At 42.5% G+C, this 144,179-nt stretch overlaps 3 protein-coding genes across 9 annotated transcripts; 1 reads left to right on the forward strand and 2 right to left on the reverse strand.

The window, feature by feature from the left end:
* The first annotated feature begins 16,874 nt into the window (after positions 1–16,874).
* REPS1 (RALBP1 associated Eps domain containing 1) lies at positions 16,875–76,906 on the forward strand. 6 transcript variants are annotated; one of them, XM_075267901.1, is made up of 20 exons: positions 16,875–17,654; positions 29,380–29,503; positions 30,518–30,714; positions 32,377–32,530; positions 34,596–34,720; positions 40,011–40,173; positions 42,187–42,250; positions 42,462–42,616; positions 45,000–45,118; positions 46,867–46,947; positions 50,951–51,038; positions 57,197–57,289; positions 60,646–60,718; positions 66,112–66,230; positions 67,160–67,224; positions 69,185–69,364; positions 70,288–70,377; positions 72,765–72,913; positions 74,145–74,250; positions 75,773–76,906. In XM_075267901.1, the coding sequence occupies exons 1-20, from the start codon at positions 17,502–17,504 to the stop codon at positions 75,839–75,841; spliced, it is 2,367 nt and encodes a 788-aa protein (XP_075124002.1). In that variant the 5' UTR covers positions 16,875–17,501; the 3' UTR covers positions 75,842–76,906. The 6 variants fall into 6 exon arrangements, with proteins under 6 accessions (XP_075124002.1, XP_075124004.1, XP_075124003.1 ...); XM_075267903.1 differs by having other exon boundaries at positions 60,649–60,718; XM_075267902.1 differs by having other exon boundaries at positions 46,870–46,947.
* Positions 76,907–79,007: 2,101 nt separating this feature from the next.
* Positions 79,008–115,951, reverse strand: ECT2L (epithelial cell transforming 2 like). The gene is made up of 22 exons (XM_075267899.1): positions 115,767–115,951; positions 114,847–114,959; positions 113,306–113,468; positions 110,846–111,098; positions 108,937–109,070; positions 107,597–107,724; positions 104,743–104,881; positions 104,504–104,672; positions 103,501–103,629; positions 102,647–102,739; positions 100,473–100,658; positions 100,258–100,361; positions 100,051–100,173; positions 98,732–98,818; positions 96,917–97,131; positions 95,325–95,472; positions 87,065–87,138; positions 84,795–84,951; positions 83,137–83,202; positions 81,100–81,188; positions 79,904–80,076; positions 79,008–79,138 (listed from the first exon to the last, which is right to left on the reverse strand). Exons 1-22 carry the CDS (start codon positions 115,947–115,949, stop codon positions 79,008–79,010), a joined length of 3,057 nt encoding a protein of 1,018 aa, XP_075124000.1. The 5' UTR covers positions 115,950–115,951.
* An 18,032-nt stretch (positions 115,952–133,983) lies between these two features.
* On the reverse strand, positions 133,984–141,723 carry CCDC28A (coiled-coil domain containing 28A). Of its 2 annotated transcripts, none has more exons than XM_075267908.1 (6): positions 141,628–141,723; positions 139,364–139,547; positions 138,890–139,050; positions 137,630–137,784; positions 137,469–137,491; positions 133,984–135,730 (listed from the first exon to the last, which is right to left on the reverse strand). In XM_075267908.1, exons 2-6 carry the CDS (start codon positions 139,519–139,521, stop codon positions 135,676–135,678), a joined length of 552 nt encoding a protein of 183 aa, XP_075124009.1. In that variant the 5' UTR covers positions 139,522–139,547; positions 141,628–141,723; the 3' UTR covers positions 133,984–135,675. The 2 variants fall into 2 exon arrangements, with proteins under 2 accessions (XP_075124009.1, XP_075124008.1); XM_075267907.1 differs by having other exon boundaries at positions 139,364–139,550; positions 141,628–141,694.
* Positions 141,724–144,179: the final 2,456 nt, after the last annotated feature.

Genomic DNA, 144,179 nt, shown 5'->3' on the forward strand with positions numbered 1-144,179 from the left:
TGGGAGTTCTCCATGAACAAAAGGATTAGCCTATCGAAATACAACTACCCAATCCTTTTTCTCCCCCAACATCCACCATTGGGGGAGAGTCTTACATTAGCTCACAGGTATCAAACACAAGGTCTGCAAGCCAGAGAAGTTCCTTCACTACTGCAAAAATGTGGTTCTCTTTTAAGGGGATAAAATGTAAAAAAAAAAACTATATAAATTTGGTATCCCTGGACACATACTGAGCCATAGAATATAGGTGACACATAATTTTGAAAAAATTACCGTATTTTTCGGACTATAAGACGCACCTAGGTTTTAGAGGAGGAAAATAGGGAAAAAAAATTTTGAAGCAAAAACTGGTAAAATATTTAATATATGGGAGTTGTAGTTTTGCAACAGCTGCAAGGCCACATTGACAGGTGACCCTGCAGCTGGATGGGGATGCATAGAGTGGTTTTTTTTGTGGGGCCAGAAGTACTTTTTAGTTATACCATTTTGGGGAATATCTATTGCTTAGATCACCTTTTATTGAAAAAAAAAAACCGGTGGTTTATGATATATGATTTTCTACTCTTATATATATTCTAGGGACAGGAGGTGATTTAGAACTTTTATTTATTTCATATTTTTATTATATATTTTTAAAGCTTTTTTTTTTTTTTTTTTTTTTTTTTTACTATTTTATTCCCCCCCGGCAACTGTATTGCCGTCTATGGGACATTCTGTGTATTAGTATTACGGCTGGTCATAGACCCAGCCGCAATACTAATATATAGCAGTGACAGGCCTGGGAGCCTCATTAGGCTCCCGGCTGTCACCCGAACAGGTCGGCTCCTGCGATATCGCCGCGCAGGAGCCGGCCTGCAACTTTACAGGTACGGGGCCGGTGGGGACCGGCCCCGGGGGAGAAGAGGCCGCTGATACAGACTGCAGACCCGGCATCCGCTGTACTAGAGAGGCGGATGCCGGGGAGTGATAGACGCCGGGGCCTGAGACATCGCTGCGCTCCACTGTCCTGCATGAAGCCAGCGGCGGGGGGACGGAGGAGCGGAATAGCATCACTCCTCCCGCTGCTGGCTTCATGCAGGACAGAGGATCGCAGTGATGTCGCAGGCCCCGGCACCTGTAATGGCGTCTATCACTTGCCGGCTTCCGCCTCTCTATTACAGCGGATGCTAGGCGCCACATTCGGCCTATAAGACGCACCCTTCTTTTCCCCCCAAATTTGGGGGAAAAAAAGTGCGTCTTATAGTCCGAAAAATACGGTATGTAAGAAAAAAAAAAGCCTGTTAGAAAGTCGCTCAAGTACAGTTTTTCTCCAACTCCACACCATTCTCACCTTTTTTTTTCCAAATTCTCATTACATCGTACAGAATATTAAATGGTGCCAATATAAAGTACAATTTGTCTTGCAACATTAAGCCCTTAAAAGCCTATGTGAATGGAAAAATAATTTAAAAAAAAAGTTTGGGGGTTTGAACGACGGAGTAAAAAAAAAAAAAAAATCGAATAATGCTTAAGGGGTTGAGGCACATTGAGGTCTTATGGTTGACTTCAACGGGCTATAAATATAACTACGCCAAAATTGGAATAGCTACATTTGAATGGCTCTTTGAAGACAATCATAAGACTCATATGGCCCTCGGCCTACATATCTTTTCAGTCTCTGTCTACATTTGGATCATTACTTCTGTTCATAATGGAAACAATAACAATGTTCTGAATCTCTTGTTTTCTTATGGACCCCATTGGCTTACAATAGGTTCTGTGAGGGTTTTATTGTGCTTTGCAATGTTTTGAGCCTCCAATAAAGCCTTCACTATTGAGAAGCTGACTGCTTGAGCTGGTAAGGAGTAGGGGGAGCATTGAATACTATCTTATGCTAGGTTCACACCTGCGTTCAGGGTCTCCGTTCTGTGGTTTCCGTTTTCTGCATGCCAGAAGACAGAAACCACAGACCGGGTCCGGCCGTGAGGGGCGGTGAGCGTTTTATGCTCTCCGCCGCGAAACCGTTTTTTTTAATCCGGACACAGAGTACTGCATGTCCGACTCTGTGTCCGGATTATAAATCCCGGTTTCGCGGCGGAGAGCATAAAACGCTCACCGCCGCTCACGGCCGGACAGCTTTCTCACCCATTTAAATGAATGGGTGAGAGAGACTCCTGCAGGTTTCCGTATCCTGCTCTGTTTTATGCAGGAAACGGAAACCTGCAGTACGGAGAGCAGAACGCAGATGTGAACGAGCCCTTATAGAACACTACCAAAGCATGCATTGGGTGTTTCATATATTCACACACAGTATTTGTGTAGATCTTTAACCCTTCAAAGATGTACGGTAGTTTATACATTAATGCTCAGTGACTTTGTACATATTTTCTCTTCGTGCCTTCCAAAATTCGTAACTTTTTTATTTTTCTAATAACATAGCTAAGTGAACTCTTATTCTTTACGTGTTGAGCTGTACTTTAATTTGGCATATTTTGGGGGTACATATAATATTTTGATTAGCCTTTATTAATGTTTAATAATTCATGTTTTAATTAATTAAAAACCTACAATTCTATGATTTTTTTTGCATTTTATTTATATGGATTTCACTCTGCATTAAAAATGACATGGTTAGGCTAGGTTTACATCTGCAGGATTCTGTTTGGGAGGGTCCACACTTGGGTTCCCCTGAACCGAAACCTAATCCGTATAAAAAAAAGTGGTTACCTTAGGAAACCTGTGAACTCATAGACTATAATGGGGTCTGCATGGTTTCCATTCGGTTTCCGCCTGAAAAGGGCAAAAACTGCAGAGAGAACAGTATTGTGCATTTTTCATGCGGAGAGGGGATGGAGTGCAAGCGCAGATGTGATCCGAACCTAACTTTGTACGGTGGGTCATGAGGATTACGGCGATACCATATTTATATTGCTTTTATAATGTTTAACTGCTTTTACAATTAAAATGTCAATTTTTAAAAACAAACGATTTTCCTGAGTTATTGTATTCTGACACACAACTTTTTTTTTTTTTTTTACTATTTTGTAGATGAAGATAAGTAACGGCTCCTCATTTGTGGAGCAAGTTGTATTATTTATTGGTACCAATGCTTGTCAAGTATGACTTTTTGATCACTTTTTAGTGCTCTTTTTTTTTGGAGAAAGTGAGATGACCAAAATACATTATTTTGCACATTGCAGTACATATATTTTTACTGCGTTCACCATAAATAATGTTATTTTTGGTTAATGGGGGCTTATACATACATGAGGATACCTTTTGTTTTTGTTCAAATTATGTCTTTTTCTAATGTTAAATTGTCGAACTTTTTATTATTAGTTATTCTTTATTTTAAACTTTTTTTTTTTTTTTTTTTTTACTTTTTACTGTTCTACAAGGAAACTTGAACCTGGGATCTCAAATCCCCAGTGCAATACACTGCAATACATAGTATTGTGTAATTGGGAACTGGGAGGCCTCCTGGCGGAAATGGCAACCCCTGGATCCTGGGGTGGCAGGGGCAATCTTGCACCTGGAACCCCTGGATGCCATGACCACTATTGATCATGGCATCCAGGGGGTTAATTCGCTAAATACAGAGTATCTTCTGACTCCGTTGGCTATTTTCAGTCCTCAGCTATTTACCAGCCAAGTTCCCGAGGCATTACAGCACTGTACCATTACAGTGATGTGTGTTAACTATACGCTCAACGCTACATAATAGTATGGCACAGAGCTGGAAGGGGTTAATGAGAAGGGTATGTTACACCTAATGAGAGGAACACTTATTCATTTAAACGGAACATTACATTCTACAGGGTTTGAATGTTATTAATATTGTGGACATGCAGGCTTACAAATTTAATATACATTGAAATATTGTTGTTTTGTATGTTACTCTTGAGAATCCCCGCCCCTTGCTCCTCATTTATGTCGAGGTTCACACATTCTCCAACATCATAACTGACGTAGATTTCAGTAAGTAAACTTGCGTAAACTATTATGAATCTAACTGAGCTGGTGACTAACCCACACTTCATCAACTTTCAGGAAGGTGCGGAGGACAGCCTAAAGAGAAAATCCACAATTTTTGTGCAAAACTTCAATTTGCAAAAAAAAAGCCTTGTATGCAAAATAATAAATGTCCCCCTTTGACTGATATCATCTGTCCTGTCATGGCAGTCACATAGTCACTTTAAATTTATGGTTCTACTGGATTATGCCACTAACATCCCAATTACTTAAGTAAAGTTCTGAGATTATCAGATTTATTTTCCCTATATGTCCAGTAGAGGGAGTCAGAGTACCCTATAAAGTATATACTGTACATGTGAACATGCAATCATTTGAGTATTGATTAAAAATATTAACATTAAAAGGGATTTTCTGGGACCCAGGCAATTTTCATCTGATCATGGGGGTCTGATATATGAACCACGCACAGAGCATCTGATCCCATGCCAGAAGCTACAGCAATGGACAGAAGCAGCTGTAATCTTATTCAAGTAGTAACAACTGAACTGCAGCACCTCAGTGCAACTGCTGTGCAGTGGACAGAGCTTTGTTACAGCATCATCCACTGTATAAAGGTGGTGCCAGGGTACTACAGCTTTGCTTCTATTACTTTGAATAGGAGGGGTGCTTCCATCATTGTAGCTTCCAGAGCCTTTGGAGGCAGCCAGATCAGCTGATTCGTTCAGGGACCATTTGCCGGACCATCACTGATCAGCTCCCCCTGTAAGGCCTGAAAAACTTCAAGCTGGAGCCCCATGGGTTGGAAATGCCGCAGGCAAAATCGTGGCGTTTTACAGTAATTGCAAAGTAGATGGGATTTATGCAAATTCCATGCCAACTTTGCGGTAAAAACCGCAGCGTGGATACACTGCGATTTCCAAAAACGGCGCGGTTTATATCTACTGAAACACTGGCGGCTTTCCCCTAAATATAATGGTAACAGAAAGTCCGCAGAGGAAAACTCTGCAAACTTTCTGTTTAAAGTTAAGCTGCTTTTTTTTTTTTTTTCTGAGTCAAAGCCAAGGTGGATTAGGTGGAAGAGAGAAGTATAACAGCTTCTATTATATGTACCATTACTTTTGTAGCCACTCCTGGCTTTGGCTTAAAAAAAACCCACAACAATCTGCACCAAAAAAAAACTCCAGCTTTTCTGCAGTGTGGGGCCTCAGCCTAATGTTAAATGCATGTCAAAAACACATTTTTCTGGAGATTCTCCACTGGTCGGGGTTCAATGCTATACATCTGGTGGAATTGCCCCCTACTACACAGCTCTTTGCATAAAGTCTGCAAGATTATCAAACTAATCTCTGGTGTTGCACTGGAGAATGATCCAGCTTCTCTTTTCCTCTCTATCTATCCTTTTAAACTCCAGAAACACACCCACAAACTGGTGTGTTTTTTTTGTTTGTGTTGGCCTGGTCTATCATACCCAGATTGTACAGATCATCTAGACCCCAACTTTCTCCCCTTGTAGATCTTGTATATACGGCGTATGGAGGACCTGGTTTCAGAACTCAGGTTTGACGACAGTGATCATCAAAAAGTGTGGCTCCTCTGGCATACATTCTAATACTCTACCTCCTTTCAGACGTCCATCTATTCCCCTTTCTCCTAATTTTCCCCATCCCACTCTCCTAGCCTGCTTCCTGCTACCCTTGCCTTGATTTCCCACTTGCCTTTTCCTCCAAGCGACCCTGCCTCCCATCAGACATCTATTTGTACCCCTTCCTCTGACTCACGCTACCTCTGCTACAGAGTGGCTGCCATAGCTACCAGCGATAATGGAGGTGTTATGTTTGTCTCCAAACAGAGTAATAACAAATTCATGCACAAAAAAAAGAAATAAGCAGGGCACTCACCTGGGTGCTTCATTTAAAATCGTGATCCTTTATTCAATCCTTCTTAAAACAATTTGCACAGGAAGAGAGGGGAAGCAACAACTTCAAGCTACGTCCGTTTCATGCACTCAGTACTTCGTCAGGCTTGACGGCTGACAATGCCCTGTAATACCCGTGGTCGGAACCAGGGGTTTCAGTACATAATGGTGCTGCAACCCCGTTTCGGGGGGTGCCGGTGTTGCTAATGGGCAGCCTGGGGTCTGATCAGTGACCCCAGGTCTGCCCCATGCCGCCCCCTCCACGTACCTGGTTGATCCTGGCAAAATGGAAGCTGTCAGCCCCGTGCATGTGCACGGGGCTGAGAGCTTCCTGTACTCTGCAATACACATGTAACACGTGTATTGCAGTGTACATCTAGTGAAGCAGAGATCAGCAGATCACTGCTTTAATCCCCCATGGGGACAGAAAAAAAAGTTATAAAAAAGTAAAAATAAAAAAGTTTAAATAAGTTTAAAATAAATTACAAATAAATAAAGCCCCAAAAATCCCATTTTCCCCATATAAAATGTTTTATTATGTAAAATAAAGAAAAATAGAAAAAAAATTACATATTTGGTATCATCGCATCCGTAATAACCTGAACAATAAAATTAAAACAGTATTTAACCGGAACGGCGAACATCATTAAAAAACAAAAAACACAGAAAACCGCACATAATAATGATTACTCACCACCTTTGCCTTACAAAATGTTCAATAAAAAAAATAATCAAATGGTCAGATGAAAACCAAAATTGTACCAATAAAAAGCTGAGGTCATCCCGCAAAAAATAAGCCCTCAACCAGCTCTGTCTACCGAAAAATAAAAATATTATGCCTTTCAGAAGATGGCGATGCAAAATTAATTTATTTTTTCCCCTAAATTTCTGCACAAATAGCAACGCATTAAAAAATAATATAAATGAGGTATCGCGTAACTGTACCGACCCACAGAATAAAGGTAACATGTTACTTATGCTGTACGCTGCACGGGAAAAAAAAATGCTAAAAGCAATGCCAGAATTGATGTTTCCTTTTACATCCCACCCAGAAAGAGTTAATAAAATGTAGTCAATAAGTTACAGGCACCTCAAAATGATGGCATTGAACATCTAATACCGCAAACACCAAGCCCTCATATGGCCACATTGCCAGAAAATAAAAATAAAAATCTAGCTTGTACAATCATGGCCAAAAGTTTTGAGAATGATACAAATATTAATTTTTACAAAGTCTACTGCTTCAGTTTTTCTAATGGCAATTTGCATATACTCCAGAATGTTATAAAGAATGATCAGCTTAACAGCAATTACTCGCAAAGTCAATATTTGCCTAGAAAATGAACTTTATCCCCCAAAACACATTTCAACATCATTGCAGCCCTGCCTTAAAAGGACCAGCTAACATCGTTTCAGTGATTGCTCCATTAACACAGGTGTGGGTGTTGATGAGGACAGGGCTGGAGATCAATCTGTCATGATTAAGTAAGAATGACACCACTGGACACTTTAAAAGGAGGCTGGTGCTTGGCATCATTGTTTATCTTCTGTTAACCATAGTTATCTCTAAAGAAACACGTGCAGTCATCATTGCACTGCACAAAAATGGCCTAACAGGGAAGAGTATCTCAGCTAGAAAGATTGCACCTCAGTCAACAATCTATCGCATCATCAAGAACTTCAAGGAGAGAGGTTCCATTGTTGGCAAAAAGGCTCCAGGGCGCCCAAGAAAGACCAGCAAGTGCCAGGACCGTCTCTTAAAAGTGTTTCAGCTGCGGGATCAGGCTACCAGCAGTGCAGAGCTTGCTCAGGAATGGCAGCAGGCAGGTGTGAGCGCATCTGCACGCACTGTGAGGCGGAGACTCTTGGAGCAAGGCCTGGTCTCAAGGAGGGCAGCAAAGAAGCCACTTCTCTCCAGAAAAAACATCAGGGACAGACTGATATTCTGCAAAAGGTACAGGGAGTGGACTGCTGAGGACTGGGGTAAAGTCATTTTCTCTGATGAATCCCCTTTTCGATTGTTTGGGACATCTGGAAAACTTATTTGGAGAAGACGAGGTGAGCGCTACCACCAGTCTTGTCTCATGCAACTGTAAAGCATCCTGAAACCATTCATGTGTGGGGTTGCTTCTCAGCCAAGGGAATTGGCTCTCTCACAGTCTTGCCTAAAAACACAGCCATGAATAAAGAATGGTACCAGAATGTCTTCCAAGATGAACTTCTCCCAACCGTCCAAGAGCAGTTTGGCGATCAACAATGCCTTTTCCAGCATGATGGAGCACCTTGCCATAAAGCAAAGGTGATAACTAAATGGCTCAGGGAACAAAACATAGAGATTTTGAGTCCATGGCCTGGAAACTCCCCAGATCTTAATCCCATTGAGAACTTGTGGTCAATTATCAACAAAAACCTACAAATTCTGACAAAATGCAAACATTGATTGTGCAAGAATGGACTGCTATCAGTAAGGATTTGGTCCAGAAGTTGATTGAGAGCATGCCAGGGAGAATTGCAGAGGTCCTGAAGAAGAAGGGTCAACACTGCAAATATTGACTTGCTGCATTAACTCATTCTAACTGTCAATATAAGCTTTTGTTACTCATAATATGATTGCAATTATATTTCTGTATGTGATAAAAACATCTGACAAACACACATAAAAACCAGAGGGCAGCAGATGATGTGAAAATATAAGATTTGTGTCATTCTCAAAACTTTCGGCCATGACTGTACAATGTGAAAACAAAAACCCCAAAAGTCGCCAAATCATTAGGACATAAGTGGCTGCGACTAGAAGGAAATGTGTAAGCGGTACGAGCGTTTTCAGGGGACCCCCCATATTTAGAGCTTATGAGAGATAATACACCAGCGCTGATCCCCCAGAATGCCCCTCTTCCCCGTCTGTGTCATAGGAGCTAGTGGGAAAATAGAATGGGATTTGGTGTACCCAATTTACTCCGCACAGCTTACACATTTACTTCGGGGTTACTAATGCTCACTACATCACTTGATTAATTCTTTGAGGGGTGCGGTTTTCAAAATGGGGTCACTTTCTAGAGGTTGCCACTGTTTTGACTCCTCAAGGGCTTTGTAAATGCGACAGGGTTCCTGAAACTGATCACAGCCAGATCTTCCCTCTAAAAGCTCTTTGGCGCGCCTTCCCTTCTGCCTCTCGCTGTGCGTCCATGTATTAGTTTACACCCTCAAGTGGGGTACTATAGTAGTCCGGAGAACTTGCATAACAAATTGTGGGATGCGTTTTCTCCTTTAACCCCTTGTGAATGTGCAAATTCTAGGGCTAAACAAAAATATTAGTAAAATAAAATTAAATTTGAAAATTTCACCTCCATTTTGTATTAATTCCTGTTAAGCACTTATAGGGTTAAAATACTAGGTATATGTTGCTTTGGCTTATTTAAGGGGTGCAGTTTTGAAAATTGGGTGATTTATGGGGTGTTTAATACAAGGGTCTTTCAAAACCCCTTCATAACTGGATTAGTCCCTTAAAAAATGGGTTTTAGAAATTTCTTGAAAATTTTGAATATTGTTGTTTCACTTGTAAACCTTATAATGTCCGTAAAAAATTAAAGGTTGACTAAAGTTTGATGCCGACATAAAGCAGAGATCTGGAACATGAGATTTAGGATATAATTTTGGCGGTCTGACTATCTGTATGTAATGCACATCATTTCACACTTTATAAAATGCATATTTTTCAAAATTTCCTATTTTTTCATAATTAAACACAAAACATATCAACCAAAATTTACCACTAACATAAAGTATAATGTGTTACGAAAAAACAATCTCAAAATCACTTTGGTAAGTTAAAGCGTTCCAAAGTTATTGCCACATAAAGTGACACATGTCAGTTTTGAAAAATTGAGCTTGGTCAGGAAGTCAAAAAGTGCCATCGGCAGGAAGGGGTTAAAACACTTTTTTTTTTTTTTTTTTTTTAATAAACTTTTTCACATGTCCATATGGGACACTTGGATCAGTGATGTTTTCATCATTGATCCTATATTATGCTCTGTGAGACACAGCATGCAAGACTGAGTAGTGGTTGCAGCATTATCTGGGATATCATATGTCTTTTGTATTGGGGTGCAATTTATGCTCAATTTACAGCCTGAGTGTAGGGTGAGTGTAACATTGAGAGCAGAGTGAATTAACCCCTGACAGCTGCATCTACCTCATGTTCTAGGATAGTCTGTAGGTAACAGCCCTGCCTCTGCTGCAGCGTGTGAAAAAAATAAAAATCGGACACAAACTTTGTCTTCACAGAAATACTGAGTGCACCCCAAGGTCTACCATCCGGAGAACAGGAAACCTGTCTGAGATTGGTGGTTCTACTCACAGGGGTACTGTCACAGGTACTGATTAAACTCCTTTAACTTACTGAGTTTTTAAGTCAGCAAAAGGACTATAAGTGATACCTAGGGTCAGTATAGCTAGTTTTCTCATTGATCTTCTGAATGTTTAGCATTACGATCGCTCAAAGACATGCAAATCAATAACAATAGCTAGTCAGTGTAATCTTGCTTTTAAAAATAACTCACTCACACCTATTCATAATCATGAATCTCAGTCTTCCAGGAGTTTCCATCTTATTCTTAGAGAATTTTACGTTTTCAGGGTACATATTTTCTATGTCACTCAAACCCTCTGCTGGACTGAAGTCCTCTCAGCATAACCATGACTGTATTAGAGAACACATAATCCTTTTTATTTGCAAGGTTTCCCCTTCTGCACAGTACGACATGTAATTACTAACAGGTAATTACAGAGTATACCTATAATTTTGCAAACATTTCTCATGTTTTTTTTTCTACAGTATGTCACCACTATTTTTTTCTGAGATTTATCTGTCTGACTATGTACAGAAGGTAACTATGGTTTGCAATTTGGGTCAGCAACTGTTGAACTATAACCAAGCAGCACTTTTCTCTCCGCATTTTTTGCCCTTTTTGGGTGGAAACCACATGGACCCCATTATAGTCTATGGGTCCTTTTTCTGTGGATTAGGTTTCCATTTGGAGGGTCCCCAAAACTGACCCCCCGAACGGATAACACGAGCTCAGATGTGAACCTAGCCTATCTTGTACAACTGCTCCTTAGTATTCAGCGCACCTGCTAAATAAAGCTGAAAAACAAAAATTTATATAGTTTTAATATCATACCAGGAATTGAATGTGGATCATATCCCTTTCATAAAAAGAATAAAATTATCTCCATACATCATAGGATAATCATGACCTACTTGGGCACAATCTTCTAAGTTACCCGAGTGCTGTCCCATCATTCTGTCGTCTGCCACCAACACCAATGAGATGGACATGATCAGAGAATTGCATTGAAAAACAGAGACATACCCTCCTTCCAAGAAATAAAGTTCAAAATTATAGTGACATTCATGGGCGTAAAGTCTCATGGGCCCTGGTGCAAAAGTTTAGCTTGGGCCCCCACTCCCCTCACAACTCATGCCTGCCACACCTGTAAATTAGAGCTGCAATAAGGGTAATTTCACATGTTTGCATTTTTGTGGTTGAATGTTCTGCAAAAAAAAAATTCACCTCACCTCACCTTCATTTAAATGAGATAGACACATCTCGTAATGCTAGATGAAAAAATTCAGCTTGCGGAAAAAAAGATGTGTCCTGACCAATCTTAGGACAAATTCTGCCCAAACCTTTCACTGAGGTGGATGGGAGTAGAAAATCTGTGGCTAATTTTTCTGCTGCAAAATCCATCATGCAAACTTAACCTAAGTGACCCACGAATGCAGCAGGGACCCTTTAAACCTTCTACAAGGTAACAGTGACCCCCCACATAGGCAATAGTGCCCCCTTATGAGCCACACATAGGTAACAGCGCTCCACCCAAACAGAAGTAACTATGCCCCCTCAAAGCCCAAACATAGAACTAGGAGTGCCTCAACACATACCCCCTATAGCTAATATAATGCCCTCTAACAGTACCACTCCACATAGCTAATAGTGCCTTCTACTCCACGCACTGAAATTTCTAAGGGTATGTTCACACAGAGTTTTTTTCAGGCAGATTTTGACGCAGAATCCACACGCAAACTCCGCCTGCAAAAATGGCTCCAAATGTCTTTAATGGGAGCCGCTCACTTTTTTTTTTTTTAACGCTAGTTAATAGCGGAAAAAAGAAGAGACATGGGGCCACACGGTGGCTCAGTGGTTAGCACTGCAGCCTTGCAGCGCTGGAGTCCTGGTGCTCAAATCCCACCAAGGGCAAAAAAACATCTGCAAGGAGTGAGTTTGTATGTTCTCCCCGTGTTTGCGTGCATTTTCATCCTGTAGTTCTATGGTGTACAGAGCGTACTGCACATGCTCGTGTAAGTGTGCACTCGTCTCTGCCTGCGGCCCGATGGCAGAGCCGACCACGCAGGCGTACAAGCGTGACCCCAGCACTGGAAGAAGAAGATGAAGAGGCCATTGCTGACGAAGATGGAGGCGGCATTGGAAAGAGTTCTCTTGCAGCATTGGGAACGCACCCAGTGTTGTTTGAGCGCTAGGGCCCGCCCCCAGTGCTACGAGAGAACTTATTTGCATACTGCCAAAAAACGGATTTTTAACCAAACAGCGGCCCGGAGAAGACACCTAAAGGTAGGAGAAGAGTAACCTTTTTTAAGACTATTCCGACGTGTCAACTAGAAAAAAAGTTTTTAATGGTAGAATCCCTTTAAGAAAGGCTATTCTTCTCCTACCTTTAGATGTCTTCTCCGCGCCGCGTAAGTGGCCACAAAAAAATGGCAGTGAGCAGGTGCAGTCAGCTCTGCCTGCACCTGCCTGCCTGCTGGCAGAGCCGATTGCGCATGTGTAGAAGATTGAAAGACAGGCCAGAAGACGACGTGTAGAGGCTGTTTCCTGAAGAAGATGGAGGCGGCGCTGGAGAGTTCTCTTGCAGCACTGGGGACGCCCCAGTGCTGTTTGAGCACTGGGGCCTGCCCACAGTGCTGAAAGAGAACTCATTTGCATAAAGATGGAAAACGGAATATCTACCGAAGAGCGGCACGTAGAAGACATCTAAAGGTAGGAGAAGAATAACCTTTCTTAAGGCTATTCCTACGTGTTAGAAAAAAATGGATTCTAATGATAGGATTCCTTTAATACCCTATAGCTTATGGTCTCAGTCCCAAGTGCGACTGCTGCGACCACTATAGCTACTTCAATGGTGATAGAGCCATAGGATACAGGCACAGAATTGAGACAAATGTTACTGGGACATCATCAAAAGAGAGCTTGGACTAGGAAGAAAGACACTCTCTTTCATCACAAGACAAACACTATCATGACATCATCAAAAAAGCACATTGATATTAGCACAATAGCAAGCAGCCAAACTATAAAGGAAACACTATTGTGATAACATAAAAAATAGCTTTGTAGGCAATATTTGTGCTGCAGTAGTTCATCTGTGGGAATAGGCCAGACAGGCAAGCATTTGTTCCCTACATGCATCAATGAAACCTGTGCACCCATGGCCCTATCTCCAGTTCTCCTCCCTTGCATTGTGCTTGGCAAATACCAATAGCTGTTGGCAGGAAACACCCTACAAGACCTGTAATTTTGGTGACGCTCTGACCCTGTCATCTGGACATCAAAATGCAGCCCTTGTCAGAGCTGCTCAGATCCTTATGCCTACCCATTTTACTTCTCCAAAACATCCACTTCAAGAATGGTTCACTTGCTGCTGGTATATTGCCTTTTTGGACAACCACCCAAGGCACACAGCCACCCAAATCTTTCATCTTTAAGAAGAATATGCCACTTAGAAAGACCTGTGCGTGAGCTCCAGACGCTACTGGATAAGTGGCGCCCCTTACATATTTCCCTGCTGGGTAGGATCTCTGTTGTAAAAATGACCCTGCTTCCTAAACTGTTATATTTTTTGGAAGAGCCTCCCAATGGCATATTCCAAATCATTTGGAACTCCAAAAATTACTAGATCCCTAGATCTGTTATGTTGCCAGGGAAGGGGGTTTGTCAGCTCCTTCTTCACTATTGGGCAACACACCTGCTCCTGCCCTTCTCCATTCCCCGAATTCTATGTTCCCCTTTGTTTGCTGAGGGTGCAAGTCATCTGTAGGCTCCCTGTCACACATATTCTGGGATTGTCCCCTAATATGAAGATATTGGAGGGGAGTAAAATCCAGTGTAGGCAACCTCTTTCTACAATCGGTGTTATTGGACCCCTTTATCCACTTGCTTAATCTACCACTGAAATGTCAGTTATCCCCCAAACCATCCCTAACCTCATTGCTTGAATAAAGAACATCCACGGCTAGCCCAAACAATATGGTGTCGGTCGCCATGGGACATCTAAGGACACCCTCTACATCTGGAGGAGAGAAAGTTTCACCGGAAACATAGAAGGGGATTCTTCACAGTAAGAACAGCGAGGCTCTGGAACTCTCTGCCCCAGGAAGTGGTGATGGGGGATTCATAGAACAAGTTCAAAGATGGCCTGGATGCCTTTCTTGAAGAGAAAAATATAACAGGTTATGAACTCTAGATTTTAAGGACACATTGATCCTGGGTTTTTATATTGACTGCCAGATTTTTGAGTCCAGAAGGAATTTTCCCCCCTGAAATAGGGCAATTAGCATAAGCCTCATGGGGTTTTTTGCCTTCCCCTGGATCAACACTGTAGGGACTGTAGGGTTATAGGTTGGACTTGATGGACTGATGTCTTCATACAACCTCATCTACTATGTAACTTATGTAATTATATGCTGCAAGATTTCTGATCTCCTTCCCCTCCTCCTTCCCTTTTATCTGCTTTTCATCTTCCTTGTCCTGGTGTCTTATTTGTTCAGCCCTATTTTTGCTTCTCCATTTTATTGTACTTCTCCTAAGCAGTTTTGTATTTACTGTTTGTTTATTATATTGTAAACTGTAAAAAAAAAAACTTAAAAAACCCCCAAAAAGAAGTGTTCTGTGGTGGCAGGAGAATTTTACATGTACCTGTAACGCTAGGTTCACACTAGCGTTCATCTGTCCGGTCTGAGCTTTCCGTCTTCTGCATGCCAGAAGTCGGAAAGCTCAGACCGGGTCCGGCCGTGAGCGGCGGTGAGCGTTTTATTCTCTCCGCCGCGAAACCGGATTTTTTTTATCTGGACACAGAGTACTGCATGTCCGACTCTGTGTCCGGATTAGAAAACCCGGTTTCGCGGCGGAGAGCATAAAACGCTCATCGCTGCTCACGGCCGGACATCTCTCTCACCCATTCAAATGAATGGGTGAGAGACTCCTGCAGGTTTCCGTATCCTGCTTCTGTTTTAGGCAGGAAACGGAAACCTGAAGTACGGAGTTCACAACGCAGATGTGAACGAGCCCTAAGGGCTCGTTTACATCTGCACCTGGTCTCTGTTTATGCAGGTTTCCGTTTCCTGCACAAAACTGAGCAGGAGACGGAAACCTGCAGGACTCTTTCATACTCATTCATTTGAATGAGTTTGAAAGATGTCCGACCGTGAGTACCGGTGAGCGTTTTATGCTCTCTGCCGCAAAATCGTTTTTTTTTAAAAATTGGACACAGAGTCGGACATGCAGTACTCTGTGTCCGGTTTTAAAAAAAAAACGGTTTTGCGGCAGAGAGCATAAAACGCTCACCGGTACTCACGGTCGGACATCTTTCAAACTCATTCAAATGAATGAGTATGAAAGAGTCCTGCAGGTTTCCGTCTCCTGCTCAGATTTGTGCACGGCCGGACCCGGTCTGACAGCTTTCCGTCTTCTACATGCAAAGCTCAGAACGGACTCCGGGCGCTAGTGTGAACCTAGCATAAGTACACATACGGCTGCAACTAGTCTTCCAATAAGCAAGGGGGCAGTATCATTGAGTGTGCGGTGCTTACCCACTCCTGCAGCCCCCCTCGTGTACCTAGCTACATTCATGTGATCCCTAGGTTTGGAAGCATCCATGGTGTATGCTGTATGCATTGCATGCACAATATATAAATCCATATCTCCCAACTGTCCCGGATTCCAAGTCCTGTCCCAGTCGGCGGGAGGTTTGTCTCAACTTCAACTCATCTGCGTACTTTTAAATTTGGGCACCAGGAGAGGGACTTTACGCCGTGGGGGCAATTGGAGGGGAACATTATAATGTGGTTGTATATAATGTTAGGGTGACTGTAGACGCATTACACTGTTTGGGGGCACTAAGAGAAATGGGTGGGAATGGAGTCAATATACCGTAGAAGTGGGTGGAGCTCAATTTGCCTCCCACGCGTTCTGTCCGTTGATGAGTTGGGGGTAAGTAAATACAACCTGGGGGCTATATGGTGGCTCAGTGGTTAGCACTGCAGCCTTGCAGCGCTGGGTCCTGGTGTTCAAATCCCGCCAAGGGCAAAAAGCCATCTGCCAGGAGTTTGTATGTTCTCCCCGTGTTTGCATGGATTTCCATCCCATATTCCAAAAAGACATACTGATAGGCAAAAATGTACATTGTGATCCCTATGTGGAGCTCACAATCTACATAAAAAAAAAAAAAAAAAAAAGTAAATACAACCTGACTGGAGTGAATGAGCATTCTTATGAGTGTTCTGGCTGAAGCATTGATGGCGGCTCCTTTGCATAATCGCTTTCATAAACATTTCTTTGCAAGGAGGACCGGATTTGAAAAAAAAATTAAAAAAGAGGACAGTTATATTCAGGAGACCCTGAGGTATCTTACTGTATGATTACTGTAATGTCACCACCATGAGGTACCAAGAGGGGATTGTGAGTGGAAATACACTGTAATAACTGCACCAGCCAGTGTAAGCCTAAACTCCAGGTGTAACACCTCACTGTGCCATGGGGTGGCGCTTGAGTGACATTTGTGTTCATCAGCACGTTTCACATCAGGAGCTCTGTGAACTTGCATACGCGCTCTCGTCTTGGGCAGTGGCTCGAGCGGCGCAGTCTCTCTCCTTCTCCGGATATCCCTCCCCGCCACTAGGGGCGCTGCTGTCCGCGCCGCTCCTCCCAGATCTGTCAGTCCGGCGGGTGAAGGGTGCTCTGCTCTACATCCGGCTCCCCAGTTCACGTCTTTTTCGGACTTGTGTATGTGACGACGTCACCCCGGGGCGCAACAGCAGGAGCTGGCGAGAGCAGAGTGGGAGAAGCCGAGGCAGCGGAGCGGAGTGGCCGGAGTTCGCATTGCCGAGTGCTCACTTGGCTCACAGACGATCCGGCCAGTGTGCGCACACGGTGACCGGGAGCGCCCCCCCTTGTGCACCGACCCCTTCCGGGCTGCTGCGGGGAGTTCTCGTGAGCGTGTACGGGACATGTCGGGGCGGCAGCTGGGAGCAGCCCCATGTGCTGAGGGAAGTTATTAGAGAGGGGCGTTACTGGCCACTGTGAACTTCATCTCCCCACCTGCTGCTCCACACCCTGAGGAAGGAGCCCCTCCAGGAGAGCTGCAGCCCTGACACATGAGGGGAGCCCTGGCTCGGTTCTCCTCTCACCTGAGGACAGCTGCCAAGTTTGGCCCCTATGTCTGCTAGGTGGTGTTGAGGCACATGTGTCTGGCAGCCCCCTGGCATTGCTCTTGGGGGACGTTGTTTAGTGTTGTACAGACTTGGACCAGTGGAGGCGCCGCAGGGTCTGTGTAAAGTATGGAAGGACTGTCCCTGAGTGATGCCGAGCAGAAGTACTACTCTGACCTCTTCGCCTACTGTGACACTGACAGCACCAAGAAGGTGGCCTCCAATGGCCGGGTGCTGGAGCTCTTCCGAGCCGCCCAGCTGCCTAGTGAGGTGTCCTTGCAGGTAACCCTGGCTTTCCTTATGTCATATCTGACTCTCTTGTTTGCAGGTCTGTGGAGTTGGGATGCCAACCCTCCGACTCCTTCTTAAATGGCCATGGCTGGTGTGAAAAATGGAAATCCTCGAATTCATGAAAAATCCAGCGATTGACTTCCTTATAAAAAGAAATATCAAAAAGCAAAGTCAGAGGTTTTGCCTATAATCGGCACAGTCCTGGTGTGCAGGCTGTATTTCTGTCTTTGTGAATGGAGCGCCCGGCCTCATAGTGCGTTATGAAGCAGAGTTTCCTGAAAGCTTGGATCGCGGCTGTGGTTCAGTACTGTAGTGATGCTGTTGGGCTCTATTCACACTGCCAGAATCAGTCCAGGAAATGCCTGCACACAGATGGGAATCGGTCATGTGAATACAGCCTAGGTTCACATTAGCGTTCGGGGGTTTTGTCCTTTGTGTCCGCTTTAAGACCCTAAAGACTGAAACCCTATCCGCTTAAAAAAGATTACATGTGGAAATCCGCAGACCCCATAGACTACAATGGGGTCCACCAAGTATTTGCCAAATGCAAGGAGGCGTTTTCTCTCTGCTGATTTCAAGTGGAATCTAGGCTAGAGTCTTGTACGGGGACTCAAACACCAATGTAAACACAGACTATATGTTGTGGTCAATGTACTTTACATATGGGCATCTAATTGGTACCATAGTTTCTCTTTATGGGTTCGGTAGGCTGCATAAAGAATGGTAATAAGCCCGATATGTGTTAGATGGGAATATCCTTTGGATGAAACTCTCACCCAGCCGCAGGGGGTTCACACTGGATTGCTTCTTTAGAGGGAGTCTACTGGCACCATAATCTCTTCTAAACCAAATCTATTCTGTTGTAAGGCAGGTTAGTGACAATGTGAATATGTCTAGCTTGTTTCCAAGTGCTGTCCTGCTGTTGAGAAAATGTTTTATTCCATGTGCACCCAGGTTGTGGGCAAAACCTAGCAAAGCACTCATTTTCTTTTTGGTTGTCACCCCCATAACACAAAGACTGACATATCCCATGGGCTGTGACTTGTGGCAACCTTGAAAGAAGATGGGTGCTCTGGCAAGTGTGACCTCACCTCAGTGCCCTGAATGGGTTATTTTGAATGTATGTAAATGCGGCAATGACATGTAATACAAGATGTTCTTGTTCCTCCTGAATGTATATAGTTGTCTGTTTATGCAGGAGGATCACTGGGTTCTGTGCAGGCAGGGCCCAAAGGGAAGACTGGGTCAGTAATGTGTCTTTGTCAGCCTGCTACTACTCATCTAGTTGCTCCTGTTTTGTCCACTTAGGGCTCTCAATAACTGTCAAGCATTCATAAACCATTATGTGGTATATCAAGTAGTCAGTGGCAAGAAAAATGGTTCTGAAGCAACCCCACTGCAGATATGTCCGTGCATTCAGCCATTTGGGGCCTTTTACCCCTTGGTAGATTGATTGCCCTTTATCTAGCTTTGTGTGCCCATTGACTTGTATTTCTGCAGGACCCCTCTGAAACCCTCTCATCTGTCATCACCATGTTTCAGAACACATTGCACACTTAAACATCATATCTCTGATATATATATATGTCACTTCTGTAGATTTGACAGAAATCCACTTTGAGGTCTTATTACTGGACAATTCTGGGCGCTCCTCTTTTTATATGCCACTTAATATTGGCTTTGGTTATTCACATATCAGCAATCCTATTGGATAACGTGCTGGGAGTTCCATATCTTTTGGACATTAGCATTATGAGGCGGAAAAAAGGAGCAACATGCTCATTCCTTCAGGCAGATTCTCCTCACGATTTGGCCTGAAGACACTCCCGACTAGGTCCATTCATTTGGGCCTAATCCGGAGAGGAGTGTGTGACTGGATGCCGGAGCACATACCGGATGCACTGCACCGGCATCCAGTCGCAGCTACCCGTATTTTGGACTGGAACCTGAGGCGGCCCCCCAACTCAGGTTCCAGACCAAAAAACCCTGTGTGAACCCGGCCTTACAGTGGGACATCACCTAAGCTGTTTGCGCATCCATTTTCTAGGCTTTTACACAAGGATTGTCACTTTTCTTTTTCGGTCAGGGAAAGTGGGCATGGTTTGTCCAAGTAACTTTTTACAAAGTGTCTGTGAATTCAATGTCAGCAGTGAAATCACAATTTTTTTTCTTTTGCAGAATTAGACACGATTGTGATTTCTTAGTAAATTACAGAAGTCCCAGGTATACAAAGAAGCGAATGCCAAAAAGTTTAAAAAAAAAAAAAATTGCTAAATGATAAATGCAACCCATTGTATCCAAAGTAGTACAAGAGTTGTGCCAACAAACCATCATGTGCCTATTGCTTTCATTGTTGTGACTTTATTACTAAAGGCCATTGCACTCTCTGCATGTCCCACACGATATGCGAGTCTGCCGGTTCAACTCCTCTTATATTTCCTATACCGTTCAGTCGAAAGCAAATCGAGCCATACCTATTGGATAACTGTTGGCTGAAGCAGGTAGTTTCGGTGGGATCCCCAATGTCTTGTATGGGGTCCGACACCATGCTGTAGATGACTAGACACTGTCGGAGAGGCCGGTCAGCTGTCCTCTCTCCCATGATTGGGAATACCTGTCGTCTTCATACACTGTGCTTATACAAGGCAATATTGTATAACAAACCTGAAGGATATTGGAACAGAGCAGTCTACCTGCAACTTAGTGTCATCCTATAGATATACTATATTACTGTGCTTGTGACTACGATTTGAAAACACAGAATTTAGTGCTGAGCGTGCTAGATTATTAGGAAAGTAAACCAATTCCATGTAGGCATGCTACGTATAGAAAACTGCAATGTTTGGAGGGAAAATGTCTTGGGGCATGTTCAGTCTATTTTCTGCTGTGATGCTTCATGCAGATAAGAAGCCATAGAATGGGATGCTAAAAATCTCATTCAGTCTTTATTAAACAGGACCTGTCCATTCACTGAATACAAATCTTAGCAGATGTTTGTTTATTGCTGTGTGTATACATAATTTTTTTAAGAACCTTACATTGCCATTCCTTGCGTTACACCTAGAAATGTGGGTGCATTAATGTAATGTGTTTCCAGTCAGTATGCGCACAATACCACTTTGTGGGGACACGGATGGACAACGAAAATAGTAACATCTGGTTGTCTATTTATTTTTTAAATTGCAAAGAATAACGCTCAGTTCACACCAGTGCTTCTACTGTGTTCAAGGATCCCGTTCCCTTCTCTGCATAAAAAATGCGGAGAGAAAAGTGCTGCAAGCAACGCTTTTCTCTCCGCATTTCTCTCTCTTTTTGGGCGGAAAGTGAATGGAAACCACATGGACCCCATTATAGTCTATGGGATCCACGGGTTTCCTAAGGAGATAAAGTTTCCATTTGGGGGGTGCCCAAACGGACCCCCCTGAACGCAGATGTGTACCTAGCCTAACATAGGAACAGCACATAATGGAGTTGAGAGAATTCAGTGCTATAAAATGAAGTTATAGAGCAGTTTGTAAAGCGTATATGTCAGGAGTGGTCACAGCACCTTTTTATGCTGATGTTACAAACTGCAGAAAACTTGTGTTTTTGTTTTGAGCCAAAGCCAAGAATGGCTTTAATATAAATGGGAGATAGAAAGGAAGTGCTTACACTTTCCCTTCAGCTAAATCTACTCCTGGCTTTGGTTAGAAAAAAAAAAAAAACACAACCACATTGCAAACAACAAAAAAAAGTTCAGCTTTTTCACAACTTGCAGCCTCACCCTTAAAGGGGTATTCCCACCTCACATACTCAGCAGTCTTCACTCTTGTAAAATCTTCTTTCTTCCTGGTTGCTTGCATCATTTGGTGGGCGGGGTTTCACAGGCAACCTGCCGTTTAGCTCTGCCCCCAAATTTGCATGTAGCTCCGCCCACCCACATTGGACTATGAAGTACAGGCAGCAGCAACTCCATTCTGTGTTACATACAGAGACTGCCTGTCTCTGCCATAATGAACACAATTGAATTAGCTAGCCTGATAACTGGGAGAACAGATGAAAGCAGCTCCTCTATCTGAGTGCAGGGAGCTAGGTCACATGGTGTAGACACAGGAATAGCTAGATACACAGGCTCGCTCCCTGCACTTAGCCCTTCCTCCCTCCCCCCTGAGAGCAGCAGATACATCACTTGACTCAGGAGCAGCTAGGTCAGGGCTGTGGCCACAAAGAATTGAATAAAGTAAGATAGTGGACAAACAAAGCAGTTTTGCTGAAGCAATGTATTTAGGAAAAGTCTTACATCCACATTAACAAGCAGTATAGATAGGATCCTTGTGATGGGACAACCCCTTTAAAGAAGACCTGTGATGATTTCTGTGAGATTCAGCACCCAGTATGCTCTGTCAGGGGGTGGTATTAGGCTTACATAGACAGTGGAGTGGGTGATGGGAGCTAAAGAAACAATACCAGCTAGGTGAGAATCACTGCAGCACCACCTATTGAAGGTTGTAGGTAGGGAAAGATCCTTTTTAAGCCACATTAATGTTTATCCCCATATTTTTGGGGTTAGGAGTATTACCAAAATAAACAAAAGTCACGCACCACCAAAATAGTGTGATACTGGCACCTCTGTGCAGTTCTTCATAGTTCCATGGCCCATTCCTATTGTAAAGCAGTCGGGTGAGTTCACCAGTGTACACACAACAAGTCCTAGTCCGGTTATTTCTTAAAATATTAAGCGTCTTGCCATTTCCAGCTTTGTATGGAACAGTTTGTAAGTCTTCCGAGTGCCGCCCTCCCACTTGCTGTAGAAAGCACACTGTCTGCCTTTATGTCATCACTGGGATTCCTGGACAAGAAATGACATTGTTATGTTGATGGTTATTTGTAGATTAACATTTCAGAAGGCCAAACGTAATCTTTGCTGCTTAGCAGAGGCTCAGGAATTGTGTTCTCATTTGTGAAATCGTGTTTTTTTTTTTTAGTTTGGAGGTGTATTAGGGTCTGTTCACATCTAGTTTTTGGATTTCGGCCTGTTTTCATTTCCCAACATTGTATGTCCATTATAAGATGGGTCCAGCACTGCATCAGTTTTTCCATTTGTACCAGAAGGCACAAAACAGATGTCAACAGTGGTTTATGGTTTGCAAAATTGATATGCTAATGCATATATGATCAAAATGCTCTCTAAATGCATAAAAACACTTCCAGGCTTACTATACAGATGCTTGACCAAACTTTGCATGGAGTTAGACTTTGTTCACATTTGTGTTCTAAGTGGACACAACCTCAGTGGTTTCTCCAAGGTATCTGTCATGTTGACGGGAATAGCATTGCACAATGCAGAAAAGGCAAAGCCTCTGAAGCATATATGAGCAAAGTGTTAGAGTTGGGTTTATAGGTTGGAGAAGCCTTATGAGCAATAGTCTTCTATAGTCAGTTAAAAACTGCGCTGCTCTTCATAGCATCATGAGCGCACCTCTCAGGATTTCTGCAAAGTGTCAGCCAAGCCTTTGTCACTAAATCTAGAAATATTTGAAATAAAGAAAACTTTCCTGTTTCCAGTCTTACGCTAAGCATCTGTTCACACGGCAAAAAAATGAAGAGGAATTTCCTCTTCATTTTCCACTGCCGGCATTTTCATGGGGGCTAGCCACAACGGGATGCCGTTGCACAGCGCGTCAGCATTTCGTTGCAGCCTCCGTCTCCTGATCAGACCCAGATGAATGGGCTTAATCGGGTGGGAGTATTGAACTGGGGCAGAATCCGCAGCAAGATCAAGCAGGGTGCTTCTTTTTTCCACTTCCTGCTGCAATCTCTTCCTCCCGTTGAAAATAATAGGAGACACATTCGCGAGGAATCTGCTCCGAATTCGGGGCAAAATCCACGCTCAAATCCCAAATTCCTCTGTGTGAACTGACCCATACACAGTTGTAGTCTACTGTTTTTTTCTGTCTTTTAGATGAAGCAGGTAGGGGGTGTCTAGAGGAAAGCTGTTGTGTTATGGGTATATTTTATAGTTCAAAGGGTGAAAGCGGAATGAAAATCTACTGAAAGAATCTGATATGTTGCAAATTACAAAATAAATTCAGAAAATGATTGCAACATATAGACAAATATCATTTCCACTTAACTGCTATTGTATTACTACGTTCACACTACCGTCGGTGTCCGACAGGTAGTGTCCGCTGCTAGTGTCCATTCAAAATCTTGCACGGACATTAGCAGCAGACACTAGCTGTGTCCGTGTCATTTTTCATTCATTTAAATGGAGATCGGGTGCGTTGTTTTACACTCCGTGCCTGTCCTTAACTGTCCGTTCCCAAAGATGTCCGACTTTTCAAGCGGACAGCAAAACCCGACGTAGGTTTTTTCTGTCCGCTTGAAAAGTCGGACATCTTTAGGAACGGACACTTAAGGACAGGCACGGGTCATTCCATATCAAGTGATCCAAATAGGAATATTTTTTTTACCTGACGTCTTTGGATTTTTTTTATTTTTATTTTTTATGAAGTACAACTTAAGTTAATTACAAATAAAAAGTTTCAAATTTTTTTCTTCATCAGTTAATTTTTTATAGACTTCTAAAGTTTAGAAAGTGTGAATTTTGGCCTGGTATGGCTTTACATTTTTTAACATATCTTGGGCTAGAATTAAGATAAATAGGTGGGAGAGGCATCATTTTTCTCAGAGCGATACAGGCTTTCATTTGATATGTCACAAGATGATGTTTCTTTATATTTTGTTTTGGAGAAATCAAATTCAAAATTTTGATGCGCAATTGTGAAAAAACCGTATGTTTTAAAATTGTGAAAAAATGTATTTGTGTTACTTGTGTTCTTGGTTATATTTGTACAGGTTTTCAACTTGGGACCAATTTGGGATCAATTTTTTTTTTTAAGCCTTGAATCATCTGATTTTATGTTTTTGTGAGCTTCTTCCTTTTTTCTTTTCAAATTACAACTTGCTGAACTCAACATTTATATGCAACAATAAAAAAACATAAAAAACAAATATTGTAAGTGCCAGAACAAATACATCTTATCATCAGAACACAACTTGTCCAGCATTTTCAACCTGAATGCATTGAACAAACCGAAAGAAAAAAGCTGCTCATATCCTCAAGTGCGATTTTCGAAATGGTCTCATCCTAATTATATGTTAACAAGAGTACAAGAACCAATATTTATAACACCTATTTCTACATGTAACAATTGTTTTTTATTATATCACTAAACATGTAATTTATTAAGAAAAATAGTCCAGTAGATAAATCCTCATTCTATAAAATATGAACTAATCAAACAATTAATAGGACATTTTTAAACTACTGGCCTTTTATCATCAACATAATAAAATAATACAGTGATATCTAAAAATCATGGATTATTTGGTAATTATATGTTGCACACCTAATGAGTTGACACTGGTGTGGTTGGGGGGGGGGGGGTTATATTCTTTATTAACATTCATCTGTAATAAGGGACATGCATCAAACATGGAGATTCGGACCTCCCTCCTTCTTGTTATCTGAGGTGCACTACAATAAGTGTCCTTCCATACTACCTAGTAATTGTACATTAGCATCAAGTCCTCAGTCATTCCTTACATCAGTGACTGCATCAACATATACTGAGCAATGCAATAGGAGAACATAACAACATGACTTCTGTATTAATTACTCTACTCTACCTTTAATAATAAGGGACATGCATCAAACATGAAGATTGGAACCTCCCGTCTTGTGGTTATCTGAGGTGAACTACAATAAGTGTCCTACCAGAAACACGCCTCTGAGAGAGATAGTCCCACTCTAGTGTCATATTGCAGGACCTGTATACTGCTAGTCTGACACTAGTTAACATTAAAATTTTGTGAGGTGGATCATTCTCTGTACATATCTCACATATAGAGGTGGCTCATTCTCTGTACATATCTCACATATAGACCCCACACTTTTAGACCACAGGCTGAACAGATCTGAATTCAAGATTTTCAGAATGACACTGTAATAGTTATATTTTAAAATATTATCCCATCGTGATCCCAACTTGAATTTTGGTACAGATGTGGCTCGGAGCATAGCAGGCCCATGTGCATTTTTTTTAAATTTTTAAATAAAACGTTTTTTTCGGAAATGCGTTTTAAAATTTTGCGTTTGCGTTCACATGGGTAAAATATTAACAAAGATACTCTTGTGACATATTTGGTGAAAGCCTGTATAGTTCTGAGTAGAATGGCGTTTATTTTGTTTCTCTATCTTTTTTCTAGCCTAAGTTATGAGGAGAAATGTAAAGGCAGGCAACACAGAAATTCGCACTTTTTCTGAACTTTGAAAATCAATTAAAAATCCAAATAAATTTCTAGAATTTTTTTTTCTTCACATTTTGCATTCTCTGACACACTATTACCAAATAACAAAATCTCAAAAGAATTAAAAATATAGAGGGAAAAATCATTGGTTCACTTGACACGGAATGACCCGCACGGAGTGTAAAACAATGCACCCGATCGCCATTTAAATGAATGAAAAATGTCACGGACACAGCTAGTGTCTGCTGCTAATGTCCGTGCAAGATTTTGAACGGACACTAGCAGCGGACACTACCTGTCGGACACCGACGGTAGTGTGAACGCCCCCTAAAAGGAGATTTTCTCCATGTAAATCTAAGTGGAAAATCCACAGCTAATATTCAATAGGCAGAACTTATTTGCATCTGGCTTTGCTTTTTTTTTTTTTTTTTTTTTTTTTTTTTTTTCTAGTTGCATGGACTATTGTGTTTGGGGTTTTTTTTTTTTTTTTTAAATCTTCCCATGTCCTATTTAGAGTAATTAAAACTTTAGCAAATTCAGCTGAAATTTAAATTTTGACTCCTCTCCAATGTTTTGGGACTCTTTCTCTGCCCATGTAGTTGACTACAGTTGCACCTTTTTTTTTTTTATAAAGGCAAACTTTGTAGATGCGTGATAAAATGTTACTCCAGATAAACCATGCCCACTACCACAGTGACAAGCCCTCTGGAAAAGTAATTAAAATAGGAGCAAAAGAAAGATAAATCAATGTACAATATTAAAAAAAAAAAAAAAAAAAAATGTGCAGAATAAGAAGACAAGGGCCATGAGGCTTGATAAATTCTGTCTGCTCATTATAATCCTTCTGTCCTTAATGTACTAGGCTCCAGCTCTCTGTGAATGGACATAGCTTGAATTGAAGAGTGAAAGGGGGTTTCTCAGACTACCTTAGGGCTAGCTCACACGTAAAAACCGCCTGGCTTATTTTGGTCCAGAAAAAAAACGCTTCCGAATTAGGAAGCGGTTTTTTGACCTTGAGGTGTTTTTTGGAGTGTTTTCTAGAACAGTTTTTGGTAAAAACTGCTTCAGAAAACACCAGGCGGTTTTCCTCTCTCCTAAAGTGAATGTACCGTAAAAAAAACACAAGGCATTTTCGGTTGCGGGTTTTTGCTTTCCTCAGGTGGAATCCGCCTGAAGAAAGGTCATGTCGCTTCTTTTTTCTGCTAGCAGAAAAACGAACGCTAGCGATCACCATTGTATGGAGGCGGATTTTGAGGAGAAATCTGCTGTCAAAATCTGCTTCATTGCCCCCGTGTGAACTAGCCCTAAGAATGCCTGCATATACAGGCCCACATTTATCAAAGCAGATATGCCTCAACATGTTCTCAGCCTCTGCTAAGAAACATTCCGCTGTGTGAACATACCCTAAAATGGCCTATAGAAAAAAATTCCAAGTATAAACATGAAGCTGTTCTGAAACCTTTTGGTTGCTCCACGTGTGAGAGTTCTAAGACACTAAATATTACATATAAGTGTCCACTAAAGCCTTGAAACAAGAGGGTAAACTTCACTAGAGCTGCACTATGAGACAGCCGCCTCACAGGTCCTAAATTGGGGGCTTCCCTAAATAGTACACATCAAATAGCAGTGACCTCTGCACCAGTAAAAAGATGACTCCGGGCAGAGTTACAGTGCAAAAACCACATCTAATGTATGTGTGGGTGTATTGTGAAGAGCTTTGGCCATTTGTGCCGAGTGTTTCAAATATTTTACAACATTTTAAGATCTTTTGGTGTCTCGTTTAAGCTGATCCTACCAAAAAGGGCATACCTGGGATAACCCATTTAGTAGGTCACTAGTGGTTCCAAATACCATACATATATTTGTAGGGTTCATTGCTCATGAAAGGCAGCTCAGTGTTTGTGGCTTTTGGAAACAGCCAAACACTTGTACTTGCCTAGCAGCCCCATGTAGAGCCATTCAGAGTCTCAGTGCACCCACACAGTGAGGAGAAGTGGGGCTTGGAGATACCTGATAAATGACCATTGTTCATTCAACACCTTTTAAAGATTTGTTTTTCCCCATTATGTCAGTAACATGGTGTAGGTTAACGTCAGGCTTGGACCAATTTTGATTTCCAGGTTTTCTTCTGCTCACTCTTATACTGTTGATTGATGCAGAGTTTATGTAGCTCAGGGCCCGGTACCCACAGGCCACTGCTGGAGTTCTGAGGCTCCTCGCTTGGCACCATTTGTTGCCCTGTGCTCGCTGTCACAAGGGCAGTCTCTGATAGCTTATAGATATTTTTACCTTCACATTCGATAGTTTTCCTTGCATCTTTGTTAGCCATGTGAACTTGGCCTTATTTATTTCTGAGAGTCCAAATCAACATTTTTTTAAGGTTTTTATATATTTTCAAGAACGACCATGTTACTGCAACAGAGGCGCCAATTTACAAAATGCCGTCTGATTCAGGTGACCCTACCCGATCTGTAGGGCCGGTGACAGATGGCATCATTCTGAAAGTCATTGTTTATTAGAAATTACAACACTGGAATCAAAAAAGCCCTTTAATTGTAGATGCTAACAACATCTACATACGACAAGTTATTGGCATCTCTGTCCTCAAATTTTTACTTTGTCGTTTTCCTAGAATGCAGCCTTATAGCCCTTGGTCGTCCTCGCTTCTGTAATGTCTCCACACACTATTCTGACCTGTTAGTAAAGTGTCCGCTCCCCTATACTCAATGATCATACAAGAGTTGAGGATTAAATGACTACATCTTGCGAAGCTTTTATCTTTGGGTGTGATCTTGAAGTGACGCTAAGGGAGTGAACTGACCTGGTTGCTTCTTGAGCCTGTTTAATAAGAGATAGCTTTCATAACTAGCTGAATGGAGTAGGTGTGAGGCTTGTTACATATTGTTAAGACAAGGTAGTCTATTAAAACTTTAGACTTGCTTGCAAATAATGACAAAGAAAGTTTGAGTAATTGCTAAACTTTGAGAAAAGTTTCTTTGTGTCAAACAGCTTTAAACGTGGTGCTGTAGGTACCTGTTAGAGGAGGCGTAAACTGCTGTATACTGGCCCTACTCCATCTTGCCCCTTCCTTGCTGATGAAGTTGGTTTATTTGCATTCCTAATGGAGCTCCAGTCCTTTCCAAGACTGGATGTTCAGAAGTGTTACCAGTGCAGATGGCATGGTCACTAAAATGCCTGAGACTTATCAATAGTTATTATACACTAGCCATTTGTAAAGGAGTCGGGGGGGGGGGGGGGGTAGGAGTCAAAATGTGTCTTGCATGTCTCCACAGTCCTCAGTGTACTACAGTAAAAAGGGTCACATGTCAAGGACCACCCATAAGGTCCTGACTAAATATAGGACATGAGCACCTTGTATATGTATGTTTATTTTTATGTGGCTGATGCTTAAAATATTTTTCAGATCATGGAATTATGTGGAGCAACAAGGCTTGGCTACTTTGGAAGAAGCCAGTTCTACATTGCGCTGAAGCTGGTCGCAGTAGCACAATCCGGATTACCATTGCGAGTTGAAAGTCTAAACACTGGTAAGTGACTTGGTAGAGGTTTTTCCAGGCTTCTGGCGCAACATGTTACAAATGCAGAATACAGAATTAGGCAATTTACTTAGAATAAATACTGAGATACTTGAAAGTTGGTGAACCCCTCAATTTTCTTTAATTCTGCATACATCTTACCTAAAACTTTTCGTTTCTCAAGTCTTAAAGGGGCTCTATCATTGGGAAAAGTCATTTTTAGCTAATCACATCCTTGCTTAGGCTTTAGAAATGCTATTCCACACCTACCTTTAGTTTGTATATCGCCTCAGTGGTTTCTGAATAAGTCAATTTTTATTCATATGCTAATTAGGCTCCAGCGTGCACAGGAAGCTCCCAGCAGCACTGGTCCCTGCTATTATCTCCTATGTGTAGTGTAAACAGGAAGCAGAGTCAGCAGCAGCCTGTGCTGTATACACCCATAGGAAATAATAGCAAAGGGGGTGCACGATGCATCATGCACCAGTCTAATTGGCATATGAATAAAAACGGACTTATTCAGAAACCACTGAGGTAATCTACATACCAAAGGTAGGTGTGGAATAACCTTTCTAAAGGCTATGCAAGGATGTGATTAGTTTAAAAATGACTTTTCCCAGTGATAGAGCCCCTTTAACAACAAAGTAGAGAGCCGCATCAAATTAGTCGAAAATATTCGATTTATTTAGAGCGGAAAATGATTCTATATGACAGATCTGTCAGTGGTAAAGTATGTGAGCCTTTAAGATTAGCAGATAGTTTGGTGAAATTAGTTGCATGTTTTCACTGAATTTTTGTGTGCGGTCTTGATAAATTCCGCTAAGGTTCCTTAAGCCGTTCCTTTATAGTACTGACTTTTTGTGTCATGGTGGAGGCTGTAATAGTGACAGGAGATGCTAAGTGACCAAATGTAATGAACCCTGCTTTCTCATGACCAAAAATGTCTGCCACAAAAAGAGCAGCGATATCTCTATTGAAGGTTTGTAAAAAAAAAAAAAAAAAAAAAAAAAAATCTTTATTTTTCAGTTAAAGATTTGCCTCTGCCAAGATTTCTAGTGTCAAAAAATGAGCAAGATTCAAGACATCCAGTCGCCCACAGCTCAGAAGGTGATAACTCCTCTTCTTACTCTGGGGTTATTCCACCTCCTCCTGGCAGAACACAGGTCAAGAAAAGCTCCGTCAGTCATGATGTGATTCAGTCACGTCCTCCAGCAGAGCAGCAGGTAAACTTACAATTTGATTGAATAATATACATTTATATATTTTAAAGGAAGTTTATTTCTGTCCAAACTGCAATCTGAGATGGTTATTCTGCAGCTGATAGTTCAAAGTCTCATATTCATAGATTGCAAGCTCTTGCGAGCAGGGCCCTCAGTCCTATTGTGTGAAATGACGTTCTTTGTTATGTAGCTGTCTGTATTTGAACCCTACAATTGTACAGCTCTGCGGAATATGTTGGCGCTATATAAATAAAATGTATTATTACACATTGTTCCATCTTGAGGCGACCTTCCCACATCGTGGCTACAACCAAAGGCATCACTGTCTTTCCTTCAGCGCTTTTGACAGAAATTACAGTTTTTCTCTGCAGACTTTCTGTCTGTTATGCCTAAATGAAAATCAAAAGCGTTTCTGTACGTATATTGGCTTGCTGCAATTTGCAAAAACACAAGGTTTTTTTTTTTTTTTTCAAATCTCAGCATTTCTGCTGCAGCTTATTACTGCAGTCTGTGGATGGGATGAAACCGAATCCCATCCACTTTGCAGTTAATGTAAATTGCCGCATTTATTTGGGGCCCCCACCAAAAAAGGTCTTTGTAGGATTCAATAACATGAATATCAGATCAGTGGTGGTTCCAGTGGTCAGACCCCCATTAATCACAGTCCTGCGATTGGTGGCGTGTGCTTGGCCATCTCCAGAAGTGAAAGCAGTGGTGATGGAGCATTCATACAGACACTGGTGGTAGAATCGTCCTGAGATTTCACCAAAAATCAGCTGCAGATTCTGGCCAGCTTCTACCTGACATTGTTTTCAGAGGATCAAGATGTTATAGAAATAAACTTCCCCTGATTCTGCAGCAGAGTGCATGACTTGAGACTCCCAGCCATTCATTTGGGCCTAATCAGCGGTGGAAAGCCACAATGGAATGTCAATGTCCTGCACCACAATTCTGCCGCGTTTAGCCAGAGGGCGAAAAATGAAGAGAAATCCGGGGTGAATGTCAGCCTCAAATTCCTCTTTTTCCAATGTCTTACAGGGGCCTTATAGTTCTTGCTGCAAGATTCTTATGTACAACACTGTGCTGTCTGATTTCATGCACATCAATGGAAGGCACCTTCTGTTGTTGGTTACTGATGCTGGGTTCACACCAACGCCTGAACTCCGTTTTCAGGTTCCCGTCTTCTGCATGCAGAAGACAGAAACCTGTCATGCCGAATTTGGCCGTGAGCGTTTTATGCTTTCCACGGTGAAACCGTTTTGTTTTTTTTGTTTTTTTTAAACCGGACACAGAGTACTGCGGTTTCGTCGCAGAGCGCATAAAACGCTCACCGGCGCACACGGTCGGTTACTTTTCAAGCCCATTCAAATGAATTGGATTGAAACATGCCAGCAGGTTTTCGTCTCTTGCCCCTGTTTTGTGCAGGAAACGGAAACCTGCAGAACGGAGTATGGGCGCAGATGTGAACGAGCCCTTAATAGTATTATTTGTTTAAGCTGTTTTATTTTTCTTTTCTTACTCTCCCATTGTAATTATCTCCAGCTACATGAACAAGCACCCCAGCTATGTTGACCTTGACAATATATTATATTGCATATATATGTCTTAGAGCACTTAAAGCATTTACTATGGCTAAAAATATTTCTTCTTTCCTTCTTCATCAAGGAGTCAACTTCCCCTGTAGTATCCCCACAGCAGTCTCCCCCATCATCTCCTCATTCTTGGAGGAAACACAGCCGACATGCTAGTGGAGGAAACAATGAACGACCTGTAACAGGATCTGGTCCGTTTTGGACGCCTTATAATGAAACTCAAACCGGTAGGATTATAAACTTCTTATGCATGAGTGTGTCCAATCTGCCACAAGTAGCTTGCTTCTGTGCCAACTATGTGTGACACAGTGCGTTACCATTAGAGGTATTTTAGCATACCCTGCCTACCCCTGATGAGTCATAGCAAGAAAAGATTGTGATGTAATGCATAGGTCATGTGAAATAGGGTCAGTACCTCAGCAGGTTTATGGTGGAGATTTAGCATAACTAAATTATATTTAAAGGTAGTTTTGTTTCATTAACATAATTTTCTCCTTATGTATGGAACGCTGCACAGTATTTGATATATTTTGCACAACTTGTCTGCTTTCCTGACAACATTTCCACCCAATTTCCAAACGTGAAGTGAGTAATTTAAAATATCACTATATCAATATTTGCAAAATCCTTTTATTTATTTTTATTTATTTTTTTTAGAGACCCTTACACAGCAGAATTCTGCATTGCCCGGATTGATAAATCACCCCCACTCCCAGTTTTCTTTTCAAGCCAAGAAACATTCTTTAGTTATGGAATTTGGTAAATTTGTGCACCAAACCTCCTCGTGATTTTGGTGTATTAAAGAGGTTTTCAGAGTTTGGCAAAAAATTGCCTAAGAGGAGGTTGTAAATGTGATTTATTCGCCTGCCATTTCTGTGCCTCCATTCTGGTCCTTTCTTCCTGTCTGTTTACTGCAGCAGTGACATCCTTCTATACCCATGCTCTTTACCAGGCATATCAAACTCAGGGTACCCCGAGGGCCACATGAGTAACAAGAGGTTGTTGCGAGGGCTGCACACAGCAGCTAATGGCTAGGGCCTAGGGGACTGATCACTAATACCATGCATCACAAAAATCCAGCATTTCTATTGCAGGCTACATAGAGTAGCCTACAATAGAAAGTATAGAATGACAGGCTGGAGCCTCACAAGGCTCCCGGCTGCCATAAAAATGCACGCAGGCCCCGAATCTTGCTCCGGGTGCCTGCAATTGCCGGTAAAATGGCACCTCAGTTAAAGCTGGCAGACACCATTATTTTGTTGGAGTGCTGGGGGAGGGGTGCTGGGGAGGGGGGCTTCTGGATGTCTGGCCCTTGCTTGGGCCTGAGGACTTTTTTTTCCCCACCCACTTGCAATTCTTGGACTTGGGGGTTAATAGGAGCACTACAGACTGTAATGCTCCAATTAACCCCCAAGAGAAAGAATTACAAAGTGGGTGGGAAAAAAACAGTCCTCAAGCCCAAGGAAGGGCCAGACAGACATCAAAAAGCACCCCAACCCTTTCCCAGCACTCCAACCCCCCCATCATCATAAATCTAGTATTTATCCCTGTAGAATAGGGGTTAAATACTTGAAAAATCACAATTTCTTCTGCAGAATCTTACCTGCTTCTGCTCTTCAGCCTGCGCAGCGGTCTTGTGAGACCGCATAGGACGCAGGCACACGTCGGGTGCGGGCCTGATTACGTGGCCACGTCACCAGGCATGTGGGGAGAGCAGAGCAGGCAGGGAGACCTGCTCTCTGTGAAGGGTGAGGGGCGGCTGCTGGAGCAGCGCTGCATCCAGCAGGGCCGCACCAATCCACCCACTTTCCTTGTACATCTGCAGCCCGCACAAAAGTCTCAAACTTTGTCTCTAAAGTTTAGGGACAAAGTTTGAGACTTTTGTGCGGGCCGCAGATATGCTTGTAAAGGGCCGCATGTTTGACATGCCTGCTCTGTACCACTGCAGTAAATCACTGTGATACATGGCACTGGACCACTACTACTGTGACCACTTGACTGTGCTTAATTACTACTAATAAAGGGAATAATAAAGCTTTTTAAGCATGTCATTCCTTCAGATCAGATGCGTTTCAAATCAATGAAACTGTTTTTCAGGCGCAGATATTTCTGAAACAGATCTGCCGTTTGAGATTACTCCCTTACATGTCAATTGGTTGCCAGAAATAGACTGGTTTTATCAACTGCTTATCAATTGTTCTAGGTTGTGTCATCTGTTAATGTTGGTTCTCACATACCATATTTAAATAACATTTTAATTGCTTTGTTTTAATGTGTTGGTTTTCTGTCTAGGTGGTTCATCAGGTGACGGAGCATGGCCAGCACATTCTCCACTTCCACATCAGGAAAATTGGGTCAGTTTTGCTGATACTCCACCAAGCAGTGCTATTTTAGCCATGCATCCCGCCTCTGTCCAGGTGTGACATTTTATTAGTTGCGTATTCATTTGCTTTGTTTGATTTGCTGCACTGGAATGGCTTTATTTTCCATCTTCATTTTTCCTTATTTAACGGCTTATTGTCTTATGTAGTCCATTTTCTAGTGTGGTCTTTTGCTTTGTGGCTTTTGTGGTTCAATGGCTCCAATGTCAGAAAGTTTTATTGTAACCTGAGGGTCTGTACAAATACATGCATATATGTGCACATGTTCAATGAAGGCATATCATGGATGAAAGCATCACTCCTGATCCAATCATTGGATCAGGAGTGATGTTTTCTTTTTGAAAGAAGCATCGCTGCTAAAACACAGGCTGCGTCGTACACATGGACTAAAGGTCAGGGAAAACTGACTTAACATCCGGCTGGACAGAGACAGAACACATATTTTAAGCCTCAGCAGGGTGTAACAAAAGAGCTAGGGCTGGGTGATTGGTCATTGAATAATTCGCCCTTTGATGAATCTGACAATTATGTTTTTTAATAGGGGTAACACGGTGGCTTAGTGGTTAGCACTGCAGCCTTGCAGCACTGGAGTCCTGGGTTTGAATCCCACCAGGAACAACATCTGCAAGGAGTTTGTATGTTCTCCCTGTGTTTGCGTGGATTTCCTCCCATTCTACCAAGACATACTTAAAAATGAAAAAAAAAAAAAGTATATTGTGATCCCTATATAGGGCTCACAATCTACATTTTATATACATAAATAAATGTTTTTTAGTAGGATTGACATATCAAACTTGCCCTTTCTGACTGGTAAAGCACCAACTCGCAAGCAGAGAGAGTACCATAACTACTGCGTCTCAGCAGGTCTGGCAGTAATGCCTGTGAGAGTTCTCTCTGATTGCAGGCATTAAATGGATATAGAGGGCAGCCTATATGGTAGGCTAAACCCATGGGTTTCATTCTGTTCCTTGTCTTGGAACCCTTCCACCGTGTCCTTCCATGATGAGCTACCCCCTGCCTGGTCTCTGCTGGTACCGCCAAGTTTTCTAGCATGCACCCCACTGTGTAAAAAAAGTTGCCATGCGGTCAACCTGAATCCCGCTGCTCTCTCTGCCTTCCGCTGTAGCCAGCTCAGGTCGTATTGTAGGCCTCTCTCTGCCCTCATTGTTCTCATTACAGCTCCAGGAGTTGTTCTCGTTGAGGATTAGGATATCTTCCTATAAATCAATGTCCTCTTCCCGTTCCTCTGGGCACTCCCAAGATAGGGCCAGCACTCTCTGCTCCACTCAGGCAAGCGGAAACTGGTCTTCCCCTTCAGTCTGCTTCTTCTGGGGATGCCTCTGACTCCAACCGGGAGCATCAGTTAGGCATATCTATATCCAGTGCTGCACAGGAGCCTAGCCATGCGGTTAGAGATACTCTGCAGATCTCAGAGACCCAGTTTCTACTTCTGAGAGAAATCTCGTTCCAACACCGTCACTGCCTTCCTCTGGCCTCTCCCAACCTTTGGTCGTAGATATCTTGAAGAAACATTGGCTTCACCCGAACCATCCTTTCCTTCCTCTGGAAGTCATGCATCCCATTTTCCAGACCACCGTGTCTCCAAGTGGTTTGAGCCTCCCACAGTGGACCCCGCAAAAGCAAGGCACTCCCATGCTACTACCCTGCCTTTTGCAGACTCAGCCTGGCTCAGGCTAAGGGTGGACTCTTCCTCCGCTGGAGCCGCTAAGACAGCCTTTGTAGCGGCTGGCTCCTTGCTGCAACTTTTCTTTGTGGCTTCATGGTCAGCAAGGCCTTCATTTCTTGTGCTAAACTGCTCCATAGGGGTCTTTCCATTGTTGCCCCCTCCAAGACAATCAGCTGCTTGTCTCTTAAAATGCTGAACACCAAGTGCGATGCTTCCCTGAAGCTGCTCGCCGTTCTGGCCAGGCAATCGCTTTGCAATCCACAATTCTTTTTTGGAGCTGGTCTTGGCATGCTGTGTCCACCTCTAGAAGTCAGTTTTGTCCCTTCCCTTCTCTTGGGACTAACAGGGCCAGGTTTTTGTTAAGGACTAGCCTACCTCATCTCCATGGCTACAGGAGGAAAAAACTCAATAGGTTTGTCTGTATCTGCAATTTCAGCATCAAGCTCCTGCAGTCAGGGGTGGCATCCCTGGAGTTGAGCGACCTGTCGTCCTTCAACTTCCGTGACTCTCAGCTCCCCGAGTTTTTCAAGTTGATGGCGTCCATTCTGCAATCCATAGGAGTGGCTGTGATTCTGTACTCTGTTGATTTCTGGGTGCAAGCTTCCTCCAGGATGGATATTGGAATCAACTTGCGGATCACCTTGGACCTCCTTTGCTGATTTTTGCTGACTGATCAGTGAGGAAAAGTCCTGACACATGCCTTCTCAGTGCATGGAATTCCTGGGCATGTTCTTCAATACCACACCAGGGCAAGTTTTTTTTTTTTTTTTTTCCTCCTGGAGTCCAAGATCTTGGCCCTCTGATCCGGTGTGCCCTGCCTTTGGGGAATCTCTCTGTGCTCTCCATTTTTGCCTACGTGTCCTACCTCACTTCCACTTGAGCCCTTGCAGTTGGCTTTTTTTTTTTTTTGGCCCGCTGGGCATGTCTCTGTGGCTTTATTTCCTGTTTCTCCTGCTTCCCCGGGATCGCTTTGATGGGTCTCCTCCCCGGGAATTTCTCAGGGGAGCTCATCCACACCCAATTAGGCAGGTGATCCCTCCAATGTCATTCTTCTGGTCGGGGAGCGGTTTTCGATGCCTTGACCATTCAGGGCCTGTGGTCCAGAACAGAGACCTCTTCCAGATGTACATGCTGGAACTGGTGTGTGTGTGTGTGTGTGTGTGTGGTAATCTTTTTGGCCCCTGTCTCATTGGAGCTCTCCCCTCTTAGGGTGCCAGGTCAGAGTCCAGGCTGCCAGCTCCACTGCAGTCGCATTCTTGAACCCTCAAGGGGGCACCAGGAGCCGTGCGGCCTTGATAGTAGCCTTCTGCTCTCTTCTTTAGGTGGAGCGTCTTGTTCCAGCCCTGTTGGCGGTCCTCATTCCAGACATGGACCAGGTAGCAGACTACCTAAGCAGAGGGAAAACTCGTCCACTGTGCATGGTTGCTTCTCCAGAAGGTCTTTCTACAGTTGTACCCTCAGTTGGGCAGTCCTGACATAGGCCTCTTTGCCTCCTGTCTAAAACCACAAGCTCTCCCGCTGCATAGTCAAGTTCCAGCACCCTCGGGACATAGCCTTCGTTGCTCTCGTGATTTCTTGGTTGGACTTCCACCTTTTGTACCAATTCCCTCCTCTTCGAGTTCTCCATCTCAAGACCAAGGGGGTTTCAGCCATTCTGGTAGCCCCAGATTGGACCCCGCTGGGCCTGGTTTGTGACTTTCATGTTCCTGATGGCAGATGCTCTTTGGCCTCTTCCTCTGCTAGTCGACCTCTTTCTCTAGGACCATTTTTACACTTTACCTCGGCTGCAATTACAAGCGTTGCCATTGAAGAGAAGATGCTGAGGCATAGTTTTTTTTTTGTTTTTTTTTTAGCAAGTTGTCCAGTCCATGCTCTGGGCCCGAAATTCCTGGTTTGCAGTAATTCCCTAGATCTCGGCTTTTCTCCAGACCGGTCTGGACTGAGGTCCACCAACTTCTTTTCCCTCAGATGGCTGCTTTCTTCCACATCATTGAGAACTTTGCCTTACTGTTCTGCCCAGGCATTGCATGAGCAATCTCTTCCTTGCCTGAATTGGACAATGCGGGTCTATTTGTTTGTCTGATCCCTTCCGTCTTTCAGATGACTTGTTCTCTGAGGACCCTCAGTAGTATTGGCGATTTAACTTTGTAATCGGACAAGACTAACAGCTAGAGATAAATAAAAATTACAGATACAGAATGCTCCATCAGGATGGGGGAAACATACTCTACCCTCCACCAATCATTGTTATCTCCTACTCATATCAATGGGGGATAACTTTTCAATTTGGAACAGCACCTTCAATGAGCTTTTGTGGATTTTAGGGTATGGTGTAGAAAGAAAGTGGATGCAGCATGCCATATCATTTATAAAATTTTCTGTACTGGAATTTATATGATGGCTCCCGATGCTTTCATTTCTTATTGCTGCTAGTTGCGTTGGATTAAGCCAACAGGTATTGCTTAGATACTTATTTAAGATGCTGTCACTGTAAGACTGTGCACCCTGAGCAAATAGGGTCTCACAGGTCTCAACTGTTTATCTCACAGCTGGATTTGCACTGTGCTGCCTACAGCCAAAATACACCATTTCTTCCTTTGTGCGTTAGATATTCAAGTTTTCAACGAGAGAGAGCTGTCGAAGCAGAAAAGCTGCTGAACTACACCCTGTCTGTCAGTAGATACTCTGCTAGTTTCTGTCTGCCAGTCCATATACAAGTGCTAAACACATTTGTGAAATGGGTACCACATGATCTAAAATTCTCCCTAACAACTCTGAGCAGTTGCCAGACAAATTTTGTACCCATTTGTATTGCCAATATGTAAAGCTGTAGCATTTCCTACAGAGGTTTGGTCACTTCACGTCGACAGATTTCCAGTACACCACCACTTATAAAGTAATTCTGGTGTCATATCAAAGCTGAGATTCACTGTACTGTGTGGTAGCACAAAGAGACATGGATGTGAATGGGAGGAGCTACAGTAGAAGTGGATGGAGACGGGACCTACAATACATAAATTTGCGTGCCTCAGATTTTGTCCTCTTTTCAGTCGCTTGAAAGGTTAGGAGGTATGTTCACTACCGGCAAAATATGGTATCAGAGCTTGTCTACTTTGCCTGCCTGCACAGAACATGTTTAGAATGTCCCATAGACCTCATTGAGTCAGCTCCAGATTGTTTCTGGTTATTGCCATGCCTGCTGTAAAACATCACTAAATGTTGTAAAATTTAAAAATCTACATTCTGAAAATAAACATATTAAAAATGTGCTTTATTTCTGGTTTTAATGCAATTCTCAAAAATGACGATTTTAATCCTTTTAAGTATTGAAATGTAGAATAAGATTGTCTTTATTAGTTCAAATGCATTCATGCTACCTGGGCTCATCCTGCTTTGCATTTTAGGTTCCCTCTTATTGTCTGAATGTGAAAGCATGCATAACTAATACATTTAATGTATCCTTTGCATGTTTTTACCCAAATTTTTTTTGTTTTTTTTTCCCCTCTTGCGCTCTCTTCCTAAGCTTTTATTCACACACAGACTTTCTGAGTGTCAATAACCCTTGTGCTTTTTCCATTCAAGTAGGCCTGTCTCTCAGTCGGAATGATTAATGGGGGGGGAATTAAATTTTAATTCTAGGACCAGACAACTGTACGCACTGTGGCTTCAGCTACCACTACTAAGGAAATTCGTAGACAATCCAGTAGTTATGATGATCCCTGGAAGATAACTGATGAACAACGGCAGTATTATATCAATCAGTTTAAGAACATTCAGCCTGACCTAAATGGATTCATCCCAGGTAAGCAGAATATGCTTGGTGATCAAACATCTATGAGGATGGGGAAGGAGGGGGCAGTGTCAAAGGGTTACTGGCGGTCATCATCTGATGACTGTAACCCTTCCTAGTGATGGGACCCCTGCGTTCTTGCGCTATGGGTTAATAGTGGTCATCGGCTACTAGTAACCAGGACCACATTCATTAAATCAGGGGTCTTGATATGTAATGGTATACTCTTTTGCTGCTAGCCTTCTCTTCCCACTTCCCCACGTTCAGCACTTCTATTCCAAGAGGAGAAGAGGAAGAAAGAATTTCACACAGAATGGTGTTTCTGCAGACAAGGTGGTGAGGGCTACTTCTGTAGGTTTCCCTATGTTTAGCCATATCCAGCTAGGGAGAAGCTGATGTTAATTTTCTGCGGTAGTTAGTTGCTGGATGATAGATGTTTGTGTCACAATTATTGCTGAGAACTTCCAGAAACTTATACAAGTATAGATTATAGCTCCCAAATCTCACACCTGCATCCAGTACTGCACATGATCTGCTGATCGAAGTCCGGGGCGAATTCAGATTTCACCCAGGGATCTGTGATGCTGACACTTGGTGACTGCTGCAGTCTCTTTTGATTAACTTTTGTTAACTATTTCTTGGAAGGAATAGAGATAAAGAACTGTGATTCTTCAATTTTTTTTTCTGTAAAGCATTAGACGCAGTGTAACAGGTAGAGCTCCTGTGCCTGCTACACATCTGTACTGTCAGATGAAACGTAACTATATGTTCTATATAATAGAATGGGAAGCATTTCAAAGTACATTTTTGCTAAGTCTTTTTGCTAATTGGCTTAATCATTAAGGGGATTTTCCGATTTCAAATATGAGAGATTCCAATGGTTTGGCATGAATATTCAATAGTAGCCAGTCCCACCTCTGGGACTTGCATCTATAGATCACAAACTGCTGGGGTCCGGAACAGCTGACCAGCGAGTGTGCATTGTTAGACAGCTGATGTGCAGATCTATTAGATGTGGCTGTAGTTGGCAGGGAGTGTTCCTAGGAATGCATCTAATAGGGCTTTACGTGTACTCCATGGAAACTAGAAGATAAGGTATAATCTAAGGTACTTATCTATTAACTGACCATGAGTCACAATGAATTAAGTAGTTTGCATCTTCTTATCTAGAATTTAATATTAGTAGCAGATTGCCTGGTTCTGTGACTAATCTACTACTGGACAAACCTGAATATCCTCATAAATAAAATAATTGACCTGTTCTCTGCCTACAAGTTATTGTGGAAACAAGCTAAATGAGTACATATGGTGCGCTCATGTTGCTGGGAAAGGGGCTAAAAAAGGACAGTCTCCCAAACCATGGTTCCCTTGTATTGTGAGTAACCTGCTCAGGGCTCGTTCACATCTGCGCCCAGGACTTCGTTCTGCAGGTTTCTGTTTCCTGCACAAAACAGGGGCAGGAGACGGAAAACTGCCGGCATCTTTCAAACCCATTCATTTGAATGGGTTTGAAAAGTGTCCGGCCGTGAGTGGCGGTGAGTGTTTTATGCTCTCCACGGCTAAACAGTTTTGTTTTGGGGGTTTTTAAACAGACACAGTGTCGAACATGCAGTACTCTGTGTCTGGTTTACAAAAAACGGTTTTGCCGCGGAGAGCATAAAACGCTCACCGGCACTCACGGCCGGACTCGGCATGACAGGTTTCCGTCTTCTGCATGCAGAAGACGGAAACCTGATCATGGAATGCCGAACGCTGGTGTGAACCCAGCGTCAGGAGTTCTGGGAAAGTGAAAGCACAACTCTGGGAGGAACATCCATTTTGTTGTGGATGATAGTCAAAGGATGAGTGACGTTGTTATACATACTTATTCAGGGTATTGCTATATGTGATCATAAAACATTTAGTACAAATGATAGTTCATTAATTTCATTGTTCGTAAATTTCATTAATTTCACATTAATAGCATTAATGTGTGTAATCTATATGTGTGCTTTTCTTACACTAACAAGATTCCGTTCTTTCTAGGTTCAGCTGCAAAAGAATTCTTTACAAAATCTAAACTTCCAATTCCTGAGCTCTCTCATATATGGTACGTTTCAGTGCTTTACTTTGTAGACCTTCTCGTTTAGGCACCTTTTTATGTAGAGTTCTGTTTTTAGAATTGGAATACTTGCATATAAGAGAGAGATCTCTTCCACGTAGATTTGATTTGTATATAGAAAGAATAATTGTTCAGTATATATAGGTTTTTGTACTTGTACAATCTGTGCGTTGTTATAGTGACACATTTATCATTGCAGGGAGTTGTCGGATTTTGATAAGGATGGAGCATTGACGTTGGATGAATTTTGTGCTGCTTTTCATCTCGTAGTGGCCCGAAAAAATGGTTATGATTTGCCTGAAAAACTACCTGAAAGCTTAATGCCTAAACTTATAGACTTAGATGATACTGCAGGTACTTCTAAGTGTAATGTAAATGCATAAAGGGGTTATCGATATTTTTAAATCGCCTCCTGACATCCATTGAAATAGTACAGTGGATGTCAGGTCTTTAAAGGGGTTATCCGTTTTTTTTTTTTTTTGCTATTGAAGGTTTATCCTTAAGCTATCGATATCAGATCTGTGGGGGCCTGACACGTGGGAACCCCAGAGATTACCTATACTGTGACAGCACGACTCTCAGTAACGTTTACATACAGCAAGCCATGCTGCTCATTCACCACAAAAACTATAGCTGTGATTGAGCATCACGTCTTGCAGTATGTAAATATTACCGAGAGCTGCGCTGTTCAGCACGAGTGATCTGTGGGGGTCCTGGGTGTAGGACTCCCTCCGTTCCAATTTTGATTACATATCCTAAGGTAGCAGAGCACCCTTACCCTCACCCTCTGTCTTGTCTTCTGTTACAACTCCTACACAGTGAGATCACAGGTATCATGGATGACATTCATAGTAAAGTAACTATTGAGGCTTGCTTAGTTATGGCAGGCCTCCATATTTGTATTGTGATTTTCCCATAGACTGCAATACAGGCTCAAGCTGTCTAGGTGGCCTTAAAATAAATTAAAACTTTTAAATATTGAAAAAACATACATAACAATTACAAAACAACAAAACAAACACATTAAGGCATGAGAAATCCCCAAACACAGATGTGAACCGAGCCTAAGAACCTCCACGTCACTGAAAAGCAATTACCCACGGACACCGTAGACTATAATGAAACTGGCAGTGAGAAATGTCTGCAGCAGAGACTCCAATGCAGATGTGAACCTAACCTTACCCTATTTGCTACTGCTTTTGGCCATAGGTAATCCCATCAGCATTTGCTTTCGTTTTAGTCTGAAAAAGTCCTGACCAGGTTTCTCTGTATGCTAACTACAGACTGTCCTAGTACCAATCTTCAGTATGTTATGACTTCTCTGCCACCAGGATAGAAAATTTAGAGCTGGCACTAGCTTAGGAGCCAATTATAACACTTTTATTAATAAAGAGGAATGCTTTTTTTTTCCCCTTGAATCAATCAACACGTTATTGAGGCATATTAAAGTACATGTAGTGTAACAGCATAATAAACACAGTATTAGCTTACAAAGAAATACATTTATAAGCCTCCAACATATGACCCGCCCCCTCCCCATAGCAAACCATGGCAGCCCCCCCTCTCACTTTCACACTTTCCCATAGCCTAATCCCATAAACTCTATGGACATGTGTCACCCCACAATCTCCCCAACTCTCTGCATGCCCAAAACATATGAAGGAGATCTGCTGCATCATTTCCACATATTGGACAATTATCTCTTCTAGGCTCATTTTTTGTGGCACTACTTCCATGACTTCCCAGTCGACTGTGACCAACATCTCTCTTCAATTTGACCCTCACCTCTGACATAGGGTCTCCTAAAAATTGGTCCAAATACTTTGACCATTGAAATTGACGCTTCTGCTTTAACCACATACCTCAATACTCCCATTGACCCTGTATTTAAGTCAACTGTCAAGGCCTGTGCTTATAGGGCATTCTAAGATGAAGATATTGGAAAGAAACTCCATTATCCAAAGTAAATTCTTCCAACTGCTGAAATTATTTTAGGACCCTCTCAGCATTTAATTGACACAGGTAGTTCATTCCCTTCTTCTGCCATCTGTTCATACTTTCCAGCTAGTATAGCTGCCATAGTTAAGGGTTGTTTTTATATTGGTATATACATGGTGCACCCCCCCCCCCCCACGCCACTTCCAAAATCTGTTAGCATTTCCACCATCCTTTATGTGTTATGGAAAGTGTAGGGTTACCCGCTGCCAATCTACCCAATGCATGCGCCTCCAAAACTGTCAACGGCTTCTGTCTATCACCCAAGTTGTGAAATTTTGGCCACCAAAAAAATAAAATTGTGTTCAGCAATGCCAATCCTCCCTCTTTAGATAACTGAAGTTTTTCCCAGTTATATTCTGGGTACCCCAGTTTTCCACATTAAATCTCTTAATAAATAAATGATGGATCGTAAATGGAGGGCTCGTTCACACCTGCGCCCCGGATTTGTTTCCTGCCTGAAACTGGGCAGGAGACGGAAACCTGCAGGCATTTTTCAAACCCATTCATTTGAATGTGTTTGAAAAGTATCCGGCCGTGAGCGTTTTGTGCTCTCCGCGGTGAAACCGTGTTTTTGTTTTTGTTTTGTTTTTTTTTGTTTGTTTTTTTTAACCGGACACAAAGTCAGACATGCAGGACTTTGTGTCCGGTTTAAAAAAAATCTGGTTTCTGGGCATCTAAGAAACTACACTACAGCTAAGAATTACTTTAAGAAACTCATATATTCTATTTTTTATTTTAGCTGGAGATCAATCTGGTGAGGTAGGATTTTCAAGTTCACCCGCTGAACCTCCTCCAAGTAAATCGCCCTCTATGCCATCTTTGAATCAGACATGGCCAGAAATGAACCAAAGTAGTGAGGTAAAATATGCATCATACAAGTTTATTATATATCTTCTTTCAACTGTAACAGATTTTTTACAGAAAAGATGCTGCTGACTGTACAGTCTTTTTGCCTACATTGAGATTGTACAGCTCATTATAAAGTTGTGCCGCATCCCTCCAGAAAATACTTGGACAGCAGAAGGATGTCCAAATGTGGGACTTTAAAAAAAATAAATAAATAATAATATATACATATATATATATATATATATATATATATATATATATATATATATATATATATATTTATTAATGGATTTATTTTTCATTTAACTGTCACAACTATTTCACTTTTATGTTTTCAGCATTATGGTAGTTATTACAAATTCTAGGAGTGTCTGCTCTGCTTTCCCAGTTCGAATATTACAGTAGTTGAACATATGGGCTCTGAGAAGTAAAGATGAAGGGGGGGTTTTCCTTAGGATACGTCATCCGTATCGGATTGGTGTGCGTCTGTCCTCCAGGACCCCCATCAATTGGCTGTTTCTCCAGCTGCTATACAGAGCTTTCTGCTTGTGTTCTCGTATAGAAGCCAGTAAGAGTGTGTGTCAGACCTCTTCTAATCTGATACTGGTGACCTATCTTAAAGAGCAATCCTCATTGTGCCAAGGTACAAGGTCGGTGAAGAGAGAAATTTAATTTAGGGTATATATGTGTAAGGGTGGCAGATTTGTTGCCAAATGTGTTTTATGTAAATGAGGCTCACAGACAACCATTCATACCCTGCAGAAATGAAATAAATGTATTTTTTTTAAATTGAAAAAATTCAACAAATCTCCCAATTGTGAATGTATCCTAATAAAGCAAATGTATATTTTGTTGAACAGTTTTATTAGTGTATTGATCAATATTTCTAGTTTTAAAAGAACTGACCCAGCAAATCTCAGTGCGCTTGTGTATTGAAAATGATATCTATGTGATATTGTGGTTCTTGTTGTCGTTGGGTGTGCTTATGCTTTCTACTCCTAATGTCTCTGTACTGGGTGACTGCATGCTTTCCACTTATTCCATAAAATAATGAAATGTGTGTCCTATGACCTCTTCTGATACACAACTTTCTAGTGTGAACCTGAATTTCCTAAGCTCACACTCTTGGATTGCACATTGCTAATATGTAATGTAGCTATTGTGGCCATTGCATTCTTCTTCTGCCGGCAATGTGATGATACACATTACTACAGTGACCATATAATGTCACCTCACATCATTCCAATGTGAAAACTGTTTCTAGACAAGCATGTTTCATTATTTTTGTAGATGTGGTTGGTTTGCTTTGTAAATGCTCTGATCATATCATCCTATGTATTGCATGATACATAACCCCTGTCCTGGCTGAAGGCCAGTCTTTTAGCTTTTCTTCGGCACAATGTGTGCGGAAGAAAACGCAGTTCAGATTGTCCCACTTGTCCTCATTTATTGCACAGTTCTTGTTAACCTGTCATTAATCAATATGATATCGATCAGTTTAATCCTTGCAGAAAAATGGATTGCACTGACAGGTATCTTCTGCCAATTCATTCAAATAAATAAAACATCTACTTCTACTTGCAGGTTTTCAGACTCCAAGTGTGGGAAGTAATGTATAATTTGTATGATCTGAATCCCACAGTACCTGTACAATTGGCACAGAACTGTCAGTGTAAGCCATGAATGAGGGTTTATTTCTACTCGGATCTTTTCCTCTCCTCTTATCATGCTGACTTGTGTCTCCTCTGTCTGTTCAGCAGTGGGAGACATTTAGCGAACGCTCTTCAAGCTCACAAACTCTGACCCAATTTGATTCTAACATTGCACCAGCTGATCCTGTAAGTCAATCACATAGCTTGCTTGTTTGATATTAATCAATGTATTAACACGTAATTCAGTACAGTGGAGCCCTGGAGTTCTTTCTGCATGATTCAGTGACTGGACTGATATTATTTCTATTAGGATAGGGGCAGTATACAGAATTCCATGACCCCAGCAGTTTAATGTGTTTTAATATATATACGGTGAATGTGTGTTTAAGGCTTTTCTTACAACTTTGGTGCGCCATTCCTCCGTTGTTGTTCTTACAAATGTATTATGTTAGTTTCAGCACCAAATATGCCAATTACTGTCAGGTAGGTGGTCTTGAACTTGAATAGCCTACCCAGGACCGCCCACCTATCAGCATATTGGGTGCTAAAACTAGCAGAAATTATTGCTCTGGGGACGTGGGGGCAAGTAAAAATATTCTGGCCACTGTGGAAATATTGAAGGATGCGAGGAATTAGTAGATTCTCTGGGTGTTAACATTTATTTTGTAAAAGGGGTGTGACATTGACACGATCGGCACTCACTGGACAAAGTATACAGTCCTGCCCATAGCTGGTAACTCCAGTTTTCAGTTTGTTTGTAAATTCTAGGAGGAATAACAGAGGAACAGCACAATGTAGAGTTGTAAGAAAGATGTTCCAGAATTGTTAGATATTTACTAAAATATATATCCGTAGACATGACAGATCACTTTTATATTGTATGCAAGGCATTCAGCAGAAAGAGAATGAATGTGAAATGCTTACAATGTCATATTAACATTTTAACATTCATAGCATAGTGAACATTTTTAGATGTCTTTTTTTGTGTTCATGGTTTTTTTTCTTTTGTTGTTTAAATATTTAAATGACTCTTGGATTTAGTCTTGTTGCGTGTCTTTTTTAATAATTGTTGACTGCTATTCCTACCGACATCACCATTCACATACAAATTCAAGTTTGCTGAGTGTATATTTTCTGTCAGAGGAAGTGGAAGTAAAGGTGCTACTAGACTACTAAAAAAACATGCTGATCAGCAATCGTTCTGCACTGGCCTTAATACATAGACTAATGCAGAGCATATGCAGGAATCATCCCTTTGGCATAAACTCATTGTCTGTTGATAGCAGAGCCTATATATATATATATATATATATATATATATATATATATATATATATATATATATATATATATATATATATATATATAAATTTTATTTTGTCCTGAAATCAGCAGATAAACCGATGACTGCACAGATGCTTGTTCATCGGATGATTATTGGCACTATTAGGCTGGGTTCACACAGCCCTTTTTTGCTGAAGAACTTTGCATGGTTTTTAATTGCAGACGTTAGTCCATGTTACTAGACAGGTCAGCAATGTATTAATGGCCATTAAATTGTTATAGGGTATCATGTATAGTAATATGTATTCTATCGTTCAAAAGTTTAGGATCCCTTAGAAATTTCATTATTTTTGAAAGAAAAGTGCAGTTTTTTTTCAATGAAGATAACATTAAATGAAGCAGAAATACACTCTATACATTGTTAATGTGGTAAATGACTATTCTAGCTGCAAACGTCTGTTTTTTAATGGAATATCTACATGGGTGTATAGAGGCCCATTTCCAGCAACCATCACTCCAGTGTTCTAATGGTACATTGTGTTTGTGAACTGTGTAAGAAGGCTAATGGATGGAAAACCCTTGTGCAAGTCTGTTAGTACAGCTGAAAACAGTTTTGCTGGTTAGAGAAGCTATAAAACTGACCTTCCTTTGAGCTAATTGAGAATCTGGAGCATTACATTTGTTGGTTTGATTAAACACTCAAAATGGCCAGAAAAAGAGAACTTTCATGTGAAAGTCGACAGTCTATTCCTGTTCTTAGAAATGAAGGCTATTACATGTGAGATATTGCCAAGAAACTGAAGATTTCCTACAACAGTGTGTACTACTGCCTTCAGAGGACAGCACAAACAGGCTCTAACCAGAGTAGAAAGAGAAGTGGGAGGCCTCACTGCACAACTGAGCAACAAGATAAGTACATTAGTCTCTAGTTTGAGAAACCGACGCCTCACAGGTCCTCAACTGGCAGCTTCATTACATAGTACCCGCGAAACGCCAGTATCTAGTCTTTAGAGCAGAGTGGCAATGAAAAAGCCATATCTGAGACTGGCTAATAAAAGGAAAAGATTAATATGGAAAAAAGAACAGACATTGGACAGAGGAAGATTGGAAAAAAGTATTATGGACAGACAAATCGAAGTTTGAGGTTTTTGGATCACACACAAGAACATTTGTGAGAGGCCGAACAACTGAAAAGATGCTGGAAGAGCCTGACACCATTTGTCAAGCATGGTGGAGGGAATGTGATGGTCTGGGGTTGCTTTGGTGCTGGTAAAGTGGGAGATTTATACAAGGTAAAAGGGATTTTGAATTAGGAAGACTGTCACTCCATTTTGCAACGCCATACCCTGTGGACAGCACTTGATTGGAGCCAATTGCATCCTACAACAGGACAATGACCCAAAGCCACCTCCAAATTATACAAGAACTATTTAGGGAAGAAGCAGGTAGCGGGTATTCTATCTGTAATGGAGTGGCCAGCACAGTCACCAGATCTCAGCCCCAATGAGCTGTTGTGGGAGCAGCTTGACCGTATGGTACGCAAAAAGGGCCCATCAAGCCAAACCAACTTGTGGGAGGGGCTTCTGGAAGCATGGAGCGAAATTTCTCCAGATTACCTCAGCAAAATAACAGCTGGCGTGCCTAAGGTCTGCAATTCTGGAATTTCTGCAAATGGAGCATTCTGTGACCAAAGCAAAGTTGAAGGAGAAAATTTATTAAAAATAAAAATCATTATTTCTAACCTTGTCAATGTCTTAATTATATTTTCTATTCACTTTGCAACTCATTTGATAAATGTGAGTTTTCATGGAAAACACAAAATTGTCTGGGTGACCCCAAACTTTTGAACAGTGGTGTACTATTAATTTCTGCAATTAAAATAACCGCAGCAGGTCTTAAGCAAAAAAGTGCCATGTAAACCCAGTCTGGGACAGTCCCATTGTTGAGAATGAACACTTGTATGAGACTTCATTCCTAACATTTGGCTGCTAAATCACCTTGGCTGCAAGTGCTCTGACATCCAAGGAGCATGGCTCAATTTGTACTGGATACTAGTGAGAAAAACCTCCATATACCTCTGTTATAATATCGGAGATGTAAGGGTGTACAGTAATGGTCCGTATACATGTACATTGTGGAGCAGATTTATGTCTGAAAATTTGTCTTGTTAGATTAGCATGTTAGATATAGCAACTAATCGCAGCTCAGCTTTCATTTTTCAAAGGCTAAATAGAGAGTGAAATCTGAGCTGTTATTGGTTGTTGTAGACAGGAAAGACGTGTTGTAAACAGGACGATTTGTTTCCTCTATGTAAACGGAACAGTGAAAACTATGGCAGACCTATTCCTGGAGCATTGTGAATTCTTTAAAACGATCAGAAACAGAAATGTATGACTGGTTTCATTTCTTAACTTAGGGTTTGTCACATGCTACTAGAATTTGGTCTGCTTTGCTCCTTCAATTCCACTATGACCCAGTGATGCTGAGAGACTCAATGGCATGTTTGACTATTTGGTTGGCTAGTCTCGTCCCCTTAGGCCGGGTTCACACGGAGTATTCTGGCTGCCGCAAAATAGCGCCATGTATACGGTACCGGCTCCCATTGAAAACAATGGGAGCGTATACGGCCCGCAAAAGCTCCCGCGGCGTCTACGTACCAAATCACGAGCCAGAATACTCCGTATGAACCCGGCCTTATTCCCATTTAGGTATGTGTAGAATCCATTCTCTCAGCTATAACTAACATTTATTTCCATGACTCATCGGGGAGCATTTCTTCTAATATGTTCCCTACTGTATATCCATAGACACGGTTTAAACTCTCTAAAGAGCTTGTATAATTTTTCTTTTGTGTTTTTCTTATTTATTTCTTAAGATCTTTCTATTTTTTTTTTTTTTTTAACAGGATACAGCTATAGTTCATCCAGTCCCAATACGGATGACCCCAAGTAAAATTCACCTGCAGGAAATGGAACTTAAAAGAACTGGAAGCGGTGAGATCTTCAAAGGACATTAGGCTATTTAATTTTATAGCTTTTCTTTCTTTTGTTTAATATACCGTATATGAGTGTATTGGAGACATGCCTCTGTATCATTGCATATGCCAGAGGCGTAAATCACATTTATATGTCAGGAACACTTTCTCACTTAATTCATTGAGGGGGCATAGCAATAGGAAAAGCAAAAGATGTCTGCACCACCTCTGTGCTATACCCTTTCCACAGGCACTATTCTAATCTGTTTTAGCCTGATGTCTGTAAGAGGCAGGCATGTCCTGACTCAGGTCTTTCTATTTTTTCATCGTTTTTCTTTTTCCTTGAGATGCGTGTATGCCACACTACTTGCCATATGATAGTGACCCTACTACCAAGTGTGAAGTGCACCAAAGGGGTGACCCTGCAGTGCTGGAGATGGCAGATAAGGTGAATACGCAAGGACTTCCCCTAATGTTTTCCCATAAGGGCCCCCTGAGTTTATGGGTTTATTTTCCCTGGGGAGGTCTGATATTCATCTTCCAATCACCAGGTTGCTAGTTCTCACGGGAATTCCTGTGGGAGGTTTTGGTTTTTGTTTTGTTTTTTACCAGAAGTGTTTTTTCTTTCTGAAGTTGTTCTTTTTCTGGGGTAGCTGGGTTCTGCAGCTCTTAGGGACTTTTTTTTTTTTTTCTCCAGCTCATTGTGGGACATAGCAACTGGTAATCCTCTTTGTGCAGCGTCCTATAGTAGTTGGCAATCGCACTTCTTCTGGTGGGCTATCCTGATTTATCCCTTAGGTCTCCTACTGCCATGTCAAGCTAAGTCGCCCCTTCATCCCTCCTGGGGCTGCCACGTTTTACACATGTGCCCGCTATAATAAAAGGTTATCATGCTATTTTTATTTATTTTTTATTTTAATGTAGATTGCATGCCCTATATAGGGGCTAACAATGTACATTTTCCCTATCAGCACATCTTTGGAGTGTGGGAGGAAATCCACACAAACACGGGGAGACCATACAAACTCCTTGCAGATGTTGTCATTACCAGGATTCAAATCCAGGATTCCAGCTCTGCAAGGCTGCAGTGCTAACCACTGATTCCCCATGCTACCCTCTACCATGCTAAATCTGAGCCAATCTGCTTTCTCTACCTTCCACCTAAGCCAGTTCAAGACCTTTCTGGCCCCTCTCCAGCAGATCCTCCCTCAGATTGGTTGGCTTCCCAAACCTAGCCAGACTTAACCAGAGGACTAGGGAATCTTCCTACAGGTCAATGAATAAAAAGTTTTTTAATGGTAGAATCCCTTTAACTCTAAAGCCACAGAAGGAAAAATCTCTCTCCACTCCAGCTCTGTATTTTTCGCCTCTTTTTTGTTACTCCATCTCTCTCTCTGGAAGACAGTCTTCCCGGGGCTCACACTCCAAGAAGCACTCTTGCCTGGCAGTCCTGCACCAAGTTTTCCAGGTTTTCCTCTACCAAGCCCTCCTCTGCATGAAGGTCCTCCCCTACTTGGTGCACCTTGGGTGTTGGGACTGCTACTCTCCTCGCTTCGATGGGGGGAGGGATTAAGGAGCAGCGTGTAGCTGTAAATTACAGCTCACACAGACTCCTTATGCAGCCGGCAGCATGCTTTATAGCCGGCCAAACCCCTAGGGTGCCATGATCACTATGGATCATGGCACCTTAAGGGTTAAACAGGGGGGGTCGGTGCAATCACCGTCCCTGCTGCTACAGGGGAAGCCTGGCTGTCAGATACAGCCGGCCTCCCGTGGAGATCGCACGGGCTCTTCTTCTGAACCCGTGCGATCTCAATCACGTACAGGTACGTGGGAATGCGGGAACTAACCACATTCCCTGACGTACATTGTACGTGATTTAGCGTTAAGGGGCAAGTTTATGCCCTTTGAATACTTCTTACCCTGGCCTTCCAGTCACAGGGTAAGACCTGCTCTCCCTTGCAACCCCGTGGGACCTTAATCTCGTTCTTGAGGTGCTTCAGGCTCCCTCTTTTGAGCCTTTGCGTGAGATCGCTCTGTGCCTTTTGTCCTGGAAGGTTTCCTTTCTGGTGGCCATTATTTCTATCCACAAGGTCATTGAACAGGCTGCCCTATCCCAGAAGTCTCCTCATCTTCACAAGGTTGTCCATCGTCCGCCATTCTTTTATGCCTAAGGTGGTATTTTCCTTCTACATCAAAGAGAACATAGTCTTACAGTATTTCTGCCTGATCCAGGTCTTTTTGTCTCTGACTAACCCCTTCTGCCCAGAAGCCTTGCTTGTTCTCCCTGAGGGCCTTCACAAGGGCCTGGCTGCTTCAAAGATGGATATGGTCCATCAGGGAGGCCCGTTTTGCATCAGTCTTCTGCTGCTCAGGTCTGCTAAAGTGCCACCTGGGCCTCTGTCCACACATTCACCAAGTTCTACCAGATCCATTCTGTGGCCTCTGCCAATGCTAGCTTAGTTTGTAAGGTTCTGCAAGCGTCTGTGCAGTAGCGACTGTTCTGTAAGGTTCTGAACGCGACTGTGCTTGCATGGCTGTGTAATTCCCACCCTCTAGGACTGCATTTGGACAAACCATGGTGGTGTGTCCTCAATGAAGTGAGGAAAATTGATCTTTGTACTCCCATTTTCTCGTTGTATTCATTGAGGGTCACTTATCCCACCCTTGTTTCTTGTTATTCCTGCCCTGGGCTGTTTTGGTTCATTTTCAGGTTCAGGACATGTTTGGTGGTTGGTCCTGTTTTCTTTATTTGTGTGTCTGCTGCTGCTTCTATATAAACTGGTTAGCAAAGTGTCTCTGGAAAGGGTATACCCCACAGTCAGTCGACATCTTTTACTACGCCTATTGTCAGCCTCCTAGTGGCTATATGACTCGGTCTATACCTATGGTGCTGTGTCCCCCATTAAATACTTGAGAAACACGAGAAAATGATTTTACTTTGAGTACAAAAATAAAAAATTGTATCACTCTTACCTGTGTTGGGCACTAGGAACACTGTAGGAATGCCCCTACCATTGAATAAAATCGTTTGGGTTTTTTGTCTACTTTGTAGCATCTTAAAGGGGTATTCCCATGTACATAACCATTTTTACATTTGTAGATAATTGAAAGTTAAACATTTTTGCAAATATAAGTAATTAAACATTTTGCAGAGTTTTAAAGATTTTCTCTAAATATCTTGTGGTCACAGTCTGTTGTCTTGATCGGTTGCCAGTGGATACGACCATGAATGCAGGAACTTTCTAAGGCCAGAAATCCAGCCACAATTTCCTTATTGTGGTCAGGATATCTTCTGATACATGTAGTGTCCCTGCCCGATAACCCAGCTACAAAGAAAGGAAAATCATGGCTGGGTTTGACGAGTCCCAGGCCACAGGCAGTGTCTGCATTTGTGAATCGTATCATTGGCAACTGATCAAGACAGCAACTTGAAACCGCAAGATATTTAGACAAAATATTTTCAATTATATTTGCAAAAATGTTTAACTTTTAATTATTTACAAATATAGATCTGATTATGTTCATTGGAATACCCCTTTTAAGTCTTTGATATATGCATAAAAAACACAAACACTGAGGCAGATTAATCCAAATGTGCCACAATCCTGCCATCCTTTTAGCCAAAAATTGTCCATTCTGAGTCCTACTATGTTCAGACACTTTACACCAGGCATGTCAAACATGCGGGCCGCATGCGGCCCTTTACAGGCATATCTGCGGCCCGCACAAAAGTCTCAAACTTTGTCTCTAAAGTTTAGAGACAAAGTTTGAAACTTTTGTGCGGGCCACAGAGGTGCAAAACTCACGCTGCTGTGTAGACGTGATGTGACGTGATGACGTCACATCGCGTCTACGACTGTTAGCGCGAGAGAGAGAGTGCGGCGGGGGAGCGAGGACTCTGAGTCGTTGGACAAGGTAAGGCAGTTCTATATACTGCCGGAAAGCTGACAGTGCGCTGAGTTCAGCGCACTGTCGGCTTTCCCGATGTGGGCCCAGTGTGAAGAGCTTACGGTCCCGGTACCGTAGCTCTTCTATGGTCAGAAGGGCGTTTCTGACACTCAGTCAGAGACGTCCTTCTTCACAGCACAGCCAATCGCGCTGCGCTGTGAGAGCCGGGAGGAACGTTCCTCCCGGCTCTCACAGCACAGCGCGATTGGCTGTGCTGTGAAGAAGGTCCTCTTTAATGTGTGTGCACATAGAGGTGGAACGTGAAACAGAGAGCAGATGAAGGAGGGAACGGCATGACACTGGGGCAGAGATGGAGAGGACGGCATGACACTGGGGGCAGAGATGGAGGGGGGACATGAATCTGGGGGCAGAGATGTGGGGACATGAATCTGGGGGCAGAGATGTGGGGACATGAATCTGGGGGCAGAGATGGAGGGGACATGAATCTGGGGGCAGAGATGGGGGGGACATGAATCTGGGGGCAGAGATGGGGGGGACATGAATCTGGGGGCAGAGATGGGGGGACATGAATCTGGGGCAGAGATGTGGGGACATGAATCTGGGGGCAGAGATGGAGGGGACATGAATCTGGGGGCAGAGATGGAGGGGACATGAATCTGGGGGCAGAGATGGAGGGGACATGAATCTGGGGGCAGAGATGGGGGGGCATGAATCTGGGGGCAGAGATGGGGGGGCATGAATCTGGGGGCAGAGATGGGGGGGGCATGAATCTGGGGGCAGAGATGGGGGGGACATGAATCTGGGGGCAGAGATGGGGGGACATGAATCTGGGGGCAGAGATGGGGGGACATGAAACTGGGGGTAGAGATGGAGGGACATGAAACTGGGGGCAGAGATGGGGGGACATGAATCTGGGGCAGAGATGTGGGGACATGAATCTGGGGGCAGAGATGGAGGAGAGGACATGAATCTGGAGGCAGAGATGGGGGGGGACATGAATCTGGGGGGCAGAGATGGAAGGGACATGAATCTGGGGGCAGAGATGGAGGGACATGAATCTGGGGGCAGAGATGTGGGGACATGAATCTGGGGGCAGAGATGGAGGAGAGGACATGAATCTGGGGGCAGAGATGGGGGGGACATGAATCTGGGGGGCAGAGATGGAAGGGACATGAGTCTGGGGGCAGAGATGTGGGGACATGAATCTGGGGGCAGAGATGGAGGAGAGGACATGAATCTGGGGGCAGAGATGGAAGGGACATGAGTCTGGGGGCAGAGATGGAGGGGACATGAATATGAGGGCAGAGATGGAGGGGGGACATGAAACGGGGGGCAGATGAAGGGTGTATATGTAAACAGATAATTTTCTTTTATGAAACTAACAAAATCTTCTCAGAGAACAAGGCTGACTGATCACCACTTATCTAAAAAAAGATTGAAAAAAATTATAGCAAATGTTTAGTTTTTAATTGCTGTATTTTTGATAAATATATGTTGCTGTTACATATTACTACTTCATATCTTGTTTTCATGACTGCTGTTAAAATACGTGTGTGACATTAGCTGCTGTGTGCGGTCCTCGCTATAACCTCTTGTTACTCATGTGGCCCTCGGGGTACCCTGAGTTTGACATGCCTGCTTTACACCTTGTACTGTAAGAGGGCATGGCTTATCATAAAAGAGACATGACTTTCCAATAGGAGCTGTGGCGTAACATTTCACTGCTTCTGAATTTTGTGCCATCCTTTTGCTGAAATTCTGGCACTCAAAGTAAGCCAACCAATAGATACAAACCTAGACTTCACAGTCTAAACCTGCACCATATAGAAGTTTGTGTTGTCTAAATCTTAGACAACATTAGCACATTTTATTTTTCAAGTGTCTTTTATGATATGACTTAAGTTCTTTGAGGGACTTAAAGAAAGGTGTAGTATGGTCTGTTCTTGAGGCTATATGACTGTCACACAACAGTTAGATCTGTATTGTGAAATGATTTTTGATGGTTTCGTCAGAGCCAACCCTTTTTGAAATGCAGCCTCAGATACGGGTTCAGAGTGAGTGCAGAGTTTAGTAGGGCGATTAGTTCTTGTTCCATTGTCTGATATTGCAGTTTTTACCATCATTGAGTAAATGTGCCCCTGCTGCCGTACCATACACAACCTGTAGACCAGTAGCAATGTTTTAGGGAAAAAGCAGCCTGGGTTTTTCTAATCTTGGCCGACTCATGTGAACCATCTACTTCATCTTTTATCTTGATTTGTTTAGATTCAGCAAACCCTACAAGTCCTATACACATAAAGCCACAAGAACTTCCAGAGGAAAGCTCTTCAGTTAAGTTTGCCCCTGGGAATCCAGTAGGTAAGTAATGACTAGTTTTCCAGTTTGCTGCCATCCGTTTAATATAGGCTTCGTTATATATAATTCAGGCTGTCCTTTAAAGGGTTTGTCCAGTTTCTGCATAGAAGTGTCACTATTTAATAAGTGCCATCAAGCAGAGAGCTAGAAAACTGTAATGGATCTAACTCTGGCACACATACAATGTATTTGACAGTCAGCTACTCGTGAATACTAATACAATCAACGTCTGATATTTATGGCTTCTAGAGACTTTTGTCTCACTACATTGGTGATTCTTTAGAGCCTATTATTTCCAGGCACCTTCTCCTAGTGCCCAGGCTTTTACTATTGAGATGCCATGTTTAATAGCAGCCACAGCATTGAAATGACTCTACAGGGTGAGCGCACTCCCCCTGCCAAGCATTGGCTCCCAAACAAATGAAATTTCATGGTGCTAATGCTGTTGCATGTTGAAGGTCCCAGATCTGTTTTCAGTGTCGTCTTATTATGCCATGCTTAGAGGCATAGACTAATACTGCAGCATACTACATTGCAATACATAAGTAGTACATTGTATTATAAAAGGAGATCTCAAGTGTGGTGGGAGGGGACACTGACAAACTAGCTTTATTATAAATTTAGTCCCCCATCCCAAAATGTAAATACAAAAATAAGTAATTGCACCTCCTGGCATGACTGACTTCTCCCTCACTGCCTGTCCTCATAAGAGAGTTGTCTATCCTGCCCTGGAGGTGTAATTTTGCAAGGGATATGCATGACTAGGCTGATTTTGTCCACAATGACTACTTGGGGGAAATTGCATGTGACTTTTTATGCTTATGACTAGAGATGAGCGAACACTGTTCGGATCAGCCGATCCGAACAGCACGCTCCCATAGAAATGAATGGAAGCACCTGTGACGCCGGCCGGATGCCGGCAAAGTCAGCGTCACAGGTGCTACCGTTCATTTCTATGGGAGCGTGCTGTTCGGATCTGAACAGTGTTCGCTCATCTCTACTTATGACCATTTATAACTTCACTTTGCTGCAACAAAGGGCACCAATAGAAAGATAATGACTTCATCCTGCACATAATGGGGGCAATTTATTGTGGTAAAAACACCTCACACTGTCCCTTGTAAGGCCTATAACATTCCAGTCACTAAAGGATTTAACCCCTTCCCAATGGGAGCTGGGCGGCTACCATAGCCGCCAGGTGTCTGCTGCTTTAAGATCGGTGCCCACAGCAAACACGGGCATTAACCCTTCTGGTGCCTCGGTCAAAGCTTACTGAGGCACCATTTTACCGGTGGTGCCACGATTTTCCCAGTGATTACTGGAACCCGGAGTAAGCGTTATGTTGCTATGACAGCTGGGAGCCTTGTGAAGACTCCTAGATCTGTCATTCAATTAGTTACTCTATGTAGCCTGCAATAGAACTGCTGATATTTTGCAATTCATTACAATGCATTAGCATTGTAATGCATTGCATTAGTGATCAGACCCCCTGGAGTTCAAGATCCCTAGGGGGTCTAATAAATGCAAAAAAATAAAAAAATATAAAAAAGTTCAAATCATCCCCCTTTCCCTAGAACACATATAAAAGTACTTAAATACTGTGAAACACATATACTTTAGGTATCCCTGTGTCCGAAAACATCTGCTATACAAATCTATAAGAATATTTTTTCCCGTACAGTAAAACGCCGTAGTGAGGAAGAAAACTCAAAAGTGCCAAACCACTGTTTTGCCTCTGATAAAAATTTTAAATAAAAAGTGATCAAAGCATTAGCATTTCCTCAAAATGGTAGAACAAAAAAAAGACACCTGGTGACACAAAAAAACACTCCCTATGCATCCCCCCGTGTACCGAAGTATAAAAAATTTATGGGTGTCAGAATATATGGCGACCTTCAGAAAAAAAAAATATATATTAACAGTTTTGAATTTTTATTAAGGGGTTAAAATGTAAATCAAACCATATGAAATTGGTATCCCTGGAATCGTACCGAAACATAGAATACAGGTGACTTGTCATTTTGGCTGCAAAGTGAACGCCATAAAAACGAAGCCCGAAAGAAAGTAGCACAAATGCACTTTTTCTTCAAATCCCCCCCCCCCATTCTGAATTTTTTTTTTTCCAGTTTCCCAGTATATTGTACAGAATAATTAATGGCGGCATCATGAAGAAAAATTTGTCCTGCTAACATGAAGGCCTCACATGGCTCAGAGCGGAAAAATAAAGTTGTGGGGTTTGGGAGGGGGGATCAAAAACAAAAATCAAAAAATGCCTGCTGCAGGAAGGGGTTAAAAAATCTAAAGAAATGGACATGAGCATATGGTTTTAGTGGTAGTAATGTGTGTTTTATAATTTAAGCATTCACAGTTCTGTCAGCTGCCCGGGGGCATTGACAAGTGATCAGGTGCCCCTTTCTCCCAGAGAACAAGCTGGTTTTTTAGCTAGCACTGTATTTATTCATTGGTTTCATTGCTGATCTTTCGTGTTAAATCTACTTTTATGTTCCATAATTGGTTTTCTTCCACTTTTGCTGATGTATGCTGCCATAGTGTTTTAAGGTTCTCTAAGCACTGTCAGTTTATTCTAGACAGTAAATCTGCTTCTCGCATACTAAGAGCTAAGTTTAAGGTGAGTCCTTAATGCACAAAAATACTCACATCAGGTCCAAATTGATTGGAAAGGTCGACATCTTAAATAGGATGGTTATTAGTAATACAGTTGAACTGCACTCCAATGGGTTTTGCTTCTTAGTAGTTTTTGTGTTACAATAGCAGGTTAGACAGCCCTTCTGCAATGAAAATAGTGAAAAATTCTCGCCTATTTCACTGGGGTACACTGCACCATGGGTATAGAAATGGCCACTAGAAGACAAACTAGGGAACAGCAGAGCTTTTGGCTCCACGTCCAGGCTATACCCTGCCACAGCACTGTGCATGAATTCAGTTTTAAACCTAGCATCATAGGAGGCAGACATGACCTGACTCGAGTCTCTGTCTTGCACAGTTTTTATTTTTTCAGGTGCAGGGGGATCTTCAGCAAGTACGCCACACTAGTTGTACCCCCTGTGGGCATAGCGCTATTCTTGAGCTTCTCGCCAGTCACCCGGTCCCTATCCTCTGCTTGCCGGTTACCAAGAGCGGCATTCTGATCTAGACTAAACTTGAGTATAAGCTGTTGCAGACCTGTGTTGTATTCCTTCCCTTTTCCATCTGTGTAGCCATGTATACCTGACCTTGTAGCGAATTTGATGAATCCTGGGTCATTTCCTCAGAAAAAGCTAGACCATCCCTATAGTTATTCTGCATTTCATTGATCTGTGGCATAAAAATGTTTAACCTAAATGTTTCACTTTTTGCAGCAGACGGCTATAGCAGTTCAGACAGTTATAACTCTGATCCTGAAGAGATTGGAAATGTGGTCACAAGGCAGCGGTGAGTACTGGTTGCTTTCAGCTGGTTTTGTTTTTTGTTTTGTTTTTTTTTGGGGGGGGTTGCGGTTTTCATGTTTTGTTTTACAGTTTGACTAAATTCTGTTTTTATCTGTCTGCCACACCTTCACACTGGCGAAAAGTGTTGCAACAGGACTATTTGGGACACTAAACCCCTGATCCATAAGTGTCCCAAATTGAACCAGCAAAGTCCCTTTAAATTTCAAAATACTTGTTGTGGACCTTTTTACCTTTTGTATGATTTGCTAATCATTTTATGTTGTCCATCACTCTCAATTCCTCGGTATCCTGCACTCCAAATATTGTGCTGGTGAGGTACTACTTAAAGCCTAACTAAGCTTTCAGACAACTTTTGATTTTCTGGCAGTATTTGTCATTAATAAATTTTGTAATATACTTTTATTTACAAATTTTGGATCCTTTCTGGGAAATCCTGCGTTTTTTTTTTTTTTTCACTCCCTTGCTTTTCTGTATTGAGAGAAGTTCCTACCTCTCACTGAATGTTGCTTTGTATGGAGTACGGGGCTGTGTACTACTTATGTGGCATATTGCTCTTAGGGCACATCTAATGCAGGGAGCATTGTCATGTGACTTACAGATGCTACGTTGGTGCATCTTTTGGAATCTGAGAACTCAGATACCACCAATTTTATTTATTTTTATTTATTTTTAAGTAATTTCTTTTGCTTTTAAAAAAACAAATTCATCTCTTTTGACTTAGATGTTTTCTCAAATACTTGTATTTCCCATGAAACAGTAGCAACAATTCTAGGGCATTTCCTCATAACTTCAGCTGTTGTGCTGTAATATGCCTTGGCATTTATATATATATATATTTTTTTTTTTGAGTAAATTGCCAACTGTACATTGCTATTTCACATTGTTAGACAGAGGCCCTATGTTGTATAATTGCAGCTTTTTTGTTGCAGATTTTGCAGCGTTTTTTTTTTTTTTTTTTTTTTTACCAAATCCAAGAATGACTACAAAAGGAATGGGACATACAGTATATAGGCAGTACTTCTAACTTCTGATCAATCTACTCTGGCTCAAAAGAATAAAAAGCTGTGTTTCCACAATGTGGGGCCTTAGGCTTAAGGAGGTTTCAATATGCAAACTGGCACTGTCTGTTTTGCTTAGAGAGTGAAATTTGTAGGAATAATAACAGAAGTACAGCAGAAAGTAGAGCAAGGCTAAGTTCACATCTGCACCAAAGTCTCCGCTGGGGACTTTGTCACAATATCCGCCTGAAATCCATAGATAAGTCTTGCACAGAGAACTCTTTGGTCCTCATAGACCCCATTATAGACCATGAGATTCACCATGTGTAACAGCTATTACTGCTGTTCACCTGTCTGTCGTTCTGGTCCTCCAACCGACCAAAACACTGGATGAAAAAAGTGCAATAAAATTATTTACTAAGAGACAGGTCAGGGGGAGCTGTTTGATCCTACAATTAAAAAAAAAAAAAAACGCACATTCAAGTTTCACATGATAAATCACATTAATGATGCGTCCAATGATGAAACAACTCTTCAGAAATTAATAGTACATCTGAATATAAAAATAGAACAACTTTGATAGATTTTATTAGAGATTTTTGGTTCCTTCACCGGATATCAAGCCATCTTCATCCTCCTTCCCCTTCACTCACTCTTATCTCTAATAGCACCCATATTGATATCTAGTCTCATACAGAGGAGGCTGCTGATTTATTGCCTCATTACAATAGCAGAGCATTATCTTACTCCAAATAGTATAGACAAGAGAGCTGCCTTCATTAGTAAATGTGGTAGAGTCTAGCAGATACAGTATGTTAGCAATTTTCCTGCTGCCCGTCACCCCTCGACGACTTCTATGTGAACAGAAACTCTGACAAGCTTGATAAATAAAAAAAATGAAGTATTTTTCGTTAAGATATATTACAAAGTTTCCTATATTAATTGTACTATTAATTTATGAAAAAAGTTATTTTAGAATTCGTAAAGTGAAGAGATTTGTTGGGTGTAGCCTATAGTGGACCTCCGGTCCTGTTAGTGCTAGTTCACACGTGGGCAAAGGGGAGTTTTTTGACAGCGGATTTCGCTTCAAAATCAGCCCCTTTACAATGGAGCCCTATGTGAACAGCTAGCTTTTTTTTTCTGCTAGTTATTTTTCAGCTAGCAGAAAAAAGAAGCGACATGACCTTTCTTCAGGCGTTTTCCGCCTGAAGAAAGCAATAGAAGTGAATGGGAGGCAAAAACCGCGCGGAAAAAAACGCTAGCGGTTTTTTCAGCCCATTCACTTTATGGGAGGGGAAAACAGCCTGGCTTTTTTTTGGAAGCGGTTTTTACAAAAAAAAAGCTCCAAAAAAAGCTTGGCAATGTCAAAAAAAAGCTTCCTAATTAGGAAGCGTTTTTTTTCAGGACCAAAATAAGCCAGGAGGTTTTTACGTGTGAATTAGCCCTAAGTCCTGTATGTGACATGTTTTGTACTACTTTACTTGTGCCAGGATGAGCTGCTCCTTTGGACACTTGAAGAAAAGAGGCTCCATGTTGTTTTGGGGGTGTAATGTATATACATTTGACGTTGAAAAAGCTCCTGTTAACATCTTAAAGAGTGGTTGACCTGGATCTATTAATATTATAACTTTCTGGACCACTGTATTAGCGCCTTCTCTGTCCTAGATCTACAGAAACCCTGCCTGTAGCCTTTTTTTCTGGGATGCTAGTATTATTGTCTTTATTACTGTAAATTACCAGGGATCCAGGCGTCTATTCTTTTCTAGCCCTCCAGGGATGCAGGCAATAACTTCTGTTGTGCTCTAGGCTACCAGTTTCAATACCTCTTCTCATCTTTAGGTCACCTTGAATGCTGATATTAGTTTTTCCTAAACCACCAGGAATGCTGACATTTATCCCCTTAATTACCATAGACACTACAAACATTGGCATTAACCCTTTTATAGGCATGAGCGCTAATAAACCTATCTGGATACTGTGTAAAATTGGACCTTGTGCATTACTGCATATTAGGCTTATGTATGCTTAAAGGGGTTTCCACTAACTTGAAATGAACTTGCCCAATGCAGGTGTTTGTTTACCTGGGGTATTTAGGCCCCTGGGTTACCTAACCTCTTCTTTTAACAGGAAAACAAAAAATGGAAGTCGGCACTCCAATTAATATCCAAAAATTAAAATATACTTTTAATGTCCATGATTAAAATGAATTGACAAAAACAGAAGACCAGTGCAAAAACTTGAAAAATACGAAAACAACACTTACAGCATGATGAAAAAATAGACGTGCTCAAAGCATAGATGAACCAGCGTTAGTAGCCTACGCGTTTCAGGGCTTTAGCCCCTTACTCATGGCAGAATGCAACAAATATGGCCTGGACCGGGAGGTATGAAGCCTTGAGCACCCAAGGAGAGTATTTCTAAAGTATCGCACACTATACAAGCACTTTTTACGGGGGCTGTGTTCACTTTCCATATTCTTCTTTTAACAGTTTGGGATGAGATAACAATACCGTTAGTGACCACCAGCAGTGTCCGTAACTATTGTCTGTTACAAGAGTTTGGCAACGGACACTAGCTAAACCATCAGTAATCTATTAATATTTCCATTCATTTCAATAGGATTTTATCTTGTGTTCATTTGTGTCCATATATACCCAATCCGTTCAAAGTCCGTTTTTTTTCCAGCGGACAAAAAAATTCTACATGCAGGACTTTTGTGCCCGTTAGAAAAAATAGATTCTTGCCGGACGGCAAGTGTTCGTTATTTTTTAACATTGAACTCTATGGGCTACGGACGTATAATGGACAGTAACTGATAGCCATCAGTTAAACAAAACAGAGATGACCGAGTAGTATTCGATCAAATACTCGTATCGGTTGAATACCACGCGGAAAATTTCCATTGAATTCAATGCATAAACCTCCTCGTGCTCCTCATCCTGCTACTTCTGGAACTTGGAGGATCCAAGGTGTCGAACTTTGGTTTCCATGGAAACCGGAACAACATTCCCGTTTTTTCCCATAGACTATAATAGGATTCGATATTTGAACGAATACTACTCGCTCATCTCTAAAAACAAACAAAAAATAAACCTGGTAGTATAAAAAAAGGACACTGACAGTAACCGATGCTAGTATGTCCATTTTTTTTTTTTAATTGATCCATTAAATGGATCAGATTTTTATTTAAAAAAGACACCTTTAACATCATTTAGTGTCTGTTCATGTCTTTCCTGATAGGTGTGTTTTTTTGTTTTTTTTATGGACACGTTCATAACGGAATTCCACAGTAGTATGAACCCTGCCTCAGCCAGCCCTCATAGCACAGGTGTTTTAGCAGGGGGAGGGGTATGTGTGTGTATGTATATATATATATATATATATATATATATATATGTATATATATATATATATATATATATATTTATATATATATATATTAGGATTGACCTATAGGAAATGTGAACAAAAATCCTCATTCTCATAAACAGAACTGATCCTGGAATGATGTAGAGATAAACAGCATGAACTGTCTCTCGTGTGGGATGTAATGTATGGATAGTTTTTGTAAACTGGAGAGAAAATAGAATTGGGGCGCCATTATTGCAAGGTCATAGTCACCCAGCCACACACTAAGCACATGGTGTAAATGTACGTTGGTACTCAACAAGCATCACTCTAGCTGCAAGGAAATCCTTGAGTATGGCCTTATTGGGCTTCTTTAATGCTTACTAGCTAGTGTCTCCCGCCGGCTGAAGGACTTGCTATACGCTCTTCTAATATATCCACACTCTGTTCAGTCAAGACTAGGCTGCTAAACTTTATTGTACCTGTTGGTCAGGTTCTTCCTTTGACCCACTACAGTATTTTCTCATCATAGCCCTGGCTTCAATGTGAAGATATGATCTCAATAAAGCAAATAAATAAAGACATTAAAGAAAAAGCCACAAGGTTTGTAGCCAGTAAACAGGAGTTACCCAAGATTGAGATGTTGAAATCCTTTTTCTACCTGTGTCCTATGTCATATTTAACCAACGCCCTACTAGACACTTGTTTCTATGGCAACTTGGCTCTGTAACGTCTGTTCCACCTACTATGTAGTTCAACTAGATGACTTAGATGATGCAGCGTAAGCTGCAGTGTGCAAATGCAGCAGCCCACCTCCCGTTCTGTCACTTGCCTCTCTTTAGCATTGATTGGGGGGGGGGGACTTAGCCTTTGACTACTAGGGCAGAGAGCAGCATTTCTCTTATGAACACATTGACGTAAAAAGAAGAAATGTACAAACTGAAGAGGTGATTTGTATGGTGAGTTACGTTGTGAATGTCTTAAGTCTGAATATGTTTTCTTGTATGAAGTGTCATTGCTTAAATTGCAGGTCCCATTCTGGCACTTCACCAGACAGTACAGCACCACCACCCCCTCCACCAAGACCCCAAGCCTCCCATTCTCGCTCTTCGTCATTAGATATGAACAGAACATTTACAGTTACTACAGGTGAGGACTTCTTTCACTTCTTCAATGGCTGTAGATTTATGAAAGTTTCTTGCAAAGTTTTATTTTTCCACTTTTTTGCAGCAAAACTTATTCTGTTGGAGTAGAAGCAAATGTGAGAAACTAGTTTTCTGACATTACAAATGCTTTTGTACATGGTCTATAGAACTGCTGTAATATGGACTGCTGTCCCCACATTAAGGCTTCTCGAGTCTTGTCTCCATTGGGACTGGTTGATCCTTCCATGTTCCCTTTCTATGGTGGGATTCAGATCAGTGTATTTTTTTTATTTTCGTATTTGTCATGTTGATCATTTTCTGATGAAATATTATGTTGTCTTGACTTTATTTTAAAAATGAGACCAAATTTTGAGGAGTTAAATGTAGTACTTTTTTCCTTTGATTCGGTCCTATTTTGTACCACAGTCTGAGCTTGGATATCTTCAGTCTCTCTTATTAACTTGTTTTGCTTATAGTCATGATACTTGGGGAAAACGGGGCAAAGAAATAGTAACAAAAAAAACCTGTTGCGTACACAGATTTTCTATTGGGCTGTGTGTGGTCTTTAAATGTAATTTTGTCTATCAAAGTCCTGATCTGACTCTTAAGAGTTTTATAGACCAAAGCAAAGGGATTTGAGCTCCCTGTCTTATTCTTCTGTGTCTTTGGCTGTGGAGAAGTAATGCTTCAGCATGCCAGGTTGTAGTAGCTCAGGGGGCAGATCATTCAAAGGTTTGCCCTTATACAACAATGTAGAGCCTTCTATTTTGCTCTTCCCTGTGGTCAAACACATATAATCCTGAACCTTAAAGGTGATCATGAGAAGAAGAGACTACTCTGTACCAAGTGACTTCACCCCTGCCATGTTGGAAATGGAAGTGTCTTGTAACATAATGTATATGGTATTACAGTTTTCTATCTATTTTATAATAGGGCAGCCCCAGTCTGCAGCGGTAACACACCCTCCTGCAGTTCCTCCCCGACCCCTGCCTACACAGGTAAGTGATAATATAGAGCTGGGTTTTGGTGTATATTTGGGTTATCTGAATACTGTCACCAGAGAAACACACACTGTCATGCATTGTATAAATGACAGTCTAGAATTTCTGTGCAGTAGATGACTCTAATTTTAGCAAAGTCTAAGTATAACACAGCATATTTATTGTCCGATATGTATCCTACCCACTCATTTGGCATGCTCATGCTGCTTTGCTGAACAGTTGGTTAGAAACCATTAGGTTACATACGTACATACATACTACCTCCACTTCTAGCAAATGAATACCCTGTTGTTCCCTATAAGTATTCTGATAGCTAGGATATTGGAAATCATTACTCAGGTCAGGTAATGGTAGTGTAGGTCAGTATGACAGTTTACCTTAACTATTACGACATTCTCCTTTAGAATCATCTAGGAAGCGGGAACGTTGTCCAAATCAATAAATCAAGTCAAAATGTAAAGGCAGGTTAGAAATTGTCACTGATAAATAGTCACTGCAAGTATGCATGACCCCCTTACACAAATCTTTCTGGTACTGTACTCCAGTGAATCTGTGTGAATTCTGCCCAAATACACAATTTATATTCAGTTCCAATGCAGTTATTGATGCAGTTTTCGAGTCAAAGCCAGGAATGGCTTCAAAATATGAGGCCAGCAGCACACAGGCTTTTATGGTCCAGAAACTATGCCACACGTATTGGTTGTATTCCCCAGACTGCATTCTGTACTGAGAACCAGACTCTTATTATCATAGTCCTCAATGGTGCTGAGAATGACCGTACAGGATGTGTAGTCCCATGGTAAGACAGTGACTCACAGCATCATAGATACTGTGAGTCCAAGACACCAAAGTGCAGTCCTGGAAATATGGTCTGTATAAATCCGTGTGCTGTACTCATCTGTTTTCTGTACTCCTGGGGCTGATTTAAATTCTAAATCAAAAACTTCATCAAAGCTGAATGTGTGAATCAAGACTAAAAGGGTGCCCGCCAGAAGAAAAAGAAAAAATATCAACTGTATATTAATTACTGTGACTGCTCCAAAGCCTCTTGGCAAGGTGTTTGCTGATTCCTCATTTGTTTACACAATGATTAGGTTAGGACCTTAACGCACAATTAAAAGTTTACATTAATAATACATTTTGCGTATTTATGGTATTGTGAATATTGGTCTAGTGGCTTTATGCGCTCCTCTTATGGAGTAGGCCTGTACCTGCCTGGGGCCAGTGTCTGTTACTAATATGAATCCCAATTATGTTCTGGGCTGATAATCTTATGCAGTTACAGGTTTGATGCCTGGGCAGAGGTCGCACTACATGCAGCGATAGGAAAAGGGGGTTCAGTTAGAATTTTTATATTTTTTTAATGGTTGTATAATATTTAAGACTTTTTAAAAATATTTTTAACTTGTGTCAAGTGTAAGTATAGGGCATAGTTTGTGTGTTACAATCCAAGTAATGCCTCATGTGTATTGATACTCAGAAGGCTTTTTTTCAATGGGTAAAATTGCTTTTACAGCCTTCTATGAAGCCTGTACAGGTGAAATTTTGACCTCTGTGAGTCTGCACTACTGACACATGCTGTTGCCATGTCCCCTCCTGATTTGATAGATATAGTTTCACAATGATGTTGAATGCATCAAGATAACCACATCCTATCCATGACCCTCCTAACACTATTGAGGAAAGGAAATCTTTGTAGGGTATTTTAAAGTGTGTGTGTGGTTTACTGTAATCAGTAAGGTCTTCATGCATATTATGTTTCTACTAATGTGAATGGGATTCGTTGAGAGGGATTTATGAAGACTGGTGGTTTCTTGGCTTTCAAAAGTTACAAACCTGAGGTTTGCAACTTTTTTATGGCAGCAAATTGGTTTAGTCATAAGTCCCCCCCCCCTCCCCCTTCCCTCCCATTGAAGGCAATATCTTTGCTTCATGATGATGTCTCTGTTCCTTACAGACTTCAGGCTCGCACATGCACCGCTCCGTGGACGCTGAAGGTCTGTTATCTCACCCTAGTACTTCTCCTCAGCAAATACCAGAGCAGCCAAATTTCGCAGACTTTAGCCAGTTTGAAGCATTTGCATCATGTGTGACAGAACCGCAAGTGGAAGACCCCGAGAAAGCAGAAGTTGTACAGGTCTGTAGGTCTGCACATATGGATAAAGAACCATGTGTAACAAAAGTTTATGTATATCTAGTTATAGCTTTGTTTTACACTTTATATCAGAGCTCTGTTACTCTAGTGTTCAAATATGCCTGCTCATGTGAGAAGCTAATGCATTATAAAGGCGAAATATCACTTTTTATGCTGAATTTCTTGGTTCATGGACTAAAATGTGCTCTATAAAATATAAACCTGTCAGCCATCTTTGTTCACCTACTATGCACTCAGTTTGTCCTGTATGAAAATATAGATTAAATTTCCTGTTTTTCTCTTATATATATTTATTTATATTTATTTATATTTTATTTATATTTTTCTAGTAAAAATAAGTGGTATGGGTACGATGCAGTTGAGTAATATTAGTATTACGTAATGTCAGAGCTATAGATAAACCTACATCTTCTCTCGGGAATGACTCAATGACCTATACCTAAGATGAGTCCAGGAGCGAATATTTGATGAAATACGAACTGTGTTCCATTGCATATGCATTGATCTGTTGTCCATGGAGGCAAGATCCTTCAATAACAGGACATTTTGGGTCAAGACTTGTCCAAATGATAGTGGTTGAGGACACTGGGAAGTTGCTAGAAATGAGCTAGCTTGTCCTGGGGAAAATATTTGTTTGTAGAAGATTGATGTGAGCACACCATCGGGTGAAAATAGTTTGACTTTCTTCAAAGATAGTTTGCAAAAGTGTATTGCCTTTCCCAAAGCATAAAGTAGGTTTGTGATATAGTCTGCTTGTTACTGCTATGTCACCAGATTACTCATTTTCAGAATATAACATTTATGGCAGGGTTGTGGGGTGTTTTTTGTTTTTTTTGTTTTTTTGTTTTGTTTATAAATCCTTTTTGAAACTTTCTAAAATAAACGTAAGATTCATATCTCAATAGGCTGAGAAACCATCAGCTGATGGGATCCGTAGTGCCAAGTTAAATGGACGTGTTGAAGATAAAGCCGTCACGGCTGTCCCTGCCAATCCTGTAAGTGTATGATAGAGCTGGAAACTCAGAAATACAAGCCAATGTGAACCTTATATTGTACATAAATGGAAAAAATTGTCAGGATGACAGTGCAAAATCCCTGGTGGCCAACCTGCTGCAAGTTACAGTAACATTATAGTGGATGAGATTTATACAGAAAAACCTGCAACACAAAATCGGTCACCTGCGCTTTTCAATCTTGGCAATGCAAAGGCTAACAGCTGGGGCCAGGTGTCCAGGAGTATTCTTTACGCTAGGTTCACACTAGTGTTTAGGTCCCTGTTCTCAGCTTTCCGTCTTCTGCCGGCAGAAGATGGAAAGCTGTCAGAGCGGGTCCGGCCGTTTGTGGTGGTGAGAGTTTTATGCTCTCCGCCGCGAAACCGTTTTTTTAAAACCGGACACAGAGTACCGCATGTCCGACTCTCTGTCCGATTTTAAAAAACCAGTTTCGCGGCGGAGAGCATAAAACGCTCACGGCCGGGAATCTTTAAAACCCATTCAAATGAATGGGGTTGAAAGAGTCCTGCAGCTTTTCGTCTCTTGCTCTGTTTTGTGCAGGAAATGGAAACCTGCAGAACGGAGACCGGGCGCAGATGTGATCGAGCCCTTACCTAGTAATCTTGCTTTCATATGTACCAACATCATCAATATCTTGCCTTTGTTCTGAAACTTTGCATCAGCGGTTCCTTAAAGTGTTAAGGTCCTATTAAAGGGTGAGATGCACCTCTTAGGCTAAGGCCCCACGGGCCGGAACCGCCGTGCTAAAGCGCTGTGGGAACAACCGCAGCGTGAACGCATTGCGGTTCTTCCCGTGGCGCTTTGAACAGAAAGTTCACAGAGTTTTCCTCCACAAACTCTGTTCCAATTAGATCTATGGGGAAACCACCAGCATGTCCGCACCACCAAGAATCCCATCCACTTTGAAGTTACTGTAAATCGCAGTGCTTCCGACCAGTGGGTCCCTGGCCTAAAGGTGTTTCTTTTCCTGCAAGTGCTTTGCTCTTCACTCTAGAAAACCGCCTCTAAGTGCAGACAAAGTTGAAATTGTCACTTATGCAACTGGAGTGGAGCTAGGCAGCAGTCAGGGGTGGTTACCAAGAGCAGAGACTGAAGCTCTGACAGGAGATTAAAAGAAAAACAAATTCCCCTAAAGTTGCATAATCCTGATTTTCATGATAATGGAGCTGCAATACAGAATAAGATAGGCATCTTTGGAGAGTTTAGAAGCAGCTCTACAAGGTACAGTCATTGGTTTAATACAGATTTCCCTGCTGACAGACACCCTTTAAAAAGTGTTTTCCCATAAAGGAAACTTATTCCTTAATTATAGGTGATTAGATATAGATTGTGGGACTCCAACTACTGGGCCCTCATGATCCCAAAAAGGGGTCTAAATGAAGCAACAGTCACACAGGTGTCAATCTGCTCCATTCATCTGCTAGTGAGAACCTGAGTGCAGCTCTCTGCTATCTCTAACCGCCTTATGTTGGTGAATGGAGCAGTAGGGAACCTTCACACCATTTATGTTTCACTAGGTGATTAGGTTGTCTTTGGGAAATCCATTTATTACTGTACTTAAAGAGGACCTTTCATCAGATTGGGCACAGGCAGTTCTATATACTGCTGGAAAGCTGACAGTGTGCTGAATTCAGCGCAGTCAGCTTTCCCGATCTGTGCCCTGGGTAAAGCGCTATCGGTCCCGTTACCGTAGCGCTGTATAGTCAGAAGGGCATTTCTGACAGCCAGGGACGCCCTTCTGCCCAGCAGCGCCTATCGCGCTGTACAGTATGAGCGGGGAGGAACGCCCCGTGTTCCTCCCCGCTCACACTGTACAGCACGATAGGCGCTGCTGGGCAGAAGGGCGTCCTTGGCTAACTGCCAGAAACGCCCTTCTGACTGTAACACGCTACGGTACTGGGAACGATAGCGCTTTACCCGGGGCACAGATCGGGAAAGCCGATAGTGTGCTGAATTCAGCGCACTGTCGACTTTCCAGCAGTATATGAAACTGCCTGTGCCCAATCTGATGAAGGGTCCTCTTTAAAAGCATAGTTCCTGCACTTTACAGTGGAGGTATCCCTCAAAAAAACATATGGGACCCTGTGAGGGACTCCTGCCATTGCATAGGACTGGGAATTTTCCACATAAAGCCAAATGTAATGTGAACATAGTGATATTGAAGAATTTGATGTATGCACAGAGATGTAAAGTGCCCTCATTACTGGATCTGTGCCAACATCCTTTGTTCTAATCTTTGATATATGAGGTAATTGTATTGCAAAAAAACAAGTCTTTTTATACAAAAAAAAAAAAACGCATTTACAGTAAGTATAAAATAGTTATATATTGATCTTCTTTCTCTCCCCCCCTTCTTCAAAATTAACCAGGGAAAAGTCAGCACGCCCCTTGCACCACCGCCTAAACCTGTCCGTAGACGGTTAAAATCTGAAGATGAGCTGAGACCAGAAACGGAAGAATCCAATCAAAAGCAGGGTACTGTACCTGCAGTACTTGCCTCCCAGCCATCTATCCCAAGGTATCGTCAAATGGCCTGCTCTTACTGATACACTGTAACAAATCATCCAAGCAGGAGAGGTTTTTGCTGCTCAAGTATTTTATTTAGATGATTACCTGGACTGGATGCAATTTTTAGCCAACTTCAGGTATTTTTGATTTGTATGAGTTTTCAGCCACTAAGCAAGACAGGTTGTATTGACTATCGGCAAAGATCATCTCCTGTCCCTGCCATGGACATAAGTCATATATCCTGACGGGGAGGCACGTCAGTTGGGGGCCACATGGTGGCTCAGTGGTTAGCACTTCAGCCTTGCAGCGCTGGAGTTCTGGGTTCGAATCCTGCTAAGGGCAAAAAGCCATCTGCAAGGAGTTTGTATGTTCTCCCTGTGTTTACTTGGATTTCCATCCCCATACTCCAGACATACTGATAGGGAGGAAAAAAAAAAAGTACATTGTGAGCCCTATGTGGGGCTCACAATCTACATTGGAAAAAAAAAAGGCACCTCAGTAGCCAAGGAAGTATGTAATACATCCTTGCTACTAATGCGATATGCCTGGAAATGTAACGGCTATTAAGAGGATCTTAGATCCATTTTAAAGATGGGAAAGGTTCATGATGATAGAGTTTGTGTGATTAGCTGTTAAAACCGCTATTAGGAATGGCGATCTGGAGGTCTCAAACTACACCAATTGTCTAATTGAAGAAGCTGTGGTCCTCAGACAAGCACTTTGGATGTCTCTTAACCCATTATCTGCCATGATCCCCAATTGGGAATCGGGTACTTTAAACCGGCTATGAACGCCATCTGTCACTGAGGAATAGAAACAGGACATTCACGTTCTCCAGTAGGATTTTGCCTGTGATAGGAAACCTAAAACTGATCATGTCCATGCATTGCCTTGCGCAAACAAGGTCATTTTCACGGTGCAGTTCCCATATTATTGGAAAAAAAAAAAAAATTGGCAATTTGTTTACATCAGGTCAGTCATGTGATCCTACCAGTTAAAGGAAATGACCTGCAATACCAGACAGTTGGAACACTAAGCACAGTATATAATGAAAAGATCACATGACTCACCTGAACATGGCAGACCCTTCACTCACTTGATTGAGTTGGTGAGTAAGGGGAAGGGGCTACTGAACAGATAATATTCCAGAAAGCAATCCTCTACAAGGATTATTTCTCTGTATAGATATTCCCTAAATAGGAATATAATAATTGATGCAAAAACATGTTTTTGGTCTCCAGATCAGCTGGAAAGGATAAAAAAGCAATTCAGGCCTCCATTCGACGCAATAAAGAAACAAATACTGTTCTTGCACGGCTAAACAGTGAATTGCAGCAGCAGTTAAAGGTAAGACTCTTATATAAACTATTGTTTAACGTTTCCTTCAATAAAGACATTGAGGCCGCTTTACTTACATGTGCTGCATGTTAAGACTCAATATTCTTAAGAAAATAAAATGGGGAGAGACACAGCGCGCTAATATAGTGTAGTATATATTTCTTCAAGGGGGATATAATTAAGGTAAGCCTCTTACCTTTTGATATTGTGAATTAGTCAAAACATCATGCTGGCATAAATAATTCGAGCAGGTTATAGGCACAGTTTCTTCCCAAACGCTGTGGAATAGCATGAACCAGTAGTGCAAAAATTTCCTCAGGGAGACCCAAATAGGAATGGAGGGATAGGGAGTAGAGATGAGCGAATAGTATTGATCGAATACTTGTATCGGTCGAATACCATGCCGGTAAATTCCATTGAATTCAGTTCAAAAACCTCCTCATCCTGCTACTTCCTGAAGTTGGAGGATCCAATGTGTCGACCTTTGGTTTCCATGGAAACCGGAACAACATTCCCGTTTTTTCCCATAGACTATAATGGTATTCGATCGAATACTACTCGCTCATCTCTAATATAGGGAGTAAGCACGCACAACCAGAAGTAATTTCTTCAACAGTTTATTCGGCGCAACGCGTTTCGGGCACCGCTCTTTCTCAAGTGCAATACAAACTGTCAATGACATATCGGGAAGAACGGCTATACAGTTTGTATTGCTTTTGAGAAAGGGCGGTGCCTGAAACGCGAAATTGCTTCTGGTTGTGCATGCTTACTCCCGATCCTTCCATTCCTATTTAGGTCATCAATATTCTTAAGATCTTATTCATAGCAGTTAGTGGAAACAAGCATTCCTAGGAAAGGTTCATTCCCTAAATTTGCCCTTTCTAACATGCATTTCTTGCATTCATCCTATTGAACGTCCATCACACCACTGATTTTCACTAACGTTCCTTCACAAGGCTGCATTAAATTCAATGTGAATATTCAGATGACCATTTTTTGGACAGTTTAAAAAAATAGATTATATCCCTTTTTTTTCCCCACCATTTTCATGGATCTGTCAATAAACTCAAATCATTGAGGGATTCTAAACAGCCCTGGGAACAATGTGCCGTGGTGATATGTTGTTCTTGTTGGTCAGCTGATTTTCCTTTCATCCGTTGCACATTGCCCTGTGTGATAAGGAATCTGCTGCCAATATCAATGCATCCAAATGGGGGAAGAATGATTTCTGTAGCGATTGTTCTTCCCTTATTCACGTTTCACCCGCCTGTATAATCTTTTTTTTTTTTTTTTATTTTAATCAATTCATGCTCCTCATGATTGGGATTGACCAGTGTGCAAGGGGTTTGTTAACTGTGTGACAGGATTAGTAAATCTGCCCCATTATGTGCTCACTGCATTGTTTCTACAGACTGAGGTCATACTCTCATAGGATTGTTAGCCCACACATCCTCATCTGAGAAGATTGTACAATATAGTTACATAACAGCGAGGCCAATAAATACCAATGTCTATTTTAATCTTGTTTCAGGACGTTCTTGAAGAAAGGATATCTTTGGAAGTGCAACTGGAACAACTGCGGCCATTTTCTCACCTCTAGATAACCTATCACTATGATGAGAGGCCTGCTCTATAATCAGCCCAGAGTCCCAGCTCATTGCAACAAAGCGACTCCATTCCTTTGCCATATCCATATGTCCTTGCACTATCTAGTTCAGAAAAAGTAATCACCTGATTTATTTCCAGGCTCCTTCATTTTTACCTTCTCAGCATGCACATCCTCCCCTACCTATTCAAGTAGACACTTTAAATATGGTGGAGAAGCAGCATGGTCTGTCACATAGCAGCCAGGCAAATGCTAAGTATATTCTTGGCTGCTATACTTGACAAAGTATTTCTAATGATTGCGCCATCCTGTCAAATCTGCCTAGCAATATAGTCTGTTTTTCTTATAAAGCACTATGAATAGTAATCATGTGAATGAGACTGTTACAGCTCACGTGATGGTTGTGTGTTTGGTACGTACATCTGAAATGCACCAAACATGGCCATTGCTTTGTATAATGCAGCATACAAGAGGGTTTGATTCAATAGTATATGGACATTTACTAACTCATTACCCAATCACCGTGTAACCTATTCGACATCATACAAAAGTGATTCATCTTTCGCCACATCCCCAGCATTAAAATAGCATTTGTCTTCACTCCCTTTCTGGATTTGCACGTCTTAAGTGTCCCTCGGGCATACACTTTTTTTTATTTTCTTTGTATCCTACACTGCCCTTGTTGATCCTGACAATTCAGTTTTATCCAGAGCAGTATATTTCTGGGTTCTCTTCCATCTTGCCTGAAGGCCTTACTACTTTGAACTATAGACAGGCTTTACTAATGGCAGCAGCAGCAGCAATCTCCCTGAGTGTCTCCTGCTCTTCAGGTTGATGTACTGTAATAGGGTTTTGTTCTATATTGTATGATAAACACCTTTTGATCTCATATGTAAATTTGAATTGAAATGTAAGCTGACTAACAGCAACTATTGTATTTAATAGCTTATTCTGGCTGTGGGATCATAGATGTTAAAGTGCATGGATGTATCTCGGCAGAATCAGAACTAGCAGAAGTGTGATTTTTACACCAATAAAACAGCACAATATTTTAACCATTCGGATCCTTCTTCATTTTGTCTTGAAATAAATTCTCCTCATGAATAGTCTTCAATTTGGAAAGACGTCTAGAATTTCACAAAATAAAGTGCAGTTAAATGTCTTAGATATTTGCTCAGATTTATTATGCTTTATATGCATACAAGATGTAAAAAGGTTGGTTTTGCACAAAAATTTTTACTTTTTCTCGCATATTTCACAGGGAGACACAGCACCATGGGTATAGACCTGGCTACTAGGAGTATCAAAAGATGTCCGCTCCGCCTCGGGTTTATACCCTCTCACAGACACTGTGCTAGTCAGTTATATGAGGCAGACACAACTTGTCTCAGGTCTTTCTTTCTTACATAGTATTTTTTCTTTCAGATACATGGGGGTCTTCAGTGTGTACGTTACACTAGTTATACCTCCCTTGTGGGCACAGCACTCTAAGAACGCCTGGCCGGTCACCCAGTCCAAACTGGCTGCGTCAGCAACCGGAATGCTGGTGACCTCACTACCATGTGTGAGGTCCACCAAGGGGGTGACCCTGTGGTGCTAGATATTAAAGTATTTTATTTTTCTATTTCTGTAAAGCCCCCCACCCACCCCGTCTCCCAAGGGCATCTTCCAGGGCCTCAAGCCTCCAGCTTCTCTGGGGCTATGTGGATATCTGTATTAGAGTATGACCCCCCATCCCACCCCCACTAACTATGGGCATCTGGCTTTTTTTAAAAAGATAAATTATTTTTAAAAACTGCTCAACAAGCAGCTCTCACCGCGGGCTCCATGCTGGGGGTGTGCCGTGGCCGGTCACATGGTCTACTAGAAGATTCAAAGTGAGATAAAAAGATTCCAGCTCCACTCCGAAGTCCTTAAAACGTAACTTTTATTGCGGCTGTTAAAAGTTCACTGCATGTAAACAAGCATTAACTCCTTGATAATGTTTCCATTTCTTAAACAAGCTTGACTCCCTGACGCGTTTCGAGGACGGAGTGTCCTCTTAGTCGTAGCCTGAGTAACTGGGCTGTGTTTTTCCCTTTTCCCCAGTTCCTAAGTTTGTATTTACATGGTCTACTAGGCTGCATCTAGGTCCACCCTGATCTCTCCTATTGGTAATGGGGCAACCCAGGGAGATATCTCTGCTTCCATCTATCCCCTTCATGAAGGAAACAGTATCTTCATGTGAGTTGTACCCCTCATTCTTGAGTTGGTTTCAGTCTACCCAAATGCAGATTCATTATTGTTGTCCCTGTTGCAGTTATAATACTCAAGCTTACCATAGTTCTGCTGTACACTATTTATTGGAACTTAAAGGGATTGTCTAGTCAGCTAAAACCATAAAGCAGTATAATTGTCTGTGTTATATAAAAAAGATGTACAGTATTTTCAGTTTGGTTATGACTCTCCCTTTACCTGATGCTGCTTAATGTGTTAGGTATTCCACTTGGGAACCCCCCGAACAGAATACCGACTGCAGATGTGAACTAGGCCTCAGACACTGCTGGCTGTTTACAATAGAGAATACCCCTCTCCTCTGTATTTGTTAGGAATTGATGCACAGGGGCGACCCCCTGACTTTTTTTTTTTCCAACTGCATCTATGCTGTTTGGTTTTTGTACTTAAATTTTAATAATTTTTATATATATATATATATATATATATATATAAAGGATTTCAGATTTGGTGATGCTTCTCCTTCAACTTATCAAAATGTTTAAAGTCAAGGGGTGTTCCTATCTTGGATATAAGTGAAAGGAGAGAGCTGTGCACGGCCACCCCTGTATCTACAGTAGCCAACTAGTCTTGATGCCTCCTGGACCTCCCTTTTAAAGGTGAAGCGGATACCTCTCACTTATGGCTCATGAGAGGTAAGAGGCATGCTACACAAGGTGGGAGCTGTCAGGCACGGTTACAGTTTCCCTTGAAATACTGTATATGTACATTTGTAGTTGAAACCATTTTGCACAATTATCCAGCCAGTAATGTTAAGACTTGATGTTTTTATTCTGGTTGTCATGGTTATGTCCTGATCTGTACAATAAGTGTTATCTGTATTCTTGAATAATTTTATCATTAAGCAATATGAAAATGGTAATTTACACAGAATATAAAAGTGGGCTTATCGCTTCTCAATACTAGCGTGTATAGCGCTGTGACATGCAGAAAGCCAGGTGAACTTCTCCTCGTTGGTGGCAGTAGAACAGATCCACTGCCGCTTTGGTCCTTTGAGACTAAAAGCATTCTTCACATCTGCAAAAGAGGGGTTTAGTTAGTGAACCTTAAACCATATTCGGGAGGCTTGTTTTCATTGGAGAGGCCTAGCTTTGCCCCCTCTATCTACCCTAGACTACTGATAGCAGTATTGTATGGGAGGAGAGCTGCAGTAACAGTGCCCAGCCACTGCATGGTGCTATCCATATATAGCACAGGGACTGGATGCAGCCCTGAACCGCTGATCCCAGTAGAGGCTGGCTGGTCTTGATCAGAAGTTTATGGCCGATCCATAAGGATCTAAACCTGTGCGGAAAGCAGAATTACAATCAAAATCTATCAGCAAAATAAAAAAAACTTTCTAATTTAGTAAAACAAACACCAGTGATGCATTCTGTTTAAATGCATCTTAAAGGAGTTATACAGGGGGGAAAAAAAATAAAAAAAACTTTTAGCAGTTTATTCCCTCCACTGGATGAACTTTACTATGAATATGTAGGCAGCCCCCCACCCCGTAGGTCTCGTCACATTTGAAGGGTATAGCAGGGCAGGGTGTCCAGAAATCTCTGCATGCTGCTGCTCTCACTGTCTGATATCATTGACTCCACTCTGCTCTTGCCCCAGGTGTATGAAGTAGAATGGAGTTGATCATATGAGAGGATCAGAGTGTCAGCACTCTGCAGAACTAGTCATTGGGGTTCTGCTTAAATATTAGTTGTACAGTGTACCCCAATGCAGGCACTCCAATAGTAGTAGTCTTTATTTTTGCCAGCATAACCCCTTTAATAGTACAATCCTACTTACACTTTGTATCTGCCATGTCTTCCACAAGTAATCTTGGTAAAGATACTGAAGCCATGAACTGATAGGATGTCTTTGATGTACGCTTGAAAGGTGTATAGAAGATATGTCGACTTGATATCACCAGTGCGTCGTTGAAGAGGAAGAGACTCAGATCGCTGATGTGCTCATAGACCCTGCGTAAATATGGGAACTGTCACATAGGCATTTCAGTGGTATTGTATTTTTATTTGGCAACACAATTTTTTATTTTTTTGTAACCTATATAAACACTTTGTCTTCCATCAATTTTCTAGATACACTTGGATAGTTTTTGAGGGGGGGGGGGGGGTTATGTAACTTGGCAAGGAGATTGTTCCAAACCTCTTGGAGAACTAGCTACATATTCTTTGTTCATGTAGGCTTGCTGAAATCCTTCTCTTTTCATATTACCCTAAACAATTGATGATGTTGCGATCAGGGCTCTGTGGGGGCCATATCATCAATTCCAGGACCCCTCCTCCAAAGGACGATCACATCAATATATTCTAAGGCTCCCCCATTGCCAAGGTACCTGAACAATGGAGCATTTACCTGCTAAAATAGAATTACCCGTGGACCCCATAGACTATAAGAGGGCGTCCATTCAGGTTTCTGTTGTTTGTACACTGAAACCGGCAGAGAGACGTTCTCAGTGCAGAACTTTTCTCTCCACCAATTTTTGGTGGAGAATCTAATACAGATATGAACCGAGCTTTACTACACCAAATAAAATTATAGTCTATAAACTGGATAGTAAAACTAATGCCTTATTTCCACCACATCACATTTTATTCCTCTTTTTTTTTTTCTTTTCTATTGGATTTATTTTGAACAGGACAGTAAAATTCTCTATATGAAATCGGAGATGTACAGAAGTACGGTAGTGGTCTCACATACCTCTATGCCAAACTTTATATGTCTCTGTACAAAATGGAGCCATACTATGTCTGTGTGCCTGAAAATTTGTAGCCGACATGGTTTTATTCTAGTTTACGGATACTTAACCACATAGGCGAAAACGCTGGAAATTGTTCTCCGTTTGTTATCTTTTCAATTAGCCATTAAAAGGTATCAACTACTCTCAATGTTATTTCTTTTACGACATCTACTGTTCCTGGAGAAGACCCCTCCCTACATACGCTGTATTATGGTAGGTCACAATTGGCTTTTGCCAGTACCTGAGAGACGCACTTATGTCTTCATTGACACATCTTAGTAGGGCCACATCTTGCATTTGTATCAGATGTCTGTTCGCTTCTGTCAGACTCTGGGGAGGGGAAATATTATTAGATCCTTTTCTGTACTTTTTGTGGGAACCTAAAGCCCCATTTCGGATGGTTTAAGAACATCAGCTTAAGGTGTACCTCCGGTTATAAACCATTGTGCATAAATGAATAGTACACATGAATACAATATATTTGATAGCATAAAAAGTGATCTGCAAATTACCCTAAATAGTTAGTGTAGAGAGATCAGCGACCCTATTTGTACTGTCCTCTAGGTAATAAGGTCTCCTGGGAATGACCGACCTTGCCCTCACAGTCTCCTCATTCTGTGACATCATGAGGGAGATGTCACTCATGCCCAGTAGCTGACTGAAGCTGACAATTTAGGGTACTTTACATATGCCTTTTTACTTCATTTTACTAGAACAGAATGTTTACAGAGGGCACTAATGGAAAGGGAACTATTTCATCCTGCACATGATAGGGCCGGTTTATGGTGGAAAAATCTGCAGATTCCCCTTAAAGACAGTCTTTCTTCTCATTTAACATTCAATATATACCTGTTCGATATAAGCTTTTATAGGGATTGTCATGTGAAAACAATCCTTTTCTATATGCACTACCTTATCATGGCATGTAGATGTACTGTAGTAGAGGATGGGAACCCGCACAGTGAAACACCCCCCCCCCCCTCTCCCCCATGAGCTAATGCAGACTGCTAACAATGATATGTTAATTGAACTGTAGTCATGTGAGGGTATGATGACATGGCAGAAAATGAAGAGAAATTCCTCTACATTTTCCACCACCAAATTCGGCCATGGTATTGCAGGGCATCACCATTCTGTCACGGCTTTCCTCTACATAATGGGCCTAATTGACAGGGACTTCCGAACCATGGAAACATCAAGCAGGATGATGGATTTTTTTTTTTTTTTTTCCTTTTCTGCGTCCTTGCAATCTTTGCCTCCCATAGAAAACAATGGGAGGCAGAATCCTACGTGTAAATGTACCCTGAAGATTTCTGCTTCAAGTTTGAAGCAGAATTTCGAGAAGAGTGCCACTGCATGTTGCCTATATTGGGCAGGGCCAAACTCCGCAAGTGGATTTTGACAAATTCTGTGTCAAATGCCACATCCATTTTTGTGTAAAATTCTGTGCTGATGGAAAAGCTGCATTACACCATAAGTGTGTTATATACCATGTGCAGGGCCAGAAAAGTGGGTCATATACCATGTGGTGGACCCAAATACATATATACACAGTCAGTCTGGAAGCCCACCAAAACCGATATCCAGCAATGGAAAACTATGACATCACAGGTGAGAGGCCCCAGGAAGTGAGCAGCGTCCTTTAAAAGGCGATGAGTTACATGAGCTCAGAGTCAGATATTTTGGAGATACAGCTTATTCGCTTATAGATCCTTCTACTGCTGAAGCTCCCAGCTAGGCCTGAAAAGAGTCTGTTTATTTTACATTATTTGCATGTACTTGCCTGTTTCTATTGTTCAGGGTTTTTTTTAAGCACTGTGCATTGTGTGTATATTAAATCTACAATTTTTTAAGAATATTCTTGGCTCTAAACACCCTCCACAATTCCAAAGAGAGCAGATATCACTTAGGCTTGTTACCCTTCTGCAATTACTGTGAGTGGTATAAGTACTGGTGTCTCGTCTATCATAAAGTGGCGGGTGGTTGCACTATTTGCATGGATGTTGAACTGTAGGAGGTCACTTCACTACCATGTAGCCTAGTGTGATAGGTGAGCTGGCTGGGACTGTGGAAACAGAGTTCCCCTTTTATGGTTGCATGTATGTTTGTGGTGAGTAAGGCACACAGATACCCAACAGAAGCTATATCTAGAGAGTTGGATATATCTTGTATAAGACTTTATTTATAGCTAAAGCCTTCCTACAGGTTTCTTGTCTCCTGCTGTTCACAAGAAAATCAACCACAACAGTAAATGAGTTTACACTCCTTTAGTACTTACTGGGCATCCCTGAATCATCTTCTGTACATTTGCCAGCTCTGTGTCCTTCTCCAGACTTTCCTTCAGCTTGTAAATATTAAGTTTCAAAATTAATAGAAACATTAAATAAAATGGTGTTCTAATGAAAGTAATAAAATCTCTAAGGCTATGTTCACATCTGCGCTTGTCTCTCCGTTGTTCAGGCCCACTGGGGAATCTAAATGACTGATAGCCGGCCTGCTGTTTTAGTGGTTACTCACACACACCGGCTGATCCCATTGACTATAATGGTATCCTTTGTTACAGACTTTTCTCTCTGAAGATTTTTGCCGTTTTTTGCAGCAGTCTCCAATGGAGAGTCCAGCACAGATGCTGCTGTTTTGGAAATCACAGCATATCATACACTCACCGGCCACTTTATTAGGTACACCATGCTAGTAACGGGTTGGACCCCCTTTTGCCTTCAGAACTGCCTCAATTCTTCGTGGCATAGATTCAACAAGGTGCTGGAAGCATTCCTCAGAGATTTTGGTCCATATTGACATGATGGCATCACACAGTTGCCGCAGATTTGTCGGCTGTACATCCATGATGCGAATCTCCCGTTCCACCACATCCCAAAGATGCTCTATTGGATTGAGATCTGGTGACTGTGGAGGCCATTGGAGTACAGTGAACTCATTGTCATGTTCAAGAAACCAGTCTGAGATGATTCCAGCTTTATGACATGGCGCATTATCCTGCTGAAAGTAGCCATCAGATGTTGGGTACATTGTGGTCATAAAGGGATGGACATGGTCAGCAACAATACTCAGGTAGGCTTTGGCGTTGCAACGATGCTCAATTGGTACCAAGGGGCCCAAAGAGTGCCAAGAAAATATTCCCCACACCATGACACCACCACCACCAGCCTGAACCGTTGCTACAAGGCAGGATGGATCCATGCTTTCATGTTGTTGACGCCAAATTCTGACCCTACCATCCGAATGTCGCAGCAGAAATCGAGACTCATCAGACCAGGCAACGTTTTTCCAATCTTCAATTGTCCAATTTCGATGAGCTTGTGCAAATTGTAGCCTCAGTTTCCTGTTCTTAGCTGAAAGGAGTGGCACCCGGTGTGGTCTTCTGCTGCTGTAGCCCATCTGCCTCAACGTTCGACGTACTGTGCGTTCAGAGATGCTCTTCTGGCTACCTTGGTTGTAACGGGTGGCTATTTGAGTCACTGTTGCCTTTCTATCAGCTCGAACCAGTCTGGCCATTCTCCTCTGGCATCAACAACGCATTTCCGCCCACAGAACTGTCGCTCACTGGATGTTTGATGCTCGGTTTGAACTGCAGGAGATTGTCTTGACCATGTCTACATGCCTAAATGCACTGAGTTGCCGCCATGTGATTGGCTGATTAGAAATTAAGTGTTAACGAGCAGTTGGACAGGTGTACCTAATAAAGTGGCCGGTGAGTGTATATCTCTGGAAATACCGGTGGTTTCCTTAAAAGTACAATTGAATCAGAAAGACTGCAGGGGAAACCTCTGCAGACTTTCTATGAAAAGCGCTGTAGGAAAAACTATTGCCGCTGTGGTTTTTCCCGCAGCGTTTTTTTTTTTTTTGGTGTGGCCTGCTACATGGAGCCTTAGCCTTATTCTTCTTTCCGATTATAGTGACATTTAATAGTCTAACCTGTCCAACATAATCTTTGTATTGCTTCAACTGCAGTATAGCAGAATTTAAGTCTTTACGATCCAAATGTTCTGGAGGAGTATGTAGACGAAGAGCGTACAAAAGAGTCACATATTCTTCAAAGCGAGTGGAGGGGAAAAGAAACATCTCCTGTAAACTATTCAAGAACAAGAATTGGGTTATTGAAATAGGTTACATTACCTTGTGATAGAACTGAAATTGGTTCCCAGAAAATGTCCTCTTTGGGGGCTAATTTTACTAAATCCCTACCCTTTTGTGGCTGCCCACGCCCTCTGGCCACCCCTGGCCCACAACTATGTACTAATTTACATACATACTTCTGATGAGATTTTTTTTTTTTTTGTAGATTAACTGGCAATTCATTACATAACAGGGGGAAGCTAAAAAGGGTATTTCATACTCTACCTGGTGCTATGTTGTGGAAGAGCAGCTTTTTTAGTTGCATATTTTGTTGCGGTTTTTTGAGCCAAAGTCAAGAATGATTACAAAAGGAATAGGAAATCTATAGAGGAAGTTCTTATACTTCCTTCTGCTTAATCCACTCCTGACTTTGTCTTGGAAAGCTACAGCAAAATCTGCAACAAAAATAAGCTGCATTTCCACAAAGTGGGGCTTCAGCCTTAGACTAGCTACACACAACCAAGCTTTACCCATGAAACTCAGTCTGCGTGATAGCTGGATTTGCTGGGAGCAGGACTCTTAGCAGTATAGTTATCTATGAGGCTAGGAGTCCCTATCTCCCAGCATCTACTGTCCCATACCAATTAAAGCTAGTCTTAGACTGATTTACTATGGTTGTTCCATTTATTATGCATGTTGGGCACTTTGCATCCATCTCAACAGTCTTAAAAACTATGTGCTATATTTATTAAAGCCCACCTGCACCACCAGGCCTCTGGCCTACTACCGTTTCATTGACGATATCCTAATCATTTGGACTGAATCTGAACAACAGCTGAAAACCTTCCATGAACAATTTAACCAGTTCCATCCCACCATCAACCTGACGCTCAATCACTCCTCAGAAATAAACTTCCTGGACACAGTCATCAAGATACAGAGCAACAAAACTGAGACATCGCTGTATTGGAAACCAATTGACCGCCCTACCTACCTAAGATGGGATAGTTTTCATCCGAAACACATAAAGAACTCCATTGTCTACAGCCAGGCCATCAGATACCATCGCATATGTTCAGACCCTGCAGATAGAGACGAACACCTGGGAGGCCTCGAAAACACATTCTTGAGGCAGGGTTACCATCCAAGAACAATTGATAACCAAATCACCAGGCCACCAGAATACCAAGATCGGATTTATTAAAATACAATACCAAACAGGAAAACAATCGGGTGCTCCTGGTCATCACATATAACCCACACCTGGAGACGCTGAGAGGAATCACACGCAAATTACATCCACTACTACAAAAAGACAACCGTCTAACATCCATATTTCCAGACCCCCCTCTCCTGTGCTATAGACAGCCACCAAATCTTAGGAATATGAGGAATATGGTAGTTGGAGGTGACAGTGAGCTGCTAACAAACACAAGAACATTTCCATGCAGACAGAAAAGGTGCAAAGCCTGCCCGCACATACTGACCACTGACAGGATAGAGATACCAAACTCTAACAGGGAATATCAAATCCGAGGTACGTTCACCTGTAACACACCTAATGTAGTGTATTTAATAATGTGCACCAAATGTGTCTTCCGCTAAGTTCACACTAGTGTTCAGGTTTCCATAGTTTGGGTCCGCATGGAGAGACCCTGTCTGCTTAAGAAGCTGTTACATGCAGAAACCCACGGAATGCTGTAGACTGTAATGGGGTCTGCCAGGTTTCCACCCTGTTTCCCACAATTTTATACTGAAACCTGCAAAGAGAAATGCCCTCCTTGCAGGACTTTTCTCTCCAATGATTTTTAGAGGATTCTGCAGCGGAGTCTCCTACAAAGACTCCAATGTAGGTGTCAATCCTACATTACCAAGTTGCACCAAATTTATCATGTCATGGGCTTTGGTTAGGAGCAATTTGGATGGGCTTAAAAATGAATGCATCTACAATACAATAAGAATTTTCTCAATATCAGTATGACTAGTATGTTTGCAGTAGTGAACCTACATCCATAGTTCTCTCTTCCCCATAATGTCTAATCTTGCCTTGGTCCAATTCCACTTCTTTGCCTAATGTCTCCTTTTTAGGGATACAGATAGATTTTACATATAAAACACTTAGTTCTTACCTCATCATTTTAGTTAACACTGTTTGATCGTGTCTTTTTAAGAAGGCTCTGAATGTTGGCATGGCATCGCGGCACTACAAAGGAAGACAGATCATTGTTTTATAGGTCTGTATATAGTGACTGGTTACCTACAAGTAGGCTCATATACAATCTCTGTCTATATTCAGCAAAAGAATCCACTAGCAAGCAGTAGCGCTCATGGATGACCATTAACACCTAGATAATCTGAGCAGTCAATGCCTCTTACACCCATTAAGACGTCTGGGCGGACAATTTGTCTACTTGATCCTCATGAAGTGACAGGAGGCTGAATTATGAGTTCCATGTTACAGAAAATGCTAACACAGAGCTCATAGTAATGTCTAGATAGCGGCTAGGTCTTTATCATTGACACCATGATGTGGAGATGAAGTCAGAGGCCTTTATACTGTATGTAAAAACTGATAAAAATAGCTAAAAAAATAAACTGAAAGTCTGTGAAATAAAAACAAAACACAAGTTCCTCTCGTAACCCATCGTAAGGGTGCATGCACACTACGTAACGCCGGGCGTGTATGAGAGCCGTACACGCCGGCATTACAGCAGACTGCCGAACACTTCCCATTCACTTCAATGGGAGCGCTCGTAACAGCGGCGTTTACGAGCGCTCCCATTGAAGTGAATGGGAAGTGTTCGGCAGCCCTGCTGTAACGCCGACGTGTACGGCTCTCATACACGCCCGGCGTTACGTAGTGTGCATGCACCCTAAGGGTGCATGCACACTGCGTAACGCCGGGCGTGTATGAGAGCCGTACACGCCGGCATTACAGCAGACTGCCGAACACTTCCCATTCACTTCAATGGGAGCGCTCGTAACAGCGGCGTTTACGAGCGCTCCCATTGAAGTGAATGGGAAGTGTTCGGCAGCCCTGCTGTAACGCCGGCGTGTACGGCTCTCATACACGCCCGGCGTTACGTAGTGTGCATGCACCCTAAGATTGTTTTTTGCACCAAAGCCTGTGCTTAACCACTTCAGAACCTGGATATTTTCCCTGGTTCATTTTCAAGTTTTTTGTACATGTGATTTTGAGGGCTAAAACTTTTTTCTTTGCTCAGGTTAATAAAATTATTTTTGCATTTTTTTGGTGACACAAAGTACTTTATCTTTATTTTTTGCATGACGCACACACAGAAAAATGTCTCTTTTTCGAGTTCTTGTTTAGTACTACTAAAAAACTTTTTAAGGTTGAGCCCCACATTGCAGGAAGATAGCATATTTTGTTGAGATATTTTGTGTCAAAGCCAAGAATGGCTACAAAAGGAATGGGAAATAAATAGGAAGTTCTTATATTTCTCCATCCTGGCTCAAAAATTGCAGCAAAATATGCAACAAAAAAAAGCTGCATTTCCGCAATGTGAGGCCTCAGCCTAATAGTTTTCCATTGGTTTTACGGTAATTTTTACGTAGTGTTGTGTCAGTGGAGGTGGGTCGGAACCTGTAATGTGGTTGTGACTTCTTTGCTTTATTATTTTAATTTCATTTTGTTCTATTTGCCTTGGGTTTTTTTTACTTATTTTTTTTTTTTTACATTCTGCCCCCCATAAGGTAGTAATTGACCTTTAGGGGAAATTTTAACAGTATATTTTTTTTATATATACATTTAGCCCCAGTTACAGGAGGAACACAATCTCTTGATCATAACTGCAGAGTTTATCTAGGTCTACTACAACCCTGTGTACATCAGGCATGTCAAACATGCGGCCCTTTACAGGCATATCTGCGGCCCGCACATAAGTCTCAAACTTTGTCCCTAAACGTTAGAGACAAAGTTTGAGACTTTTGAGCGGGCCGCAGATGTACAAGGAAAGTGAGCGGTGGATTGGGCCAGCCCTGCTGGACGCAGCGCTGCTCCAGCGGCTGCCCCTCACCCTTCGCAGAGAGCAGGTCTCCCTGCCTGCTCCGCTCCGCCCCCTCCTCCCTCCACGCCGCGTAACGTGGCCACGTAATCAGGCCCGCACCCGACGTGTGCCTGCGTCCTATGCGGTCTCACAAGACCGCTGCGCAGGCTGAAGAGCAGAAGCAGGTAAGCTTCTGCAGAAGAAATTGTGATTTTTCAAGTATTTAACCCCTATCCTACGGATAGGGAATAAATACTAGATTTATGATGATGGGGGGAGGGGGGTTGGAGTGCTGGGGAAGGGTTGGGGTGCTTCCCCAGCACTCCAACACAATAATGGTGTCTGCCAGCTTTAACTAAGGTGCCATTTTACCGGCAATTGCAGGCACCCGGAGCAAGATTCGGGGCCTGCGTGTATTTTTATGGCAGCCGGGAGCCTTGTGAGGCTCCAGCCTGTCATTCTATACTTTCTATTGTAGGCTACTCTATGTAGCCTGCAATAGAAATGCTGGATTTTTGCGATGCATGGTATTAGTGATCAGTCCCCTAGGCCCTAGCTGCTGTGTGCGGCCCTCGCAACAACCTCTTGTTACTCATGTGGCCCTCGGGGTACCCTGAGTTTGACATGCCTGGTGTAACTACAGCCGGCTCGCCAGTTCTGCAGCTGATTTAACTCTGTAAAGATTTACCGGTACATCCTTGCAGGGTTAGAGAAGTCTGCCTGGACGTAAATAATCTATGGGCGGTCTGGAATTGGTTAAAGGGATCCTATAATTAGAATCCTGTTTTAAGCTAAACCCACGTAAAAATAGCCTTAAGAAAGGCTATTCTTTCCCTACCTTTAGATGTCTTCTCCGTGCCACCGTTCCTTAGATATCCCGGTTTTCATCCATATGCTAATTAGTTTTCTCGCAGCACTGGGGGCAGTCCCCAGCACTCAAACAGCACTGGTGGAGTCCCCTGTGCTGAGTGAAAACTAACAAGCACCGCCTTCTTCTTGATTGCCACCTCCGCCCCTTCTTTTCTGGTCAGCCACTGGAAAATGGCTGACTGCGCATGTCCATCGGCCATTTTCCTGTGGCCTTTCCCATTCGGTCACAGGAAAATAGTGACAAACATGTGCAGTCGGTGCTTTTTGAAGATGATGTGACGGGACAAGGAAGAATAGGTGGAGGAGGCGGGGAACAAGAAGAAAGCGGCGCTGGATAGTTTTCTTGCAACACAGGGGATGCTCCCAGTGCTGTATGAGTGCTGGGGCCCGCCCCCAGTGCTGCAAGAAAACTAATTAGCATATGGACCAACACAGGAATATCTAAGGAACGGCAGCGCGGAGAAGACCTCTACAGGTAGGGGAAGAATAGCCTTTCTTAAGGCTATTCTGACATGGGTTTAGCTTAAAATGGGATTCTAATGATAGAATCCCTTTAAAGTAACATGACTGGAAAATGGTCAGTGACAGAACATCAAAGCAAATCCGGCTTAGTTGCCCATAGCAACCAATCACAGCTTTCATTTTTCAAGTGCCAAATGTGAAATATTCTTACACAATGTGACATAAGGGGGTGACATCGAAGCAAGAAAAAGCTTTTTGTGTGTTGAAATTTACAAGAACATACTCTGTTGGGTGAAAATTCAAAATCACTGGGTTTGTCATGGGAAAGGTCTGGGCTGCCCAAAGACTGTGGCAGAGACACAGGATATGAGAGCAGTCCTACCGTGTTTCACCGAAAATAAGACAGTGTCTTATATTAAATTGTCACTCTAAATATAGGACCTGTCTTATTTTCGGGTGGTGCCTTATTACAACCGGCAGTCATGCCGGCACTTCCTTAGTGGAGCGTCAGCATGACTGCCGGTTGTAGGTAGTGTAGTGTAGGGGAGGGGGAAGGTATCATACTTACCTTTTCCTTCTTCCTAGCAGCGCTGGTGCTGCTGTTCGTCCTGGAAGTGGTGAGCGGGGCTTAGCGAGGATTCGGGGGGCGGGGCTTAGTGAGACTTCGAGGGGTGGGGCTTAGCGGAGCTTTGCAAGCTCCACTTCACTGACACAGCAGCCGTGCTCTGTGCTCCGTGTGCACAGGAAAGCCGGCTGCTGCCTCTTCTGTATGGCAGCTGCTGTCTCTGCCTCTGGGATGAGCTGGGAGATCTCATCCTACAACAGCAGAGGCAGCGGCCGGCTTTGCTGTGCACACGGAGCACAGAGCATGGCTGCTGTGTCAGTAAAGTGGAGCTCGCTAAGCCCCGCCCCCGAAACCTCCACTAAGCCCCGCCCCCGAAACCTCCGCTAAGCCCCCCCCCCCCGAAACCCCGCACACCACTGCCGGGCATGCCTTTTTTTCGAGGGATGCCTTATATTACGCAATTCAACAGAAACCCCCGCATGCCTTACTTTCAGGGGGTGTCATACTTTCGGGGAAACACGGTAGAAAGTTGATCAGGCTGAATACAATAGAATTAAAGGTGCCAATAAACCATAGAGTGTTTTACAAAACTGTTTGTGTTGTAAGCCATAGAGATGACATCTTCACGAACTGAAGCCAGATGACAAACCGAAATGACTTTTACATCAACCTGCAGGGCCGATGGGAATACATTGAATTTTCTGATAGACTGGTGTTCAGCGATGAACACCAGTGGGTAGGTCAGACGTCACAGTGTTAGAATTTAGGGCTAAAATAGATCATGTGATTTTATAGAATAAACGTGTTCTGCACAATCAGCAGATGCAATGTCTACGGCCCCTTGTTTTTCCGAAGGATATTGTCAATGGTCACTACTACCTGGACATGTTAAAGGAATGGGAAGAGTACTCTTCCCATTTCGGACGTCCTCGTTGGTCCAGAGGCTGGTCTAGCACCCCAAAGCACTACAACTTAGTGGTAAGAAGCAATCAATTCACCTATACTGCTGATGTTAAAGGAATGGTTTATACCACAGACAGAGGTAGATCTGCCAAACACTATATGGTGCACCTCCACATTTCTATTTGGATGTTTGCTGATACCAGAATGATGGATAGGCCACACTGAAACAAAAATACAATAATGGCGCATTGGCCGCCACAATCATCAGGACTAACACCTTGCAACTTCTTTTAGTGGGGTACATCAAGAACTCCATCACACCCAATCACAGGATACAAACAATGTATCACTTAGACAGGGCAGTCCATATCCAAGGATAAACTGGCACATGTCTGTAGTGCAGAGATAAAACTTGGATAGATAGTAATAGATATTCTTTCTTAATATATTTGTGTTATCGGCTCGGTTATGAATATGGATGCTATAATTTTGTACCATTTTTTTTTTTAGTCCCTCTGTAAATCCCATGTAACAAGACTTTCATCAAAGTGATGCTTGGCTCACAATCTCCGTTGTTCGTGTTCATCAGGGAATCCAAACAGGGTCGGACTGGCCCGCCGGAGCACCGGGGGATCCCCCGGTGGGCCCCCGGGCCCCGACTATATTGCTAATCATTTTAGCATAGGCAGGGGCCCGATCATCAATGGGGTGGATCGGGTGGTTAGGGACCTGATCGGGCCCCTGACATTTCAATCGGGCCCCTGCCCATGTCAGAGGAGGATTAGGGGAGGCGCTTAGGGCGCCTCCCCTAATCCTAAGAACCAGCGCAAGGAGAGCAACCGCTCTCCTTGCGCTTGTTCAGGCATCTACGTATCAGCATAGGCGGCGTCATCACGCCGCCTACGCTGATACAGAGACGTCTGACAGAAGAGGATGCGGCAGCAGCAGGAGCAGCAGCGCGCGGTTGGTCGGTAAGTATAATAACAGTTTTTTTTGGTTTATAATAGGCCGCTGCCTGCTGGAGTATCTACCAGCAGGCAGCGGCCTATTACCAACCCGGACCTGTTCACTGCCGCCCCCGCTTCCCCTTGTACTTTAGGCCGCGGCGGGCGGTAGTGAATAGGCCTGGGCCAGGCCGTGACCCACTGCCGCTGATATTATACTCGGGGGTCTTTTCAGACCCCTGAGTATAATAATCGGAGTCCCAGGGGAGGTGAGAGAACATAATAAACAGTGTTACTCACCTCTCCGGGATCCGGTGTTACTCCTAGCTGGAATATTACCATATAGGCCCGAAGCCTGTTCTAGCAGTAACATATAGGCCCGAAGCCTGTGGTAGTAGTAATAACCTGTTACTGCGAGCACAGGCTTTGGGCCTGTATGGTACTGCTAGCACAGGCTTTGGGCCTATATGTTACTGCTAGCACAGGCTTTGGGCCTATATGGTAATATCCCAGACCACGTGACGTCTGACACATTACCATATAGGCCCAAAGCCTGCTAGGAGTAAAATCGGATCCCAGCGAGGTGAGTAACAGTGTTTATTATGTTCTCTCACCTCCCCTGGGGCTCCGATTATTATACTCAGGGTCTGAAAAGACCCCCGAGTATAATAATGGTTCATGGGTGTGCAACTGTGGCGCATAATAGAGCTTGAAGGGTCCACTGTGGCCCCTGTAACCTCTATTATGCCCTACAGTGGCCCCCCTGCAACCTCTATTATGCCCCACAGTCTATTGTGCCACTGTGGGGTATTATATAGGCTGCAGGGGCTGTATATATAATATATATATATTATATATATATATATATATAGGGCTTGGTTGCATGGAGAAGTGAGGAGTCAAAGATGTCTTGTGTTTCAAACTTTACAGAGTCAAGTCACAGCTGGAAGAAGTGGTCATGGCGGTCCAAAGGGAAGAGACGGGAAATGTGGGAAGACGTCTCCTGTGAGTATTACTGCACAAAATATTACTGCCTTGTATTTATTGTAATGTTGTGATTTATTGTAATGGTACTGCTAGCACCCCCAATCCCCCCGCTGTCTGAGGTGGACAATCGAGAGATGCCCCCAAATCTTTCAATTACTACAACTCCCAGCAGCTCCAGATGCCCTGGAACTCTTGAGAGTTGTAGTCCACCCACCTCATAGATAATGTCCCACTCTATTGTTATGCTGGTGCCCTTTTCTAGAGCTCCAGCATAACAATATCCAAGTTTCAGAAACCGCTGAGGACTTAGGGTATGTTCACACATCAGTATGCCATCCATCCGTTTGAATTCAGTTTGACACTTCAAAACGGACTGGTACACATACTGATCTCTACTCTGTTTCCAATTGCTACTTGTAATCCCCTTATCTGTCCTCTAGGGGACGGAGAGCGTTTGCTATCAGCATAAAAAGGTGTCAGTATACAATCAGTATGTGCATCAGTCCGTTTTGAAGTGTCAAACTGAATTCAAACGGACGGATGGCATACTGATGTGTGAACATACCCTTATCTGCCTGACAATGCCTGAAAATGGCTGACACCTGGCGGACTTCATTATGTTAATGAGGTCTGCCACTGTCTGTGTGTAACTGCCATTTTGATAGTCCACCTCTCCGTCATTCTGGTCCCATTGTGGACCTGTATAACGGAGAGCTTGCCGCTGTTGTGAACCTAGCATAAGGCTATGGCTACACTATAACTTCTGTCATACAACCAAAGATGTGTCGCCCTGTGATTCTTTCACTCATGTTAGTGAATGGAGTCACATTGCAACCTGAGGGACCCAATGCGACTCCATTCACTAATGTGAAAGAGTCCCAAAGGGACACTGCGATCTTTGGTTGCATAAAAGAAGTAGTGTAGCCATAGCTGTTTTGCACACTGTATTGTGCGTGAAAATGCACTTTAAACGTGTATAATGGCAAAAACTGGACGGGCGATATTACATATGGCAGTAGGGTGGGCCCCTGGAAATAATCCCACTGGTGGGCCCTAGGCACCCCAGTCCGACCCTGAATCCAAACAACGGAGAGCTGGACTGCTAAAACAGTGGTTACACACAGAAATTGGTGGACCCCATTGACTATAAGGGGATACGCCATTTCAAAGCTGAATGTGATGGAGAAGAAAGTCCTCCATGCAGGATTTGTCTCTGGCAATTTTCAGCAGTGTCTGTGACAGAGTTTCTAATGGAGACTTTGGCGCAGAATTGAACCTAGCCTGAAGATTTTGGTATTGAAATGTAATACAATGGAATTTTCCCTGCAGCAAACACAAACGGGGAGATTTTAAATGAGGTGGCCCTGACTGAAACCTATGTCATCTATGCTGTCTATGAGTTGGTTCAGATTTCCAGCATCATTCATACCAGTTTTTGGATGTCAATGATAATAAATCTAGCAAGCGCCATGGCCCTGTCTCCAGCATACCCTTGCCAAGCCCCTTTCGGTTAAATTGCAACAATTCACAAGAGAACACTGGTAAGATTGATAATAAATCTGACCAAAAATGTTTGTCCATCTTTTCCTGGTAAAATCAACTGTTTTCCAGGGGTGTCTACATCAGCAAGTACCATCATGAAAAACTTTACCTTGTCAATAGTTTTAAGGATCACTGTGTAGTTATTGAAAAAATTTGTGTACGTCTTCAGCCGTGAGGAAAATTTGATAAAAACGTCACCTAAGCACTGTGCAGGCCCCCATTCCTGAAGTCGTTCAGTCAACTCGCATAACATCTGCCTGCATGAGAACATAATATTGTGATATGTGGCATCTAACATAATGTCATAACAAAAGAGCGTGAATTTGTCTATATTCATATCTATATTCATCAAACCCAATTATGCATCGGCTAGGTGGTATAATAACCAAAAAGATGAGGTCTATATCACTGTGTAAGAATATCCTATCATTTCTAACTATAGTGCAATGCAAACCTATGTGCCTCCATAGTTACAGATCACAAACGAACCTGTGTGTTGTATGAGCTGACAGTCATGAGTTACCCCATACCTCCCAACTTTTAAAGAATAGAAAGAGGGACAAAATGTGAGCAGACCGCAAATTTAGCCCCACCCACTTCTAAATTGACTCTGTTCATTCTCACCAATTTCTCGTTGGTTACACCCTGCACCCCACATCTCTACCCTCACAGTACACCCATGCACCCCACATCTCCCCCCACACAGTACACACTGCATTCCACATCTTTCTGCTCACAGTACACCCATGCACCCCACATCTCTCCCCCATTGCCCATTCTCACCCATTTCTCATTGGGTACACCCTGCACCACACATCTCTCTCCTCACAGTACACCCATGCACCCCACATCTCCCCCACACACAGTACACACTGCATCCCACATCTTTCTGCTCACAGTACACCCATGCACCCCACATCTCCCCCACACACAGTACACACTGCATTCCACATCTTTCTGCTCACAGTGCACCCATTCACCCCACCTCTCCCCCCCACATTACACCCTGCACCCCACATCTCTCCCCCCACAGTACACCCTGCACTCCACATCTCCCCCTCAGACACAGTACACTCTGCATCCCACATTACACACACACACAGTACACCCTGCATCTCACACCCTCCCCTCTCAGTACCTTAGACTACACATCTCTCCATCTCTTCTTTCCTGCACTGCCGTCATACAAAGACACGCCTACCTAGTCACATGATGTCTGACGTCACACGGGTCCTTCTGATTACAGTAGTCAAACTTTCCCCTGATCACCACCCACAGTTACAACCTTTTAACTAGAAGCGGGTGGTGATCAGGGGAAAGTTTGTTAATAAACAAAACACTTCAGGACAGAGCAGGAGATGCGATAAGCTGTGCGGGACCAGAGTTTAAAATGGGGAAAGTCCCGCTGAATGCAGGACAATTGGGGGCTATGGTTACCCAACTTTCCTGAGCAGGAGCATATATATAAATCACAGGGCCCCATAGCAAAAGGCAGGATAATTCCCCCAAAAAATATCACATATATATCATTTTACTGTAGATATAATGCTATTTCTTAAAAAAGGCAATGGGGGCTCTCTAGATGTGTATGTTGTAAGCAACTCTATGACCTGTGAAGGGAAGCAATGGCTGACTACAAACATAAGAGAGCCATGGACTGCCTAAGCTATATCATAAGCATATAGTATTCAGGTTACGTACTTGTTAACTTGTAAGATGTCAAGGATATCGGAGAAGATGATTTGCGTATTAGCGATGCTGAGGATGGCACGGTTAGATGACAAAGCAGCTTTCAGTGGGGTAACATACACATTCTTTACTATTTCTAAGATTTGCACATACTGTCTCTCGCTCCTCAAAATTTCTCGAGCAAACTTTGATCGTTTGTCTCCTTGATCTGCTTGTAACTTGTTATCCTGTACATATAACAAATGAATTATTTTCATATAATATAAATAATAGCGATTAACCAAATGTTCTCAAGTATGTGAAAATGCCCTGGACAGCCCTACTGCCTTCCGACAGACAGGTGATCTCATAGATTGCAAGCCCTTGTGGGCAGGGCCCTCTATCTCACTGTGCCAGTCAGTCATTGTTAGTATATTTGTCTGTATATTTTGTGTACTGTATGTAAATGAAAAAAAAAAAAAAAATTTTGTTTTGTATGAGGTTATGCACCAAAGTGAAAAAAGAAAGGTTGGAAAAGGTGCACTAAAATATAACTTTTATTGGTGAACTTAAAAGCCTAATAACCACACGATAAAATGGTCACACATATATAGGGCAATTAGGATCTGTGTGTGAATGCTGTCTGAATTGCTCAAACAAACAGATTGGTGTGAATCCCTGATTGGGTCCCTCCGGACTTCTACCTCAGTAATAATTCTATTGCCAGAACCTAAACTGAGGGGAACACCTACACCTCCTTTATAGGATTCTCACACAAAAGACACAGATGTCACCTGGGTCAGGCCGTGTCACATTGTATAATGACACCGCCATAACCCATGTCAGTTCGTGGGTGGTGTACCCCAAAGGTTTTGCATTCTGCTAGTGTCCGTATGGGACATAATACTGTGTGGAGGGGCCGCTATAGGACATTATACTGTGAGGAGGGGCCACTTTGGGACATTATAGTTTGTGTTAATGAGGTGTTATTCTGTGTTGGAGGGGGGCCCCCAAATCAAAAATTTGCATAGGGACAAGTCTTTGCCAGTTACACACCTGAATAGATCCTATCTTATTTAGGCTGGATAATCCCTTTAACTTTTAATTGTCTACATATTTATTTATTTAATTAATTTTTTTGGTGGGAACACCCTTGAAAGAGGGCCTTTCATGTCCTCGGAGATGGGCAGTATTATATACCGCTAGAAAGCTGACAGTGCACAGAATTTCAGGCTGAGGACACGAAAGGTCCTCTTTAAAGGGGCTCTATCATTGGGAAAAGTCATTTTTAGATAAGCACATCCTTGCATAGCCTTTAGAAAGACTATTCCACACCTACCTTTAGTATGTAAATTGCCTCAGTAGATTTTGAATAAGTCTACTTTTATGCATATGCTAATGAGCTTCCACCGTGCACCGGAATGGTCTCTGTGCACTGTCTGTCTGTGTATGTATAGCAGAGGTTGCTGTGCTGATGACTCGTCTCTGCTGTACATACACATAGTGCAGAAAGTGCACACAGACACTTCCGCTGCATGATGGAAGTTCATTAGCATATGAATAAAAACGGCCTTATTCAAAATCTACTGAGGCAATTTACATACTAAAGGTAGGTGTGGAACAGCCTTTCTAAAGACTATGCAAGGATGTGATTATCTAAAAATGACTTTTCCCAATGATAGAGCCCCTTTAACAGATTTGAGAATCTTCTGCTGTTTTGTTCTCAACAATACATTTTATTGCAATATTAGGGGAATATTGATCTTGTAAAACAACACAGCAAACAGGTAAATTGTCTGTGGTGTTTCCATCCTATAGCATAGCTTTCAGCATAGTGATAATAGTTACCAGCAACGTCAGCTGTTGGAATCTGACTTCAGATTGACTTTGGGAGTGAGAAGCTTTGTCTGTTTGGTCAACTGTAAGATCATCTTCCTGCTGCAAGAAAAATTTAGGATATTTTTTTGTCATTAACCAATAAACATATAATTTCATAGAAACCTTCTGGGAATAGCTACTTGAATATACAGGTTTTCATATGTGCAGATCCGTAGATACTAATATCTAGGCATCTCATCCTATTTCTGGATGCTGTCCAAGACATTAACCAATGTAAACCTTGCATATACAATGCAATCAATTATCAGAAAGGTTTTCAGTTCAGTGACATCCCATGTAGGTCTAAGGGGGCGTTCACATTACCATTGGTGACTGTCAGTAGTGTCCATAGCTATTGTTCGTTACAAGATTTTAGCAATGGACACTAGCTGTACCGTCAGAAATCCTTTAAAATTTCCATTCATTTCAATGGGATTTTATCTTGTGTCCATTTGTGTCCTGATGGATTGGGTGTAAACAAAGTCCATTTTTTTTCAGCGGACAAAAAATCCTACATGCAGGACTTTTCTGTCCATTAGAAAAAAAACGGGTGGCAAGTGTCTGTTATTTGTTGACATTGAAGTCTATGGGCAACGGAATTATAATTATTTTTTTTTAACTGGACACAAAGTCGCACATGCAGGAATTTGTGCCAGGTTAAAAAAAAAAAAACAGTTTTGCAGAGAGAGCAGAAGACGCTCACGGGCACTCACCGGCAGTCACTGAACGCCAGGTTTCCGTCTTCTGCCGACAGAAAACAGAAACCTGCAAAACGGAGATCGGGCGCTGGTGTGAACCCACCCTAACTGATGCTAGTGTGTCCGTTTTTTCTAATTGATCCATTAAATGGATCAGTTAAAAAAACCAGACACATTACCATCAGTTAGTGTCCATTAATGTCTGTCATCGGACACTTTCATAACGGAATTCAACGTTAGTGTGAGCACAAGTGGATTTCAGGCAACTGATATTCTCTGACATCACAAACCTATTTGTGTCAGGTAAACTACGGTGACCTATCAAGCGGATGAAAGACAGGTAACACGTGACCGCACACAGGGAAGCTGCATTACAACTGGTTTTAGCCAGGTAGACTACTGATATATCAACTCTGCCATGTAAACTGCTTGTAATATCATTCATGGGTTTCCTTCAGCAAAACTTCTGTCATATTAATTTTGCAATGATATCCACAGAGGTTGAGATATCATACAAAACATTAGAAGCTGGAGATCAAGGGGTCCATATACTCAGGAGCCCTCTCTGTTAGTGTCCACCCCAGGCTTTACCTTCAACAATGCTGACAATGTGTCCTGTGTATTTCCTTCTGACATCAGCAGTTGCTGACTGATCTCCTTGTTCTTCTTACATTTCTTTAGTAGACAAACAGCAAGGAACTCCAGCGGGTGATGCTGATACAAATAAAGAAGGGTGACATCAGCCTAATACAGACATTGGCAAGATCAGCTTTAAAAATGTCTATTAAATTTACGTACATTTTCCTCCTTAGCAAGTTCCACCAAAGCCTCAGTTAAAGCCTCGCCAACGTGTTGATGGGTCAATACCTTTCCCACAGGCATTGCATCATACATGAACTGCCCTGCATGGACAGAAATGTTATTCTTCCTCATTCACATAGCCAGGGGAAGTGTTCAGCCACTATGCATTTAGGTTTTATATATAAAAGGACCTCATACCACAAGCAGATTACCTATTATCCTTCCAGAGACATTCCTCTGCAGATCAGCTAGATAATTCTTCATTTCCCTCCTGACCACATGCAGCGCCTCTTCCATTACACTGGCCAGTCTGCACCAGGCTTGCAGTTTCACATCAGTGAAGTATAAACATGGAGGAGATTCATGGCTTCGGGGTGTGGGCAGCCATTCACTAAGGACTGAGGATATTGATATCAAGTTACTGTCAGCAATACTACTTTTAGAGTCACATATGGCTAGATTTAACTGTTATTCTGTTCTCAAACTTGTAGCTATAGAGGTATATCAATCCATAAAGACGGAATTGAGCAGTGGTAAGTCTTTGTTGTAGAATGAAGAAGCAAAGGAGGCCAATGTGGGCAGGATTAAGAATAGTCAAATTAATACCAGACTTTAACGGCTGGAGGGATCTGGCCCAGTAACAACCTATTTAAAAAAATAAAAAAAAAATCAGCGGGGGCCCACTGGGGGATTCATCAGTACCCCACTGGGCCACTCTGAGCCTGCTGACTGCGCAATGTAATGACAGGCTACAATAAAATTGCCTGACTGCTATAATACAGGTACTGCGCAACGTAAATATCAAGGGGCCCCACATAGTATAATAATATGATCCCCAGAACAGTCTCCCTCCAGTATAATGCCCAACAGTGACCATACACAGTACAATATCCTCCCCACAGTGGCCGTGCACAGTATACAATTCTCCCAAGAGCCCCCACTTCCCTCTTCAGAGTATAATAAGTGAAGAACCAGGGGAAGCGAGTACAAATAACAAACATTTATACTCACCTTGCCCAACCTCTCCTGGACATCATTGGTGCGTCCAGTGGTTTCCAGCATCCTTGTTGGGCTGCATCCGGCCTGTGAATGATGTCATGCACCCCAGGGTTAGAATTGAGGTTTGGGCCCCACGTGCATCTGCCTGCTCAAGGAAGGTGAGTAAAAATAACAAAAACTCATACTTACCATTCCTGGGGGTCCAGTGGTTCCCAGCCTGCAGCAGACACCACATGCCACAAGGGTCACCGCTGAGGCCTGTGTTTGTGCATCACCAGTGATCCCTGGGCACGTGATGTCTACTGCAGGTCAGAGAGCCCAAAGAGGACACTGGATATCAAGGAGAGGGGAGCATAAGTGCTTCTTATTTTTACTCACCTCCCATGGGCAGGCTTCTACTGAAAAGGGGCCCCGCAGCATGTACATACATGACATGAAACTAGGCCCCTTTCCATTAGTGGTGCTGTTCACAGACAGCAGTGAGGAGTGCCGATCTCTGGTGCCTAAGGTATATATTGGAGATAGTTTTTGGTGAATCATCTGTAGCTGGCTGTGGGCTACCTACTCCTCCAGGAGTGGTCGCAAAATTGAGCTACACTCCCCACTGATCAGAAATAACCCCTTAAAGTGGTAAGACACTTAATATGTGAACTACTAAACTCCCTTGGAAACTGAATGGGGCAACAGTATGCATACTTGACTACCACACCATTCAAAGCCCTCTTCCCATGATTGTGATTGACCCCCATAAATCAAACACTTACCACTTATTTTCTAGATAAGTAAAAAGGTTCCATCTTAGGACAACCCCTTCGAAAGGGAATAACATAATAAAACATGACCAAGTAATATGACTTTTATTCTAAAGTTAGTTAATTTTCACCATGGCACCAAGGATCTAAAAATGTTTATACCGCTGGTGCCGCTAGTTCTCAACAGTAGGTTTAGCTGTCAACAGCTAAGAGGCCAAATACAAGACTCAAAAGCCACATGAAGCTCCGACTATTAGGGAAGAGGATACTAAACTAAAGGAAAATGTTATTCTTAAATGTACAGTATCTTCAGTAATCCATGGTCAAGCATTATTATATAGGATTAGTCTTCACCCCATAACACAGAATAACACCCAAGGGACGCGCCTTACAAGCGAGCTGTGTACAAACTCATAGAAAGTATCTAACCCATACACATCTACCCAGGAACGGAGGAAAAAGATGGCCTGACATGTTGAGTTAACATCCAACTTTGCTGGACAAAAGGCAGTACATAACAGACAAAGTGAAGGAATAAAACAACTAACTATTGATTTCTCTTGGAATTCTTATACAGTGATTTAATTATATTAAAATATCATCACTAATAATTGAAGATTTTAACCTAAACTTACGATGATGAAATGACCCTGTAGCAATCCCACTTGGGGAACAAAACGTTATCCCAGTTATCTGAGAAAGATACCCAAGAACTTCCATTCCAGATTCTGTAATACAAAATGTAAATATGAGGGCAGGCTACATTAGGTATATACATATTCGGTAGTGACACAGATCATGTGACGCCAGAGAAGCTATGCATCATATGGGAAGATAGAATAAAATGGAAAGAATTCTAGATTTACATTAATAGGACTTCATGGATGAAAATTCATCAAATATTCTGGATTTTTGACAGTTACAGTGTATAAAATGTATATCACTGTTCAACTATGAAATAGGATAAAAGGCCTGGACCACCTACTCTGCACAATTTTCTATAAAACTGGCCCTGACAGAAGACCTGGAGCTAGTGTTCTCTAAAATGTACCATAAAGGATTATTAATGTGTCAACATGGACCACAACATACTACACTTTTTACTGTCCATGATACACAACTGGGAGAATGTACTAAAGGTGGGTTCACACTACTGTTTTTTATTGCCCTTTGCTCTCATCAGTCAGAGGATGAGAGCAATGGACATCAACAACTGATGCAGATGGAGTCCCCTCTATTTGGTATCCTCCTGTAGTCACCCTCACAGAAACATGAAGGAAGCTTTCTTCTGTCATATTTATTTAACTTTTCCTAACATGTTACTAGTAGCCGCGCTGATCTTACGTGTACACATATTTGTATGGCCTGTACCTTGCACTACTAAAGGTAGATTATTCCACAATTTATTAAAAGTTCCAATAATGATCTCTCAGGACATTGCTATCAGTTTTAATAATAACTATAGATGAGCATATTGATTCAGTCATACCTGAAGCCGCAAGTGGAACAAATATATCAATATGGCCGCCATCTTTCAGTCTCTGCACACAGCTCCCTAATTTTTCCCAAAAGTTCCTAATGTCAGAATTCAAGACACTCTTGGACGTGACTTTTACACCTGGAAAACAGAAAACACAAAAAAAATCACTGAGCCAATTGGGAACCCAAATGCATGTTTCCCCCAGTCCCAACATTTTGTATAAAAAGTCCAAATACACCACGTCTACTACATTACCCATGTCCAGTCTTGAACTGACCTCCTGCTGATCAGATTAGTCTGACAGGACCGATTCCTCATAAACCCATGCTGATTTAGTGTTATAAGATTATTTACATTGAGATACTCCAGGATAGCATCTCTGAGGAAGCCCTCAAATATCTTTCCTACCACAGAAGTCAAAGCTATAGTTTCCAGACTCACTTTTAGACCCCTATTTTAATAATGTCACCACATTTGTTATACAGTTATCCTGTGGAACAGACATTACTGAATCCTTAACCCCTTCACCACATCGGTGGATGTTGGACTTTTAAAGACAGCAATATTTGTAACTGTAGGGGCCACTATGGGACATTATACTGTGTGGAGGGACCACTGTCGCACATTATACTTGTTCAACGGGCCACTATGTGTAAATCTGACATTATACGTGTGGAGGCCAGTAAAGAGGGCATTATGCTATGCGAGGGTGGGGGCTCCCAAGTCAAACGTTTGCTATGGGGCCCAGGCTTTGCAAGTTACGCTTCTGGCTGAGCAGTATATAGAGGTTTAGAACAACATACAGTCCAATCCAGACAATGTCTTTTTCAGGAGAAACCGTGCACATTTCAGAAAGACAATGCCATATACTGCATTCATCACAACTACATGGCTTTACAGAAGAAGAGTCCAGGTGCTGATGTAGGCAATAGAAAACATTGCGTGCATTATGAATGTGACAGCTTATGAGCGACGTTCACCTGTATTACAAATTCACATGAGCAATCCTTACCCTGCATCAAGTGTATTTGCTGAGAATCTCCATCTGCAATGAGTCCAATGCTCTGTGCTGTCCGGCCATCCAGTGCTTTCTCCACACAGAAGAGCAGACTGTCAGGAGTCATTCCATAGTAGTCATATACTATAGGTATCACACTGGGTTTCACACTACCTAGAAGGACCTGCAAAAACAGCAAGAAATCAGCTTTCTAGCATCTAAAATGAGGTAAGATAGACATCAAGTACAAGTACCTCATATGCTGGAATATGAGATGATATCAACATGAGGTGAAGCGGAGCATTATAGGAGCATGGTGATGAATGTCGGTATTGAAGGCTGCGGCATAAATGGCTGGATGTAGCTGGGCTGTTCAATCCAACTACATTCTTGCTAAAAATAAAAAAAGGCTGTGAAGTACACAATACTATAGATGCTATAGGTACACAATACTATAGGTACACAATACTATAGGTACTATAGGTACACAATACTATATATGTGATAGGTACACAATACTATAGATGCTATAGGTACACAATACTATAGATGCTATAGGTACACAATACTATAGATGCTATAGGTACACAATACTATAGATACACAATACTATAGTTACACAATGCTATAGGTACACAATACTATATATCCGATAGGTACACAATACTATAGATGCTATAGGTACACAATACTATAGATACACAATACTATAGTTACACAATGCTATAGGTACACAATACTATATATCCGATAGGTACACAATACTATAGGTACACAATACTATATATGCGATAGGTACACAATACTATATATGCGATAGGTACACAATACTATAGATGCTATAGGTACACAATACTATATATGCGATAGGTACACAATACTATAGATACTATAGGTACACAATACTATAGATACACAATACTATAGATGCTATAGGTACACAATACTATATATCCGATAGGTACACAATACTATAGATGCTATAGGTACACAATACTATAGATACTATAGGTACACAATACTATAGATACACAATACTATAGATGCTATAGGTACACAATACTATATATCCGATAGGTACACAATACTATAGATGCTATAGGTACACAATACTATATATGCGATAGGTACACAATACTATAGATACTATAAGTACACAATACTATAGATACTATAGATACACAATACTATATGTACACAATACTATAGATGCTATAGGTACACAATACTATAGATTATATAGGCACACAATACTATAGATACTATAGGTACACAATACCATAGATACTGTAGAGATCATCTAATACTTCCAAGGTACATAATCTGAACTGCTTTGCATGAGAAGAAATCACACAACTTTTAGCTTTAGCAGTAGGGAAAGTCATTGAAAATCTGACTAAACTCATTCTCATTCCTGGAAATTAAAGGTGTTCACCTCTCTTTAAAAAAAAATTAAAAAAAATAAAATAATAATTAATTATTATTATATATAATATTTGCCTTGAAAACTACTGCATCAACAAAACAGTGTTTTTACCCCTGACCTTGTTATACACTGTTGTAGAGGCTGTTAGGAACGTAATTCACATTTTGTAAAGGACAATCTTGCTGCTGACAAAAATCAGCTTTTAATTTGTATACAAATGAGCTGATCGGAACACGGGGTGAAGGGTGCGGCTGTCAGTGCACCTGTTTCACCTGTAGTAGGCACACATTGGCACCTGTACATTTTTATATTAGCAGGTAGCATAAGTGACAACTACAGATGAGATTGGCAGGCCACTCCCCTTGTGCACTGAACAGTTAATTTGCATACAGATTAAAAGTTGTCACAAATTCATAAATGGGTCTTTCCTACCAACTAGTGCAGACTCCACGTTTCTCTCTCCTTTATTCCATTGTGTTTCTTCACTCCTTTATTTTCCACCTCTCATTGTCATTATTTCTTCCCAGTTTCAGACTGTTATTTTTCACAAAAAGTCTCATTGCTTCACACCTACATAACACTTATGAAGGGTACCACACAAAGTCGTTCAAAATTAGACCCATTACTCACTATGCTGAGAATGATGCCGTAACAATGATCACTTTCATACAGTCATGGCCCTAAGTGTTGGCACCCCTACAGAAAATGATTGCAATCACACATTTTGTTATACATATGTTTATTTCCTTTGTGTTTATTGGAACGCCGCAACTAAAAAGAGAAAAAAAAGCAAAAAAAATTATATAACTTTACACAAAACTCCAAAAATGGGCCAGATACAATTACTGACGCCCTAAATTGCTTCCTATGACCATCAACAAGCTTCTTACACCACTCAACTGGAATTTTGGGCCACTCTTCTTTTGCAAACTGCTCCAGGTGTCTCATATCTAAAGGGTGCCTTCTCCCAATAGCAATTTTAAGATCTCTTTATAGGTGTTCAATGAGATTTAGATCCAGACTCACTGCTGGCCATTGCAGAAGTCTCCAGCGCTTTGTTTCCATCAATTACTGGCTGGTTTTTGAAGTATGTTTGGGGTCATTGTCCTGCTGGAAGACCCATAACCTAGGATGCAAACCCAGCTTCCTGACACTTCCTGACAAGATTGTTGATATTTTTCCACAATTTTGGTTCTCAAGTCCTCAGACAGTTCTCTTCTCCTGTTTCTGTTCTCCATGCTTAGTGTGGCACAAACAGACAAGCAATGCAACAATTGGGTCAACTTCTCTCCTTTTTGTCTAGTTTCAGGTGTGCTTTTTTATATTGCCCACACCTGTTACTTGCCACAGATGAGTTTGAACAAGAATCACCTACTTGAAACAAAGTTATTTACCCACAATTTTGAAGAGCTGTCAACAATTTTGTTTGGCCCATTTTTCTTTTTTGTGTGTTATTTAAATACACACAAAAGGAAATAAACATACATATAACAAAACATAAGTAACGGCAATAATTTTCTTGGAGAAATACTTAATTTCCTTGAAAAATTTCAGGGGAGCCAACACTTACAACCATGACTGTAATTGAAGGGTAATTTTTATGCCGAAACTGCCCTACCTATAAATCATATTACCCATGTTGCTTAGATTAGATTATAACCCAAGCTAGGGTGCAAATGTACCTTTTAGGCAGAGAATTCATGGACTGCACTACAAGTTTTTTTTCCAGAGCTAATGTAAAACTTGGAGTGTGGCTTTCTTCTTCCTTCAGCCGATGTGTAAGATGTTTTTCTGAGCCTTTGTCTTGACCCTATGGAATTAACAGAATTATAACACAGAAATTTACCATTTACAGTATGTAAAATCTATAACCCTTAAAGCAATAGTCACAAAGTTAAATGATACAAATAAGACGCATAGAGAGGCAGGTTCCTGAAGAAGATGGAGGCGTCGCTGGAGAGTTCTCTCGCAGCATTGGGGACACTTCCAGTGCTGTTTGAGCGCTGGGGCCAGCCCCCAGTGCTGCTAGAGAACTCATTTGATACCGCAGAAAAACCCGGTTTTCTACCTAACGGCAGGGAATACATCTAAAGGTAGGAGACAAATAGCCTTTCATAAGGCTATTCCAATGTGTTATCGAGAAAAAAAGGGTATCCAATCATAGGATCCCTTTAAAACCTATACAGGGCTCTGGTCTTCACTGCAGGGGACCACCAGGTCGCTTCCTTTAGGAGTAGTTCTGGTATAGGTGATGCACCCGAGGGTCAGGAAACAGCATGGTCAAGTCTGGTCTGAAGGTCAGGGGCAGGCAGTGGACATGCAAGGTTATGGGAACCCAAAAGGTCATACGAGAAGAAACAACAGATCAGAGACGGTATCAGAAATGAGGAGGAGGTCACTAAATAGAAGATCAATCAGGAATACAAACATGAAAGCCTTTCAGGAACTGGATGTCTATGATCCTGTGTTGTGCAGTGCAGAGGGCTGAGCAGGTTTAAATAGACCAGAAAATTCTGAGATTGGCTGAAGGTTCCATAGGTGTGTCTGTTAACTCAAAAGTTGCTGAGAAGGAGTGCGCGCTCATGGTTTGGACAGGTCCGGGCACATGCAAGATGGTGACTACATGGAGGAGAACGGACTGCATGGCGAGAAATCGCAGTAACTGGGGAACAGTGCTGGCTAGGTATAGAAGTACAATGGTGATTGCAGACTGATACAATATGATCACACTGGCAGAACTTGCTGATCATCTTAATAGGCTCTAGCTTTTCATCTGTTGTATATAGAATTTGTCAATTTCATGTGTAAGTGTAAATTTCATGTCATAAGTTCATGTGAATGTATGCAATGCAATTAGCTCCTGATCTCCCTCTAGTGGCTGGCAGAATTATACGATTCTCTTCACTGATGGCAAGCTGGAATCTTCAGTGGAAATTTTACTACTGTATATTACACTTTACGTATGGTACATAAGACAGGACATCTCATTTATGTACATAGTAACAAAACTATTTTTTCTCACCCTGATAAGCCAGAGAGCGGCCTGTAAAGCTGCCTGGTTGGTCATACTCATTGATGTAGCTACTGTTAATCTGGAGTTTACTGCTGATCTCCAAGCTCCACTCATCCATGGTGGTCTGGTGTTGAAGAGCTCTCCTAAAAAGCATACATTGTTATGAATCTTATATCTATTACACCGGCCGAAAAAATTCTATTCATTTACCAAGAATAACATACTGCAGATGATCACTCAATTTCCCATCAGCAAGGTCCAAATAACCCCTTGTTCACGTCTGCATTTGGTAATCCATTCAGGGAGTCCACATGCGGACCCCCTCAACAGACTACCAAACGCATTTGCAAGCGCTGTGCAGTAAAAGCACACAGACCCCATAGACTATAAAGCTGCAGATTTCTGCAGGGAACATGCAGACAGGAAAGTAGTTTACAATCTAATTTCCTCTCCGAATGACACGTGCAGAGATCTTGTGGCAAGTACAGGGGCCTCAATATAGTCTATGGGGTCCGTGTGCTTTCACTGCACAGCGCTTGCAAATGCGTTTTGTAGTCCGTTCTGGGGATCCCCATGCGGACTCCCCGAACGGATTACCAAACGCAGATGTGAACGAAGGGTAAGTCTTAGGGCCTTCTCGGGGACCACCCGAGGAGGTAATAATTGGGAATGCGTGTTCCTAAGAACATTCATACCTGTCCATTTCTGTGTGGTTTGCAGCATTGACTTGGGACTGCTACAGTATGGCGATGAACAGCTGGGTTTGGATCAGTGCATTGCCTTGTTTACCCATGGTAATTTGCTGCCCGCAATATTTTACGGTGCAACATAACAGATACCATCTGATGCACAAGCTCATTTGTCAGGTGCTTACACAGGTCATTTATCGATAACTGACTCAATTCTCACCTATTGTGAAAGTGCCCTAACATCATAGAGCCTAGGCTGGCAAAGTGATCTGAGTTTTGTTGCTAGGTTAATCCTTATTATAGCTGCAGTTTCTTTGGGTATCTTTTACGGCCTAGAGGACAGTGTAGTGTGATCTAACTGTACAAGACCTTCAGATCTAGTTATAGACTGTCTTTTCGGAGTCTTGTTCGTTTCAGGTTTTGAAAGGTTAGTGACAGGATCTGGATAGTAAAGGAAGTAAACTGCTATGCTAGTGCACACTAGGTCTTATGTACATAATGATAGGGGATGTCAATTGGCTGTATTGCCAAGGTACTTTTCAGTTTGCTTTATGATAGCTGTGTTTAGTCATTGAACTAATTGGAAACCATAGAAGAGTTAAAACGTGCACATAATCTGCAATCTGAAGGCATTATGTGACTGAGCCTTCACTATGAAGGAACAAAGTCCACGGTGTATAATACACTGCACAATTTGCGTATAGCAGATTCTCTTGGTTACAGTAACTGTATACAGGCTTGTGCTTATTATTATTAGCCAAGTGCTGGAGATTTCCCTGACACCTGTTTAAGTGCGGCACGTCATGTTTTCAGACCCCAATAGAGCAGAGAGACTACAGTAGGTAGAAATTCATTATTCCTGTATATTATTCTTCTGAAGCACAACATACACATCTGTCCTGTAGAGGTTCTGTTCAGTTTTCAATCATTTTTTGCATTTTTTACTCAGTTAGAAGAGCAGAACAGTTAAAAAGATGAGTTCCAGATCTGTGAGATGATGGAACGGACTTAAAATGGTTCCAACATCTTGGCAGGAAGAGTAGCTCAGCGTGCCATGCTATATATCTTATTAAATAAGACTGAATTATTGACTGAGCCTCCAGCAGAAATGTGAACAGAGCCGTAGATTTACTGAACTTTGTTTTTGAATTTTGGGTAGATATGCGGAATTATCTGAAGATGAAAGTATCACTGATTCCATTATTAAAGTATTTTCTATCTCTTCTCACGTTTTTCCAGCGCTAGCCTTTCATGAAGCATCCGGCGCAGCCATTTCTCCTGCAGTTTTTCTTCTTGCTCCTCTCTCTTCTCCTTTGTCTCATTTAATGTGCCATATGTCTCAGCAGCTTCCCTTGGCGTCAGATAATCTAGGCTACAGGCACAGGAAATATAATGTCTCTTCCATGCACCATATTCATTGTCTGCTGGAGTATATGGCAGAAACCAGCCAAACTTTGTGCATTTTCGTATCCATAAGCAATCCTAAGAAAACACAGAAGAAAAATGATTTCCTTTTTTTGAACCACTGGTTAGACCATCAGAATGAAATTGCAATTTTTACATATTACATAGTGTATCATTATAACAAGTACACTTAAACATGGCACTTACACAGGGCACACCACAAGTAAGCTATGAAGTATACCAACTAAACTTACACCCAGAACAACAACCTTTTACCCATGATGTCAATGAAACTGTTATCTTAGAAATTGCTCTCATGCAAAACTCCCCTCCTTCTATACCACCAGTACACACTAGCCACATCAGTCCCTCTCTCCTTTCCCCCTTTCCCACATATACATATACGTACAGACTCCTATCACACACTTTTCACTCACTTTAACCAACCTAATCCCTCTATTTCTTTTATCAGTGAAACTAAACACCCACATAAATCACTGAACCATATTCTGTCTGTCTCTTTTTCTCCTCCTAGCTGATGGGACATCTCTCCAAACCCTGCCCCTCCTTCTTTCCCTAACTTTACTTCTCCCTGCACTCATAGAAGTCCCCTAACCTCATTAATATTCACTGTGTTCCCGCTCCTTATCTTTCTCCTGTCCCTTTTAAGGCTGGTCTTACACGGCTGTAATGCAAGTCCGCAAATGATCCGCAATTGAGGGTTTTCAATTGCGGACACATTATATTCAATGTGGCCTCTTACACCACCGGATATTTTATCCGTGGTGTGGCTGGGCCGCAACCGTGGTCCGCAATTTATAGCACATGTCCGTAATGGCCGTGAATTGTGGTACTGCATGCTCCTGTAGTTCTATGGAGAACAGGAGCATATTTGCACATGCGCGCGTAAGCGGTCTCAAAAAAAAAAAAAAAAAGGCCACCAGCCTGTGCACTTGGCTCTTGCCTGCGTCCCGATGGCAGAGCCAACTGCACAGGTGCCGGAGTGTGACCTCAGCTGGAAGAAAACGGCAGAAGAGGCGGTTGCTGTTGAAGATGGAGGCGTCGCTGGAGAGATTTCTCTGGCAGCATTGAGGACGCCCCTAGTGCTGTTTGAGCGCTGGGGCCCGCCCCCAGTACTGCGAGGGAGCTCATTTGCACACCAATAAAAAACGGTATTTCTACCGAACAGCGGGCCGGAGGCGACTGATAAAGGTAGGAGACGAATAGCCTTTCTCAACTAGAAAAAAAAGTGTTTAAATTATAGGATCCCTTTAAAAGTGCACTGGATGAGGCAGTTACCCCCTCCACCTGAAAATTTCAATACAGGCTGCAGTATCTCATTGACATTGACATGAGCTCTATTATTATATTTTAATTTATTTCTTTCATCTTTGTGGATTTTGGTGTAGAAAAGTTTGCTAGTTTCTGAGCTCATTTGTACAAAACTTGGAGACATTTTTTCACTACTTAGGGCTCGTTCACATCTGCGTTCTCCTGTCCGTAGTGCAGGTTTCCGTTTCCTGCCTAAAACAGAGCAGGATACGGAAACCTGCAGGAGTCTCTCTCACCCATTCATTTGAATGGGTGAGAGAGATGTCCGGCCGTGAGCGGCGGTGAGCGTTTTAGGCTCTCCGCCGCGAAACCGGGTTTTAGAATCCGGACACAGAGTCGGACATGCAGTACTCTGTGTCCGGATAAAAAAATCCGGTTTCGCGGCGGAGAGCCTAAAACGCTCACCGCCGCTCACGGCCGGACCCGGTCTATGGTTTCCGTCTTCTGGCATGCAGAAGACGGAAAGCACAGAACGGAGACCCTGAACGCAGGTGTGAACCTAGCGTAACTCTACTTCTTAGTGGGTGTCTAGCTGTCTGTAGTTATCAACTGCGATTTTTTTTATTTATTTATTTATTTTAAAGTTAAAATTGTAAAAAAAAATTACAAACTCACTGCAGAGAGTGGGTGTTGTAGAAAGTGGAGTAGCATCTCAGGATAGAAATGTTAGGCTTATTTATGTGTGACATTTTCTGAACAATTTGCAATATTTGATAAATGTGGTGCAAGTTAGCAACACTGACTTTAAAAATTCCCCTTTCAATAAATCTCCCCCAATGTGTTTTAAAAAATGGTGATGTCACATGGTCATTTTTCATGTCCATGTGAATAAGGTGTAATGATCATTTTACTAAGCACAATACCTTCAGTGCTCTGATAATATTTGTACTTATTTTATATTAATAATGAATATGCTGATGTTTAGTAAGACATTGATTCATCTCATCCCTTACCTGTTCAGACAGGAATTTCCAATGCCAACATACTTGTGCTGCAGAACACAGGTCATGAGGATTGAGGAAAGATAAGATGTACAGAGACAGAATCCTGGGTAAGACGGTGGTAAAATCTACCTTGGTAACAGGAACCTCTTCAGAAAACCAGTCTTGTATAAATCTGTAAGACAATTATTTATTCCCAAACCAATTTTGGGAGATTTTGAATGGAATTTTAAAGGCCTATATATCATAACGACCCACCCTCCTTCCCCCCCCCCCCCCAAAAAAAAAACCCATCCCATTTTCAAAGCTCAAATAATTCAAAACAGCATTTGGGAAGTTTGTTAACCCTTTAAGCATTTCACAGAAATAAAAAGAAAATATGGTGAAATTTAGACATTTTTTCAATAATGCACTTATTGAGCCCTAAATATACACATTCAAGGGATAAAAGAGAAAATGCATCACACAACCTGTTACACAATTTTACAGGAGAAAGGCAATACCCCACATGTGGATGTAAAACGGTTTTGTTACACAGCAGCTCTCTAAAAGGAAGGAGCACCAGTAGGCTTTTTAAGAGCAGATTTTGCTGATTTCAGGCGCCAAGTCTCATTTGCATCGCCCATGCAGTCCAATGGAAACCACCTAAACGTTAATTTTGGAAACTACACCCCTCAAGGAATTAATCAAAGGGTATAGGGGTATAAAAGGTAGTTTTAAAAACTAACCTAGAAATTCACAGATGGTGAGGGGGATGCCTAAATCACATTCACTGAATATCCCCCATTTATTAAATATTGTTAAAAGATGGCGTACAGCCAATATAAGAATAAAGATAAATGTCCAGCGTCAGATAGTAAATGTGACTACAGGCAGAGCTCCCACACAGCTAATGAAATCTCAGTTCTATATGCTAGCAGACCTGATGTCTGGTGATAATTCACATTTGTCTCATTGGCACCCACCATCCTTATAAATCTCATACAAATGGGGTTCAGGGGAGCCGAGATAAAGAAGGACAGCCCTACAGGCAAACCCATGGAAATAATGGATTTGTTTTGCATTTTCTGCAGTGGGTGGATATTGTTTGTTACTGCACTTCACAGTAAGTTTTACAGCTGTGTCCAAAACCTTAAAGGGGAAAACTGTAGTTTTAAAAGCTTCTGATTTACGGACATTACTGACATTATGGCGTACACATGGTAAACTTTCCCACTGTTGGGAAGCCACTGGAAAGTGAAACATTTTGCGAAAAGGAATGACATTTTGCTCAGTGGTATGATAGCTTGTTTAGAGTATAGTAACATATAGCAGATGTGTCATGCGACAAAACCAGTTGCGCAAAAAAAAATTTCACATATTGATTTTTTACACAAATACTGTGACTAGTATTTTTGTCATGTCAGCATGTAGCCATAGTTTAAATGGAGTTGTTTCTGCAACATGAGCATGGATTTCTACAAGCCCATGTAAACATAATAGACTGCAATCCATTCAAGTGTGAATACCCCCTAAATGTGTTCCATTGTTACTGAGCTGTACTCTTCACTTACTTCAATTGTGACTTGCTGCTCCTTGTTAATATGGCATGTAGAAATTGTTTGCGCTGTTTATCTGTCCATAGATCATACCAGTGTCCTATGAGATTAACTCTTTCATAAAACAGCTGCAAACAAGAAAAAGCAAAAGAATAAAATGAATGGACATCTTTTTTGATGTATAATTTATTATAGTAAGGTAAAAAAAACTCTCATAGTTATCCACTCATATCTAAATGCAGATATAATCTAAACTTTTGTTTGGCAGCCAATATGTTACTCACTTCACCTCTCTCCTGTCCATTTTTCAGTACAGGGATGTATTGAGCTAGACCTGCTCCATGGCCAATAACTTTTGGAATAATCCAATTGATAGTGGCTGATTACAAAAAAAAAAAAAAAGCTATAATACAACCCACTGCTACTGGGCCCCATCATCAAATCCACCCATGACTATGAGATGAGCCTGAGATCCTGCTAAGAAGTGGAATTTTGCTTACAGCATCTTGACATGTACTGAGTTGCAGCCTTGCTTGGGATTGGCAGGGAGAAGAGGAGCTATGGAACCGCATGTGTCCTAGGACCCTAAAAGAAGTTGGAGACCACCGCCAGAGAGACAGAACTTATACTGTGGGGGCTAGGAGACTCTGTTATATATTACTTAGTGTGACCAGAGACTGGAAGTGTATCAATCCTCTCCGGCTCAGCTACAACTGGTTACTGTGAGTTTTGTGAGCCTCTTACAGACTGTACTGTACAAAGGGAATTCTTTAAATCTTTTTGTACAGTTATAACAGTGACAAAAAAAAATACAAGAAAATGGACTATTGGTTATATTAGTAGTCACCCAGTTTCTACCTAGCCAGTGTAGTGTACAATACCTATGCCACTTAATGGGATAGTTTTCTGTATGTTTACAGTACTGATACGTGTACCTGCTTGTTGGAAGACTTGCTTGCCATAGGTGTCCAGGCACTAAATCGTGTTTGGTTGCTCACAATTTGATCCTGGTTTATGTTGTCTCTAATTGCCATTTCTGTCTCTCCTCCCTGGAGCCCAAGACTTTCCAGCTGCCATCGCTTTACACTGTGCGGACTGTATCTCCTTGGACTGGTCATAATTTCCACTACAAAGAGAGTAACTTATAAAACAGCACAGTAAACTTTCATAACGGTATATGTGATAGACATTAGATATTAACCTCTAAAACCCCCCAGACTATTCTGTTCTAAAGCAGAACATCATTTTTGACAATCATATTAACATTGTTGCACCAGATCATATAACAAAATATCTGATACAGTACCAAAATATAAAAAAAGATATCAAATGCTTGCTTCAATAAATTAACATATTGATGTGGTACGACCCTATTTATAAACAGATATATAAATATAGACAAAAGTTTTCATACCCCTTGAACTTTTTCACATTTTGTCACCTTGCAACCACAATCTTAAATATATTTTATTGAGATTTTAAGCAATCGACCAACACAAAGCAGCAGATAATTGTGAAGTTTAGTGAAAATGATGCATGGTTTTCAAAATTTAAATTAAATAAAAATCTGAAGTATTCAGCCCCCTGTACTCGGATACCCCTAAATAAAATCCAGTTTGCACAATTGCCTTCAGAAGTCACTTAATGAGTTAATAGAGTCCAGCTGTGTGTAATTTAGTCCCAGTATAAATACATCTGTTCTGTGAAGGCCTCAGTGGTTTGTTAGAGAACACTAGTGAACAAACAGCATCATGAAGACCAAGGAACTCACCCGAAGATAATGATATATATAAGAGATGGCAAAATAAAATTATGGGAATTAACTAAGCAGTATGTTCAACAGCAAATAATGACCCTCAACAAATATTAGTCTATACGATGATGCTTATAATAGGTGACACATTAACATATGTACAATGATGACGAAATAGCTAATGAATACTATAGATTGCCCATCATTCTCATTCAAGCCCAGAGGTTTCATTGTCTTCAGCCATCCCCTCTCCAAGAGTTTATGATCGAAATCCCCACCCTTTGGCAACATACGTACCAACTCTATCCCCTGAAATATTATGTGAGAATCATCTCCACCATGGCATTCCCATACATGTTGTGCTATCAGTGTATCATTATTCCAGCCTTTGTCATTCATATGGTCTCTGATCCTCCCAAGGAGCATGTGATGGAATAAACAATCCCATATGCCTTATCTTATAATTAATAAATCTGTTCCTAAATGTTCTCTTTGTATGGGAGCTCTCAAATGATTTGCAAGCAGAGAATTACAAGTGCATCTAAATAAATTAGAATATCAAAAAGTTGGGTTTTTTTTACAAACAGAATTAACTTTTTCTAGTGTTTATTTCTGTTAATGATTATGGTTTACAGCCAAGGAAAACCAAAAAGTCATTACCTCAGAAAATTTGAATAAATTAACCCAAAACAGCTGCAAAGGTCCCTTAGTTTGGTTCAGTAAGCAACACAATCATAGGGAAGACTGCTGACTGGACAGGTGTCCACAAGACAGTCAGTGTTACAATCCACAAGGAGGGAGCCTTAAAAGGTTATTACTACAGAAGCTTCCTGTTTAGAGTGCTGTATCAAAGTATATTCATGGAAAGTTGACTGTAAGGAAAAAGTGTGGTAGGAAAAGGTGCACAAGCAAGTGGGATAACTGCAGGCCTGCAAGCAGCACTTTTCCCTCCACAATTTTCATGCAGCGACCACACGGATCCCATTATAGTCTATGAAGTCTCCTTAGGCAACCTCTTTTTTATGAGGATTAGGTTTCTATTCGGGGGATCCCCAGGTCGGACTTCCCGAACGGAAAGCCATGCACAGATGTGAACCAGGAATTAGTGTTATTAAATTGACTGACAATTATCTTAACCCCTTGGGGACACAGGCCTCATTTTTCAAAACTAACAAGTGTCACTTTATAGGGAAATAACTTTGAGACACTTTAACTTACACAAGTGATATTGAGACTGTTTATTTGTGACACATCGTACTTCATGTTAGTGGTAAACATTGATCAAGAATTTTGTATTTGTTTAAAAAAAAAAATGCTGGTTTTCAGACAGATAGTCATACAACCCAAATACATTAACAGGGTTTTCCAGGCTAATAATAAGTCAATAAGTGTACACAAGTCCCTTTAGCAGTGTTTTGAGTGAGTTCTGGGTTTTTCTGTGAGATCCTAGCATCTTCTGCATTTGTTTAGAAAGGCATCTTCTTGTATTGTTTCCCTACAACTACCATGATGCTTTCGGCCACTCAGACCTGACTCACACCACCTCCCTCTACCCTCCCCTCCCCTTTTCCCTAGCTAGCACACACACTACTAGCCCTTCCTAATGCAACCACTTCTCCCACCACCACATCATACTTACCAGTCTTCTGGACAGGACGTCTCTTCATATGGGAGGTTGCCAATTCCTCTTCTTGAGTCTTCAAGCTGCCCATGCCTACATAATAGAGCTGGAGTGTCGGCATGCACAGTAGCTGACACTCTGGCTCTTATTGTTCAGGCAGGTGGCAGATGTCAAAAAGAGGAGGTGCTGGCTTCCCATATTAAGTCACATTTTGTGCCTAGAAGATCCGAACCAGAAGACACGTAAGTATGATGGGGTGGGTGGATTAGTATTGGTGAGGTTCCGTTTTCCCCCTTCCGGAAAATGTGCCTGGGACAGTTACATGACCGCTCTGACGATCTAGGTAATTGTAGCTTTTTGGTAAAATAATTTAGAAGGTAGGCAGAAAGAGGGTGTGTTTAGCTCATAATGTAAACATCTATTTATCCCAGACAATCCATTTAATAACTATTATTTACCATATCTCTACTTTATTTTGGCATCATCTTTTACACGTCCTTTAATTTATTGTAGATGGTTTACAAGTGTAACAGCAATTTTCCAGATTTACATATTTTCAAAACTGCACCATTCAAATAATTCAAAACAGAATTTGGGGAGTTTGTTAACCCTTTAAGCATTTCACAGGAATGAAAACAATATGGGAGGTGAAATTTCGACATTTAATTTTTTTTTGCAATATATTCATGTATCCCTAATATTAACATATTCACAAGGATTTAACCACTTCAGTATCGGGCCAATTTGTGGTCCAGGACCAGACACATTTTAGGGGTTTTTTGTATGTGCGGTTGTGAGGGCTGTAACAATTTTATCATTGGATTATTCAACTAATTTCTGTGTCTTTTTTTCAGTCACACAAAGGGCTTTATTTTTATGTTGTTTTTATTTTTGCATAGGTTTGAATTTTTTGTATATTCGAGAAAATATAAACAAAAAAGGAGGGAAATTGTGTAAGTGTTTCACTTTTTTTTTTTGTTTAATAACACAAAGTGCTACTAAAAAAAACTTTATAAAATAGTTTTTCCTCTCCATTACAGTAGTACGCCTTTGCAGAAAAAGGCAACCACCTTCCAGATGTAAAAACCCAATGGGTGGTCCAGCGGTGGTTAAAAGTGAAAATGCATCTCACAGTTTGTTACACCATCTCTCCCGAGCATAGAAATACCCCACACGTGGATGTTTTTAGTTTTATTAAAAGTTTTATTGAAGATTTTACAATTTTACACAAAACCGGGGGGGGAAGGGAAAGGTGTGTGTGTGTGTGTGTGGGGGGGAACACTTTAGCATACAGAAATGTCAATTATTGGCAGAGCATGAGGGAGGAAAAGGAGGGGGGGCAAAAATGGGAGGCAGGAAAGGGCAAGTGGGCAAGAAATCAATAAACGCTCTGGTGCAGCAGAGCCTACAATCATAACATATACAAAACCCCGAAACATACGGGTATGAATCATCATATAAAGTGAAGGAGAAATCAGACAAGCAAGACGCACAGGGGACACAGAAGGAAAGAGGCAACGGAAAGAGGGAATGGAAATCGGCAGAATAATAGAAGTGGTTCCAAAGGAGCCATGTCTGTCGATGCCTGACATCATCCTGTCGGAGCTCAGCTACCAGGGTCTCCATAGTGCGCAAGGCAAGAACCTCATTCAGCCAGCAAATAAGCGAGGGAGGGGTCGTAGACTTCCATAGCCTGGGAATAACTGAGCGAGCTGCCACTAACAGAAATCCGAGAAGTCTACGGGTGGATTTGCGAAACTTCCGGGAAAACAGGGAGAGAAGCAGCGGGGCAGGATCATCTTCTAAATCTATCCCTGTCACTCGTAAGATTACTTGTCTGACCCCAGTCCAGAAGAGGTGCAAGAGAGGGCAACCCCACCAGATGTGGGCCATCGTGCCTTGATCAGAGAGGCACCTCCAGTATGTATCAGGGGTGGAGGGGTAAATATCGTGTAGGTGGGCCGGGACTCTATACCATCTGGAAAGTATTTTGTAATTAGTCTCTTGCGCCCTACACGATATAGAGAAAGTATGGCATGCACGGAAGGCCGATGACCACACCTCCGGAGGGAATGAGACTCCCAATTCCCTTTCCCAGCCAACAGTAAATGACGGAGGCGAATCCCCAGCCCCATCCAACAGAAGACCATACAGAAGAGAGATTATGTGGGAGGGAGGGGAGGTGGAAATACAGAGACGTTCAAAAGGCAGCAGGGGTCTATGGAGGTTCCGAGAAGACTTCAAAGAGGAGTAAAAGTGGAAAAGTTGGGAGTATTGCCAATGATAGGGCAGCATATCGGGACAAGAAGTTTCGGTCAGGATCTCAGTGCAGGAGAGAAGAGAGGAAGACGAAGTGACTCGCCTAAAGCGTAAGGTGGGGGAACCTGTTAGGAGTATTTAGGTTCTTTACTTTCTATTTTTCTTACCTGGGGAGTTTTTGGCTGCGCAGTGTCTGGGGTGGCATCCTGGCGCTGCGGGGTTGTCCTGTCGTGAGTATTGGTGCACACCTTCTGACTTGCACGTGCGCACTGATGGTAGGCAGCTTTATCTCCTGGTTGATTAGTCTGTCCTCCCATTTGCACCTGGGAGGAGTGGTCTCTACTCTGTATTTAAACCCATGCCTCCCATGGTTCTGTGCTGAGTGTCGCTTTTACAGAGCTAGGCCTTAGCAGGAGGAGTAGGTAGTGTTCTGGGATAGAGGAAGTTCCGTGGTTGGTTTTTTGGGAGGTTTGGGTGAACGAGTTGATTTGTGTGTTTTCCCTTCTGTGTTCACCAATCCTCCCTCTGTGTATAATTGACTGTGTGAGTGAATTGCCTTATCCTTTGATTTCTACTCAGTTTCCCTGTGTTTGTTTCCTAGTGTAAGGTTCCTTCCCATATTGGTTTGGGGGAATCCTTTCCCACATTTTTCCTGTGTGCTGCTTGTGTTGTTAGTCAGCGCACACCCTTGTCAGTCCCTGTCAGTAGCTGCTTCACTTGTTCGTTAGGGGTGACCCCCTTTAGTCTCCAGTCCCTAGAGATCTTATAGGGCATTCCTTCTCCCACTTCCCTCTAGGCCTACGGTGTCAGTGAGAGAGGAGCTGTCGGGGTCAGGCTTAGCCTGAGTACAGCCGACCCACACCCGTGAGGCAGGGACCGGGATAGCTAGTGGGAGTAGTGCAGGGCGAGATTCCCTACTGCTATCCCTTAGCCCCGTTGCAGCTACCTGGACTGACATAACAGTACACTCAGCCGGTAAAAAAAAAAAAAAAAAAGGTTCGCTTGCATTATGACGGACCTGAAACAGTTGTACCAGGCGGTGCAGCAGATTTCCACTGAGATGGAGGGGATCAAGCTACGAATGGATGCCATCCAAGCTTCTGGCGTATCTCAAGTACAGCAGTTGGCTCAACACACAGCCTCTCAGGTGGAGGGCATACAGAGGCAGGTGAGTAGCGCCCCTGTGGGTCGGCCTCTGGAGCCAAAAGTCAGCTTACCTGAACCCTTCCGAGGTAAGAGGTCAGATTTTTTCCGATTTCAAAAGGACTGTCTTTTGTATTTCCGGCTACGGCCGTTTTCCTCCGGTTCTGAGGTACAGAGAGTTGGGATTATTATTACTTTATTGAGAGATGATCCCCTCATCTGGGCACATTCGTTACCAGCCGACTCAGCTTGCTTACTAACTGTAGAGGCGTTTTTCTCCACAATGGGGTTACTGTATGACGACCCAGACAGGGTACGCACGGCTGAGTATAACCTACGACGTGTGGTGCAAGGGGATCACGCTATAGAGAAATATTGCACAGAGTTTCGTAGGTGGGCAGCAGAAGTACACTGGAATGACCCCGCTCTACTTAGTCAGTTTGAGACAGGGCTCTCAGAACAGGTTAAAGACCATCTAGTTTCTCACCCTGTTCCGGGAGATCTAGATGAGGCCATGCAGCTGGCAATTAGAGTTGGACGGCGCCTCCGGGAGCGTGGAGACAAGAGTCCTGGGGGGCTTAGCCCTCCTCAATTCTCTATTTTTAGAGAGGACCCGGGGGACCAACCCATGCAGATTGGGGCCACTGTGCGAAGTGCAAGACCCAAGAGTGAAGGGTCCCTCACAGTACGCTGTTTTGTGTGTGGAGGGATGGGACATGTAGCAAGGGTATGCCCCTCCAGAGAATGGTTCGCCAAGGAGAGTAATAACCCCAGGTCTATTGAGGGTAAAGGGAGAAAACCTACTAAGGAGGGAGGTGTGCATATTTCCTGTACTCAGACTGCCGGGTTGACCCTTGAAGGATGGGTAAATGGGCAGAAGTGCCGGATTTTGGTTGATTGTGGTTCGGCAGTCAACCTTATTGACTCAGAGTTTTGTGAGCAATTAAGGGTGAGTCCTTTGGTCTTGGAGTCTCAGATACCGGTGTGGGCTATTGATAAGACCCCTCTACAGCAAGCTGTCATCTCCAAACAGGTGGAGGGTTTGGAGTTTATTGTGGGTGGCCACAGGGAAGAGATTGACTTGTTCTTGTTATCTAAGTTACCAGCACAAGTAGTTTTGGGGTGGCCCTGGCTGAAGCAGCATAACCCTATTATCAACTGGGAGACCGAGTCAGTAGTTTCTTGGGGGCAGGGGTGTAATGGTCGATGTCTGCCCATATCCGTTATGTCTTTGTCTATAGACAATTTGCCTCAAGAAATATGTGAGTTCAGGGAGGTCTTTGAGGAAAGGGCAGCCAAGACATTACCACCACCTCGCACCTATGATTGCTCGATTAAATTTATACCAAATGCAGTGTTACCCAAGACAAGGTTGTACAATCTCACTATTCCGGAGAGGGAGGCGCTCAAAGAGTATATTGAGGGGAGTCTAGAGGTGGGGCATATTCGCCCATCTAAGTCCCCAGTAGCAGTGGGGTTTTTCTTTGTGAAGAAGAAAGATGGAGGGTTGCGCCCTTGTTTGGATTTTAGGGAGATTAACAAAATCACGGTGCGGAATCCCTATCCCATTCCGTTGATCTCGGATCTATTCAGCCAGATTACGGGAGCCCGCTGGTTTAGTAAAATAGATTTACGTGGGGCGTATAACTTGCTGAGAATCAAGAAGGGGGATGAGTGGAAAACAGCGTTTAACACACCCCTAGGACACTTTGAGAATCTTGTGATGCCTTTCGGTCTAACCAATGCGCCTGCGTTTTTTCAGAATTTTATTAATGATGTACTAAGTGCCGTCATAGGGAGGGGGGTTGTGGTCTATCTGGACGATATACTCATTTACACCCCGGATTTGGAAACTCATTGGGAGAGAGTGAGAGAGGTTTTAGATCTCCTGAGGGTTAACCAATTAAGTGCTAAGCTGGAGAAATGTGTGTTCGCGGTCAATAAATTATGTTTCCTTGGCTATATCCTATCGGACAAGGGGTTCGAGATGGACCCTGAGAAGGTCAGGGCAGTCTTGGAGTGGCCGCGACCCGAGAACCTAAAGGCGGTCCAACGGTTCTTGGGGTTCTCCAACTATTATCGCCAGTTTATCAAGGGATTTTCTGAGGTTGTGAAACCTATCTCGGACTTGACTAAGAAGGGGGCTGACTGTGCTAAGTGGTCGCCAGAGGCGCTAGCTGCGTTTGAAGAACTGAAGAAGCGATTCTCGTCCGCTCCCATTTTGAGACAGCCGGATGAGAGGTTGGCCTTCCGAGTGGAGGTGGATGCCTCCTCGGTGGGGGTGGGAGCAGTACTTTCTCAGGAGTTCGAGGAGGGTACGCATCCCTGTGCCTTCTTTTCTAAGAAATTCTCTGCCTCTGAACGGAATTATGACATCGGAGATAGGGAACTACTAGCAATAAAACTAGCGTTCGAACATTGGCGTCATTTCCTGGAGGGGGCCAGAAGGCCAGTCCAGGTATTTACTGACCACAAGAATTTGATTTATCTTGGGTCGGTGAAGAGATTAAATGCACGGCAGGCCAGATGGGCTCTATTTTTTGCGCGGTTCCATTTTAACGTGACTTATGTGCCGGGTTCAAAGAATGTTAAGGCTGATGCTTTATCCCGGTATATGTCGACTGAGGAGGAACGAGAGACGCCTGCCACTATCCTTGGGGATGGAGTGGTGGTAGCAGTATTGGGCGCGAAATTGGAGAAGGCCTTGATCGAAGCGCAACACGCTGCACCTTCCAAGATACCTAGAAACAAGCTTTTTGTCCCAACTACTCTCCGACAAAGTCTCCTGAGGGAGTGTCACGAGTCGGTTCTTGCTGGTCACCCGGGGGTTTCAGAGACCATGAGATTGGTGTCTAGGAATTTTTGGTGGCCAGGGTGGAGTAAGGAGGTCTTGCAGTTTGTTCAAAATTGTTCGGTCTGTGCAAGAGCCAAGGCGTCGCATACCCGTCCCCACGGTCTTCTACATCCATTGGAACCTCCTAAGGCACCTTGGACTCATCTGTCTATGGATTTCATCACGGGCCTTCCGGTGTCTAAGGGTTTCACGGTCATTTGGGTAGTCGTTGACCGCTTCACGAAAATGTGCCATTTGATCCCGTTTTCCAGGCTGCCATGTGCCAAGACACTATCAGAAGCGTTTATTAAAGAAATTGTAAGGTTGCATGGTCTTCCTGAGGAGATCGTTTCGGACAGGGGACCGCAATTTGTGGCTAAATTCTGGCGGGCTTTTTGCAGCAGGTTGGGAGTTACACTGTCGTTTTCCTCCGGGTTTCACCCAGAGTCTAACGGACAAACAGAGAGGAAGAATCAGGATGTGGAACAGTTTTTGAGGTGTTTTGTTCGAGAGAACCAGAATAATTGGGCTGCCTTTCTCCCCCTGGCAGAATTTTCCCTAAACAACCATGATTCCAATGCCACAGGTACCACACCTTTTTTTTTGCTCCGGTGGTAGACATCCTGTTTTCGGAGTATTTTCTTCCATTTCTTCCCCAGTTCCGGAGGAGGAGCTATTTTCTAAAAAGCTGCAAGGGGTATGGTCCCGTATCCGAGAGAATCTGGTGCGGGCGTCGCACCAGGCTAAGGTCCAGGCGGATCGGAAGAGAGGAGAGTTGCAGTTCTTCCCTGGTGAGATGGTTTGGTTGTCCACCAAGAATATCAGGTTGAAGGTTCCTAGCAAGAAGCTGGGTCCCAGGTTTGTGGGTCCTTTTAAGATCATCAAGATGGTAAATGAAGTGGCGGCGCAGCTGCAACTACCTAAAAGGTGGAAGATAAACCGGGTCTTCCATGTCTCCTTGTTAAAGAAGGCCAAGAAGGGAACGTCTCCAGTTAAGGTTCCACCAGTTTCTGAGTCCGGGGAGTATGAGATATCCCGAGTTCTGGATAGCAAATATGTTCGGGGGAAGCTACGGTATCTGGTGGCATGGAAGGGATACGGTCCTGAGGATAATTCTTGGGTCCTGGAGTCGGATATGTCAGCCCCCAGACTCGTGGAGAAATTCCACAAGGAGTTCCCGAAGAAGGATGCTCCTAGAGAATCCGGAGTCTTCTCCTTGAGGGGAGGATCCTGTTAGGAGTATTTAGGATCTTTACTTTCTATTTTTCTTACCTGGGGAGTTTTTGGCTGCGCAGTGTCTGGGGTGGCATCCTGGCGCAGCGGGGTTGTCCTGTCGTGAGTATTGGTGCACACCTTCTGACTTGCACGTGCGCACTGATGGTAGGCAGCTTTATCTCCTGGTTGATTAGTCTGTCCTCCCATTTGCACCTGGGAGGAGTGGTCTCTACTCTGTATTTAAACCCATGCCTCCCATGGTTCTGTGCTGAGTGTCGCTTTTACAGAGCTAGGCCTTAGCAGGAGGAGTAGGTAGTGTTCTGGGATAGAGGAAGTTCCGTGGTTGGTTTTTTGGGAGGTTTGGGTGAACGAGTTGATTTGTGTGTTTTCCCTTCTGTGTTCACCAATCCTCCCTCTGTGTATAATTGACTGTGTGAGTGAATTGCCTTATCCTTTGATTTCTACTCAGTTTCCCTGTGTTTGTTTCCTAGTGTAAGGTTCCTTCCCATATTGGTTTGGGGGAATCCTTTCCCACATATTTCCTGTGTGCTGCTTGTGTTGTTAGTCAGCGCACACCCTTGTCAATCCCTGTCAGTAGCAGCTTCACTTGTTCGTTAGGGGTGACCCCCTTTAGTCTCCAGTCCCTAGAGGTCTTATAGGGCATTCCTTCTCCCACTTCCCTCTAGGCCTACGGAATCAGTGAGAGAGGAGCTGTCGGGGTCAGGCTTAGCCTGAGAACAGCCGACCCACACCCGTGAGGCAGGGACCGGGATAGCTAGTGGGAGTAGTGCAGGGCGAGATTCCCTACTGCTATCCCTTAGCCCCGTTGCAGCTACCTGGACTGACATAACAGAACCTACACGGTGACATAAAAAGGAGGAGCGCAACACCACCGGAAAGTCCGGATTACCTGAAATGGGAGTCATAGGGCCATCGTTTGTAAAGAGCAGGCGCATAGCACTATACTTGCGGCACACTCCCATAGTCTGACGCGCCACATAGGGAAGTGGGTATCGTTTATCATCGGTCCAGTATCTCTCATGGAGCCAAGGAAGACACGTGGATGTTTTTATCCAATAAACTGTCTATTCACCCTCTAAATTTTCATTTTTACAAGGGGTTAAAGGAAAAAAAAACAAAAAAAACAGTTTGTTACACAATTTCTTTTGAACACAGAAATGCCCCATATGTGGCTGTAAACTGCTGTATGGCTATATGGTGGGGCTCAGAATGGAAACAGTGATATTTGGATTTCGGAGGACAGATTTTGCTGGAATGGTGTTCAGGTGCCATGTAGCATTTGCACAGACCTTAAAGTATCAATACAATGGAAAGCCCCTAAAAGTGACTCCATTTTAGAAACTACACCCTTCAATTTCTCAAGGCATATCATCATTTCGAGCCTGAGTGCTTCTCAAAAATTAATGTACAAAGTGCCCAACATTTTGTGCCCACTTTGTGTCACTAGAAACATACACTTAAACTTTTAAGCACATTATCTCAGATATAATAAAATTTGTGTGTGTGGGTGTAAACTGCTGTTTGGGCACACAGCAGGGCTCAGAAGGAAAGGAGCACTGCGCTTTTTAGCTTTTGGGGTACAGATTTAAAGGGACTTTCTGGATGCCATGTTGTTTTTGCAGAGCCATGGAGGTGCCAGTAAATTGAAATTCCCCAAGAAGTGACCCGATTTTGTAGGGGCCATTTTAGGGTCTCTGCAAATGTGACAGGACATCCAAAAATCAATCTAAATCTGCGCTCCAAAAGCCATAGTGCTCGTTCACATCTGCACCCTGCTCTGTGCCCAAACTGCATTTTTGCCTAAATGTATGAAACTGTTGTACCCAGGATATCTTACTTAACAATGCTGTATGTGGGTATCAACTGCTATTTGGGCACAGCCAGGTATGGAAGGAAAGAGTGCTATTTTGAGGCACAGTTTGATTTTTGGACTTCATGCCACTTTCGCAGAGCCACTGAATTGCTAATAAAGTGGAATCTGCAGGCATGTGACCCCACTTTAGGGCTTCAGAGGTGTAGCGAACATTTTTAACCCTTGAGTGTTGCATTAAATTTAATTTCCAGAAATTAATATGCCCCAGACACACACTCCAAAAACTGTTAAGTGGGAATTTCAGGCACAGTTTTTGGTGCGTTTATCTCCGATATAAGCTGGGCAAAGCATATTGCGCACTGAAATTACATATTCCTGGAAAAAAATTTCTTCTATCACCATCAACTGTGTATTCATTTCTGGAAAATATATTATCACAACACTTGGGGGTTAAAAATGCTCACTGTATTCCTGGATAAAATCTTTTAGTGGTATAGTTTCCAAAATGGGGTCATGTGTCAGGATATTTCACTTATCTGGAATTTCAGGAGCTCTGCAATAGAGTCATGTCATCCAAAAACCAAGCAGTCTTAATATGTGCTCCAAATAGCACACAGTGCTCCTTCCCTTCAGTGCCCAAACAGCAGTCTATACCCACATATGACATTAACTACGTTATCCTGGGTACACCAGTGTCATACATGTGGGCATAAACTGCAGTCTGGCCACAAAGCAGGGCGCAGATGTGAGCACTATGTGGTTTTTGGAGTACAGATTTAGATGTTTGGTATCTGGACGCCATGTCATATTTGCAGAGCCTCTAAGGTACCAGTAAAGTGGAATCCCCTAAGGAGTGACCCCATTTTGAAATCTGCACCCCTCAAAGAATTTATCAAGCAGTGGATTGAGCATTAGTTTCGCAGATGTGAATGCATAGCAAATGGTGAACAGTGAATATGTAAGCAGTGTGGATAGCATTGAGAACACCAAATTTCCTACTATTTAAACTGTAATTTTTATTAAGATTTTACAAACACTAAGTTACTTTTTTCTGCTGTTACTGAGTTTTACCATAGCACTGCAGTCGAGCGTGGTTCACTACATGGCGGCTCATCCTCTTACATGAAAGCTCTTTATGCAACATGAGCCTAAATTTATCACTTCACTAATACTGTAATAACCGCGAGGACTTCTCATATATACACTGAATTGGAAAAAAACCCAAAAAACCTGACAGCTGTTTTGTAGACTGGCAGGATAGCATTTCTAAACAATATACATTATGTAGATTTTCTTCCACTTACATTAGTTTTAATGCTTTAAGACAAGTAACAGTATGTGCAGTAAGATAAAAAGGAGGCAAAAACAATTCTCTCAAAATTAAAAGAAAAGATTTAAAAATCTAAAAGATGAAAATATCAGACAAGACTACTTGCTAATACTAATGAGAATTCTGATGTTAATATAAGCCTTTCCATATAGGAGCAGCATATCTATGGTATCTACCTACCGTTACCTTCTATATTCTGTGCTAAATAGTTTTCTTCTTGCCACCGGCTTAATATAAATAATCTGTGAATAAACTTTGGAGAATACCTCCATTTGTGTTATTCACTGCAGATGATAGTAAGTATTACAGTAGTTACTTTTCTACTACTGGAAGAACATGATCTTACCTCCCAGAGATCCTGCGTCTTCTACAAGGGGTGGATTCGCATTGTGTTTCCTAGGGGACATATCAACATCATGCAGACACTCCCCTGCCTCAGAGCGGACAGTAAGCCATAGCTTTTACTAACTTGTTGGTTAGGTGATCAGAACAATGAATATTTGCACAAGGATGAAGAGATCAATGCCTCAAGACAGCCTGAAGATAACTGTTCTAATACTCTCTATATTCTCCGGAAATTAAACATTCTGATTTATTTGGCCTGCACACGCTTTGTCTTGTAATATATACTGACAAGCCACAAAAATATAGACATCTTTACAAACCAGATTGATATCTTCAAATGCTTTTTTTTTCTCTAGCACTGCTCAAAATCTCATTCACACATCGCTTCCGGCCCTCTGGCTGAGATCGAATGTAGTATGTGTTCTTATGAGAAACAGTCATGTATGTGCTCCAGTAGAGTGAACAGAACACCATGGAGATGGGATCAGAGAGCCACTTGTGGAGTATCTGCTTTGTTAGTAACGGTTAGTAATTGGTTCCGCTAGTGGTTGTGGCGCTCCACAGAGTCAATAGAACACCGTGAAAATGGGCAGCAAAACAAACCAATGAGTGACATCCCCTGCGGATCCAGGTCATTGGGCGGGGAGGCGATTTGAAGGTCTTAAAGTGCAAGTGCCCTGGGGGTAAAGGTGGCTCCCAGGATGCCTGAACTCACTGGGGGTGGGATCCCATTGAGTGACATCATTTTTTACACTTTCAGAACACCCCACCTTCTGCCTGGCCTATACTGACATGGGTAATTTTTATAGAATTGGCGGATAGACAAGGTCTTCACTGGCACTCTATCCACTTATGTGTATCACTGTTTTGTCAATTTTTTTTTTTACTGTGTGTTTATGAGGATGAAGGGGTGTGGACAGCGCTTTTGTGTCCCTCCCAACGGCTAGGGGGTTGGATGGTGTGGCGATTAGGTTCCCTCCTCCCTGAGTTTTGGTTCACCTCTGCTTTTGTTGAGGTGGACATAGTTGCAGGCTCTGGGAGAACTCTTCAGGTGAGAGCCCTTGAGAAAACCAGAGCAAGTAGCCACCCTGCCCTGTCAGGAGGCAGTTATAAACCTCAGGCTGCTTGGTACCTTTTGGCCCATTAGTCTGGGACAGTCAGGAGCCTATTCACTTTTGAGATGGGCTTACCATTCAGACACATCCTGTACATTATATATATATCTTGTGGCACTCCCACTTTTTTACTTTTTTCTTGCATTGGGTGTAATGTTGGCTCAGGTTTAGAGCTTTCAAAATTTAAAAAAAAAAAAAAAAATCCCCTTCACACTTTGTAGATTTAAAGGGGCTGTCCCATCACAAGGATCCTATCTATACTGCTAGTTTATGTGGTTTTAAGACTTTTCCTGAATACATTGCTTTATCAAAACTGCTTTGTTTGGCCGCTATCTGAGATTATTCACTTCATTGTTTACACTGCGTCTCCATAACCACCGGCCTGGTGCTGAGCCTATCTGCTTGGTTGACAAGTGACGTATCTGCCTGCTATCAGATAGAGGAGGGGAGAGGTAAGTGCTCGGCAGCAGCTCTGAGCTGTTTATGAATCAAAATCAAATCAAATCAAATCAAAAAATGCTTTATTGGCACGTCCGAATAGGTATTTGGCATTGCCAAAGCTAGTAAAGTGGGCGGGGGGGGGGGAGTTGGGTTGGGTGGGTGGTGGGTATGGGGGGGTGGTTTGGGTTATAACAGTCCATGGAGTCTCATCTTCCTCTTCGTTGGTGACCGCTATATGGGGGGGGGGGGTTGAAGGTGGGGTGGGTGTATTGGGATAAATATAACAGTCCATGGAGTCTCATCTTCCTCTTCGTTGGTGACTGCTATATGGGGGGGTTGGAGGTGGGGGTGGGGCGGGTGTATTGGGATAAATATAACAGTCCGTGGAGTCTCATCTTCCTCTGGTTTGGTGACAGCTAGACACGTATTGGGCAGCGATCTCCACAGTGGCCTCTTTTTCTCCCAGTAGGATGTAGAGTTTGTTTGCCTCCGTGGTCGCCTTTATCTTGGCCTTGGTTATCATCTGTTGGTGTTTTTGGTATGGTGGTTGGCTGTTGTTTGGTTGGTGAATGTCTGGTTTGCTCGGGTGGCTTAGCCAGGCTTGGTGGTGGTAGGAGTCGGGCTTGCTCACCTGGATGTGTGCCTGGAAAGCTAGCGCCCTCTTCTGTATGGTGAGCCATAGGGGGAGTCTGCCTAGCTCTGCCCTGCAGGCTATGTTGGTGGTGTTGCGATGGACATGGAGCAGGTATTTGCAGAACTCCAGGTGGAAGTTCTCTGTTGGGCTGGAATCCCACTTTGACTGGTCTGGGTAGGTGGCTGGGCCCCAAACCTCACTGCCATAGAGAAGGATCGGGGAGATGACTGCGTCAAATATCTTCAGCCAGACCCTCACCGGTGGTTTGAAGTGGTACAGTTGTCTTCTGATGGCGTAGAAGGTTCTGCAGGCTTTTGCTTTCCGGGTTTCTATTGCTGCTTTGAAGCTTCCTGATTGGCTGAGCTCCAGCCCCAGGTAGGTGTAGCTGTTGGTTTTCTCCAGTGTGGAGCCGTTCAGTGTGAATTGTGGGGTGGTGGAGGCTTTATTGTGGCCCTTCTTCTGAAATACCATGACTTTGGTCTTCTTCTGGTTGATGGGTAGGGCCCATGTGGTGCTGAATTTTTCCAGCACTGACAGGCTTTCTTGGAGGTCTTTCTCGGTGGGGGCCAGGAGTAGGAGGTCGTCGGCGTATAGCAGGAACTTCACCTCTCGATTGTTCAGGGTGAGGCCTGGGGTTGGTGAGGCCTCCAGGGCTGTAGCCAGTTCATTGATATAGATGTTGAAGAGCGTTGGGCTCAGGCTACAGCCTTGTCTCACCCCTCGGGCCTGTTGGAAGTATGCTGTCCTTTTCCCATTCACCTTCACACTGCACTGGTTTCCGGTGTAGGAGCTCTTGATGACGTTGTACGTTCTTCCTCCTATTCCACTCTCTAGGAGTTTGAGGAGTAGGCCTGGGTGCCATACTGAGTCGAACGCCTTCTTAAAGTCCACGAAGCAGGCGAATATCTTGCCTCTTCTGGTGTTGTGGACGTGCGTCTTGATGAGGCTGTGCAGGGTGTAGATATGGTCTGTGGTGCGGTGGTTTGGCATGAACCCTGCTTGGCTCTTGCTGAGGACCCCGTGTTGTGTTGTGTCTCTGCCACAGACAAGTAACGGAGCTCCTCAGATAGGGGAGGGTGGAGGTGAGAGCTACGGGAATTCTGAGCTTTTATCTCCTGCTCTTCCACTTATCAGTTGGTTTAAATTGAATTTGGCTAATAAGGGCTGAGATAGGAAGTCTGTTACCTCTGTATGTAATGCAAACTGACTCAAATCCAGCTGTTACATCAGCTTCATACTGTGGTAATGCATTTACAACCAATCCCTCATTACTGACTGCAAACATACTGCTATGAAGGGACCTAGCAGAGCAAGTGAAACCCCGCCCACCAATGTGCCGAGAAAACCAGGAAGTGAAGAGAGCATACAGCCTGCAAGTGGTTGAATACCAGGCGAGTTGGGAATAACCCTTTAAGGGTATGATCACACTTTTCTTTTAACCATGAGGAGTTTTTTTGCAGTTTATTCATATGTTTTCACAGTTTTGAAATACATTTTTTGCAATTCAAGTTGTCTAACAGGTATATACATAGGGCTCAAAACACATGGTTGCGTTGCAGATTTTAACGCAAAGTGGGCATAGGATTCGCATGAATCCCATCCACTTTGCTGTTACTGTATAACGTGCGATTTTCCCTGGCCTAAAGGCCTCTCTGATATTTATGACATATCCAGTGTCTTAGAAGTGCAGGACTCCAGGACCGAGTTCAGAGACCAACACCTTGCAGCACCTGTGAACAGAGAGGAGGGTACTCTCACCATTCACTTTTATGAGAGTAAAGCAGCTGAAAACACTTGACTGTTTTAGGAAATGCTAGACAAAAAAAATGGAAAGAGCTGTGCAAGCAAGGGCAGCTCTCCACTCACAGAGGCTGTAGGATGGAAGTCCCTGTCATCCATTCTCAAGGTAAGTATGGCTCCAATAGGTAAATAACATCTAGAAAACATGTGTTATGGTATAGCCTCCTTTTTTTTTTTTTTTTTTTTTTTTAATTAAGATCAACTACCTTGTAAGCCTTTTCTGTAAAAAAAAAAAAAAAAAAAAAAAAAAAAAAAAGTGAGGACCATATTCCAGGACAGGGCAGAGCAAAGAAGTTAATCACTGCTTAATTCATTGTCTGTCAGTCACAAGCATCCAGCGCCATATAAAACGGTTGTCCCATAACAGCCAATGTAAGGGCTCGTTCATTCATTTGAATGGGCTTGAAAAGTCTCCGGCCGTGTGCGCCAGTGAGCGTTTTATGCGCTCTGCGGCGAAACAGTTTTTTTTAAACCGGACACAGAGTCAGACATGCAATACTCTGTGTCCGATTTTAAAAAAAAAAGAAGAAAAAAAAACACGGTTTCGCCACGGATCGCATAAAACGCTCACCAGTGTTCACGGCCGGACTCAGCATGACAGGTTTCTGTCTTCTGCATGCAGAAGACGGAAACCTGAAAACGGAGTTCAGGCGCTGGTGTGAATCCAGCGTAAGTTCCTCTAGCAAGAAGGGAGCATAGACATCCTGCTATCACTACAGCTAGGGACAAGGGAGATCTAGAAGATCATATGGAATGGATACACAAAGTATATTTCTGTATATTTATTTATACAAAGTACAACCTTTAATGCTTGAAGACGTAACACCCTTCGGCAGCATTTATATCAACAATATGATAATCAACCTATAATGAAAAACTAAATGCAATATCAAAATTTTATGTAGACCCTGAAGAATGGAAACATTTGTCTTATTTGATGGTTGACATAAAATCAAAACTAGATGGCAGAGTAAATGAACTATTGTCCAGATCCCAGACTACTCAGTGATCATGAAGCTTGCTACCAAAATAGTAGATTACATTTAAGGGAACCTGGCTCACTGAAACTGCTGATCTATCCACAGTCTGCTTGTTATAGAGCAGGAGGAGCAAAATGATGTATAATATTGTGGAAAAAGATTTTCTATAACCTGTCAATCACTGATAGCTCCGCCTATGTGACTAGAAAAAGCAGAGATTTCAGTAGATAAATGACAGGTGAATCCTATATATCCATATGCTCAGCTCCTCCTGCTCTATAGCAAATTGTCTGCAGACTGAATACTATTTTCCAGGTAACAGGTTCTCACCCCACCAAATAGGCATTTCAAAAATAAATAATAAAAAAAGCAAAAGCTTTAGTTTATGTTTATTTGGCCAATGAAATCACAAAGAAGAGCAATGTCATCAATAAGCTATAATGCTGGTATGATCAGATCTGTTTAAAGGCACAGCTCCAGCCAAAATAGACCTTATAGCTGAAGATTGGACTCCCTAATACTAACCTGCTTTGATCTTAAGGTGACTGTACACACAGAAGCTGTCAGCAGAACAAGTGTTTGACCATCAGCTATTTCTCTCAACCATCCTTTATACAAGCACACTTGGCTTGGCTGAGCATGCATGTGCTCTTAATAAGGGGAGGGGAGTAGTGGCTTATTTCCCTCAAGAGTCAAGAATCAGATATGTAAAGATTCCACGAGCCCAATACTTTTTCCTCCTGATATGTGCCAAACAAAAATTCGATGGTCGTCTGAGCCCGTCCAAAACAGAGGATTCAGCCAACCTAAGTATAAAGCGCTTGACTACCTTTGGTTACCAAAAGCTCCACATAACCAAGCCGCAGGCTATAAGCACACTTCTCTAGCAATACTCACTACAGACCATAGTGGAAGGAAAGGGAGCTGGCAAATACAAAAACAATACAAAACCTCATTTTCTGGATTTGGCTGGAAATTGCCTTTAAATAGGAAAACAAAACACATCTCCATTAAACAAAAAAATCACATAAAAGGGATTAACCTGCTTAGATTCATAAACTATATACACAATGGACACAACAGTGTGCAAATTAAAGGAGCCCCAGCCGCAGCATCTTAGTCTGAGCACATGGTAGCATTTGATTGTCTGCATGTAAACTAGGACTGACCATTCCCAAAGAGAAAATGACATTGCAATGTCCACATAGAACAATACAGGCATCAAGTTTAACTCTTCACATATCTGGACCAATCATACAGGAGATTTCTGTACAATTCTGTACATGCAACATAATAGCAAAAGGAATGAATTCAACTGAATATGTTGGAGATCATAGTCAGGAACTCATAAAAACCCGAATGTCACAAACTGGGAATGAAAACGCCAATCATGTATTTCACTTATGTGAAAATGTGAGGTATGAAAGGTATGAATACATCATTCACAAAGCAGCTTTACTGACAAATAGACACACTGTTCAATACTGGTAGCAACGACACATGATACATGGTGCTCAATAAGCATGTGATAGCTCATGTCTTCAGTTAGTTGTGGTTTTTGGGATATCCTGGACATCTGCCAGATGAAGCTTTTGTCTGAAACTAGCAGTTAAGGGTAGACAACAGATAGACATTTACTATATTTTTTACTTGGTGTTCATGTTACTGGCAACTAGAAGCAAATACGAACAGTGAATTTAACCAGCCCACAATGTACACTTGCTCCACAGACTAGGAAGGATTCAAGTTCTCAAGGAGCACAATAGCCCCCTCCACTCTTCAGGTGGTGTGCAGAGTTTACTTCCATTCTCCCTCATGGTTCCCTTGTCCTGAGATATGGCATCCAGCTGGAAAGCAAAAACTGTGAGAAGTGCTGTAAGATGCCACCTGCCACTCATCTTCTTCCCACCAAAAATAATTGCCAACGTTGACTGGTCTATTGTTGATGACAGGTAGGGCTCTCTTTACAAAGTTGCTCTCAAATGATCTTTTCAGAGGGAGGCCAGGCACTCTATTTTGCCGCCGCAAACTTTGGTCTTGGAAGTTGTATAAGCTTTAAAGAAGCTGCCCAGGCAAAAAAATAAAATTATATTTTAAATATTCTGGGGGTGGTAAAAAAAAAAAAAAAAAAAAAAAAAAAGAAAAAAAAAAAAAGAAGGTCATACCAACTTTTTATGGTGCTCTGATGCCTCCCAGCATGGTCTGGTCAGTCCATCGATGTCTTCTGGCGTCCCCGCCACACCTTACTGCTGAGGCCAATCAGTGGCCTCAGTGAGGACACGTGATGTCACTACCTGTGACATGCCAGGGTCACTTCCTGATGCCACTGATTGGCCTAAGGGATCACGTGGCTGGTGAGGCCAATCAGTGGCTTCAGTGGATTAGATCCGGGACGTCACAGCTGGCAAGGAGTTTTACTTCTAGAAGATACTGGAGCAGCAGGACCTGATACTACTGGGAGGACACTGAAGCACAGGAAACAGGCGAGTATGATTTCCCCATCTCCCCTGGCCAACTTTAATTTTTTTTTTGCCCAGACAACCTCTTTAAAAGGGATTAGAATCCCAATTTGAACTAAGCCCACATTGGAATAGCCTTATGAAGGTTATCCTACTCCCTACCTTTATTATTCTGATTCGCGCCGCTGTTCCTGAGAAGTTTCTTGTTTCTTCCTTATATAAATGAGTCTTCAGAAAGCACAGGGGACGTCCCCTGTGCTGTTCAAAGACTCTACAGCAACGCCTTCTTCTTCTCCTGACTGCCACGTCATCAGCCACATCTTCAGCCGAAACAACTGACTGCACATGTCCATCGGCCATTTTCCTGTGGCTGAATAGACGTTCATGTAAGAGGCCACATGAAAATGGCCAACATGTGCAGTCAGCTCTTTCGGCTGAAGATGCGGCCAAGAGTTGGTCGGGAGAGGATTGAGGCGTTGCTGGAGAGTTTTCGGACAGCACAGGGAACGCCCCCTGTGCTTTCTGAAGACTCATTTACATAAGGAAAAAATAAGAAACTTCTTGGGAGCAGCACGGATCAGAATAATAAAGGTAGGAGCAGGATAGCCTTTCTTAAGGCTATTCCAACATGGGTTTAGTTCAAAAAGGGATTCTAATGATAGAATCCCTTTAAGCATCCACTACTTCATAGTATGCCCCCATTATAATTCTAGTTGAGTGCCATACAAATGAATGGAGCAGGGACAGGCATTTCTGACTGCCATCTCACCCAAACTGGAGTACAACCCGGTCCTCATGAACAGGGGTGGTCCGAGCAGTTGGATCACTGCCAGTCAGCAAGTTTTCCACTAGAAATGACAAAATGAAAAGGATACATGGAGGAATTCAGTTCTTCCAGCTGGAATGCAAAAATAAAAATAAGCTAGTTATCAGAATAAAATGCATAACAGATTCATTATATCAATAGAGCAAGACAAAAACTATGAATATTATGTTCTTTAAATCTAAGCATACATGACTGCCTAGTAACACATACATCAGAGAGAAGCCTGTCCAAATTGGAATCCCTGGCCATCTTGCGTTTGTCTTCTGTCATTTCCTCCAGTTCACCATACAGATCTAAGTGCAGACGCGCTAGCTTTTCTTGCAATCCACGAACGTGTTCCATCTGTTCTATTGAGCATTCATTGCCTGCAATAACAAAGCATGAATTCCTAGGTGAAGGTACATTCCTCTGCAGTTTACCTAAACAGTGAGAAGTACGACAAGGATTCGCTCAATACATATTACGGAAACCTACAGTAATTCAGCTGGTGGTGTATAAAGGTAAATATACCACGTGTCAATTCAGGTTTAAAGGAACCTGGCCAGCAGTCCTTCTTCCCAATAAACCATTCCCATAGGTTTCTACACAATAGTAACTAGGTGAGCTGAACACAGCCTACTACCTTTGAATGTAGTCAAAATAGCTACATATTTGTGACAACCACCAAAGAGTAAAACCACTGCATATGTGGGTGTGTAAACAGGAGGAGAGACTTACATCCTCTTTGAAAAATCATCAATTACATTCCAACAGAAGAGTGAGAACAAAACATGTAACATGTCAATGTAGAAGTAACAACAACCATATATATACCCTATCAACCAGTGCATCAGATCCTGTCCACCTCCCAGGGCCAGATAAGCCAGGGAGAACTTCCAGCATTTGCCTCATATGAGAGAGTCCATTTGTTAGTCCCTAGTTTCTGGCACTGTGCAGGACTTCAGTCAGAAAGATTGTCTCAGTAGTGGAAGGATATAGCTCTGAGTCTATGAAGAGTAAGTAGGTTTGAGGCCGGGGCCCCCCAGCACGGTTTTGGAAATTGGAGCATGTCAATTATATCTATGGAAACGCCGCCGACTTTCCTGTAGATATAACTGTAACAAAGTCCGTGGAGGAAAACTCTGTGAACTTTCTGTTCAAAGTGCTACGGGAAGAACTGAGATGCGTTCTCGCCGCGGTTGTTTCTGTAGTGCACTAGCGCAGCATTTCCGGCCCGTGGGGCTTTAGCCTTATGGTCATCAGGCAACACCACACCCATGTAACCATATAGAAACTTCCTCACCTGTTCCAGAAACCTCTCAGAATTTGGCATGCTCAAATAAGCTGAAACCCCCCCACCCCCCATTTATATGCAGCTGCTACTTTAGTGTCATATAGATTGGACGGAGTCTAACTAAGGAAAGGCCATCATTATTACAGTCCCAGAAAGACCCTTTAGTCAATAAGTTCTGTCTCTTGCTGGTGACTTACCAAAAGCTTGAAGTTTGCCTGAGTGGAAGTCATTCAAGAGACTCAGAAGACCTTTTTCCATCTCCTGAACATCAGAAACATCCGTGAGGAAAGAGTGCTGAATAGGAGCAGACGTAGCACCTTTACCTTCTCCCTGAGATTTTGATTTTTCTTTAATAGCCCTAAAAAGTAGATTACAGTTTTACAATTTTATAACGTATTTTCTGCATCAATTCCTCACAGTTTACAATTTCTCTGTTATTATTCATGGAACTCTTCAATGTTGATGGTCAGGACGTAAAAATCTGTACTGCTCCCTCATGCCCTACACTAGGCATAAAGGGTGTCGGTGCCACTTTAAACTTGGTATGAGGGTAAGGACTATATAAGTGGTATATCTCGCACTAAAGTTTTGTTTAGTAATTGTATTTCTTTTTGTTAATTGTTCTCAGTTTTAAGTCCAACTCAAGTACAGACTACAACATGCACACTCACCTTTTCAACTTTGGTTTCTGCCCGGCTGACTGTGGCACAACATTTGTAAACCCAGTGCTCTTACTGAGTGGCACAGAGGTTTTCTTGGAATTTACTAGAGGTGGCGGGTGACTAGTAGAGGACTTGGGACTCCTCCTTTTCATCTTCCTCTCATCCATTGAGACAAAGCTTCCTTCCAATATTCCTGCTAGAATTAAAAAGGGGTATAAAATACAGTTGCACACAATCCACATTAAGGTCAAACTGTGATTATCCATCATGCAATGTAATACATCACTGTTCTAGGCTGCCATAATGTATAACAAAATTGCTCCCATTTTGTCCTTGGGTACAATGACCCAGGTTTACTATGCCTTATACTACAGTTTTCTGGCATACAAGGCATAAAAAAAAAAGTCAATTTTTGGCACAAAAAAATAGCACCTTTAAAAAAAAAAAAAAAAAAAAAAAAAAAAAATGCTACGGCCTTCACAACTTTCCTAAAAAGGGGGCCTGGTGATCATCATTTACACCACAAATCTGCTGTAAATGATGGGGAAAGGGGGGGAATGGAATGTATGCCAGCCTACACCTTAGCTATGAAGATGCCATCCCATCTACCCAGTGCAGTTGTATACTGGCCTCAGAAGACTTGTGAGATGACTGTATGATAGTCTAGGACCACCAGAGTAGTGGCCCATTTAACTGAGGAGTATAGGTTAATACTGTTCAGTCCATCTGGCCAGTTTCTTTAGGGTTTTGGAAAAATTCTGTTATACTTGGCAGTTTCTAGAATGTATTGGCTCTTAAGAAGTTCAGGCACCATCCCCTGCGTCCATGGCAAGACAGGTTTATGGTTGCATTTAGCCATATCCAATTCTTGTTCTTTGACCACAATCAATAATATTGCCGAGATGGAGGATGTGTTAGCCGTCATGGGCTGATGGAAGGACCCACCAATCCACCTAGCAAACATGCCCACAGAGCCAATACATTGCCAACTACTGGATCCATGCCAAGTAGTCCATCAACTCAGAAATCAGAATAAGACAAGCCTTTCTAATATAGAGGGAAAGGACTGTAGCCCTAATAACAGCAATGTACTAAGAAACCGAGATGGGAGTGGCTGCCACCGAAATCCGTGCCTACTAAAGGAATGCCCATCAGATTATCTAAATGTAACTTCATGAGGAAAGCAACAACCACCAAACATGTTCTGACACCCCCTCTGTTTGGGTATTCCCTGCATATCTATTCCACTGGTCCACTATCTATCATGACTTTCTTTGAGATATTCTAGACATTTACTCTTTGGCTTTCCTTTGGTTATCGGTTGTTTATAGTACATCATTATATAATCTCTATACCATTTTAGGATGAGCCTTTATGTACTTGTATTATTTCATTGTAAGTTTATGCAGAGTTTCTCCAATTAAGGGGTGTGGTTCTTGTAGTAGGGTCATGTTTTGCGTGACCATTTTTGTATAGCTCACATTGTCTTGTACCATTTATTATTATTGTGATTTTGTACAAATAAAAATTATATACATTTTTTATTATTCTTCTCTCGGCTACATTTTTTTGATTAGTTGTCATTAACCACCAAACATGTCCTGAATCCGAAAACTAACTAAAATAGCCAGGGGCAGGAACACAAGAAACAAGGGTGTGATCTGTGTCCATTAGGGAGATTCTCATAGTCACCTATCTGCCGTCTTCACACGCCACAGGGAACTTGGACGTGGTAGCGGGGTAACTGGCAATGTGGCTGCCAATGCAGCAAGTGGGGACAGGGTTTCCGGCTAGGCGCTCTTATAGAGCACTGCGCCCATAGGTCAGCTTGTGTCTGCCTCCTATGGACACTAGGTTAGGGTAAACCAGATTAGCGCAGCGTCTGTGGAGAGAGTATAGCCGACATGTTGCTGTGGTGAAGCCAACATGGTGCGGTGTTGCCTAATGAAATAAGGGAGAAAACTTCTTTTTCTAAGTTATTCTTTGCTACCTCTTCGGCCACTGACGCTTCATTCGCTATACAGCAGCTTACAGGGGGTCACAGCTGACAATAAAGTCCCTTTGGACAGTGATCTGACTGCTGGCTACTCAGCTTTCCTGATTCAGTAGTATGGAACTACAAGTCCCAGCATGTCATGGCAGCAAATCCACAGGTTGTTAGCAGGGATCTGAGCTGACAGGTTCAGTACATGCAGGACTGTACAATACTAGATTAACTAACAACTACACACAATTACCACAACACATGCACGATAAACGCAATGAAAACGCACCATTCAGACGTCTTCAGACCTGTTTCTGATCCGTCATTACAGTGGGCTCTCTACTAACACCCCGGATGTAGGGAAACTGAGGTTACAAGACAAAGGTTCCTAGCAAAATAAGTTACAGGGCTTAGGAAATAAAACTTGGTTTTGCTGACACCTAGTGGACGAAGCAGGGACTGCTACAGTGCTGGACATCGGCAGTGCCATGCAGTGTACGTGGTCTGCATGTTCAGGGGGTGCTCAGTCACAGTACATGTTTTACTGCTTACAGTCTTCAAAGGTCACCAAACCCAAGTATTACAGTATTAGGTCACACTGCATTCAATAGTTACACTCCCTTCACACTTACCAGTCCATCTAGCCTAAGTGTTACATTTTTCATTTCCATTCCTTTTCAAACCATAAGGGGTCAAGGGTCGGATACCATTGGAGATGTTGAAGGGAATCAAAAGGGTTCCATTGATCCCCATCTGGGCTGTGGGGCCACTATATAGAGCCATGAAGTATGTGAAAACCAAGGCCAACTGAATAAGAACCACCAGTGGAGCCTATCAAACGCTTTTTTCGTGTCTACAGAAAATAAGCAGAAGGGGTCCCCAAAATCTCTCACCCTATGGATCAAGGAAATAGATTTGATTGTGTTGCCCTGTTTTTCATTATGGGAATGTAGGTCTGGAGCAGTGGCGTAACCGGCGGGGCCCCGTGGCAAACTTTTCACATGGGCCCCCCCACCCCGACGCCAAAGACCTAGACCGACCCCCTCCTCCACATTCCTGTGCGCTCTATTATGTCCCTCAGTGGCCCCTGCACACAGTATTAGCCCCATAGTGGCCTCTGCACACAGTATTATGTCCCTTAGTGTCCCCTGCACACAGTATTGTACCCCATAGTGGCCCCTGCACACAGTATTATGTCCCATAGTGGCCTCTGCACACAGTATTATGTCCCTTAGTGGCCCCTGCACACAGTATTGTACCCCATAGTGGCCCCTGCACACAGTATTATGTCCCATAGTGGCCCCTGCACAGAGTATTGTGGCCCCTGCACACAGTATTTAGCCCCATAGTGGCCCCTGCACACAGTATTATGTCCCTTAGTCGCCCCTGCACACAGTATTATGCCCCACTGTGAACACCCATAAATAATTATTATACTCTGGGGTCTTTTCAGACCCCAGAGTATAATAATCGGAGACCCGGGGGAATAAAAACATAAAAAACCTACTGTTTCTTACCTGTCCCCGACTCCTATGCTGTCGGCATCCGCTGTTGGCCTTCTTCAATGACGTCGGACGTCACATGACCCGGAATGCAGGCCGGGGTCATAGGACGTTAGACAACTAGGCCTGAGCTGAGGCCTGCCCGGATCATGGAGAGGTAAGTAACAGTGTTTTTTATGTTTCTTTCCTCTCCTGGGCCTCCGATCATTATACTCGGGGGTCTGCAAAGACCCCCCCCCCCCCGAGTATAATGATAGTCTTTTTGGGGCCCGTGGTGTCACTTACCGATCCCAGCCCAGCCAGGATGGTTAAGTAAATAGGGCCCGTTACCGGCTGGAGTAATTCCAGCGAAAACGGCCAATTATAAAAAAACAAAAAAAAAAAACGCAGCGGTAGCGGCTGTCACCGAGCCCCCTAATGTCCCAGGCCCTGTGGCAGCCACTTCCACTGCTGTTACGGTAGTTACGCCACTGGTCTGCAGACACAATGCTAGGAAGTTTTAAGACCACATTGAGCAATGAAATTGGCCTATAGCTCCTGAATGTAGTCTGGTCCCTGCCAAGGCACAGAGGAACTGTAAATGGATGGAAAACGTAATACAAATGTTCAACGCATGGAGGAAATGGGGAGCCAGGGCATCTTTAAAGGTCTTGAAGAATTTTGAAGTAAAGCCATTGAACCCTGGGCTTTTCCCAGATTTTAATTCTCTTATTGCTTATGTGTTACATAAAGTTTCGGTTGAGGTTCCTGCACCGTTAGGGTCAATATGTGTCCACCTGCCACCAAATGAGGGGAAAAGGAGACCCCAAGGACTATTATACCCCAGATCACCCACCCATTCACCCTCTATTTACATAGGCACATACCTGTTTTATAGTGACCGTGCAGTTATTATGTCTGCTATAAAATAGATACTTTGTGATATAAATGCTGAAGGGTCCAAACCAAGCAGTCCAATCTGCTTCATAGTGATCCTCACACCTTCCATTCTGCTTCACAGAGGCCCCACACACAGTACAATCAGCTCCATAGTGGCCCCCACACAGTACAGTTTGCGCCACAGTAGCCCTTTACAGTATAATCTGTTCCATACCACCCGTGCCATAGGTTCACCATCAAGACCATAGACTATAATGGGGTCTGTGTGCTTTCCGCGTGCTGCCCGCACGAATCATGCGGGCAGGAAAGTAGATTGTGAATTATTTCCTGTCCACATGTTCCTTGCGGAGATCTGGCGGCAAGCACACAGACCCCGTTCCCATGCAGACTCCCCTTAACGGAATACCAACGAAGATGTGGATGAGGGGTTGGTCTCACAGAACGCTCCTTTTTAGGCTTG

The sequence above is a fragment of the Leptodactylus fuscus genome, chromosome 3 (genome assembly GCF_031893055.1).
Source record: "Leptodactylus fuscus isolate aLepFus1 chromosome 3, aLepFus1.hap2, whole genome shotgun sequence".
NCBI lineage: Eukaryota > Metazoa > Chordata > Amphibia > Anura > Leptodactylidae > Leptodactylus > Leptodactylus fuscus.

What these genes read in the sequence shown, in the direction of transcription:
- REPS1 (XM_075267901.1), top strand. Translation starts at nt 17,502, where the DNA reads ATGGAAGGACTGTCCCTGAGTGATGCCGAGCAGAAGTACTACTCTGAC. An exon ending in AGACTTAGATGATACTGCAG is followed by an intron (nt 42,617 to 44,999) that starts GTACTTCTAAGT and finishes TTTTTATTTTAG; the next exon opens with CTGGAGATCAATCTGGTGAG. An exon ending in AATGTGGTCACAAGGCAGCG is followed by an intron (nt 60,719 to 66,111) that starts GTGAGTACTGGT and finishes CTTAAATTGCAG; the next exon opens with GTCCCATTCTGGCACTTCAC.
- ECT2L (XM_075267899.1), bottom strand. Translation starts at nt 115,949, where the DNA reads ATGACCAGTCCAAGGAGATACAGTCCGCACAGTGTAAAGCGATGGCAG. An exon ending in AGCAGCAAGTCACAATTGAA is followed by an intron (nt 113,469 to 114,846) that starts GTAAGTGAAGAG and finishes ATTGTCTTACAG; the next exon opens with ATTTATACAAGACTGGTTTT. An exon ending in GCAAATACACTTGATGCAGG is followed by an intron (nt 103,630 to 104,503) that starts GTAAGGATTGCT and finishes TCTGTTTTCCAG; the next exon opens with GTGTAAAAGTCACGTCCAAG.
- CCDC28A (XM_075267908.1), bottom strand. Translation starts at nt 139,521, where the DNA reads ATGGATGAGAGGAAGATGAAAAGGAGGAGTCCCAAGTCCTCTACTAGT. An exon ending in CAGAAACCAAAGTTGAAAAG is followed by an intron (nt 139,051 to 139,363) that starts GTGAGTGTGCAT and finishes TCTACTTTTTAG; the next exon opens with GGCTATTAAAGAAAAATCAA. An exon ending in AGGCAAACTTCAAGCTTTTG is followed by an intron (nt 137,785 to 138,889) that starts GTAAGTCACCAG and finishes TTGTTATTGCAG; the next exon opens with GCAATGAATGCTCAATAGAA.